At 39.1% G+C, this 134564-nt stretch overlaps 7 protein-coding genes, 4 non-coding genes and 5 pseudogenes across 15 annotated transcripts; 9 read left to right on the forward strand and 7 right to left on the reverse strand.

The window, feature by feature from the left end:
* Window positions 1–10661: 10661 nt before the first annotated feature.
* LOC147934243 (small nucleolar RNA R71) lies at window positions 10662–10768 on the reverse strand. Its single transcript, XR_015573327.1, has one exon. It is a non-coding gene; the product is annotated as a small nucleolar RNA R71 (small nucleolar RNA).
* Window positions 10769–24455: 13687 nt separating this feature from the next.
* On the forward strand, window positions 24456–25202 carry LOC147934244 (uncharacterized). Its single transcript, XM_087472556.1, has 3 exons — window positions 24456–24526; window positions 24647–24911; window positions 25023–25202. Exons 1-3 carry the CDS (start codon window positions 24456–24458, stop codon window positions 25200–25202), a joined length of 516 nt encoding a protein of 171 aa, XP_087328682.1.
* A 7274-nt stretch (window positions 25203–32476) lies between these two features.
* On the forward strand, window positions 32477–32583 carry LOC147934245 (small nucleolar RNA R71). The gene has a single exon (XR_015573420.1). It is a non-coding gene; the product is annotated as a small nucleolar RNA R71 (small nucleolar RNA).
* A 7846-nt stretch (window positions 32584–40429) lies between these two features.
* LOC104723911 (putative transposase-like protein At4g04430) lies at window positions 40430–42269 on the reverse strand. The gene is made up of 6 exons (XM_087471333.1): window positions 42135–42269; window positions 41751–41953; window positions 41541–41667; window positions 41155–41442; window positions 40854–41066; window positions 40430–40568 (listed from the first exon to the last, which is right to left on the reverse strand). The coding sequence occupies exons 2-5, from the start codon at window positions 41951–41953 to the stop codon at window positions 40983–40985; spliced, it is 702 nt and encodes a 233-aa protein (XP_087327459.1). The 5' UTR covers window positions 42135–42269; the 3' UTR covers window positions 40430–40568; window positions 40854–40982.
* A 1772-nt stretch (window positions 42270–44041) lies between these two features.
* Window positions 44042–47140, reverse strand: LOC104723909 (uncharacterized; annotated as a pseudogene).
* A 10473-nt stretch (window positions 47141–57613) lies between these two features.
* LOC104723908 (putative xyloglucan endotransglucosylase/hydrolase protein 1) lies at window positions 57614–59176 on the forward strand. The gene is made up of 4 exons (XM_010442345.3): window positions 57614–57803; window positions 57888–57988; window positions 58078–58271; window positions 58798–59176. The coding sequence occupies exons 1-4, from the start codon at window positions 57617–57619 to the stop codon at window positions 59174–59176; spliced, it is 861 nt and encodes a 286-aa protein (XP_010440647.3). The 5' UTR covers window positions 57614–57616.
* Window positions 59177–59834: 658 nt separating this feature from the next.
* Window positions 59835–65520, forward strand: LOC109132910 (uncharacterized; annotated as a pseudogene).
* A 704-nt stretch (window positions 65521–66224) lies between these two features.
* Window positions 66225–66985, forward strand: LOC104728158 (putative E3 ubiquitin-protein ligase ARI13). Its single transcript, XM_087471616.1, has one exon. It carries the CDS (start codon window positions 66272–66274, stop codon window positions 66794–66796), a length of 525 nt encoding a protein of 174 aa, XP_087327742.1. The 5' UTR covers window positions 66225–66271; the 3' UTR covers window positions 66797–66985.
* Window positions 66986–68523: 1538 nt separating this feature from the next.
* Window positions 68524–70535, forward strand: LOC104723905 (putative CRM domain-containing protein At3g25440, chloroplastic). The gene is made up of 4 exons (XM_010442343.3): window positions 68524–68816; window positions 68946–69336; window positions 69556–69960; window positions 70034–70535. The coding sequence occupies exons 1-4, from the start codon at window positions 68758–68760 to the stop codon at window positions 70178–70180; spliced, it is 1002 nt and encodes a 333-aa protein (XP_010440645.1). The 5' UTR covers window positions 68524–68757; the 3' UTR covers window positions 70181–70535.
* Window positions 70489–72787, reverse strand: LOC104723906 (oleoyl-acyl carrier protein thioesterase 2, chloroplastic). Of its 2 annotated transcripts, none has more exons than XM_010442344.3 (6): window positions 72161–72787; window positions 71862–71995; window positions 71662–71775; window positions 71378–71473; window positions 71122–71278; window positions 70489–71032 (listed from the first exon to the last, which is right to left on the reverse strand). In XM_010442344.3, the coding sequence occupies exons 1-6, from the start codon at window positions 72491–72493 to the stop codon at window positions 70760–70762; spliced, it is 1107 nt and encodes a 368-aa protein (XP_010440646.1). In that variant the 5' UTR covers window positions 72494–72787; the 3' UTR covers window positions 70489–70759. The 2 variants fall into 2 exon arrangements, with proteins under 2 accessions (XP_010440646.1, XP_087331359.1); XM_087475233.1 differs by having other exon boundaries at window positions 72143–72701.
* A 5253-nt stretch (window positions 72788–78040) lies between these two features.
* Window positions 78041–80478, reverse strand: LOC104723904 (ethylene-responsive transcription factor-like protein At4g13040). Of its 4 annotated transcripts, none has more exons than XM_019232599.2 (7): window positions 80205–80478; window positions 79479–79550; window positions 79262–79392; window positions 78963–79071; window positions 78672–78852; window positions 78477–78598; window positions 78041–78401 (listed from the first exon to the last, which is right to left on the reverse strand). In XM_019232599.2, the coding sequence occupies exons 2-7, from the start codon at window positions 79519–79521 to the stop codon at window positions 78307–78309; spliced, it is 681 nt and encodes a 226-aa protein (XP_019088144.1). In that variant the 5' UTR covers window positions 79522–79550; window positions 80205–80478; the 3' UTR covers window positions 78041–78306. The 4 variants fall into 4 exon arrangements, with proteins under 4 accessions (XP_019088144.1, XP_019088143.1, XP_087332519.1 ...); XM_019232598.2 differs by having other exon boundaries at window positions 78939–79071; window positions 80205–80445; XM_087476393.1 differs by having other exon boundaries at window positions 80054–80209.
* A 2731-nt stretch (window positions 80479–83209) lies between these two features.
* Window positions 83210–83719, forward strand: LOC147934246 (S-protein homolog 17 pseudogene; annotated as a pseudogene).
* Window positions 83720–95526: 11807 nt separating this feature from the next.
* On the reverse strand, window positions 95527–100331 carry LOC147934247 (uncharacterized; annotated as a pseudogene).
* A 9324-nt stretch (window positions 100332–109655) lies between these two features.
* LOC147934248 (uncharacterized) lies at window positions 109656–121556 on the reverse strand (annotated as a pseudogene).
* LOC147934249 (small nucleolar RNA R71) lies at window positions 117273–117379 on the forward strand. The gene has a single exon (XR_015573294.1). It is a non-coding gene; the product is annotated as a small nucleolar RNA R71 (small nucleolar RNA).
* A 655-nt stretch (window positions 121557–122211) lies between the features above and the next one.
* LOC147934250 (small nucleolar RNA R71) lies at window positions 122212–122318 on the forward strand. Its single transcript, XR_015573432.1, has one exon. It is a non-coding gene; the product is annotated as a small nucleolar RNA R71 (small nucleolar RNA).
* Window positions 122319–134564: the final 12246 nt, after the last annotated feature.

Here is a 134564-nt window from a genome sequence, read left to right on the forward strand (position 1 = left end):
TGATTCCACAGACGTGATCTGCTAGAAGCCAAGAGTTAAATCTCACTTCTCATTACCTCCAATCTTTCCAAAAATCGACCAAAAACCATATGAAACCATATGAACCCTATAACAACCATAAAAAGCAAGAAAAACACCACAACAACACAAAATAGGCAAGACTAAAGGAAATCTCAGGCTTAGATCAGCCATGGTCATGCACTCACCTCTTTTGCAGGAAGTTTCTGACCCGATCTGACGAACGAACACCTTAGAAGGCTCCTCCTTCGTTCCTAGCACAAGATCTCGACTACACAGGAACAAATCTCTCAAACAAACCAAGACTCACCACAATCTTTCAAGAACACTCTCTGTTCTCTCTTTTCTCTCTAGAACGACACAAATTCACTTTCCTGAAACCCTCAGGTCGACTTCTCACACATATACCTCGGTTTGGATCCCACTTAAACCAAACCGTTCCAAATCGACGATTTAAAACAATATGGTCGAACCAAAAATTGCTGGTGTCGACCGACACTACCCATGGTGTCGATCGACACATATCCTCAGAACCAACACTTTTGTTCGCGGATGTTACAATTCTCTCCCACCAACATAGATTCATCCTCGAATATCGAACAACCATCAACCAAGCACTACTGTGCAACCGTCTCCACGGCCCGCACTTCCTTCGATCGATCTATGAAGGTCACCTCTAGACGATATACTCACGTTCCAGATACTATTTTCTCCCGACTTTTGGACTTTTCTTTACTCATAGGTCTCAACCTTGAGGTATTATTGGCTCCTCATCAGGCCTAAGCCCGCATGCCATAATATAAGGAAGTCTAATATTCGTCTCACGAATTGCCACCCTATAGAGCGGCCCCAGATCATCATCCAAAATCGATATACCAACCATACTCTCAAGCCACAAAGTCTCATAATATGGCAGTACTAGGATAACTAAAGTTCCCCAAGAGTCGTTCAAGACTAACTGTCCCTAGAGAAAATAATTCTGAACACATCTGCGCCTTATCCCTAACCATGTATCCTTCCCGTGGCTCTCGTAAAACGACACAATGTCCTACCAACCACATATCTCTTCACTGGAATACCTCATGACCGCACAATCATCAAAATGCCACAACGGCCGCCACAAAGGCCAACAAATTATCCTAAACAGGACCGCCACAAAGCCCAAATATATCTAAACAGACAGCCACCAAAGCAAAACAAATGTTCTACACAGGACCGCCACCTAGGCCAAACAAACGTCCTAAACAGGACAGTCACAAATACCATTTATCCTGAAGGACCGTCAAGATGACCACTTGTCCCGAATGACCGTCACGAAGACCACTCGTCCCGCTTCTGGCTACCAAGTCAGCTCCTCAACACTATCATAGTCCCAAAAGACTCTCATCAAAGGAATCTTTTTCTTCCAAAGTTCCTTGATCCTCCTCTCGAGAACCCTCACTGGTCTTGCTTCCAAGGTCATGTTAGGCGGAAGATCCTCAGGAATCTTAACCAACAATTGATCATTCTCGTGGAGACACTTCCGCAACATAGACACATGGACAACCTTGTGGAACGCCACATAACATCAGGAAACTCCAGCCTATATGCCACCGGTCCCACCCGCTCAATCACCCTGAACAGACCCACATATCTCGAACTAAACTTAGTCTCTGTCATTGACCTGTTCAAACCCTCCAACATGGCCATATTGAGGTACTCTCTGTCTCCCACCTGAAACTCAAGATCTCTCCTCCTTCGGTATAACTCCTCTGCTGATCCTGAGCTTCCTTCATGTTCAGCTTTAGAACCTAGATTTTCTCCTGAACAAAACTCGCCCCGTACATGCTCCTCTCCCCCACCTGAGTCCAGCATAATGGTATACGACATGACCTCCCATACAATGCCTCATAAGGAGCCATCCCAATACTCGCCTGGTAGTTGTTGTTGTAAGCAAACTCTACAAAGCTCAAGTGATATGACCAATGGCCACCCCAATCCAACACACACATCCTCAGCAAATCCTCCAGCGTCTGGATTGTACTCTTTGACTGCCCATTTGTCTGGGGATGATAAGCTGTACTTATATGCACGTTAGTGCCTATCTCTGCCTGAAATGCCCTCTAGAACACCGAAGTGAACTTGGAATCCCTATCAGACACAATACTCGCCGGCACCCTATGCAATCCGACTATCTCCTTCATATACTTCTTAGCCAAGACCGCAGCACCATCAGTCTTCTTAATGGCTAGAAAATGTGCCGACTTAGTCAACCGGTCCGAAATGACCCAAATCGCATCAAAGGTCCAATACACTGGCAAATCTACCATGAAATCCATCGTGATCATGTCCCACTTCCACTCTGGAATGGCCAAACTCTTCAGTAAGCCGCCCGGAACCTGATGCTCAGCCTTCACTAGCTGGCAGACATCGCACCTCGCAATCCAACTAGCTACATCCTTCTTCATTCTGACCCAGTGATAATACCGCGTTAGGTCATGGTACATCTTGGTTGCTCCTACATGAATAGAAAACATGCTCGCATTAGCCTCCCTCAGGATCTCCGTCCTCAACTCCTCATCCTTGGACACACAGATCCGACCGTGCACAAGTATAATACCATTGGCAGAGACCTGATACTTTGAATCAGCAACTCTAGAGGCATTCACCAGCCCCACATCCTTTTCTTGAGCCAATCGCACTCTGCTTAGAATATCTGCTCTAACAGCCGTCGCCAAACCCAACGACTCCTGAGAGATAGCACACAACCTCAATGCACTAATCTCTCCTATTAGAACCTCTATGTCCTGCTCCTGAGCTGAAGCTGCCTGCTTCCTACTCAGAGCATCTACAACCAAGTTAGCCTTACCAGGGTGGTAGGCTATCTCTAGAGCATAATCCTCCACAGCCCAATCCACTGCCTCTGCCTCAAATTCAGCTCGGGCTGAGTGAATATATACTTTAGGCTCTTATGCACCATAAAGATAAGATCTCTACATCTTCAGGGCAAAAACTACAGTAGCCATCTCCAAATCATGAGTAGGATAATTGTTCTCATGCTTCCGCAACTGCTGCGAAGCGTAGGCAATCACCTTCCCATGCTGCATCAAAACACACCCCAAACCAACTCTGGATGCATCTGTATAAATCACATAGGGCTCTCCCTGCTATGGCAATGCCAACACTGGTGTAGTAGGTAACATCTCTTTCAGGCTTGTGAAACCCTCCTCGCACTCCTGTGACCAAACAAAAGGAACATCCTTCCCTGTTAACTTAGTCATCGAGCATGCTCTGCTTGCAAACCCCTACACAAACTTCCTGTAATAACCTGCCACGCCAAGAAAACTCCTGATCTCTGTGGCATTCTGCGGTCTAGGCCAATCTCTGATAGCCTGAATCTTCTCCGGATCTACAGAAACCCCTTCTGCAGACACAATGTGACCTAAAAATCTCATCTCTCGCTGCCGGAAACTACACTTGCTCAACTTAGCAAACAACCTCTGCTCCCGCAGCTTCTCCAGAACTGCTCTTAAATGCATTGCATGCTACTCAAGACTCTTGGAATAAACCAGGATATCGTCGATGAAACTAATGACAGACACATCCAGAAACTCCTGAAACACGCTGTTCATCAATCTCATAAACGATGCTGGCGCGTTAGTAACCCCAAACGACATCACCACAAAATCATAATGCCCATACATGGTCCTGAATGCAGCCTTCCTCACATCCGCCTCATCTATCGGGATCTGATGGTAGCCCGACGCCAGATCTATCTTGGAGAACCAAGTAGCCCCTATCAGCTGATCAAACAACTCATTGATCCTGGGAAAAGGGTACTTGTTCTTCATAGTGACCCAGTTTATACCCCGAGACTCAATACACAAGCTGAAACTCCTGTCCTTCTTCTTAACGAATAACACAGACGCTCCCCATGGTGATACACTAGGACGAATGAATCTCTTGTTCAACAGATCCACCAACTGTTTCTTCAGCTCTGCCATCTCTGTTGGAGCCATCCTGTAAGGAGCCTTGTATAACGGCGTCGTCCCTGATCCCAGCTCAATCGTGATAGGATTTGACCGAGATGGTGGTAACCCCTGCAATGACTAGAACACATCCTCAAACTTCTCAGCAACCTGAATACCGCTAACCATAGACTGCCCTACTTACTCCAGCATCGATATAGTAACCAGATAAGCATTTCGTCCCTTCTCGATCATCATCCCAGCGTGCATGACCGAGATCACGAGACTCCCGGAAGTTGGTCTAACTCCCTTAAAAAAAACTTTCCTTATGGACGCTCAAACTCCACTCTACCTCGATGACAATCCAGATAAACCATATGATAATGCAAAAAATCCATCCTTAGGATAACATCATACAACTCAACCGGGCTGATAAGCAAACCCGCTGGCCACGAATCCCATGCGATCTGAATATCAACTCCCCTCGCCTGTCCAACGACTCTCAGAAACTTGCCTCCCACAACTTTGACAACTTCCGCTCACTCTCTGGGATCTCTTTTGATATTAGCACTCTCTGACACTCCAGGGTAATGAAGCTATGAGTTGCTCCAGAACCAAACATGCCGTGGGACCTAAACCTGCCCACCAACAAGGTCCCTACACAAATCTTATGCGCTAAGAACCCTAACACTTTATCATAGGCAATTTATAAAATGTGAAACTACTAAAGCGTGTTTGTGGAACCAGTGCCGGGTACCAGAAATTATACTTGTGATCGCCCCAGCACTAGTTCCACAAGTCTCCACACTCACAGTCGTGTACACCTCTGGCACCTGCTCTATCCATGCCACCTACTTCACTCCCGACTGCATTACCTGCTGCACTCCTGCAATGATAGCATACAAGAACCGCTGTGTGACACTCCTCTGAGTACAGCTAGCTACCATGTTCTCCATGCTCCCACACCCATAGCACCCTGCACCACTCAGCCTCTGCATAGCCTCCCTCTTCCTCTTGGTTCCCTGCACAGGCTTGCCGCCCTTGCCGCAACCTCCATGATGTTGAGACTTCCTAGGCTAAACTGCTGGACTAACCGTCACTGACTTTGTTCAGATATCCTCCTCAATCTCTACCGTAGTCTCGACCATCTTTGCACACGTAACATAACTCCGCGCTCTACAGTGGACCCTCAAATCCTCACGAAGGGCCCTCATAAACCTTCTGATTTGAGCCTCCTCTGATTCCATTGCCTGATCGACTGAGTCCCCTGAGATAAATTTAGGAACTTCACTTCCAACCGGTGTAGTGCCTCACGGGGAAAGTACTTGCAGTTGAACTCCTACACGAAGTCAATCCAAGTCATCTCCCTCTGCATCCTCTTGGCAGTCACTGATCTCTACCACAAGCAAGCATCACCAATCAGGTTGTGGACCTTTAATGCGATTTGGGTCATTTCGGACCGGTTGACTAAGTCGGCACATTTTCTGGCCATTAAGAAGACTGATGGAGCAGCAGTCTTGGCTAAGAAGTATATGAAGGAGATAGTCAGATTGCATAAGGTGCCAATGAGTATTGTGTCTGATAGGGATTCTAAATTCACTTCAGTGTTCTAGAGGGAATTTCAGGCAGAGATAGGCACTAAGGTGCATATGAGTACAGTTTATCATCCCCAGACAGATGAGCATTCAAACAGGACAATCAAGACGCTGGAGGATTTACTGAGGATGTGTGTGTTGGATTGGGGTGGCCATTGGTCAGATCACTTGAGCTTTGTAGAGTTTGCTTACAACAACAACTACCAGGCGAGTATTGGGATGGCTCCTTATGAGGCCATGTCGTATACAGTTATGTTGGACTCAGGTGGGGGAGAGGAGAATGTATGGGGCAAGTTTTGTTCAGGAGACCTCAGAAAAAATCTAGGTTATGAAGCTGAACATGAAGGAAGCTCAGGATCAGCATATGAGTTATACCGAAGGAGGAGGAGCTCTTGAGTTTCAGGTGGGAGACAGAGTGTACCTCAAGATGGCCATGTTGGAGGGTTTGAACAGGTCAATGACAGAGACTAAGTTTAGTTCGAGGTATATAGGTCTGTTCAGGGTGATTAAGCGGGTGGGACCGGTGGCATATAGGCTGGAGTTGCCTGATGTTATGTGGCGTTCCACAAGCTTTTCCATGTGTCTATGTTGCGGAAGTGTCTCTGCGAGAATGATCAATTGTTGGCTAAGATTCCTGAGGATCATCATCCTAACATGACCTTGGAAGCAAGACCAGTGAGGGTTCTCGAGAAGAGGATCAAGGAACTTCACAAAAAGTAGTTTTATTTGATGAGAGTACTTTGGTACTATGATGGTGTAGAGGACCAGACTTGGGAGCCAGAGGTGAGGTTGAAGGCAAGGTTCAAGATGTGGTTCGAGAAGCATGCTACGACTTGAGCTTATCTAGCCCGGTCCCGACTGTAGTCCGTGGCTGGAGCGGGAATGGAGTATTCAAGTCCATCTCTCTTGTTACTTGGTCGCTTAGGGTATTTAGCCAATGTTGCTTGTTTAGGCGATCCTTCGGGATGTGTGGTTTTCATGGCGGTCCTTCGGGATGAGTGGTCTTTGTGATGGTCCTTCGGGACGAGTGGTCTTCGTGACTGTCCTTCGGTACAAGTGGTCTTCAAGACGGTCCTTCGGGATTGGTGGTCTATGTGATGGTCCTGTTTAGGATATTTGTTTGGCCTTTATGGCGGTTCTGTTTAGGACATTTGTTTGGCCTTGGTGGCGGTCTGTTTAGACATTTTGGTCTTTGTGGTAGTCCTGTTTAGGACATTAGTTGGCCTTAGTGGCGGCCCTTGTTGCATTTTTATTATCCTTGTGTGGTCATGAGGTATTCTAGTGAGGGGATATGTGGTTGGTAGGACATTTTCTTGTTTTACGCGAGCCACAAGAAGGAAAACTGGTGAGGGATACGACTCAAACGTGTTTAGAATTGTGTTCTGTAACGACAGTTGGTCCTGAACGACTCTTAGGGAACTTTAGTTCTCCTAGTACCGTCATATTATGAGACTTTGTGGCTTGTGGGTATGACCGGTATTTCAACTTCGGATGACAATCTGGGGGCGCGCGGTAGGGTGGCAACCCGAGACACGAATATTGGACTTCCTTATATATTATGGCATGCGGGGTTAGACCCGATGAGGAGCCAATATTATGGCATGCAGGTTTCAGTCTGATGAGGAGCGAATAGAAACTCAAGGTTGAGGCCTATGAGTAAAAGAAAGTCCAAAAGTCAAGAGCAAATAATGCCTAGAACGTGAGTTTATCGCCTAGAGGTAACCTTCGTAGATAGGTCGGAGGAGTGCGGGCCGTGGGGACGGTTTCACGAGAGACCTTGGCCGATGGTTGTTCGAGATTCAAGGACGAATCTATGTTGGTGTGGGAGAATTGTAACAATCGCGAGCCGGAATCCCGGTTTGGGAGGTGCATCAGTCGATTCAAAGTTGGTTTTTGCAGACGAGTTTAAGTTAAACGTTGCATTTTTGGTTAGTAAGGAAAACCCTTGAATCGTCTATAAAAGTGAAAACTCGAGGGTTTGGCCGAGTTTGACCGTTTTTTGGAGAAAAAGAAAGAGAGAAAGAATTTATTAAGCGTTTCTGAGAGTTTTTAGAGATTTGTGGCTGTTCATGGAAAGATCTGTAGCTAGGATCGTTGTAGGAGCTTGCTAGGAGGGTAGATCCGCTTGTTTGAGGGTTAGAATCTTCTTGACAAAGGTGTGTGCATGAACATGGCTTATCTAAGCTTGAGATTCTCTGATTTTTCTTGTTTATGTGTTATGTGGTTGATTCCTTGGCTTGTAGAGAGTTTATGTGTCACTTGCGGCTTTGGGAAGATTCTTTGTGGCTTTGGATCGTGTTTTGGTGGTGTAGGAATGGAAATCCGGCGAGAAGCTTCGGGGAGGAAGATTCTCGGCATGTGTGTTGAGAGATGCACTTTGTGTGTCGATTGATGCAATGCGAGGACGACGCGATTTGATCTAGGAGATATGGTTGATGCCATGTGAGGCGTCGATCGATGCAATTAGGGATTTCATGCAATGTCGAGCATGCATCGATCGATGCAGTATTGGTGTCGATCGATGCAGGTGAACCTTGTGATGTTCATATATTTTACCCTGTATTCCCTTAATATATTCACATCTTTTGCATCTTTTGCTATCCATTTTGACCATTATTGCATAGCTTTAGGACTGTTCTTGCATTAGAGTTTAGTTACATTGCATTTGCATCTTTTCATGCATAAACAGGTGATTTTGGAGCTTAAGGAGCATGGAAGCAATGCTGAGGAGAAGTGAAGCAATCATGAGGAGAAAGCAAGAGAGCTAAGGCTGAAGAACCAAGGTCCGGAGTCCAACTCGACTGCCCACTCGACCAGACACTCGACCGTGTGCTGAGAGGGACTCGACCGAGTGGGAGGAGCACAAGAGGAGCCAACTCGACCGGTCACTCGACCGAGCACCAGGTCGAGTTGGTCGAGCCGCCTGGCTATTTTGTCTTCTAGCGTTTTTAGGGCTTCCACTACATTATCTATATAAAGGCTTGTACCTGCAGCCACCAAAAGAGTCCAGCTTTTTAGAGAGTCTAAAACCTAGTTTTTACCTTTTTTAGAATTATTCCTTTTGCACTTTTATTTTGATAGATCTTGTACTTCTTTTAAAAGGAGAAAACAAAGAATTCTTGGATTTTGTTGGTTCCATAACTTTCAAGATATTAAGAATTCGTGTTTGATTCCTTCTTCAATATTGTAGATCTTTGCTTTATCTATCTAATCATGCAAGTTTCATCATTTTCTGGGTTTATGAATTTGGTGTTCATCATGTGTTCTTGTGAGTAGTTGCTTAGGATCTTGAGGATGGGTTAGGCTGGGCTGTGTTTGTGGCTTGTTTGATTTGGTCAAGATTGATTGTTGTAGATCTCTTCTAGGCTAGATGTTCTTAATGCTGATCCTATATCTGAGAGGGTAGGATCTGATTTCAAGCCTCTTAGCATCATACCAATGTCTAAGGAGCATAGATAAGGCTAGATCTAGAGACTATCATTAGGCTTGCTAAGAGATTAGAAGTCTTGTTTGATTTTTGACATATTGCTTAATGCCTGCTTGTGTAGATTCTTTACTTTGTGAGAACAAGTCTAGAGATGCATGAGTTTGATTGTTTCTTGCCCTGAGAGTGGATTAAACATGTCTTAGAAATATATGTCTAGAGATTAGCTCAAGTTGTTTGAGATTTGTTGACCAAGTTAGATGACCTCAATTATTAGTCCAGCCCATGAATCCCTCCTCAAGACCTTCCTTGTTTATTGATTTCTTAGCTTAAATCCTGTTATTTGATTCGTTTTGGTATTGCTCTGTTTTTCTTGTGTTGCTCTGTTTTGCGTATTTGTCCAGCTCGACCCTGCACTCGATCACCACTCGATCGAGTGCTTGCTCGAGTTCCAACCCAGAACTTGTGTTTATGATTTATGCTTGTCCTGTTTCATCCTAGTTGCATTTCTGTTGCATTCATTTAGTATCATGTTCATTACTTACCGTGCATTAGTTCAATATTTGCATTTCTATAGTTTATATTTCTGTTTGTCATAATCACTCTGTTCCATTTGCATTTAGCTCCTAGTTCTTGTAGTTTTACTTTCTGCACTTTCCATTTCATCATAGGATTGTTAGTGACAAACAACCTTTACATCTGGCTTGACTTAGACTCATATGCACATCTTGATTGTTCACAAACACTTAGATTGGATTGACACCTCTTATACTACAATTGCATAAGGGGAATTGAAACACCCTGACATCCATTCATTCATAAGTCATCATTCCATACATCATTCATCACCACAAAAATAACCAGTTTCAATTTGGCGCCATTGCCCATTTGAGTTTGTTTTGTGACATTTAGGATCATTATTGGTCTAAGATTAAGTTCGTTTAAACACTTGTGAAGTTACTGAACTCGAATCTTCCTTTGCTTGGCTGTCTTGAGTTTCAGGTACCCACTCGACCACCCACTCGACCGAGCCGTGATCGAGCTTCTGATCGAGTCAGAAGCCGGATCCAAATAGCCATTACTTCCCAGTTGACTCGACCACCCACTCGAGCCTGCGCTCGACCGTGTACCTGTTCGAGTCTGTAGTCGAGTTTGTTGATGCACACAAGGTCAAAAGGCAAAGACAGTCTTCAAAGGCCTATTGACAACATCCACAGGCTACAAAAGGGTTTGAGACATAAGCAAAGAAGAGTAGTTCAACAACAAGAAGAACAAGTAGTCATGGAGCAGCAAGATCACCATGATCATAGACCTAGACACATTGGTGTTGGGGATGCACCTAACACACACAACCAAAGAGCTGTTATTGTGCCTCCTGCTGTGGCCAATAATAATTATGAAATAAAGAGTGGATTAATCTCCATGATACAAGCCAACAAATTTCATGGGTTGCCAATGGAGGATCCTCTAGATCACCTTGATGAGTTTGACAGAATATGTGGCCTCACAAAAATCAATGGAGTAAGTGAAGATGGCTTCAAGTTAAGGCTATTCCCATTTTCCCTTGGAGACAAAGCTCATCTATGGGAGAAGACTCTTCCTACTGGAGCTATAACCACATGGGATGCATGCAAGAAAACTTTTCTGGCCAAGTTCTTCTCCAATGCAAGGACTGCTAGATTGAGGAATGAAATTTCTGGGTTTGCTCAAAGGAATAATGAGAGCTTTTGTGAAGCTTGGGAGAGGTTTAAAGGATTCCAAACTCAGTGTCCTCACCATGGCTTCAGCAATGAGTCCCTTCTAAGCACTTTGTATAGAGGAGTGCTTCCCAAGATAAGAATGCTTCTTGACACAGCATCAAATGGCAACTTCCTCAACAAGAATGTGGAAGAAGGATGGGAATTGGTTGAGAACCTTGCTCAGTCAGATGGTAATTATAATGAAGATTATGATAGAACCATGAGGATCCCCTCCACTGATCAGGAGGACAAATACAAGCAGGATTTAAAGATGGTCAATGAGAAGCTTGACAAGATTCTCCTAAGCCAGTCAAAAACAATGCACTTCATTGGTGACGAAGAAGCTCCAGTCCAGGAAGGAGATAGGGAGTTTGCTGAGTTGTGTTTTGTGCAGAACCATGGAGGAGGATACAAAGGCTACAACCAAGGTGGAGGTTTCAAGCAGAACAACCTCTCTTATAGGAGCACCAATGTAGCCAACCCTCAAGACCAAGTCTATCCACCTCATCAGCCTCAACAACAGCACAACTATGCACCAAAGCAGCAACAACAAGTGTTCCAGCCCCAATTGTGTCCCCCACCAGGGTTTCAGACTAACCAAGGCCAGGAACAAGACCTAAGAGCAATGATACAACAGCTGTTGATTGGGCAAACCAATGGGAAGATTGAGGCAGCAAACAGAATTGCTGAGCTGAACAAGAGGATAGATGATATTTAAAGTGAACTTCACGCCAAGTTTGACACACTGACATCCAGGATTGTGACTATGGAGAATCACAAAGCTTCTGCCTCAAAGCATGACCATCACAAGGGCACAACTATTGTGCAAACTACTGAATTTGCCAATTTTATCAATCTTCGCAGTGGAAGAGTCTTACCAACGAGGCTAGGAGCACATCCCAACACTGAGGGCAGTGGAATTCAGGAAGGGGAGGGTTTCCAACAAGAAGAAACTCAGGATGAAAACACCATTGAATTCGATGTACCACTCGACCACTCACTCGACCGAGTAGGTGGTCGAGTACCCGATCGAGCTACTTCTCAGGAGAAAATCAATCCAGTTACCTCCAAAGAAAAAGAAGTCTGGTTCATTCCTCCTCCTTACAAGCCTCCACTACCTTTTCCAGGAAGATTTAAGAAACAGATGGTTGAAAAATACAAGGCATTGTTTGACAAACAAGTTAGAGAGATTGAGCTTAGGATGCCTCTAATAGATGCCTTTGTGATGATCCCTCCTTACCAAAAATTCTTGAAAGATGCTGTGATGGAATGGATCAAAGAAGTTCAAGGGATGGTGATTCTCAGCCATGAGTGTAGTGCCATAATCCAAAAGCAAGTGAACCCTCAAAAGCTAAGAGATCCTGGTTCCTTTACTCTACCTTGCTCTATAGGGCCCTTAACCTTCAATAGATGCCTTTATGATTTGGGAGCCTCAGTAAGCCTAATGCCTCTATCAGTTGCTAAGCGCCTAGGGTTTACAAGGTATAAGCCATGCAACATCTCCCTAATCTTAGCTGATAGATCAATAACATTACCACATGGTGTTTTCGAAGATCTACCAGTTAGAGTTGGAGCAGTGGAAGTCCCAACAGACTTTGTAGTCTTGGAAATGGATGAAGAACCAAAAGATCCTTTGATCTTGGGGAGACCTTTCCTGGCTACAGCAGGAGCAATAATTGATGTGAGACAAGGGAAGATTGATCTCAACTTGGGAGAAGACCTCAAAATGACATTTGACATTGTAGAGGCTATGAAGAAACCAACAATTGGAGGACAAGTCTTTTGGGTTGAAGAGTTGGACAAATTATCAGGAGAATTGATGGAAGAGCTAGCAGAACAAGATCACCTTAGAACTGTTTTAACCAAAAGTGGAGAGGAAGGGTTCATCCATGAAGAGACCAAGGCCTATGAAGATATATTGGACTCCTGTGAAGAATCACACCATCCAGAGGTTTTTGAGGGGTTACCAGCATTAAGAGAGGAAGTCTGGTCAGTTCAAACAGCAAATACGGATAGCTCGACCATCCACTCGAGCATACACTCGACCGAGCACCAACACCACTCGACCGAGTGCACAGCCGAGTCCTCCACAGACGACTGCTCTGAACTGAATGCACCAAAAGTAGAGCTAAAACCTCTCCCTTCTGGGCTAAGGTACGTCTTTTTAGGTGAGAACTCTACTTACCCTGTGATAGTAAATGCTAACTTGGGTAGGGAGAGCTTGATTTGCTAGTTGTTGAGCTAAGGAAGTTTAGAAAAGCTATTGGTTATACTTTGGATGACATTAAAGGAATTTCACCTAGTCTCTGCATGCATAGAATCCACCTTGAAAATGAATCCTACTCTAGTATTGAACCTCAAAGAAGGCTTAATCCCAACCTAAAGGAAGTAGTCAAAAAGAAATTCTAAAATTGCTTGGAGCTGGTGTGATCTATCCTATTTCTGATAGTACTTGGGTCTCACCAGTCCACTGTGTCCCTAAAAAGGGAGGAATCACTGTAGTAAAGAATGATCGTGATGAGTTAATTCCCACTAGAACCATAACAGGACATAGAATGTGCATTGACTATAGGAAGCTTAATTCTGCTACTAGGAAGGATCATTTTCCTCTTCCATTTATTGATCAAATGTTGGAAAGATTAGCCAATCATACCCATTACTGTTTCTTGGATGGATATTCTGGATTTTTCCAAATTCCTATTCATCCCAATGATCAAGAGAAGACAACATTCACATGTCCATATGGTACCTTTGCATATAGGAGGATGCCATTTGGATTATGTAATGCTCCAGCTACATTTCAAAGGTGCATGATGTCAATCTTCTCTGATCTTATTGAGGATGTGGTTGAAGTTTTTATGGATGACTTCTCTGTCTATGGAGATTCCTTTTCTTCTTGTCTTACTAATCTATGCAGAGTTTTAAAGAGATGTGAGGAGACAAATCTAGTCTTGAATTGGGAAAAGTGTCACTTCATGGTTGAAGAAGGGATAGTTCTTGGTCATAAGATTTCAGAGAAGGGTATTGAGGTTGACAAAGCAAAAATTGAAGTCATGGTTCAACTTCAACCACCAAAAACAGTCAAGGACATAAGAAGCTTTCTTGGTCATGCTGGATTTTATAGAAGGTTCATCAAGGATTTCTCAAAGATAGCTAGGCCATTGACAAGGCTGCTTTGCAAGGAGACTGAGTTCAACTTTGATGAAGATTGCTTGAAGACTTTCAAGGAGATCAAGGCTGCTTTGATATCAGCCCCAATAGTCCAAGCTCCAAACTGGGATCTTCCAATTGAGATTATGTGTGATGCTTCAGATTTTGCAGTAGGAGCAGTTGTGGGACAGAAGAAAGATAAGAAGCTGCATGTTATTCACTATGCAAGCAGGACCTTGGATGATACTCAAGGAAGATATTCAACAACAGAGAAAGAGCTTCTAGCAGTGGTCTTTGCCTTTGAAAAATTCAGAAGTTACTTAGTAGGGTCCAAAGTAATTGTGTACACCGATCATGCTGCTTTGAGGCACATCTACTCAAAGAAGGACACAAAACCAAGGTTGTTAAGATGGATTCTGCTTCTCCAAGAATTTGACATGGAAATAGTTGATAAGAAAGGGATAGAGAATGGAGTAGCTGATCATTTGTCCAGAATGAGGATAGAGGAGGAGATTCCAATCGATGATTCAATGCCTGAGGAGAAGCTGATGCAAATAGGGACAACTCAGCCTCCAAATCGACCGCCTACTCGAGCATGCACTCGGCCGAGTATGTTTGGGCACACGATCGAGCAGGATGAGATGGAGGAGTGGATGGCACTTGAAAGCGAAGATCTACCTTGGTATGCTGACATAGTCAATTACAAGGTGTGTGAAGAAGTCCCGGCAGATATGGACCCTTATAAGAAGAAAAAGCTCCTCAAAGACATCAATGGGTACTATTGGGATGAACCTTACTTATACAAAAAGGGATCAGATGGGTTGTTTAGAAAGTGCATAGCAGAAAATGAAGTTGAAGGAGTGCTAGGGCATTGTCATGGTTCTACGTATGGAGGCCATTTTGCAACTTTCAAGACAGCCCAGAAAGTCTTGCAAGCTGGTCTATGGTGGCCTACACTATTCAAGGACACTCACAAGTTCATCACAAAGTGTGATGCTTGCCAAAGAATGGGAAATATCACAAGAAGGAATGAGATGCCCCAAAACCCAATTCTTGAAGTTGAGATATTTGATGTGTGGGGAATTGATTTCATGGGACCTTTTAATCTTCCTTCAAATAGGAATGTCTACATATTAGTGGCAGTGGACTATGTCTCCAAGTGGGTAGAGGCTATTGCCAGCCCTACTAATGATCACAAAGTGGTACTTAAACTTTTTAAGACCATAATCTTCCCAAGGTATGGAATTCCAAGAGCTGTGATTAGTGATGGAGGAACACATTTCATCAACAAGATCTTTGAAGGAATGCTAAGGAAGTATGGAGTTAAACACAAGGTGTCTACAGCCTACCACCCCCAAACAAGTGGACAAGTTGAAGTGTCAAACAAACAAATCAAGGCCATTCTATCAAGAATAGTAGGAGCAACAAGAAAGGATTGGTCTAGTAAACTTGATGAAACACTTTGGGCCTATAGAACAGCTTTCAAGACACCTATAGGAAGAACCCCATTCCAACTGGTCTATGGCAAGTCTTGCCATCTCCCAGTTGAAGTTGAGTACAAAGCCCTATGGGCAATCAAACTTTTGAACTTGGATCTAGGGACAGCACAAGCTAAGAGAAGCCTTGAATTGCATGAGCTTGAGGAAATCAGATTGGAAGCTTATGAAAACTCCAAAATCTACAAGGAAAGAACTAAAGCCTTCCATGATAAGAAGATTCTCATTAAAGACTTACAGGCTGGAGACCAAGCTTTGCTTTACAATTCAAGACTCAAGTTATTCCCTGGGAAGTTGAAAAGTAGATGGGGAGGCCCTTTTGAGATAAAGGAGATCCTACCATTTGGGGCTGTCACACTTCTCAACAAGGATGGTAGTGAGTTCACAGTCAATGGTCAGAGAGTTAAGAAGTATTTGGGAGAAAAGGAAACACCTGAGAAGTGCACAATGCTTCTCCAGGATGCTCCTCAAGCCTAAAAAGGCATCAAGGGTCAAGCTTAGTGAATTTAAACAAGCTCACTAGGGAGGAAATCCCTAAGCTATCCATGTACATATTGTTTAGGGTTTTTGGTATTTTGATTTTTGTTTTGGTATTTTCATGATCAGGGAAGCAAGAGAGACCAGATAGAAGAGGAAAAGAAGACTCGCGGTCCAGCTCGACCCCCCCACTCGAGCACGTACTCGACCGAGTCCCGGTCGATTCCCATCGTCGAGCTGCCCCAATCTCCACCTCCAAGTCGTCAACAAGACCCCAACTAAACTTTTGACAGCATGCAAGACGATGTGGACAGTTTCTTCTCCAATCCTTGAGGTACCACTATCACCTTCCCTTGTAAATACCATAGCATTTGATGTTGTGTTTTGTTTTTGATCTTCAATCCTCTTACAAATTTCTTTCACACAGAGGACTGTGTGATTTAAGTTTGGGGGAGGGTTTGAGATAGCATTTGATGTTGTGTTTTGTTTTCTTATTTCAAATTTTTAGCATCATCATGTTAATACTTGCATAGCATCTAAGGCATAGAAAAACCCTAAAAATTTGAAATTTTTTGCAAAATTCTTTATAAAAAAAAGAGTGTTCATGTAGTTTGCATTGCATAGTAGCATCTTGTTTAGCATGTTTCATGTAGGATTGTATAATATTTGCATTAGGGATCTATGATGAGTTTTGCCTTGTTAGCTTGTTTAATTCACTAGACTAGGATCAATGCCCAAGTTAATAGTACTTTGATGCTAGTTGAGTGGTTAGAAGCATAAGATTGAACCAAGCCTTGAATTCCTGCATTGCATTTCGTCTAAATTGAAGCATGTTGTGATTTGATGCCATTTCCTACTTATAAGAACTTAATATTGACTGTTAAATATCAATGTGTGCATTGCTTTAAACTCATGGATACCATATACATATTTGGATCATCTTTCTCCTTTTTACCACTCTTGTTGATCCAAGTAGCTGATTGAATCATTAAAATCAGTTTCCAATACCCTTAACCAACCCTTCTTTCAAGCCATGCTTATTCTTGAGTGTGTGAGGCCTTTTTGGGATTGAGCTTGGTAGAAAGTGTTAGGTTTGAACTGACAAGAATAATGCCTTGTGTAGTTCTAGTTTGCAATTTCCAAACTAGATAGGACTAGGTGATTTCATTGTTGGGTTTGGGATTTGCTTGTTTGAAAAAGAAAGAAAAGAAAAGAGGAGAAGAGAAATAAAGGGTTAAAGTCTTTAGGTGGGGAATGTTTTTAAGTAAATTTAAAGTCTAGTGAAAGAATGGGAAGTATAAGGTTGTTTAAAGATGGTTCTAGTTAAAGTAAAGAAAGAAAGAAAAGAAAAGTCTAGCAAAATGCTTATATGTCTTAAGAATAAGAAGAAAAGAGAACCATAGCAAATAAGTAAGAATCCCCCATTGAAACCTCTCCTAAGACTTTAAAATCAAAAGAGAAAAGGGTGAAAGAGAAGAGAAGAAGTTAAAGGGTAGCACTAGGATCAATTGGGTTTAGATTGATAGGATAAACACTTTGGGTGCCTTTGGGTAGACAAGGTTTTGTTCTTGTATGTGTCTAAGTGTTCTTACCTTTAGCATTCTTCTAAAGCTCAATCCATTTTTTATGAGAGAACCTTGATATTGACAAACCCCACTCTAAAGAGAGACCATCATTGTCTCTAAACCTTTTACTGCCAAGCCAAATGAGTTTAAGCATTGCATATAATTGATTCATGTTCATTATTAATGAATGTTAAAGGAAATGGTTGATTTGAATGCATGTGGACATCTAAAGGTTGTGATATGCTTGTCTAAAATCTTTAAGTACAGCTCATTCAACTTGCATCATAGTACTAGTAACTTGGACATTGATTCTAGATGGTCTATTTGCAATCTTTAGGAGCTGAGATCCCACTTTCAAACCTCACCTACCTTCTTATGTCTTGTTCATTTGCGTGAGGGCAAGCAAAGACTAAGTTTGGGGGTGTTGATGTTCATATATTTTACCCTGTTTTCCCTTAATATATTCACATCTTTTGCATCTTTTGCTATCCATTTTGACCATTATTGCATAGCTTTAAGACTGTTCTTGCATTAGAGTTTAGTTGCATTGCATTTGCATCTTTTCATGCATAAACAGGTGATTTTGGAGCTTAAGGAGCATGGAAGCAATGCTGAGGAGAAGTGAAGCAATCATGAGGAGAAAGCAAGAGAGCTAAGGCTGAAGAACCAAGGTCCGGAGTCCAACTCGACTGCCCACTCGACCAGACACTCGACCGTGTGCTGAGAGGGACTCGACCGAGTGGGAGGAGCACAAGAGGAGCCAACTCGACCGGTCACTCGACCGAGCACCAGGTCGAGTTGGTCGAGCCGCCTGGCTATTTTGTCTTCTAGCGTTTTTAGGGCTTCCACTACATTTTCTATATAAAGGCTTGTACCTGCAGCCACCAAAAGAGTCCAGCTTTTTAGAGAGTCTAAAACCTAGTTTTTACCTTTTTTAGAATTATTTCTTTTGCACTTTTATTTTGATAGATCTTGTACTTCTTTTAAAAGGAGAAAACAAAGAATTCTTGGATTTTGTTGGTTCCATAACTTTCAAGATATTAAGAATTCGTGTTTGATTCCTTCTTCAATATTGTAGATCTTTGCTTTATCTATCTAATCATGCAAGTTTCATCATTTTCTGGGTTTATGACTTTGGTGTTCATCATGTGTTCTTGTGAGTAGTTGCTTAGGATCTTGAGGATGGGTTAGGCTGGGCTGTGTTTGTGGCTTGTTTGATTTGGTCAAGATTGATTGTTGTAGATCTCTTCTAGGCTAGATGTTCTTAATGCTGATCATATATCTGAGAGGGTAGGATCTGATTTCAAGCCTCTTAGCATCATAACAATGTCTAAGGAGCATAGATAAGGCTAGATCTAGAGACTATCATTAGGCTTGCTAAGAGATTAGAAGTGTTGTTTGATTTTTGACATATTGCTTAATGCCTGCTTGTGTAGATTCTTTACTTTGTGAGAACAAGTCTAGAGATGCATGAGTTTGATTGTTTCTTGCCATGAGAGTGGATTAAACATGTCTTAGAAATATATGTCTAGAGATTAGCTCAAGTTGTTTGAGATTTGTTGACCAAGTTAGATGACCTCAATTATTAGTCCAGCCCATGAATCCCTCCTCAAGACCTTCCTTGTTTATTGATTTCTTAGCTTAAATCCTGTTGTTTGATTCGTTTTGGTATTGCTCTGTTTTTCTTGTGTTGCTCTGTTTTGCGTATTTGTCCAACTCGACCCTGCACTCGATCACCACTCGATCGAGTGCTTGCTCGAGTTCCAACCCAGAACTTGTGTTTATGATTTATGCTTGTCCTGTTTCATCCTAGTTGCATTTCTGTTGCATTCATTTAGTATCATGTTCATTACTTACCGTGCATTAGTTCAATATTTGCATTTCTATAGTTTCTATTTCTGTTTGTCATAATCACTCTGTTCCATTTGCATTTAGCTCCTAGTTCTTGTAGTTTTACTTTCTGCACTTTCCATTTCATCATAGGATTGTTAGTGACAAACAACCTTTACATCTGGCTTGACTTAGACTCATATGCACATCTTGATTGTTCACAAACACTCAGATTGGATTGACACCTCTTATACTACAATTGCATAAGGGGAATTGAAACACCCTGACATCCATTCATTCATAAGTCATCATTCCATACATCATTCATCACCACAAAAATAACCAGTTTCACCTTGCATCGGTTGATGCAAGCTTGTGTCGGTCGATGCAACCACAGTTGGTGTCGGTCGATGCATTGGTTGGTGTCGGTCGATGCACTTTTTTGGGCTTGTTGTTTGGTTATTGATTGTTGTTTGATGGTTATAGATATCTCAATTGCTTGTGTGAATAGCCTAGTAGATGGGAGGATTGCCTCACTGAGTGTTTATAAAATACTCACGCATCTCATATGTGTTGTGGTGTTGGTAAAGGCCAAGTGTGATCGTGGAATCAAGGCGATAAAGAGAAGGATGTTTAGTGGATCATTGTTTGTCGTCTGGCTTCGATTATGCTGCTAGAGTTGAGTCATAACATGTTGCTAGGATGTTGATGGTTGGTTTATCATTCTGCTGGATTGAGTTATTCAATTATTATTTTATAATTTATTCGTTATTGGATATTGGTATCTGTTTATTTTAATCCTGTTAATTATAATTACTAAAAAAAACAGGTCGGGTCATTTCAAGTTCAAATCTGGAACCTTCCCATAAATTATTTCACTATTCTGGAAATTACTTCTCTGGGAGAGTTAATTGGACAAGTCCTTTGATAGCAGGATTTTCACCCAGTGTATCAATTCCCTATGCAGTTGTAATACAAATGGTTGTGATGTTAGCAGATAAGATATGATCAGAACAATGCAAGTCAAGTCAGGCAATAATATGGGTTTTGAATATCAACCTAAGGTAAATAAAAAGGAAATAAAAACAAGAACTACACGCCCTAAGTACACGATGCAAGCAATCGAGTACCAGATCGAGTGGGTGGTCGGATAACAGAGAAATCAAGAACATAAGGATGAACAACTCGATGGTGTACATGATATATGGTGTTTTTATCGGTTTTAAGTCTTTGTTTTCTCTCTTATCTTATACTTTTTATTGAGTCAAAGTGTGTTTTTGGAGTCTTTTGGTTCTTTATCGAGTCTTTATAGGTTTTAGAACACTTTGGATGAAAATAGAAGAAACATGAGCAATTTTGGATGCAAACAAGCATATGAGATGGATGTTGGTTCACGTTAAAACCCGCCTACCAGAGGAATCCGCCTGGCTGAGAAGCGAAGTCTAACCCGACAACTTTCACGTCAAAACCCGCCTACCAGAAAAACCCGCGTTGTGGAGAAATGTTTTGACTAGGCCGTTACCTTTTTTACCTTATTCGCAGAACTCTATAAATACCTTTTATGGCTGAAAAATGGTTTGACTAGGCCGTTACCTTTTTTTACCTTATTTGGAGAACTCTATAAATACCTTTTATCTGTTGGGAGAAAAACCCTAAGTTTTATTTCACGCTTTCTCTTCTGCAACCTGAGACTTTTTGTAAGCCGTTCTTTTGGATTCTAGAGATTCATCCTCATTGACAATTTGGAGAAGATTTCTAAACCCTTTCTTATTATTTCTGCAATTTAATTATGTTTTCTTCATCTATGATTTCTGTTAATTTTGCTATAAGTGAGTAGTTCTTCAATTGGGTTTTAGGGTTCCAATTAGGAGATTCAATGAATTGATGTTTTAATTGTTGTTTGGAGTTCTTAATCCTCAAGTTCTTTGATTCACATGATCTTAATGCTAAAATAGGAATGAGCACCTTGTTTTAGACTCTAGTTCTTTCTATGCATCAAAAGTATTCGATAGAATATCTGAATGAGTGTGAATTGAGCAATGTGTTTCTAGCCTGCGAAAGTTGATGTTAGGACGCAATGTGAACTTAATGAACTTGATTGTAATGCGAATTTAGCTAGGAGGTTGCAAATAAAAGTTTAGCAAACTAATAGTCAAGTTTAGTTTCTAATGCCTGGAAAGAGGGTTAGTCTATTCTTATGTTCATGTTCTAGAACGGTTCTTAATTATTGAATTCCATATTTCATTTTCTCATTAGTCATTGATCTCTGAAATACCCTATGACCCAATGTTTTAAATCTTATAAGTTAATCAGTTTTATTTCTTTGCATTTTTGTTTACAAACTTGAAAACCAAACAAACAAACATTTGTCCGCTTTAGCTATTTACGACTCTTGCAAATCTTTAATGTACCATTGGTCCTTGTGGATTCGACCCCGTATGTAACATCCGGGAACAAAATGTGCATTTTTGGGTTGGGTGTCGACCGACACCAGGGGTGTGTCTATCGACACCAATAATTCCGGATTTGACCGGTTTTTTTTAATTGCTGCTTGGTTCGGTTTGGTTTGATGTAGAGTCCCTAAAACCAACATTTATAAGGAAAAAGTCGACCTAATTGTTGAAAAAAGAGTTTGGTCGCCATTCAAAGAGAGGAAAAGAGAAAAGAAGCTTGGTTGAGTGTTCTTGAGCTTTGGGGAGATTATTGGTGGTTTTTGGAGAGATCTGTTGTTGGGATTGCATTAGAAGCTTGCGAGGAGTGTGTGGGCGTCAGTTTTGGGTCAGAATCTCCTGCAAAAGAGGTGAGTGCATGACCATGGCTTATCTAAGCTTGAGAATTCTATGTTTTTGTGTTCTTTGAGTTGTTTGATTGATTCCTTTCTTGCTTGTGGTCTATTTGGGGTTTCTATGGCCTTATGTGGCATGTGGAAGAGTTTGGGACGCTTGGGAATCGTTTGGAGGCGGAGATTTGCAATGGAGCTTCGCGGAAGACGATGTTCGACATCAATGTCGATCGACACCTTTGGTGTGTCGGTCGACACTAGTGCGAGGACGGCTCGAGAATCTGTGGAGTGTCGATCGACACCACGTGGAGGGGTCGGTCGATACAACTAGGGTTTTCGGGAGGTGTCGAGCAGGTGTTGGGTCGACACCAGGAAGGTGTCGGTCGACACCAGCCCTTGTCGGTTGATGATTGCTTGCTTCCTGGTTTGATTGCGGATTTGATTGTATTTGTTTGATGATTATTTGACATTGGATTCTCAATTGCTTGTGTGTATAGCCCAGTAGATGGGAGGATTGCCTCACTGAGTGTTTATGACAATACTCATGCATCTCAATATGTGTTTGTGGTGCAGGTAAAGGCAAAGTGTGATCGTGGAATCAAGGTGATGAGGAGTAGGATGTTCTAGAGGCTTGATTTTTTATGGTCTAGCTATTGTTAGGTTGCTAGCATTGAGTTGATGGAAAATTGTAGGATGTTGAAAACTGGTTATTGACTTGTTGGTTCATTTGATTATTATTGTTGGATCTTTATTGCTATATTGGAATTATTTGGTTATCCGCTGTTGTTGGTTGTTGCTAGGTTGTTAGTTGGTATGAACCACTAGAGAATTATTATTATTATTATAAAAAAAACAAGGAAAAAAACGGGAAGGGTTGTTTCATTTTGGTATCAGAGCCCTTGAGGTTCTAGGTCTAGGGTTCACTGTAGTTTTTGCTGTTGATGTTTAGGATTTCATGCTTGAGTTGATTATGTGAGTTAGTCAATTGTGTGTGGTATGGAGTCCTAGAACATCCTCTTCGAGCCTGCTGTGTGATTCCACGGTGAGTTGTTTTCTTTGTAGATAGAGAATTTTGATTTGCTTAGCCTTCTGCTTATGGTGGTCCAAATGTCTAGAGTTGTGGGAACTGCTTGTCGCGGGTGGGGTCGAGGTCGTGGACGTGGCCGGGGACAGGTTCTCGAGGACAGCGTGAGTGTGACCCAGAGCATGGCCAGTGAGGAGGTGGCAGAGTCACTGGTTCATTCGAGTGTGTCTAGAGACCAAGCTGGTTTGGGTGACGGCAGGACTGATGGGTTTGGTGTCGGTCACGGTGTTACCCCGGGAGTGGGGGTTGCAGTGGAGGGTGCTCCAGGTCCGGAGGATGTTCTGATGGGCTTGCTAGCTTAGGTTTTAGCGCAGCTTCCAGCAGCAGTGCCGCCAGTGGTTGGTGGGCAGGTTCCAGCAGTGCTGCCAGTGGTTGGTGGACAGGTTCCAGAAGTGCCGCCAGTTGTTGGTGGGCAGGTTCCAACGGTGCAGCCTGTGGTTAAAGTTTGGGCAGGTGTGCAACCGGGGGCCGGGATAGTGGATGCACAGTATGTGCAGATGATGGTGCAGCTGCGGCAGGTGGGTGCAGGATCCTTCGCAGGAGGTACGGATCTGAATGCAGTGGATGAGTGGGGAGAGCGGATGGAGGATATTTTCTAATCGCTTCGGTGTCCCGACCAGTATAGAGTGGATTTGGCAGTGCATTACTTGTCAGGAGATGCACGTGTGTGGTGGAGGTTGGTGACAACACGGATGGTGCAGCGGGAGATGACTTGGATGGATTTTGTGGGGGAGTTTAACTCCAAGTATTTTCCACATGAGGTACTGGATCGCATGGAGGCGAGGTTCTTAGGGTTGAACCAGGGGAACCGTACAGTGCGGGAGCTGGATGCGGAGTTCAGTCAGCTTGTGGCGTATGCAGGTCGGGCTTTGGAGCCAAAGTCGGCTCAGGTGCGGAGGTTCTTGTTGGCTCTGCGTGATGATCTGAGGACTCGGTGTAGGGTGAGGATTTACACTACTAGAGCAGAGCTCGTAGAGGTTGCAGCTAGGGTAGAGGATGGCCTGAGGTCACAGGTAGTGGTGGTCAGTCCTCCGGTGCAACCAAAGCGGACCCAACCGCATTTTGTTCCTAGCAAGAGCAGGAACCCAGCGTAGGGGCAGAAGCGGAAGTTTGATGCTATGCATACAGCGGGGTCCGGTGGTGCTGGATGTTTTGGGTGTGGTAGCATGGACCACAAGGTGGCCAATTTTCCACAGAGGGGTGAGCAGCGGCCCGATACCCGAGTCTGTTACCACTGTAGGGAGACAGGGCATATCAAGCCTCGTTGTCCCAAGTTGTAGCATATGGCAGTAACAACGGTACATGCTAGAGGGCAGCTAGGAGTGCAGCTGGGTGTGCAGCCGGTGGGATGGATCGAGCCGACGTCGCGGATGTACTCGACTGTGGAGACCGGTGGCAGCAGTGCATGAACGATCACAGGTATAACTTCTAAGACTCGAACTTGGTCAATTCAATAGTTCAGATTATGCTTGTTTGTTTGTGATATAATGTTAGGTTCTGAACAAATGAGGTTTGTGTAGGGACCTTGTTGGTGGGCAGGTTTACGTCCCACGTTTTGTTTGATTCTGGAGCTACCCATAGCTTCATTACTCTGGAATGCGCAGAGGGTGTAAAGATCAGAGGAGATCCCGAAGAGCGAACATGGGTTGTCAGAGTTGCAGGTGGAGAGTTCCTGAGAGTCCTTTGCCGCGTGAGGGATGTGGATATTGAGATTGCAGGGGAGTCCAAACCTGCGGATTTGATTATCATTTCGGTGGAGTTGTATGATGTCATCTTGGGGATGGATTGGTTCCATTGTCACAGGGTACATCTGGATTTTTAGAAGGGTAGAGTGGTCTTTGAGCGTGCAGAAGGGAAGTTGGTTTTCGAAGGGGTGAGGCTGACTTTGGGGAGTTTCGTGATCTCGGCCGTACAGGCTGGGAAGGTGATCGAGAAGGGGCGTGAGGCCTACTTGATTACAATTTTGATGCTGGAGTCAGTAGGACAGTCTTCTGTTAGGGGTATTTGGGTAGTGGAGGAGTTTGAAGAGGTGTTTCAGTCGTTGCAGGGGTTACCACCATCTCGGTCTGATCCCTTCACGATTGAGTTGAAATGAAGCACATGACGCAACAACTTCTTCAAGGTCAAGCTAGTGGTTCTCTGGATACTGTTAAGAAGTTTGCTGAACTCAGTCAGTGGATGGAATGTTCTTACAATGATCTGAATGTCAAGTTTGAAGCTCTTAACTCCAAGATGAAGTATATGGAAGGCAAGACTGTTTCTACTTCTATCCCAAGGACTATGCTACTTTCCATGCCATCACCACCCAAGCTATAGATGTACGGCTCACTGAGGACAATGAGAGTTTAGATGGGGAGAATTTTCTTCAAGATGAAGTTCAAATAAAGGATCATGTCGAGGTGCTCAAGGATCCAATTAAGTTAGCCAAGCAATCTGATCCTGAAGCTACTAAAGAACCCGCTGCTCCCAAGGATAAACCTGTGAGATTCATTCCTCCACCATACAAGCCACCTCTTCCATTTCCAGTGAGGTTTAAGAAGCAGCTTACTGAGAAGTATAACGCTCTGTTTGAAAAACAAGTCAATGAGATTGAACTTAGGATGCCTTTGCTTGATGCATTTGCACTTGTGCCTCAGTATCAAAAGTTATTAACTGATTTGGTAACAGAAAGGTCCAAAGAGAAGGAGGAGATATTATATTTACGATTCATTATAATTGTAGATCTTCATCATAGGTTGTTCTTCATATTAATCCTTGATTGGCCATCTAGAAATAATAACCTAGGAAAATAAATTGGTATGAGAATATAATTGATTTTCCTGATAAAATCTTTTGATGAGCAAAAGTACTTCTTGCAAAGAAATTTGATTTAGTAATTTTGTGAACAATCTAAACCTGTTTTCAAAGCTGTTTTTTAACCTAGAATTTTACAAAGAGATTTGGATTTTCTGGTTTTAAATTTAGATAATATTTGCAGTGAGAATTGATTTATTTTACAAAAGAGTTTAGAGTTCTAGATCTGATTTTAATTGCTTGAATCCTATTTAATTATTGATTTAATATTTTGTAATTTCCTGAGAAATTCTCTAAACCTAGCTTTTTGTTTCTTTGAATTTACAACAGTTTTATTTATTATTTTGCATTGTTATTTCAATTTAAATTAATTTGTTTAGCTTAATTATAAAACTCTATAATTGATTGTGTAGTTTTGAGTCCTTGAGGAATTCGACCCCTAAGTACTACAGTGATCTCTTGTTTGAGAGAGTAGCTCCAGGGATTAATTTGAGCTTATCACTATAGTCCTTAAAGATAATTTAAAGGTGCTAAGATCAATCAACATACTTACAAATATTTTTCTATGCTTATCACCATGCATCGATCTAGTTCGTCCTCCAACTAACAGTAAAGACTTGGCGAATTTTTGCAAATGGAAAGTGAATCAAACTCAATCGGTTTCAAGGGTAGTAGGTTGGTTCCAAACAATATCTTTAGGTGGCTTACTCTCAAAAGGACTGCTAGACAGTTGTGAAAACTATCTAAGATTGAGAACAATTGAGGCATACAAAGCTTAACTCTTGATGATCTACCATTTTTTCATTCACTTTCTTTTTATCCAACACCCTAGAATAAAACCGCCTAAAACCTTGATTTTAACTCCTTTTTCTTTTACAATCCCTAAGGTTTTAACTTTTAACAGCTAGCTCTCTTTTACAACTTTTTTCTTTCTTTGCTATACACCTATTTTTTTTTCTCTTCTTTTTTTCAGGAGACTATAGCAAGACTTTTCTCTCTCTTTATACTTGGAACCTGAAATACTCTCTTCTTTTTATTTCTCTTTTGATCCTCAACCCAACCCCAAATAAATATGTTAACCACAGTTCTTTAAAAACTGATTCTATTAGCTAGTTCAAATTGTTCTAAACTTAGCTAAAACAAGAGCAAGTTCTTTCACAACCTATAGCACCATCAAAACATGAAAAGGTCTCACTCAACAAATCACAACAAGGCATGAAAGAAAAGGTTAGGGTTCAAGGGTAGGGGAAAAACAATTTCGGGTTAGGCGAAAAGATTGGCAAAAATGGAGTGCTAACCCGAGATTTAGAGTTACCATGAGCAGGCATTCAAGTTCCATAAGCAATATAATTTTAAGTTCAGGTTAAGTCCAATAATATAGAGATGCTACAAAGTTCAAGCAAGTTTCACACAAGTGGAAGAAGCTTTCACAAGACAGAAGGTTTTAAACAAAGAATCTTTATTTTTTATTTTTTCAGAGATGATCAAGCAACAATTAACTCTGATTAATGGCTATAACTTCAATCCTAATGTCGGACTTTAAACAAGGTTTTTTTAATCATTGTCCCATAAAATGCATATGCAACAATCCTATATGAAGCAATCTAGACTCAATCCTAATATGTAAATGCAACTACATGAAAACTTTATTTTTTATATTTTTAAGATTTATCGAAAAACATTTTTTTTTTTGTTATTGCAAATAGATGCAGACTCAAATGAATAAAAGAAGTATGCAAAAATTTGAAACAAGAAAATAAGAAAATAAGAAAATGAAACAATGTTAAATACATTCTCAGACCCTCCCCCAAACTTAAATTACACAGTTCCTTGTGTAAATAAAATTCTGAAAAAGAAATCTGAGAGTCATACAAAGAAAATAAAACATAATGCAATGGTATAAACAATGGTGCGGATGAAGGTGATACCTCATGGGTTGGTCAAGAAGGAGGTCGTAGCAACCTCCATGCTTGCCAAAGTGTACCCAGGGTCGTTGCCGGCTTCAGCAGGTGTCGGGGTTAGCTTATCAAAGAGCTCGGTAATGTGCACGGACGACCTGCTCGGACCAGCGTCCGAGGGGTTGATCGGATATGACATTGCGTAGCTTAACGAGTAGGGCATCGGGTAGTACAATGGATACGGTGGGAAAGACCCAGAACGGTCACCCGTGTAGCTGCTTCCAGGATGCATCAGATAAGGCATTGGGTACGGCATCTACTAAGGCTAAGGGAAGGGACCCGACTGGTTACCTGATATGGTGCTCGAAGGTGGCATCAGATAGGGCATCGTGTATCCCGTTGGGTGAGGTGTCGGATAGGCATCTGAGTGGCTTCTCTGTGATCTATCAGGTCTTGTTCCATCCTCCTCTACACGTTGCTCGTACGATGAAGCCCTATGAGGTTCTATAGGTGTCAAACCTCAGATTCCTTCTAGTGATCCACTCCTCCCCGTCCAGGTGGGCGCGTAGGCTAGAGTTTGAGCTGAGGCATAGCTTGCCTTGTCTTGTAGCTCTCTGATCTGACCTCCCATTACCTTGACCGTGCCGGTAAGATCCGTCACTTTCCTTGCCAGGAACTTGTTCATCCTCTTCAACCAACTGATCCTCCTATGTGCCTCTCTAACCCCTACTGGCTGCTTCTGGGAGGAAACATACTCCTCAAAATCATAGTCTTCTGAGTCCTCTCCCTGCCCTTGCCTTCTTGGCTCACTCTCTTCAGCTTCATATCCTCCCTCAAGGTTGTACAGTGCCTCTAATGGAGGTATGAAGTCCATGTTCGCGCCTAGCCGAATTTTCATGGTTACGATGCTAGGCACGATCATTTGAGTAGCTCCGATTGCGGGGTATACGAACTTAAAAAGCAACCTCTCGTTTGGCTTCTCATAAGCCAGGAAACTCGTCAGTGTGAGGTACTCGACATCTAACAATCTTGGTTCGTGTATAACCCCCTTGAGAGGCATGTCGCAAGCCACTAAGATTGGCGTAACTAGCCCTCCTATGGAGACCTCCAGATCCTTCTTACCTCTCGGTTTTCATGGCCCAAGCCTTCAAATACAGGAACTGGTCGAGTAATACAAAGACCATGCTAGTGTTCGCTACATCTCCTACTAAATGTCTACCATACCTAGCACTATCCAGAATTCCACACAAAGCTATGTCTAACAGCTAAAGCTCATGATCACTCACATTCCTGGTTTCCTTCCTAGCGAATAGAGTGCAGGCTAAGGATTTGTGTAAATACCTTAGGACATGGCTCCTATTTTGAGCAGATTTGGAGCTTGTGGACTTGTAAGGGAGCTTATCTACTATTTTCAGCCATAGGGATTTCATCTCTTTCTTGTCTACCTCCATATCCTCCCCATGACCAGCCTTGAAACCGTACAGATCCTCCATCACCTTAAATTTAAGCCGACATTCCTTGTTGCGCACAGAGAAGGTGATGAACCTGATCCCTCCATCGGGTAGTAGCTTCGGGTGGTCTTCGAAGTAGTGTAATCGTAGTGTAGCGAGGAAGTGACACTCGATATCTCTTGCGATCTCTAGCTTTTTCATCGTCTCGCGGTGGGGGTTGCGGGTTCCAACGAAGCTAATCTTCCGCAAAACCTTGTACAGAATCGCTGGTGTTTCTATCTCTTTCTGCTTCAGCCTCCTCGACGCCATTCGGGTGTGTTCTCTCTGCTCCTCCTCTTGGTCAGGTCTCTCACCATCCGTGTGCTCCTCTTCTTCTTCTGCCGCTCTCTCAGCCACTTTCTCGGCCTTTTTAGAAGCTGGTCTCTTTCCCTTCACGTCTGCAGCCTTGCATCTTGAATGGACGGTTCGGCTTTCCTCCCATCTTTCTCCTTCGGAGTCTGAGTCGACTTCAATCGGGTCTGTTACCGTTCTCTCCGATGTAGACAGGTCCCTACGTCGTGGAGATCTACTGACGGCACTTGCCACCATGCTTGGTGAGTGGACACGGTGTCCACACGATCGGGTACTCGAGTATCTCCTCAAGTGGCGGATCGGGTTGAGCATCGGGTTGGGGATTGGAAATGTCTGCTCATAGGTAGGGCATGTGGAACGTCTCCTCATCCGTAAGGATCACGAGTAGGGTCGCCTCCTCCTCCGGTTCTAGCAGCAGCGGAGGTGGAAGTAGTTCCCTTCTTCTGATAGGTTTTGGTCTTTGGAGCCATAGATGAATCCTTGAAAAGAAGAAGAGAAACTAAACTCGAGGTCAATAGGGTTAGTTCCCAAAAAATTTAAGGATACTTGACTTTTGGAGAGAAAATAGAAAGTTGGGAGCTAAAGAGTTTTTAGGGTTGAGAGGACATATTGATTTTGTGATGCTGGAGGGGAGAGCTCTAAGTCCCTTTAAATAAAAGAGGCAGCTGCTAGGGTTTCACCGAGAGTGGGATAAGAGGTTGAAGAAATTCGGACTTCACTCGCCACCCGAGTAGGAACATGATCAGACACATCGGGTACGTATTCGGGTTGTGCCTTGGGTTCCCCAATATATATATATATATATATATATATATATATTAATTTTTTTAAAAAAAATTTAGAAAACTTGAGGAACTATAAAACTATAAATAAAACCAAAAATAAATTGGTAAAAGTGTCTTAAATTTAAATGAGAAGAAATAAAAAGATACCTTTGGGACTTCCTCCCAAGTGAGCTTGTTTTAAGTCACTAAGCTTGACTTTTCATGCTTTTCATGCATTGAATTTGGGATAGAGAGGTTTGAAGATCCTCTCTAGTGCAACAGACTTAGTCAAAGGACTCTCTGATTCTTGTCCTGGTTCTACAGCAAAGGCAGCGTGAACTTCTTGGCAATGCTTGATTATCCTTGGCATCTCTTGAATGGAGAAAACTTGACCATTGATGGTTGGCCTTTTTATTGCACTCTTGATGTCAAATTTCATTTTGATGTACTCTCCATGCTCAATGCTGATTTGGCCCTTCTTCACGTCGATCACCGCACTTACTGTTGCCAAGAATGGTCTCCCTAGGATTAGTGGATCTTCTGGTTCCTTATCCATGTCAAGGATCATGAAATCGGTGGGAATCTCCACTCTTCCGATCTTGAGGGGCAGATTTTCCAGGACTCCATGTGGGTGCCTAATAGTCCTATCAGCTAGGACCAAATATAGACTACTTGGTTTAAAATTGCTAAAACCAATCTTAATGGCAACTGAAAGCGGCATTACACTAACTGAGGCTCCTAAATCACACAAGCAATTGGCGATAATCCGAAGGCCTGTTGAGCATGGAAGCATGAAAGAGCTGGGTTGCTCCAGCTTCTCTTGGATCTTCATTTCTGGATCTAAACATACTCCACTCATTAGGATTGCATTCCCAATTTCTTTAACAGCTTCCTTTACTGCTATCTCCCACTGAGCTGTCTCTTTGATAATTTCCTTTTTAAGAGCGTACGGTGGCAAGAGCTTAGGTGGGAAGGCTTTTCGGTTAGATCTACGCTTTGCAAGTGATTCTAGTTGAATGTCTAAAGCTGCTTTGTCATCTGGACGTCTGCCCGATGGTTAATCCAATCATCATCATCGGTTAGTGCATCGGGTTCAGTCCCGGGTGATACGTTAGTCAGTGATTCCTGAGCTGGTGCTCGATCGTCAACTTGATCGGTCTGTTCGTGTGCCGGATCGGGTTGGTACTCGGATAGGTAGTATTGGTGCTCATAGATCCCACTGTGATCTGTATCCTCGTTGAGGTAATCATCGACATCATGAACAAAAATTGCTTGTGCAGTAGTATAATCCTTCGGGTTCTGAACATATTTACCGGGTAGCTGGCCTGATTTCGATGTCAGTTGCGTTATGGGCTGGCCTTCCAGGTACCTCAACTTGGTATTGAGAGAATCATACTTGGCATTGAGGTCGTTGTACCCAACATATATTTTGTTGCTCATTTCGGCAAAGCGTTTGGCGTTTTCCATTGCTGTTGATGCCTGGCTCTGAATCATCTGTTGAAGCAAGCCTCGTTATTCAGCCTCTTGAGGTGGGTTTAGAAGTCCCTGCTGTGGTGGGAATCCAGGTGGTTTCATTTGTTGTTGGTATCCGCCTGAGTATTGCTGCTTAGGAGCATATCCTTGATAGTATTGGACAAAAGGCTTTGGCAGTGCCTGGTTTCCTTGGACTATGGATGGATAGAGTTGATCCTGAGGGTTGGCAACATTCAGGTTAAGGTAGGAGAGATTTGGGTTTGGTTTGTAGTTGTTGTATCTGCCTTGATTTTGGATGTAATTGACATCCTCAAGCTGTGCAATGCCCCATCATGTTGCAAAAACTGGTCCTCCTCGGAAATGGAGTTGACATGCTGTTACTGGCTTAGGAGTTTGTCCAGTTTATCATTGAGTGCCTTCATATCGCGCTTGTACTTCGAATCATCCTCTCCAAAAGAGCGGATTTACCGATCATACTCCTCATTGTAGTGCCCATCAGATTGGGCCAAGTTTTCCACCAAGTCCCAACCTTCATCAACATCCTTATTGAGAAAGTTTCCATTGCTGGCAATGTCCAACAACATTCGTATATTTGGTACTACGTCGGGGTAGAGTGTGCTGAGCAATGAAGCATTGCTGAATCCGTGATGCGGGCATCTGCTAGTATATCCCTTGAAACGTTCCCAGGCTTCGCTGAACGTTTTGTTGCTTTTCTGAACAAAGCTGGAGATTTCATTATGCAGCCTTGCAGTTCTGGAGTTGGAAAAGAATTTGGCGAGGAACACCTTCTTGCATGCTTCCCACGTGGTGATAGACTCCTTAGGTAGGGATTTCTCCGAAACGAGTGCTTTATCACCCAAAGAAAATGGGAAAAGTCGGAGCTTGAATCCATCTTCGCTAACTCGATTGATTTTTGTGAGGCTACAGAGCCTATCAAACTCATCCAAATGATCCAATGGGTCCTCCATTGGCAGTCCATGAAACTTGTTGCTCTGAATCATCTAGATGAGACTACTCTTGATCTCAAAATTGTTATTTTGAACAGCAAGGGGCACAATACCATACCTTTGAGTATAAGTAGATGGAGCATCTCCAACTACAATGTTGGTCCTCTCTTGAGGGGCTTGTGGACCATTCTGATTATTCATGGCCTCCTCAATTGGTGTCGGTTGCGGTTGTTGTACTTGTTGCTGACGGAGTAACCTTGGTCTGTCGATGTTGTCAATGAAAAGACTCATGTGTTGGCTACCCTTGGATTCTGTTTGCATGCACAATCAGTTATCCAAGTGAGTACACGAAGGTCGATCTGATCGAGGTGATCGGGTGACATATCGAGTGGGGTCTCGGGTTGTACCAGAAATGCAAAACAACCAAACACGAAAGTAAACAAGTCAGTACCGAATGTTATGAGATAAAAAGAACTTGATCTAGCAAGTGCCGAAATCCTAAATGTAACAAACAATTTCAACCAAATGGCAACGACGCCAAATTGATAACAGGATTTTACCTATGCAGTTGTAGTACAAATGGTTATCGATCCAAACTGTTGTGATGTTAGCAGATAAGATATGATCAGAACAATGCAAGTCAAGCAAGGAAATAATATGGGTTTTGAATATCAACCTAAGGTAAACAAAAAGGAAATAAAAACAAGAACCACACGCCCTAAATACACGATGCAAGCAATCGAGTACCGGATAGAGTGGGTGGTCGGATAAAAGAGAAATCAAGAACACAAGGATGAATAACTCGAGGGTGTACACAAGGCTGGTGATCGAGTACCAGTTCGGGTAAGGGGTTGAGTTATAGATAAAAAGTTTAAACAATCAAATACGAAAGCTCCTAAGGATAGGGTAATCGACTCGCAAGTGCTCTAGATCAATATGGGATGTATCACATGCCTCAAGTAAAATATTCTCCCTAGACAATGAATCTCTAAACTTTGTAAATCCACTCTCGTGATAGAAACAATCAACCTTAATCACTTTCTTACCCAACTCTCGTCGGAGAAACATGACTTAGCAGGCATTAAAATCCGATTCATTATTGTCAATAAACTCCTTACACATCTAATGTCTTAGGCTAAGTGAGTAAATCTCTAGCATTAGTTGGTTCAAGCATTTTAACAAACATTTCTCGATGGCAAAACACCCTAGATCTAATCTCAACCTCTCGTTATGAAACTAGCATTAAGCATACTAATCTAGAAAGGAATCTTCATAAAAATAATCAAGCTAAGATATCCTAATCGATCAAGCACACATACTCGCCTATCCCATCCCTAGAAATTTTGATTCACTACTCAGATCTCATAGTAAACAATTTAAAAACACATATGAATGAGAATTGCATTGAGTTAAAAGGGAGACTCAAGTGATAAAAATACAGAATCGCAAGTGAAAGAGTAGTTAAAAGAAGTAAAAATCAAATCCTAACAAAGCTTGAAAAGTGTAAATCTCTCTCTCTCTCTCTCTCTCTCTCTCTCTCTCTCTCTCTCTGGGGTCGTGAATGTCTGCGGCTTGCTAGGCGAGAAAATAAGGAGGGGATTTATATATGTAAAACCCTTTGACCTAGCTGCCCAGCTCTGCCCGAAGGTCTGCACGAGGTTTGGCACGAGGTTCGGGTCGAGTATATCCTCGGGTATGGCTTCGGGTTGTTCTTCCTGCGCTCAGATCCTCTTTGATTGGGTTACAATACGGACTGTCCATCTCGCACGATCACTTTGTCGGGTACATGCTCGAGTTTTACCTCATTCTTGCTCTTTTTAGGCTCCAAAGCACCTGTTTTCATCCAAAATGCACAAATGCAACAATGCAGCACCCTAAATAACCTAAATGCAAATTTCTAAGGTTAAGGACCTAAAAATGCAAAGGTTAGGCTATTTACAATACAAAACATGGATAAAAAGATGCCTAAGAAAGTGTAAATTATAGAGTTATCATCCTTGAGGTGGTCTTTGACCCTGAAAGGCCACAACTGCAGGAATTTGTCAAAGTCAAAGTTCTTTTTGATGTCTCAAGACCCCTAAGAAGATCTAAGGTGATAAATATTAAGGGAGGTTCGACTGTTGTAAGGTTCCAAAAGGAAAGGGTTCAAAAGTGGCGTTACGAGTGTCATAGCTTAACACACGAGAAAGAGGTTTGTCCAATCATTGTTAAACGAGCTCAAAATGACGCTACATCAAGGAGGTTGGGGAAACCAGTGGAGAAATAGGATAAACCAAGGAACTTGAATAAAAATGATCCTCTCTATGGAGTACTGAGAGGAGATTAGGTGGGATTCGACTCACTCACTGGACGACCAAGAATATCCCCTGAAGTCTTAGAAGGAATACGACAATATCTTCTAACTGCTAATGGGGAGGATCAATCCATCAAGATTGATAAAGTGAAGAAAACGGTTGGGGAGGTGGAGAAGGACCCTTTGGCAAAAAAGTCTATTTTAAGATTAGAACCTTCTCCTATAGTTCACCATGATCTAAACAGAGAGACAAGCTTCGTCTTCAACTATGAAACTGAATCCAATCCTTCGCAAGAGGGGCCTTCTACTGGTCTATTGTCTAAATTTCATGCCTACAGAGTCTCTGATGCTTGAGGACCGTTCTTGGCTAGTGGATTTCACCTCACAACAGCCCTTGGAAGAAGGAAGAGATTTTATTGGGCTTCACAAATCCTTTCAGAGTAAACCTACGGTTTTTAGGACGGTTTCTCTAAAGCTGGTTCATCTAGGTTTAGCTCTAAAAAGGGAAGCCACGAAAAAGACCCAAGAAAAATAATAGAAAGCCGAGACCATTCATACCTCCTACAGATGGGACAATTTAAGTGTTAAATTCTAGCTTAGTGGTAGGGAGGAAGGATAAGAGGAAAGCAGTTGAAGAGGGAACAAGCGCTGCAAAGATAACAAAGCTTAATCCTAGAGAAGGTGATCCCAAAGGGGGATTACCTAATGCACAATGAGCATATTGAGCTGGAATTGTCAAGGATTGGGACGGTCTCAAGACTTAACAATTCCATGTCTTAGGGATTTGCTTAAAAAACACTTTCTTGAGATTTTGTTCTTGATGGAAACCATGCACGATAGAGATACTTTGGTCGATTTACAAGAATGGTTGGAGTACAGTATGTTGAATACAGTTCATCCAGTGGGGAAGTGTGGTGGTTTAGCGGTCTTTTGGAAGAGTAGTGTACAGATAAATGCTAAATATGCGGATAGGAATCTTTTATATCTACAAGTTCAGTTTGGAGCAGCTTCTTTTTTTCTTTAATGTGTATATGGTGATCCGTATTTAAAAAAAAAAAAGGCTATGTGGGAAAGAATCAGTAGAATTGGAGTTAGTAGAAGAGAAAGCTGCTACATGTTGGGAGACTTCAACGACATTCTAAACAATTCAGAAAAAATTGGAGGTTCTAGGAGAAGTGATTATTGTTTCAAGGCGTTCTCTGATATGTTAAATGTATGCGATATGGAGGAACTCTCTGGTTAAGGTAATCGATTCACTTGACGAGAAGAAGGTATGATTTGTGGATTCGAAGTCGATTAGACAGAGTTTTTGGAAACAAAGACTGGTTCAGGCAGTTTTTAGCTTCTAATCAAGCTTTCCTGGATTTTAGAGGCTCAGATCACAGACTAGTTTTAATGAAACTCTTGTCATCCCAAGAAGTATATAGAGGACAGTTACAGTTTGATAAGAACTTTATATTTAAGCTAGAGGTAAAAGAGGCTGTTTCTCAAGCATGGAATCTTAAAAACAAACCATGAGATTGCCATCAGTGGATAGGTTAAGACTCTGCAGGAAAGCTCTTAGCTCTTTGAAGAAAAGAAACAGTGCAAATGCTAAGGGAAGGATACAACAGCTCGAAGAAGCTTTGGAGAAGGACCAATCAAACTTATCCCCTATTTGGGGTCAGGTTCTTTTCCTCAAAAAAGAATACAGAGATGAAGAAAAGTATTGTAATCAAAGAAGTCTAGAAAAATAGATGACATGTGGGACATAAATTCAAAATTCTTCCATGCTTCTGTGAAAGGAAATATATCAAAGAAGATGATAGAAAAATTGATCGATATAAATGGAAGTGCTCATAAATCAGAGGCCGTAAAAGGAGAGGTAGCATTTGCATATTTCCAGTCTCTCTTGACTTCGTCTAACCCCTCATGCTTTTATAATTGGTTCACTAGTTTCCAGCCAAAATTTACTCAAGCAATGAACAAGGCTTTGTTGGATCCAGTAACTGATGAGCAGATAAAGAATGCAGTCTTCGCGATAAATCCATCAAAAGCTCTTGGTTCTGACGGTATGTCAAGCCTCTTCTTTCAGCACTACTGAAAAATAGTTGGTCCTCAGGTGACTTAAGAGGTAATAAAGTTTTTTGAAGTAGGTAATTTTCCCACAGAGTGAAACTACACACATCTTTGTCTGATTCCAAAAACACCACATCTAACAGAAATGGCTAATCTCATACCTATAAGCTTGTGCTCGATCTTGTACAAGATAATATCGCAGGTTATGGTGAGACGAGTCCAGCCCATTCTTCCTCAGTCGGTGTCCGTTTCTCAATCGGCCTTTGTTTTTGAGAGACTTATATCAGATAATATCTTGGTAGAACATGAATTGTTGCATAGTCTGAATGTTAGTCCAGGGAGATTTTGTGTTTGATATGTCCAAAGCATTTGATAGAGTCAAGTGGAGCTATTTGAGATCACTTCTGGGTGGTTTGGGGTTCCATGAAAGATGGATTAATTGGGTTATGTTCTGTGTGTCTTCACTAACTTACTCTGTTCTAATTACTGATCAGCCATATGGTATGGTAATTCCCCAAAGAGGTCTCAGGTAGGGAGATCCCATTTCTCCCTTCCTATATGTTTTATGCACTGAAGGTTTATCACATCTTTTTAACTCAGCTCAAGCAAGGAGCCTTATCAATGGTATCCAGTCCAAAGAGGAAGGTCCCATTCTTAATCATCTATTATTTACGGACGATAACCTGTTCGTTTGCAAGGAAAATAAAGATCAAAATATGGTGTTGCAGGACATTCTAAAGGTTTATGGATATGCAACGAGACAAAGGATAAATTTCAACAAATCTTCTCTTACTTATAGAGCAAAAGTTCCAGATATTCAGAAATGAGATATAAAAGCCATTCTTGGGATTCAAAATGAAGGGGGAGCAGGTTCTTATTTGGGACTTCCGGATCAGTCGCTCAAAGGTTGAAATTTTAAGGTATATCAAGAATATTTTAAAATCAAAACTCTCGGGCTGGTATACTCGCTCTTTGTCCAAAAGAGGTAAACAAATTATGTTGAAATCGGTAGCAACGGCTATGCCCGTCTTTGCCTTCTCCTGTTTCAGGCTTCTGAAGGCCACTTGCTCTAATATCTCAAGCGCAATGGCAAATTACTGGTGGAGCTCCTTTGAACATAATAGGAAGATAGATTGGCAAATGTGGGAAAAAAATGCGTTTGCCAAAATCACTTGGTGGTCTAGGGTTCAGGGACATTCAATTGTTCAATCAAGAGCTCTTAGCTAAAAAGGGATGGCGGCTTCTGCAATTTTCGGTGCTTTTTCTCTCAGGTGATGAAGAACATATGTTATCCTAACTGCCATTTCTTGGATGCTTGTTTGGGACAGAGGCCATCTTTTGGCTGGAGAAGTATACTACATGGCAGAGATCTCTTAACAAAATGGTTAAAGAAAAGAGTAGGTAATGGAGCCTCTATCAGAGTTTAGATCGATAGTTGGGTGGAAGATGAGGTTGAAGGGTTTAGAGCTCCCTGGATAAAAAAATGACATTATTGATCCAGAGTTAAGAGTTCAAGATTTGATTGATTATCCACACCGTGATTGAGATATTGACAAGCTTAGGGTTCTTTTCTTTCTGAAGGATGTGACAAAATCAGAGCAGTGAGGCCAGTGGTTTCTCTCGAGGATTTCAGGGTTTGGAAATTCAATAAAAGTAGAGACTTCTTAGTAAAATCCGCTTATTGGCTGGCATTAGAAACAAATAACAGATCCCTAATCCTTGAAGCTTCGATTAAGCCCTCCACAAATCCCCTTAAGGAGCAGGTCTGGAAACTTATGACAGTTCCAAAGATCAAAGATTTTTCTCTGGAAAATGCTGAGTGGTGCTCTATCAGTAGCAGATCTATTATCTCATAGAGGGATGAATGTGAATAGTAGATGTCAATCATGCAGAATTGGAAGGCAAATCCATAGATCATGCTTTATTTAATTGCACTTTTTCAAGACAAATTTGGGCTTTAACGGATTATCCTATGTTAGAAGAAGGGTTTGAAGAGGGATCCATCATTATCCATCATTTTCTCATTAACAAGGATAATCTCAGATGGCTTAGGGAGTTGAGGAAAAGTTTTCCTTGGATTATTTGGAGGCTCTGGAAAAACAGAAACATGTCATTCTTTGAATGAAAGAGCTTTTCCCCTTTAGAATCAGTCGAAACAATAAGACAGGATGTTGAGGATTGGTTTCTTGCTCAAACCAACCAGGAGGAGGGGACTGCAGTTACTCTTAATAGTGAGGTTACCTCTCATACAAATACAAATGTATCTGAGCGTAACTGAACACTACAAAAAAATGGTCTTATTGATACCAAATATTTCGTCTCAATAATTACAAATTCGCAACAATAAAAAATTTGTGACGAATTTGTGACAAATTTTAAACGGTTGCAATAAAGTCGTCACAAAATTTTTTTTGTAACAGATGCGTCACAATATTGTGACAAATATATCTAGTAACTATATTGTAACAATAAGTGATAAAAAATAAGAGTAACAAAAACGTTATAATTACCGACTAAAAAAATTATCTCAAAATCGTCATATTTATTGACTATCATAACGTCTCAGTTATATCACACATTACAACTGTTGTCACTCAATAGTCACAAGTGATGACTACAAAATCGTTGGTTAAACGTCACACTTACCGACTAAAAATATAGTCTCAACACTGTCATATTTTGTAACTATCATAACGTCTCAAATATTTCACTTTTTACAACGTAACTATAGTCATTAAAACGCCATAAACAATGACTAAAAAACTGTTACTTAATAGTCACAATTATTGACTGTAAACATCCTCTCCAAAACCAAATATTGAGTGACTATTATATTGCTCGAAGTTTGTAAGCTATAAGATCATATTTTGTGTCTAAAATTTGTCTCTATTCTTATTATATTTTCATCATATATTTATCCACTCAAATTGGCATAAATATTTAATATATATAATAGCCACTGAAGTAATTTGATAAATAATAGAAATGATTAAATTACCAAATCAACATCCAAACATACAACGGAAGCAAATAAACTTAACAACATAAACGGAAGCAAATAAGCAAATAAACTTAACAACATAAACGGAAGCAAATAAGGAAAGTAGCATTAGCAAACATAAGTAAAACCAAACTACGTAGCATGAGCAAACGAACCAACACCCATGGAAGTTTGTGGAGCTGCTGCATTTGATCCACTGGGACCTGCAAATGATTGAATCAGTTTCTCCATAGAATCAAGTCGTTTCTGAATAACCACATTATCTTCACGACTCTTTTGCAATTCCATTTCCAGCTCTTGATCTCTTAGCATTAATGTTCCTACTTCTTCAGTAGCTTGAGGGGGCACAGCCGAACCATCCAAAGACATAGAAATCCCACTTTGGAGTGATCCACGTCCAAATACACGACCTAGTTTCGATATACCAGCAATCTACAAAAGAAAACACAAAGTATGCTAATAAGAAATCATTCACACGCAAAACTTTCTCAAAGCTCCAAGAAAACAAAAAAAGATTCAAGTGAAAGAAAAAAATACATTCTGTAAATAAGATACTAGATTGTGATAATAGTAGGTTTTTATAAACACACGCATCATCATATGCCAACAATCAAAAGTCATACAAGCATATCAAATAAAACATAATAGAAGTTATAAAAAACAGTAACTATATATATTAGCTAGCTACCAAAAGATATATATTATGTAGAAAGCTACCTTAACATAGATGTCATTTTTCTCCTCGATGGTCAGAGAATCCATTGTCAAAACCTCTCCATTAGAGGACTCCATTTGTGCCAAGCGTTCTAGAAGATGTTCATCATATGCTTCAGCAATTAGTCGTGCTCACTCATCAACATAGGACCCATCGGATTTTTGGTGCGTCTTTCTCATCACAGCAATAAAGGAAGAGTCTTCATTATTTGCTTCCTGTGAACAAAACACAAAAGAAAGTTAAAAAATTATCAACATTTTAAACAAAAGAAAACATATTCATTACCAAAAATATAAACATTACCAAAACATCTTTCACTTTTGCATAAGAACGTGATCCCGCTCTGTGACAATGTGGGCCTAAACCATCACGACTAAATAATCGTGAAGTACGAGCTTTCTCGCTTTTTTCTTTGGCTTTTGGAGTCTTCCAGTAATCTACCATTTTTTCCCAATGGTCAGACAGAATCCACTCAGGTTGTTTTCCCTTGGACTTTGCAAGACTAACCATTCCTTTGAGACGAGTAGCAGCAAGTGCATCAAAGTTGGCTTTAACTAGATGCTCAATCGTGGGATCCCACTGAAACCTTGTCTATGTATATATGTATATATATATATATATATATTATTAGACATGTATTGAATATAAACTTATTTCTGAAAAATAGTTTATACATAACTAAATCAAACCTTAAATGTTGAAAACCAAGCATCTCTATAGTATTGCGGCACTTTTCTCCAGCTATACCACGCTCCTTTGAAATTCCCTTCAATGATTTTCCTAACACGAGTTGATATTTCGGTGTTGTTTTTGAACCTGTTGCATGTGTATTAATTAATTCACACTTTACTTTGTTACATTAAACGGTGTCTGAAACAAAAAAAAAGGAAGAACAATACCATTTAGCTCCATTTCTTCGAGTCGGATCAAGCACTCGAACATCACGTTGCACAGGTAAATTTTCTTCCATCTGCTCAACTGGTTCAACGATTGGAGCTGGGGGATTCAAAATTCTAGGAGGCAAAGTTCTTTGAAAACCAGCGGCTTGAGAACTCGATGATTGTCCATACGAACGACCACCAATGTTGATTGGTGGGCGCATCTGTAATTAGCAAAGAGAAATAAGATATGAAAATTAATCTAGAGGATCAATATCTATACAATTCAAACCTTGAAATCGAACAATATATAATAAATCCAATCAATTTTGAAGAAATCAAACACTTTATAACAAAACCAAAAGATCTAGAGGATCGGGAAGAGAGTATCTACAAAATTCAAACCTTGAAATCGAAGGTAGTGGAAGAGCTAACTACAGCGGGATCAGGAAGAGAGAACTGACAGGAGAGGAGGTTAAAATCGAAGGACCCAAGGAGAGAGGGCTTTGATCTCAGCTTTATATTGAGAGACTAGTCAGTTTCCTAGGTAGAGAACGTGGAGAAAGATTATATTTTATTTTTGTTTTCGTGAGTGGGAGATAGGTGTAAAAACAATGTTTTTACCGGGTGTTTTTGCCGCTACTACTTTTTATCTTTCTTTCTATCAAAAAGAAAAAAAGAAAAAAACCAACAATTTTTGCCGCTTCTATTAAATCTAACTTTCCCAGCAAAAATAGTTATATTCCACCTCCTAAAACTATTTTATAATTATTTGACTTTCGTAATAAATCTTTGCTCACACATGCATGTTCTGTGTTTCATATATAATCTCTTCTGGCTAGTGTTAGTCAACTTTCTTTTGTAACAATAAAACTCGTCGCTCTCTCATATAAATAGAGCTAGTAAATTTTTTAACATAATTTAAGAACAGACAAACAACTTAATTCAGTTCGCAAGTAGACTTCTTTCGTTTTTTCAGTTGCAGCAAAGATTGATTTAGCTCATCCATACTTGCGACGAATCTGACCATACAAATAAGAATTTAGTCGGAGGTGACTTGATCGAATGATGAAAAAAATAACAGTTTCTTATAGATTGAATTATATTAGGTGAAATTTAAAAGATGATCCAAACCGTAAAATATGAAGGCGCCCAAATCTTCAGCATCTGTAATCTAACTTCGTCTGTTGCATTCTTGGGATGAATTTCTCTTTCTTCGTAATCTTCTTGGTTCAAATCAAAAGTACGAGTGGTGCTAGAAATTGTCTTGTTGATCGATTGGACATGTTCAGATTTGCTTTCTTTCTGTTCTAGTACTGCTTTGGGATAAAACTCTTCTTCTTCATAATACGGCTTGTTTGGATCAAATATGTGAGGATTGGTCTTGCTGATGGGTTGAACATCTTGAGATTTTTTTCCTCCTTGTTCCATTTTTTAGTTTTAGATTTTGGATTTTGTTTATACATGCATGAAAGAATTTGATTGTAGCAATATAAAGAGTTTGGATGATACAATACAAGAAACAAACTAACGATGGAGTAGCATTAGCCTTTTAGACTATTTTGACCAAATTTTATTTATTTATTGTTAGATTACAATAAATTGAAAATTAGAATACATGTTAGAGAAAAACAATTAAAAAAAATACCTAAAACATCTAATGATTTGGGATAGAGGGGTATTGTACCATTTAAAAGGAAATTTTGCTAATTGAAAAGTAATACTATTATTTTAGTTAATACTAAATAAAATAAAGTGAAATTATTCATGATGACAAATTCAAAGTGGGTTCTAGATTTGCAAATATCACGGACTATGACTAACTAAGTAGTAAAGTCGATTGTGTTTGAGTGTTTGACTGGTTAAGAGTGAAGACACAGTTTAACTAGACTCATATTTTTTTTCTTTTACTATAACGAAAATGCTAAATAGATGGAAGTTTGGAAGATAGACTCAAAGTTAATGGTTTAGGAAGATAGACTAAATCTCAAATAAATCTTTTACTACTTTAAATAACCTTGCATGGTCTTGTACGTTGTCAGGATCTTTTATACCATAGTTGTGCCGTCCCAGAGATGGCTCTTAGGCTCTATAATGCCGGTGTGATAAGGGGCGGAAGTAGAACAAAGAATTGATGCTCTGTTTTGGGGTAGTAAAACAGAGCAAGAAAAAAAAAAAAATAAATAAATAACTTGTATTAATGAGAGCAAACCTCAATTCGCCACAAAAACCAGGTCCAAGAAACACCAAAAAAAACATGTAAACTCAAATTTTTCCTGACAGAAATGATAAATCCAAATTAGGAAAAAAAATTATTCATCTTTTGAATCAGTAAGTTCAATATCAGGGTTTCCATCTTCATCATATGATCCAAATTCCTCTTCTTCTTCTATATCATCAAGATTTTCTGCTTGACCATGTGGATATGTGAGAGTCTCGACTTCCAACGGATCAACAGAAACAATCGGATCATCATTTTCATGTTGCATTGCAGTGAAATCCAAATCAGAGCTGAGTAATGCTTTTCCTCTTGGTTGTATCACGATTGCTGCATTCCATTGTTGATCTTTCTTCTGAGTCATCCGTGGATACGGCACATAACATACTTGGTATGCTTGCGAAGCTAAAATGAAAGGATCATATTTACCATAACGCTTTGCGACATTAACATCGACAACTCCAGACTTGTTTATTCGCACACCTTCTCCAATGGTTGAATCATACCAGTCACATTTGAACACCACAAGTTTAAGATGAACAGGTCCAGGATAATCGAGTTCTAAAATCTCTCTCAAGACTCCATAGAAATCATGTTCTTCACTTGAACTAGAAGATGATGTGCCTTTCACACGGACTCCATAATTGGCATTTCTTTTATCTTTCCCATGATCGTAGGTGTGAAATATGAATCCACGACAAAAGTACATTGGCCAAGAAGTAACTTTTGTCATTGGACCATGGACGAGCGTCTGTAGCCATTCTGGATATGAATTATCACTCATAGTGTTTTCCACCTTAAGTTTATTAACACATATGAAAACATCTATTAATAAAAAAAAAATCAGGAATCCAAATACGGTTAACTTTTCTTACATATTCTCTTAACCAGTCTGCAAATTTTTTTTCTTTTAGGACGTTTTGATTCTCTGCAGTTATCTCATGATGAGTAGCAGCCATATTCTCTTCAAACAACCTACTTGAAATTGTAATATAATGAGAATCATAACAATGTCTTATTTATAATATATATGAAAACTGTGCAAGTGTAAAGTTATTTTCACGTACCTTTCATATGGGCTTACTTCTTCACAGTTCAAAAGAATATATGTATGTGCAACATGATAGTCTTCATTTTGAAACCATTTCTCGTTTGCTTTACCACTGCACCTCCCTTGTTGAGAAAAAATATATGGGACTTCATCAGGTTGTTGTGTACAGTGATCATATCCATCATAGTGTCGATCTCCTATTCGACTTTTTGTCTTGATGTGGGGTTCAAAATAATAACTACAAAAAGTAGAAATTTCTTCATTGACGTATTGTTCAACAATCGAGCCTTCTACTTTTGCTTTATTTTTCACTTTTTTCTTTAAATGACCCATGTATCGTTCGAAAGAATACATCCATCTAAATTGTACAGGTCCTTCAAATCGAGTTTCATGTGGTAAATGAATAGGCAAATGTTCCATAACATCAAAAAAAGATGGTGGAAATATTTTCTCCAAGTTGCAGAGAACAATACAAATGTTTTGTTGCAATGTTGCAACACCGTCTTCGGATAATGTTCTTGCACAAATATCCCGGAAAAATAAGCCAATACCTACATAAAAGAAAATATAGATTTAGTTAAACATTAAATTATATTCTTATAATATATAGACTAAGCAAAACACTAAGCAAAAGACCTTATACCAATAGATAAACAGAAAGGTCGTGAAATAAATTAACTTAGGAATTATAATAACATTAGACTAGACATCATAATTCATAAGTTGTAATGTTACTCCATATACACCGTCAAAATAAAATACTATAACTGCATAATAGTATATAACAAACTCTATACACAATCAGCATTGATAAACTCTTTCCGTTTATTAGATTTCTGGCTTTACAATTTATATAGCCAAACATTAATATTATATGAACCCATTGAAATTTTCACGTCAATAACTAAAAAATCAAAACAAAAGAAAACTCATAACTGGCGATCTCAATCTAAGACTAATCCAATCGACGAACCATAATTGCATTTAATCCAACAGTTCTTAAGAATTCTATTAATAAAAAAATCAACTTAAATATAACAGCAAGACTCAAAGACAATAATATAATTAATTCATTAAATTAAGAATATATATATATATATAGATATACCAACCTGAAAGTGCTTCGTGTATAGATTTATCCATAAGCTCAGCAAAAGCAATTGGCAATAACCGTTGCATTAAAACATGACAGTCATGGCTTTTCATTCCTCGTAATTTTCCTCCAGTTTGATCAACACATTTTGACAGATTTCATGAATACCCATCAGAAAATTTAACATCTTTTCTGAGCCACTCAAAAAAGGTTGCTTTTTCATCAGCTTGAAGTCTGAAAATCGGAATTGGTGCCTTTCCATCAGCTGTTAAATCCAGTTGTTTCCGATTACAATACTCTTTCAAATCGAGTCGTGATCTGATGTTATCTTTGGTCTTCCTCTGCACATTAAGTAGTGTATGGATGATATTATCATGATCATTTTTTTCGATTTGCATCACATCAAGATAATGTCAGAGTTTAAGATCCTTCCAATATGGTAGCTCCCAAAAGATGTTCTGTTTATGCCAGTTGTGAGTTTCACCGTATCCTTGTAATCGCCCATGATTTCCACCACAATCAACTGTTTTAGGCAAAACATTGACTTAATTCCACAGTTCTTCACCTATTAGCAATTGCGGTGGAATATCATTCACAACCCGCCCTTTCCGAAAGTTTTTCTTGTTCCGCCTGTAGCTATGGTCATTCAACAAAAATGAACGATGAAAATCAAACCAACTCGTTTTTCTACCATTCTTCAGTTGAAATGCATTTGTCTGATCCAAACAATAAGAACAAGCCAACCAGCCATGATTTGTCCAACCCGAAAGCATAGCATAAGCTGGAAAGTCATTTATTGTCCACATAAGTACAGCTCGTAAAAGAAAGTTCTGCTTTGTATAACCGTCATATGCCTGAATGTCGTTATACCACAAATCTTTCAATTCTTCTATCAAAGGTTGAAGAAAGATATCAAGACTTCTCTTAGGATGATTTGGACCAGGAACTAGAACTGATAAAAACATAAATTCTTGTTTCATGCACATTTCAGGTGGCATATTATACGGAGTTAAAATTACCGGCCATAGTGAATAATTATGTCCTGACATACCAAATGGATTGAAACCATCTGTACATAACCCAAGGTATATATTTCTTGGTTCAGATGCAAAATCAGGATATACCTTGTTAAAATGTTTCCATGCTTCTCCATCCGATGGATGAGACATTTCTCCGGTCTTCACAAAGTGTTCTGTGTGCCATCTCATATCTTTTGATGTATTATCAGATTGATACACTCTCTTTAATCTATCGCCTACTGGCAAATAAAACATCTGGCTATATGCAACTTTTTTCTGCTCAGGCTTTTGAGTAGGATGAAATCTGTCTTTGCCACAGAACTGACAGTTCTCTTTCGACGCAGCATCTTTCCAACAAATCATGCAATTATCTCGACAAACGTCAATTTTCTGATAAGGTAAACCCAAAGATCGCATAAGCTTCTTTATATCATAGTAGGAATTCATTGAGTTGTTACCTTCCGGCAAATATTCTTTCACCATTTCAAAAATTGCGTCCATACAGTTTTGAGGCAAATTATAATCTGTCTTCAAACTCATGAGTCGGGCTGCTAAAGATAGTTGCGAAAGATCTTCTTTACAACCATCATAAATTGGATTTTTTGCAGCGTTCAAAATATCATAAAACTTTTTTGCTTCAGCATTAGGCTCTTCTTCCATGTTTTGATCAAATCTTGACTCTGAATTATCAAATGCATCTGAAACCATTGTCACATAAGGATCCACTGGTTCTGTGTGAGACTCAGACCCAAAAGCATCTTCGGTAGAAGAATGAATATCAGCAATATTGTAATTTTCTCCATAAGAAATCCAAACCCAATAGTTAAGCATAAATCCTCTGATATATAAATGATTTGTCACGGTCTGCTCATCCCACATTTTTCCGTTCTCACACTTGAAGCAAGGACAATGGAGTATGCCTTTTTCGAGAAATAAAGGTTGACTCTTAACAAATCTTATAAAGTTTTCTAATCCTTGGCAATATTCTCTTCAAACATCATTAATTGTGTGATCAATTCTTTCGTACATCTAACGTCTTGTTACTGGAATGTCGTTGTTTGACGACATTAAATAGACCTAAAATATTAAAAATCAATTTCAAAAACTTAATAACTTAAAAACAACTAAATAGAATTATTAGTAGTATAAACCCAAGAGAACTAGAAAATCATTCACGAAATATTACACACAAATACGTAACCTTTGTACTCTTTTGGACTTATTGTTTTCGCCGAATAGAATTGTCCAATAGACAGTTGTAATACTGCTCGATCGATTGTTGTTGTAACTAAACAAAAAAAAAATATAGTATCTACGTATGATGTATGCACTTAATTGTTGTATCAGACCTTTATTATATATATGACCGTATGATCTTAAACACATGTCTAGAAGAAAACTAAGTTAATTAAAATAAAGATACAGTATATGGCTATCAAATTAAACGTGCAGAGGCCAGGTTAATTATATTACTCAACTTTTCACAGATAATGGAAACACAAACACATAAACGATGATGGACACTAGTTTAATTTCAATATAACACAAAAGTTTCAAGGATACCACATAAAAAAAAAAAAAGTTGAATTAGACTTGTACCTATGAGAAGAAAAATCTTATAACTGCTAGACAAAAACTTCAAGATCTCGTCTATTTTTTTTTGTAGAGAAAAATTTCAAAATCTCGTCTATTGTTCTGATTGTGATATCTTCCACCAAAGCAATTATATATATATATATATATCGATGACGAGATTTCTATTCTCATTAGTAATAGAGAAAAAAACTAGTTAAGTATTTTTGTTAACTTTATCTCATAAGAAAAAAAAATTAAGTATCTTTTAAGTTTATCTAAAAACAATAATAATAAAGATAAACTAAAAAACTATTACAAAATCTTTTGCCATGTAAATTAGATGATTATCCTAGTTTAACATATTAATATTATTGCAACTATTTCATTACAAGTTAAGTCAAAATAAATGATTGTTAAAATCAATCACTATTATGACAAAAGTGTTACGAAATTATGTAACTATTTAATACAAAATGCTAGTCATTCGTACCAATTTGTGACTACAGTTTCGTCACTCTAATGACACAAATTGTGACTCATATATCTGTTATAAAATTGTAACTAATTTACGACTATATATTAGTCACCAAATCATCATATTTGTTACAATCAATAATATCGTCACATTTTCGATATTAATTGTGACATAATTTGGTACTAACGTTAAACGTCACAAATTTGTGACAAAATAACTACGAATTAATGACAAAAATAGTTAGTCGCAATAACGTATCTAAAATGTCACAAATTTGTGACATAAAATTTTTGTCACAAACGTTCGTCTCAATATGACCATTTTTTTGTAGTGGAAACAACCCGACCCATCTTTTTTAACCTAATATCTAGTGATCCCATACTTACTAGCAACATATCCCCAATCAACAATAACATCGGATAACAAACAATTCAACTCCAATAAATCAATAACCATTAAAGAAATAACATGTTATCAATTCCAACAACAACCCAGAACATAACAAGTAATGAAACCAACATTCCTAACATCCATTCTAGACCACTAAGTTTCACTCTAGGATCCTAACAAAGACATAGAGCAAACAACTGAGCCTCTAGAACATCCTCCTCTTCATCGCCTTGATCCCACGATCACACTTTGCCTCTATCTGCACCACAACACAAAAGAGAGGTGTAAGTATTACCAGAATACTTAGTGAGGCAATCCTTCCATCTATTGGGCTATACACACAAGCAATAAGATCTCTCATGCCACAAACAACAACAATAAAACAAACCAGGAACATGCACAAAGTCACACGACATAAACCTCACTGCAGAAGGATGTCGACCGACACTGGTCATCTGGTGTCGACCGACACTGGTCATTTGGTGTCGACCGACACCTGCTCGACACTCCCGAAACCCACATGGTGTTGATCGACACCTCCAATTTGCTACGTTTGGGAGGTTTTTAAGACTTGTTTATCGTCCATACAAATCAGCACACGATCTTTTCCTTTTTCTTGTCTTCACTCGCACAGTTCCGACAATCACTTCCCGGAAGGTCACTCATTCTGAAACTACTCCAGCTCAAGCACCATTAACTCTGTATTTCTCATAAGAACTTTGACCAAAAAGATAAGTGCACTTTGGTGACATAGGTGGTCAAATCAACTATTTTTAAACCTCTCTGCAAATAGGGTGTCACAATTGCTTGTAAAGCCCCGACCACCATCTCTCAGCGGGTCCCATGTCCCCTCACAGTCCATGGGCCCACCTTCCTTAATGGCTCTCACGTACTCTCACTAGGCCCGAGACCCCTTCCATATCTGACGACCGGTTTGCTACGCCCTCGAGGGTTAAAGACTTATTTATCGTCCCTACAAATCACCACACGATCTTTCTCTGTGTTTTGTCCTCAACCGCATAGTTCCGACAATCACTTCCCGGAAGGTCACCCATCCTGAAACTACTTTAGCTCAAGTCCCCTTAACTCTAGAGTTTTCTCAGGACCTTTGACCAAAATGATAATTGCACTTTAGTGATACAGGTGGCCAAATCAATTCTTTTTAAACCTCTCCGCAAAAAGAAGTGACACAATTCATCCCCACTAACAGATCGCAATGTCCTCGTTGCGCACCAAGGTCGTCACCCCTGACTGTATGAGCCCACTCAACTCCACATCGTCTAGGTTCGGCTCTAATACCACTTGTAACTCTCCGACCGCCACTTCTTAGTAGGCCCTATGTCAAATCTTAGTCTATAGACCCACTGTCCATAATGGGCCTCACATCCTCTTACTAGGCCTGTGAGCCCATCCATATCTGACGGCCGGTTTGCTACATCTGAGAGATTTTAAAGTCTTCTTTATTGTCTCCACAAATCACCACATGATCGTTCCCTGTGTTTTCTCCTCACTCGCACAGTTCCGATAATCACTTTCCAGAAGGTCACCTATCCTGAGACTACTCAAACATAAGCACGCTTAGCTCTTGAGTTCTCTCAGGACCCTTGACCAAAAAGATAAGTGCATTTTTGTGACATAGATGGTCAAATAATTCTTTTAAACCTCTCTACAACTCCCTAAAACCAGGGTTTCACATAGAGGGGGGGGGGAGAAAATGGTCATCTCTGGTTCACGGTTGGTTGAAATGCAATGTGGGAGTCTCTTAGTCAAAAAGGAATTCACTTGTGGGAGGAGCTTGGGTCCTAATAGATGATAATAGTAAGGTTGTGTTTCATAGCAGAAAGTCTTTTCGGCAATAACATCAAAGGAGTAGGCAAATCTCACTTGTGTACGATGGGCGATCGAAAGCATAAATAGTCATCATCTAAACCAGATTATTTTTGCTTTTGAAGACGCTGAGATTGTTGGGGCAGTTCTCAGACCAAATGCTTGTCCTTCTTTTCATTATCAAGCAGAAGAACTGTGGAGAGTTTTAGGGTTGTTTCAGGATAGGAGATTGCTTTTAGAAGGATCATTAGCAAACAGAGAAGCTAGTCTCATAGCGAATAGTGTAATGTCGGAATGTTGTTTGTAGTCTTATGTTCCAGATGGACATCCCACCTGGTTAAACGCTTTATTCGAGGATGAGAGTGTGTAGTCCTCTGCTATATGCTTTTGAAGTTTATCTTCTTTTGGAGATTTTTTGGTATAGGCCTAATTTCACATAGGCACTAACGATAAGATGTAAGTTGGTAGGTAAGAGAACTATTTTTTCATAACCTTGTAATGTTTGTCTTTAGAGTTTAATATATATCAACAGATGACCAAAAAGAAAACAAAAAAAGTGAGTAACCATCACACTATGTAAAAAGACCAAATTAGATAAGCGTTAATGAGACGCAGCCACAATTAGGCCTGTAAGCGAAGCGGGTTTTTTGGACTCTCTGGATCCGGATTCGTATTCGACGGATATATGAAAGTACTATTTGGATTCGGATCTGTAGCTACCGGATATCCGGGTACAAATATCCGTGCAACAAAACCGGATATCCGTGGATATACGGATACAAACCTTTTTCTCTCTCTTGATGCGCTCACCACCAGATAAAACCCTATCACACCAACAACAAACTCAAATCTCTTCCCCAGCTCTGTTTTGTTCTATTTTCTCTCGATTTCTCTTGATTTCGTTAACCACCATAGCTAAACCATGGATCTTGCATGGATCCGACCAAATCTCATCATAAGATTCAAATCCTCTTCTATAATCACCCCATGTGCAAAGCTTGAAAAAACCATGAAGGCATATATACACTTCTTTTGCTAAGATCACAAAATTAGAGGAGGAAAGCAGTCTGAAAAATTGGAAGGGATGGAAGTTAGAAGAACAGAAAAAGAGAGAAACGAGAGGAAAGGGGAGGGAGATCGTGTGGGCAAAAAAACATTAGCTAGGTTATTTTGTTTTGCATCATTTGTTAGTTAGGCCCAATAGTTTAGTTTGGTCCATTAGTATTTTTAAACTCATTAGACAAATAAATCGGATTTGGATATCCGGTCCAAAAATTATTCACTATCCGAATCTGAATCTGTATCTGAATCCGAATCTGAATCCAAATCTGAATCCGAATCTGAATCCGAATCTGAATCCGAATCTGACGGATACAATAATTCACTATCCGCATTCGGATCTGTTCTTGCCGGATATCCAGTTTTTCAGGGCTAGCCAAAATAGAGAGTGTTATCAATTTTTTCTTTGTTATAATTTTCCTTTTAATAAATAACTCTTACCCCTTTATATTTTATTGTGGTATATCTTTTCAATAAAACTAATTGAAAATTTGAAATTTATCTTAAAAAGGTTAGAATTTTTTTTGTGCATTCAACACAACTTAAATTTCTAAAATCGGATGTTGAAAAAATTAAATCATGAATATTGTTTATAATTGTAAGATATGCGAACCAACTAATTGGTTTTGGGGGTGGGTGTCGTCGGCCGGTTTGATTTAAATTATTGTTTTGATTCGGTTTGGTTCAATTGGAAATCCCTAACCGATATATTTAAGTGGAATCAACGTGAGGGTTTGGGGAGAAGCCGCTTATTATCGTTTTCAGAGAGAAACAGAGGGAGAAAAGAAAACGCTTGAGAATTTAGAGTTTTTGTGAGTTTCTTGGATAATGTGGTGAGATCAGTTGCTGTGGAGTGAAGATCTTGTGCTTCGAACGAAGGAGAAGCCTTCCAAGGTGTTGAATTTGTTGATGTGGGTCGGAAACTTACTGCAAAAGAGGTGAGTGCATGAGAATGGCTGATCTAAGCCTGAGAATCATTTGTTTTGCTTGTTTTGTGGCTTTTTGTGTTGTTTTCTTGTATGTTTGTGGTTGTTTGTTGGTTCCCATGAGTTTCCACGACTTTTGGGTGAGTTTCGGACGATTTGGAGGATTTGGGAAGTGGATCTATGACGACTTTCGGCTTTGAGCAGAATATGTCTATGGAGTCGGTGTCGATAGACACCAGGTGGGTGTTGGTCGTGTTGACCGACGCGGAGACTTTGCTAGTGTCGGATCAAGGGTTTCCGGGTCGAGGAGGGGTGTCGGTCGACACCGAGAGGTGGTGTTGGTCGACACCAAGGAGGAGTGTCGATCGACACTGAGAGCCAGTGTCGGTCGACACCAATCCATTTCAACAGCGGCTGATACTGTTTCCTTGGTTTGTTTGTGTTTGTGTGTTATTTGTTTAACATTGGAAGCTCAGTTGCTTGTGTGTATAGCACAGTAAATGGGAGGATTGCTTCACTGAATGTTTATAAAATACTCACGCATCTCATATGTGTTGTGGTGCAGGTAAAGACAAAGTGTGATCGTGGAATCAAAGCTATAAAGAGGAGGATGTTCTAGAGGCTCAGTTGTTTGCTTTGTGTCTGTGATAGGATGTTAGAGTGGAACTTAGTGGTCTAGAACGGTTGTTAAGATTGATGGTTCTATGACTTGTTATGTTTTGGATTGTTGTTGGAATTGGTTTAAGTTATTCAGTATCCATTATTAGTTTATTAGATTGGTTATGTGTTATTCGTTGTTTGTTATTGATTGGGATAGGTTGCTAGTGAATATTGAATCACTAAATATTAGAACATATAAAAATATATGGGTCAGATTGTTTCAATAATAAGAAGACAATTTAGCAAAACTAACCTAAAAATATATATAAATTAAACAAGTAACAACTCTAGCCATCTAATCCTTATATACTTTATATTAACTATAATATTGATATATTTGCCCCTATTGCATGATTAACAGTTACACAACTTTTTTTTACCTCTTCACTCTCCTCTCTAATATGAGGTCATTTTTAGTTAATAAATCAATGATTTATGTTTAAATATATATATATATATATATCAATTAAACATATATATATACATATATACTTTATGTTATAACGAAATACAAACATATATATGCATATAATATGTATAAGTATATGTATATATACCATCACTATAACCATCATTTATACATACCATTATGACGTTATTGCTCCTACTACCATGCCATCATCACCACCATCACAACTATTATTGTTATCGCCATCATCACCATTATCAACCACCACCGACCACCCCCATTGTCACCGCAACCGCTACTATTATAGTCATTTCTATCGTTTTTGCCATCACCTTCGCTATTATCGCTACCACTTTAGCCATAACCACCACCACCATACCTCATTCTATACTATTTCATATAATCATATTATATTTTATTTAATTATAATGTAATTTAATTTTAGCATACGTTTAATTTGATAGTTAGAATTTTTTATGTTATATCCCTTAGGGTGTAGTATCTTTTATTCAACACATATTTAATTAAATATCTTTGTTTCGTATGTTACCAACTTTTAATTTAGTTTTTTGGATTGTCTATGTTGTATCCTTAGAGTATACAATATAGTGTGATGGTTACTCACTTTATTTTTGTTATTATTGTGCTATTTTCTTTATTATTTTTTCCAAATTGGTTAGTAGGCAAAATCGCCCAAGTTTAAATATAAATTTTTTTGTTCAATTTTTTATTTTTTTTTTGTCAAGAAAAAATGTTCCTTTTATTTGGTTGAATTTGGTATTCTCTTAACTTCTTCAAACAAAATTAGGACTTAATTAGATACTCTCCTATTCGTGAAAGAACTCCTATTCGTTACATCGTGCATACAATTGTAAAGAGTTTTGTAGTGGATTGCAAAGTAAATGAACTTGCATGTTTTAATCAACAATAAGGTATTAATTTGCAAACACACCCATGCATTAACTGATTAAAGAATCAACTACTGTTATTCTGTTTCGCTGTTCCCATTTTTTCTTATAATAATAGTGGTCCTAGAGTACAAGTCTCCCATCTAGAAGACTACATGCACACTAGCTTATTTTATACTATAAACAAATGCATGAGAGGTAATGTTTTGCTGGTATACTTAACCATAACAATGTTGACTTTATGGTTGAACATAAGGGTGTCAATCGGGCTAATTCGATCCGGCCTAAAACCTGTAAAGTCCGCATATGTTAGAACCCAACCAGGTCCAGTCCAAAATATTTACGAGCTTCTATTTCAAAACCCGGTTCTGTCCTAACAGGACTACATGATTTTTTAGGCATTTCTGGACCTATCTTGCGGATCAAAAATTCAAACGTATAAGTTTATAACATGTGTTAACAACAATTTTTAAGGAGAGACAATAAAACAAATCAATCTAAATTTGAATAACTCATCTATATTCACTAAATTCAACTTAATTTAAAAGAACAAGTTTAAAAACCAAATATTTTTTTTATACTTTAACCAAATAAAACAATATATATATATATATATATCCTATAAAATATTACAGATAAAAATTTGAAAAGTATTAAGTAAGGTTATTACGTGAAAATGAAAACTAGGATTAGAGTTTAAAACTTTATTTACAATAAATCATTAATCAAAAATTGCAAGCAAACAAAAATTATGACAAAAAAAAGTATTTAAAGGTTTTTTGGGTCGGTCAGAGCCTGATTGGGCTAAACCCAAAAAACTCTATAGTAAGAACGAGCTGAGCCCGAAAGGTCCGATAATTTTGGACATATATGTTGAAGCCTAAATCCGATATTTTTCAGAATCGGGCCGAGCCAACTTGCGGGTTTTAACCCTAATTGACATGCCTAGTTGAAAGGTAAATCTAACAAGTTGAAAGATGCAACCATTTGCAGCCATTGTTTGAATGTGGTACAAGTTATATAAACCATCTTTCTTGACCACCATTATCGATTTAGTAGAGGTTTTCTTATATAATAATTTTAATTTTCTTGGATGAGTTATATATATATATATATATATATATATATATATATATATCCAACTAGTCCATTTAAATTATTTAATTGACTGCACTAAAACAAACATCATTTCATAGTTACGTACGTTTAGATGTACTAAAACAGAAAAAGAGCTGGTACTTGTTTTTTTTTTTTTTGTTATGAAAAACGATCTTTAAGTTTCATAGTCATGAAATCTCTTTATAAAGTGATTCGCTTGTCACTAATATGCATTTTTAGGTAGAAAATGAGAGAAAAACCTCTAATCAGAAAACATTTCATTCTCCACTTTTAAGTTGCTGGTATATTCAGAACCGTGCCATAATGAGAGAAAAAGAAGTATTCACTTGTGGCATCCAATTTTAAAAATTATTTAAGGGCATATATTTATTAGTTGGATTATAGTCTACTGCTAATAAAAATATTTTAATATCAAATATAGGTTTACAATTTATAATGATACAACTTTATGCTATTCGAAGAAGCAAAATTTGGGCTTGTATAATCCAAACATAGACTTCTAATACGTTAATTAATTAAGAAAAAGATAAAAACAAATATTAGTTATTTAATAATTAGGGTAAAATTAAGAGATTTGCTTTGTTGCCCCTACTAGTCTCGTTACATCTTTAATATTTTTGTGATTATTATAGTTTAGAGGGATATTTTTGAAAGTTGTTTTTTTCCAAATTGTTTTACAGTTTCCGTAAAATAGTTCATGTTTTTAAATTCTTTTCTTATTTACTTTGTTTTCTGTTTTTTTTACCCAATTCATTTTCAATTTCCAAATAGTAAATATAAATTGTAACTTTGTTTTTAAAACTTGGTTAACTATTTTGTGGATAAAATGGAAAAAAATGTTTTAGAATTATTATATCATTTGTTAATTTGTTTTCGTAAGTGATACATTTTTTATTAACATTTTTTTAATTTAATTGGGGTATTTTTCTTTTAACCGCTTATGATACTAATCAATATTGGCACGGCTCTGTATATATTGTATATACGTATATTGTGAATAATTATAATTCATACTCTATATATATATTTATAAAGATAGCACTTCATCTACGCAAAACCTATTAGATTACAAAATCAGCCCATCACTATACATGAATATAAATAGGAAAGATCATTGCTCCATTAAAAAAGCTCAACTAATAAATTTAACTGAATAATATGGAATATATGTCGATATTTGGTTTTCTTATACTGATGCCCTTGGTCATTAGGGTTCGAGGTATTAACATTGACGTAAACCAAGAAGCAAGTTTTGATGAGAACTATGTCGTTACATGGGGACAAGATCATGTCTCGAAACTCAACCAAAACAAAGAAGTTCAGCTCTCCATGGATCACAATTCAGGTCTATTCTATATATATATATAACAAAATAGTGTCATTCTTAAGACTAAAATGTGAATTGGTTTTGTGTTTCTGACACCTAAAGGTTCTGGTTTTGAATCCAAAAACCACTACGGGTCAGGATTCTTTCAAATGAGAATCAAATTGCCGCAAAAAGATTCTGCCGGCATCGTAACCGCTTTCTATGTTCGTGTTTTTTTTATATATATTCTTTTTGATTTACATTGACTTTTAGCTTTATAAAGAATAACTCAACTTTCCATATTGGTATATAGCTTACTTCAAAGGGAAACATCCAAGATGAAGTTGACTTTGAGTTCTTGGGGAACAGAGAAGGGAAACCAATAATAGTACAGACCAATGTGTTCACCAAAGGTCAAGGAAATAGAGAACAAAGATTTGTTCTTTGGTTTGATCCCACTGAAGATTTTCATGCCTATGGAATTCTTTGGAACCCATACCATATTGTGTATGTTCCCTTTCTTCATGTTCTCCTCATGCATTTTTACAGAAACAATTAATTGAAATTGGTATATAAATAGATTGGATACAAATTATTTAGATTAATGGGTTATCAATCAAATATATGTTGATATAATTTATAGGGTAACCAAAAAAAAAATGATATAACAAAAAGATGAAAAATGATAATGAATATTATATGTTGTGAAAATGGCACATTCATAATATTTGAAAATGGCACATTCATAATATTTGAAAATGGCACATTCATAATATTTGAGTTAGAAAATGGCAAAATCTATAAGAATCCCTTTGATAAATGAATATTTACAAAGTTTGGATCACTTAATTGGGTCTATGCTAATTATCCATTTTTAAGATCACTTATTAAGACATAATTAATGATGACTTTGTGAATATAACACATGTAATATCTAATAGTTATATATTGCATATTATGGAAAATGCTCATATATAAATATATTGATACTTATAACTCTCTTTTTTTTTTGTAAACGATGAATTGGTTATAGGTTTTTCATAGACAACATTCCAATAAGAGTGTTCAAAAACAACCCGAAAGGCATAAGTTACCCATCAAAACCCATGCAAGTGGTGAGCAGCTTATGGAACGGCGAGGCATGGGCAACCGATGGTGGTAAGGCCATGATTAATTGGTCTTATGCTCCTTTTAAGGCCCATTTTCAAGGCTTTTCTGAGTCTGGTTGTCACGTGGATGGTCTCAATGTTTGTGGATCATCAACATATTGGTGGAACACCGGAAAATATGTTGGACTAAGCGTTTCCGAGCAGAAGGATTACGAAAATGCAAAAACCAAGTATAGGAATTATGACTATTGTTCGGATCATACTAGATTTTCTGTACTTCCTAATGAATGTCAATGGAATTAGTGACAATGTGACATTTTATTCAATATCTTGTTCATGGTAATGACCGGTGATGTCAAAATCTAATTGACAAACACATATAAATTTAGCATATATAACTATTTGTTGGTTTTGTTTCCCTCTTGGTTATGACTTAAGAAAAAAATAGTTAACATTTTTAGATATAAACATGGAAATTAGTTTATGTATTTTTAAGTTTATTTTATTTTATAACATGTATCAACATCTGATTAAAACTTGACACATGTCGCAATCATGTTAGTATTATCATCGAAATCAACCTTGATATAATAAAATTAGATTAAATATATAAATATCTATAATATTCTTATTTCAAGATATATTCATTTACTTAATTTACACATGACTCTATTTAGCGCGCAATCATAAATGATTATCATCTAACTGATTTATTAAATTTTTGATTCAATAACTGTTAGATAGATATCATAAAATCTAGAAATATAGAATATTTCTTTATACTCATAATGTCGAATATGTATAGAACTTGGGGAGCACTCCTATTGTAACATGCATATATAAGGTTTGTCTCGTGAATAAAATTAACCTAGCCACCAAGCTAAGCGATCAATCCAATCTCCACTCTCTTTCTTCTTCCTCACATCTCTTCTTCCTTCTTTTCCTTTTTGTTCTCCTCGTCATGGCTCCCCATATCTCTTCTTCCTCCACTAATGAAAAACCTTTTAGCATCTCCCAGATCAAGGCTTATATCCCTATAACCCTTGATATGACCAAACTTAGCTATCAAGTTTGGCGAGAGTTGTTCGAATCTCACTGTATCTGTTTTGGAGTTCTCAGTCATCTTGACGTTGCCTTCGTTCCTACCCCTGAAACCGAAAAAGAATGGAAGGAACATGATGATTTGCTTAAGATGTGGATCTATGGAACCATATCGGAATCAATCCTCGACACCGTACTCAAAACCAAGTGCTCTGCTCGTGATCTGTGGCTCACAATCAAAAATCTCTTCCAAGATAACAAGGAGGCTCAAGTTTTCGAACTTGAGAATGAACTTCTCACTACCGTCATCGGGGATCTTACTGTTCACACCTACTGCCAGATAAAGACTCTCTCCGATCAGCTTGCCAATCTTGAATCACCCGTCTCAGACCGCACACTTTTTATGCATCTTCTCAACGGCCTATCCAACAAATTTGATAACATTATCAATGTTATTAAACACAAATCCCCTTTCCCACAGTTCATTGAAGCTCGCTCGATCCTCACCATGGAAGATAAATGCCTTACAAAACCAACACCACCAACACTCGTCAACCACAACACGGCTTATGCTCATGCCCTTCTCTAACCACAACACGGCTTATGCTCAAAACCAACACCACCACCAACGTCAGTCCAATGATGCAGGTTACTCGAACAACAACAACAACAACTACTCACACCACAACGGCGGTGGTAGAGGTAATCGGGGCCGTGGTCGCGGTGGCTGTTATGGTGGTGGTCGTGGACGCTACAACGGTCAATGGCCCCAGCTTTACACACCTGCCTGGCCACAAAGAGCTCAATCATGGCCAGCGACATATCCTCCGCTGATGTCTTCATACCCTAGCCATCCATTCTCTCTGTTGGCCTCACTACCAAACTACTCGGCCCACAACACTAGTATGCAGCTTGGGCTTCTTGGACCCTCTCCTAGGCCCAACCATGAAGCCCATCTCACCCATGCGGCGACTAAACAACAACTAGCCACTTTGTACTTACCTGTGCAAATCACTCAGGCATTTAATACGATGGCACTGCAGGATCCATACAATCCATGGTACATGGATTCCGGTGCAACAAACCACATTACCACGCATCCAGGTATTCTTCGTTCTACTTTTAATTCGAGCAATCTACCTTCTAATACTGTTGGCAATGGGTCTTGCGCTCCTGTTACGACAACCAGTGAGGGGATTCTACACTCTCTTTCTCGTCCCTTTTTTCTATGCAATGTTCTCGTTTGTCCTACAATTATTAAAAATTTGATATCCATTCGTAAATTTGTCACGGATAACTTTTGTTCTCTTGAATTTGATCGTTTCGGTTTCACTGTTAAGGACCTTCCAACTCGGACCAACCTTCTCCGATGTAACAGCTTTGGGCCCCTATACTTGTTCACTCTATCACTCTTAGGACTCCTCCTCTTGCTCTCGCTGCTTCTACTTCCAATACTTCTCTGTAGCATCGAAGGCTCGCCCACCCTAATGAACAAGTTCTTCACTGTCTTCTCTCATCTCTCTTTATTTCTTGCAACAAGACTGACTTGACAACATTGTGTCAAGCATGTCAATTGGGTAAACACATTAGGCACCCATTTGTTTCTTCTACTACCTCTGTCTCTCGTCCTTTCGAAATAATACATTCTGATATTTGGACATCTCCGGTATCAACTCTTAGTGCGTTTAAATATTACCTAATCTTTCTTGATCATTTTTCTCATTTTGTGTGGGTTTACCCGCTTCATCAAAAAAGTGTTACGTTCTCAAAGTATCTTCATTTTTCTCACTATGTGCGGATACAGTTTCATTGTAAAATACAGGCACTACAATGCAATAATGGTGGAGAGTATGATAATCTTGCGTTTAAGGAACAATTGACGACCGATGGCACCATCTTCCGGTTCTCATGCCCCTACACGTCTCAACAAAATGGTCGTGCAGAACGAATGCGTCTCACCATTAACAACGTTGTTCGTACGCTCCTCATCCAAGCCTCCATGCCTCTCACGTATTGGGTGGAAGCTCTCAATGCTGCTGTCCACACTCTCAATCTCTTACCATCGTCATCCATTAATAATGACTTACCGTACACCAAGTTGTTTAAGATGCCACCCAACTACCATCAGCTTAAGACATTCGGGTGCTTGTGTTATCCCAAACTTCTACCGTCAACACCATACAAGCTTGCTCTGCGGTCTGTACCGTGTGAATTTCTTGGCTACCCAACAGATCATCTTGGTTTTTGCTGCCTCGACATGAAAACCAAGATAATCATACTCTCCCGCCATGTCACTTTCGATGAGGCTATCTTTCCTTTCTCTATGACCCTGACTCCGTCTGTAGGTCCTTCTTCTCCTTCTCTTATACTTCCTCCATCACCAATTGCTCACACTTCGTTGCTTCCACCAGTCCTTGATCCCCAAGCTTTACAAAATCCAACTCCTCTTTCTCCTCCTCCTCTTCCTACTCATCCTATGATAACTCATAGTAAAAGTGGTATCGTTAAACCACGCGTTCGATTGTGTCTTCATTCTGATGCCACAATTTCTCCCTTACCTTTGTCTCATGTTCAGGCTGCCAAAGATCGCAATTGGAAGCCAGCAATGACTGATGAATATGATGCTCTTATTAAACATAGAACGTGTAAACTTGTTCCGCGACCTGTTGCTACTAATATTATTTGTTCTATGTGCTTGTTCAGGTACAAGTTTAATGATGACGGCAGTTTATCTCGCTATAAAGCCCGTCTTGTGGCAAACGGTAAATCTCAACAGCCTGGAATTGATTGTGATGACACTTTCAGCCTCATCGTGAAACCAGCCACTATACACACTGTTCTTGGCAATGCAGCTTCCCGCGATTGGCTTTTACATCAGCTCGATGTCAAGAACGCTTTCCTACATGGCGATCTTGAAGAAACAGTTTACATGCATCAACCACCGGGATTTGTTGACCCCTCCAAACCTGATCATGTTTGTCTCCTCCAACGCTCTCTAAAACTCTTGGTTTAAAACAAAGCTCCTCTGACGCATCCTTGTTCATTTTATGTCACGGTCTAACATTGTTTATCTCCTCCTCTACGCTGATGATATTGTCCTCACAGCCTCAACTACAGCTCTCCTTCAACGCATCATCACTCATCTTAACTCTGTGTTTGAAATGATTGACCTTGGCCAACTTCATCATTTTTTGGGGATCTCTGTTCAACGCGATGCTCATGGTTTGTTTCTTCACCAACAAAATTATGTGGCTGATATTCTTCATCGTGCTGGTATGACTGCTTGTGACCCTTGTCTCACACCGGTCGACACAAAAACAAAGCTTAAAGCTGATGACAGTCCACCAGTCTCGGATCCTACTCTTTACCGCAGTTGGCATGTGCTCTTCAATACCTCACGTTCATACGGCCTGACTTTCTTTCTCGGTTCAACAAATATGTTTGTTCATGCATGATCCTCGTGAAAATCATCTTCTGGCCCTCAAGGGCATACTACGTTATCTTAAAGGCACAATCCGACACGGTCTTCATCTTTACCGCTCCCTGACTACTGCGTACTCCGATGCTGATTGGACTGGCTGCCCCTTGATAACATCATTATTTTACCCATTTTAGCTATAGTTTTAGTATGCATTTAGGAAGAGTTTGACATGATTTCAAGGCTTTAATGTCTATTATCAAGTATTTTATGTTTCAAGAAGGTTTTACAGGTTTTATAGCAAAAAGGACCAAAAGACAAGGAAAATACGTTTCATGAAAGATTCAGAGCTTTACAGTACATGCAACTTTTGAAGAACTTCTACAACTCATATTTCTACGTACTTGGTGTCTATGGAAAGCTGGAAGAGTCATCTTTCTCCTCGAAGTAGAATCAAGTCAATCCATTCGTTCATACAGACGTTATGCCCCATTTACCGAGACGTGCTACAAACCAACATAAGGAGAACCATTCAGCCAATGGGCTTTTTATTGAAGGCCTGACAAGCGACCACCACGGCGTCCCAGTCCAAGTCTTCACCTCATTCTAGAACCTTCCTACGCCGCCCTTTTCCATGCACTTAACAAGAAAAGACGTTTTTACCTTTATAAAACCCTAAACCTAGAAAAAATCTTATAAATACTCTTCTAAGCCCAAGGGTTTAGAGTGTGCCTTCAAAGTGCCTTCACCGAGCAGCCAAGAGATCACGACCAGAGGAGTAACCAACGACCTGAAGCCCTCTCTCGTTCCTCTCTTTGAAGCTTTGAAGATCCACTAAACTCTTTCTATTCTATTTGTTTTGTTCTTTGTTTCGAAAGGAAGAAGATCTTTACAACTTTGTTTGACAATCATTGAAGTAATATCTAAATCCCTTTTCTCTATATATTCTTTTATGTTTATGAATTGTTTAAATCTTGCTTTGATGATTCCCTTAAACATGCTAGAATAGTTTTCTAGTTGGGTTTAAAGGGATAATCAAAGGGGGGAGATGATCTTAGTTTAGGTGGCAATTTTAAGGGTTTGTTAGATTTATACTCTTGTTTACTCTATACTTTAATTCTAAGTCTTTTCTTAATGCTTTAAGTTAGCCTCATGAACTAACTATGTTCTAAAGTGTGTGTGCTTTGCCAAAAGCTTGCATGTGTGCTTGACCTAACTTAGATGTGCGAGGAGTCATAGGAAGCACATACCCCTCACCTATGGAATCTCATGGATTAGAATCGAATTTGTTTAAAATGTTTTGATCTACGCGTCGTTGCCTGCGACAGTTGAATCTCGGAGTATAGAGATCTTAGACGGTTAGCTTGTGAACTATAAGTTAACGGTTCATTCGTGTTTCGTACTTCGATTTTTAGATAAACAAACCAATCCTAAACTTTCCTAGATAGATAGATCATTGATCCCCTACGATTTCCCTTGATGCCCAACGCTTGTTTTATTTATTTTACTTGCTTTTTATTTACGTTTATTGCTTACTTACGATCGTGACAACCAAAACCCATTTTTATTGAGTCATAGCCTTACATCTCTTCTGACGGATTCTCTAAACAACAACTCTCTCCCTTTGGGATCGATCCTTAAATACTACTACCGATTAGCTGTGCACTTGCAGCAGTTGTGTGGTTTTTTAAGGTAAAAGATTTGAAGTGATAAAAACCACACACATCACCCCTCTACACGGCGTTCAACTTCAGGTTATTGTGTTTTTCTGGGAGACAACCTTGTCTCGTGGTCTTCTAAACGCCAGACTACTATCTCTCGCTCTAGTGCTGAAGCGGAGTATCCCGGTGTTGCCAATGCTCTCTCTGAAACTACTTGGCTACGCACACTCTTATTAGAAATGAAGCTTCCTTTACCTCGTGCCAATATTTTTTACTATGATAATATCTCTGCCATCTACTTATCCTCCAATCTAGTCCAACATCAACGCACTAAACATGTTGAAATCGATAATCATTTTGTTCGAGAAAATGTGGCACTTGGTCAAGTTCGTGTTCTTCATGTCCCTTCCGCATATCAACTTGCCGATATCTTCACCAAAGGTCCTTCGACATTGTTCTTTGATTTCCGAACCAGTCTACGCGTCCGAGAATCACTACCGCTTCGACTGAGGGAGAGTGTTAGATAGATATCATAGAATCTAAAAATATAAAAAATTTCCTTATACTCATAATGTCGAATATGTATAGAACTTAGGGAGCACTCCTGTTGTAACATATATAAGGTTTGTCTCGTGAATAGAATTCTCCAAGGAGTTTACCTTTCTACAATAACAACAAAAATCAAATTAGTTTAAAGTATTTAAACAAAAATATTAGATTTTAGATTACTAAACCAAAAATTAAATAAGTAGGGGATTTGTATATAATAAAAAAAAAACTATTTCGAAAAAATCAAGTGAAAAAAATGTAGGTAACAGGAAACTTGTAAGTTGTAACATAAGATTTACAACTCTTTTCTTCAAAGATTTTAGAATTTATTACAAATACTTTTATCAATTAATTATTTTAGATTTTTCTAATATCTAATTTTGAGACTAATTTTTTCATATTATTGAATCTTTTTGAAAAAATGTTGTCTTTTATCTAACTTCATTCACACCATTTACAGATTGTCCCTAAAGAGAAAAAAATCAACATAGACCTTAAATTTATTGGATATTGTAATTAATATAAATCACAATTTTGTAGGAAGATTAAGGTTCAATGAGACATTAATCTTAACAAAAAAGTGGATTATAAAACTATTAATAATAGCCCAACATTTATAAATCTCTCTTCACTTTTAATTCAATTTTGTTGTTTGAGGCTAAAGCTTCTAGTAAGCCTTCACCCGATTATTTACAAGTTTATCTTTCTTTTTTCCATTTATAAGCAACAATGGAGCACGATAAACAAATACCCTACTCGAGAAATGAAATTAAGGAAGATATGGAAGAACAAATCTATAAGATCTCCAGAACCTTTGACTTACAAAAATCTGTTGCCACCATACTTCTCATGCATCTCAGATGGGACTGGCTTCTTGTTGCTAAGCACTTTGGTGGAAAAAGGGAAGAGTTATTGGCAGAATTAGGTCTAGAATCAATTAATGTAATTGATTCAAATCTAGATCTATCTAACTCATCCTGCGGTATTTGCTCTAGGATTGAAGAAGAATTTATTGAGTTTGATCATGATAATGATGATGATGATGATGGTGATGACCATGGTGATGGTGATGGTGATGGTGATGATGATTGTGATAGTAATAGTGATAGTGATGAGGTTGAGGATGAGGAAGATGAGGATGAATATGATGAGGAAGATGAAGATGATGATGCTAATGATGATGAAGAAGATGATTGTCTGATCTCCACGCCCTTTTGTTCCCACAAGTTTTGCAAAACTTGTTGGAAAGAGTAACTTAAAAAGCATTTCTACTCTTTGAAAAGAAACCTAACTCTAATCTCATGTCCTGATCAATATTGTGGAGCTGCGGTTGGACACAAGACAATTGAGGAACTAGGAGTACATGATGAAGAAATGTACGAGACTTATCTTCTGAGATCTTACCTTGAGATAAAACATCTTTCTGCACCGGATTGCAATTAGGCTATCGACCATATTTGAATTTATTCAAAAATAAAAGTTTTTTTTTAAGAAATGTATTTTTTCGTTTTTTAATATTCAAGGATTTCGAGTCGAAGTGTAAGCTAATCTTCAAAACTTATGAAAAATTATGTTCTTGCCGTTATATAAATGAGAACTGGTTATAAATATCTTTTTTGAGATACTCCTTTTCAAAAATACCCCTTTTTGAACATTTTTATTTTTATCCCTTGTACACAATTACAATATGTTAAATTAATTTTTAGAATTTTTTTTTAGGTGTTGGTTCTCTATTTTATATTTAGGGTATAGTTTTTAGAAGGTAGATTTAGTATTTAGGGTTTAGAGTTTAGAATTTAATCATTTTATATATTAAAAAGTAGTATTTTTGAAAATAGACACTATGAAAAGGTATTTTTGAAAAGTGACATTAAAAAAAAGGGTATTTTTGAAAATCCCTAGATATCATGATTTAAATCGTATAACAAGATTCTTAATATTTTCTCTTAATACCTTTATAAATTATTTACCATAATTTGTCTCTTTTTACCATAGATTAAATATTACAAAATAATTTTCAAGTATACAAAAACTAAATTTGTGCCAAATACTTAAATCGTACTAAAATTTGTATCATGATTGGAATTGTTAAAAAAAACACTATAAATTTGGTCCTTTAGTACTTTGATAAGTTTCTAACCATAAAAAACCATAATTTACTCAAAATAAATAATATGGTATAATTAGATATCTAATATTATCTTTTAGTTTTGATGGTTAAACAATTAAAAATAATAATTTTAATATTTTCTCCATAAAACATGAGAGATAGAAAGTGAGTTTATTTTTTGGAAACTAATAATTATTTTAAGAGTTTTTCAAGAATTCTTAATGATTTTTTAAAATTTAAATATAGTGATTTTGTGTTTACTACTGTACATTTGTACCCTTAATGATTTTTGTTTTAAAACACTAATAAGTAATACCAATAATGTAAAAACTTTGTAAAACCCTACCTACTGATGATTTTTTTTTAAAAAACACGATATTCTAATAATCTAAAAATATCTTTAATTTTTTGTGGTACTTTCGGAATAATAGCTTTACATAATGTCTAGATCAGAATATGTCAATAGTTTCAAAAAATTCTTAAGTTTTTGCAAAAAAACAAAGTCGCAACTAGAACAAAAAAAAATATAATGAAAATATCTTAAACTATCTTACAGTATGTTTTATAAAGATCTGGATAAAATTTTATAAACATGTATTTGAAGTAATTTTGAAAATTGACAAAAAAATAATAAAGTACAATAAAATTTGTTATTTGTTTTTAAATTCTCTCATTCGTATAAGATATTAGTGAAAAGATATAAATTAGCCGATAAAAAAAAATATAGAGTTTGAATGGTGACCAAATGTCTGTTTGTTTGCCCCGACCTTGTCACTATTTAAACCGTAAACTAAAACTAAACGAAATAATAAAACTTCGGTACTATATTAGAGAGAGATCAATAAGAGAGAGAGGAAAAAAAAAAAAAAAAGAAAAAGAAAAAGAAATAGATCAACAATCTGGTTTGAAAATTGTAATGCAGCAAAATAAACCAAACAAAATAATTGAACCAACCGGTTGTACCAAATTGTTTCTTTGCCATAATCCTGAAAGGCTTAAAACCCTGAACAAACAAGTCACCTTCTCTTCGTCACCGTGCGTGAGTTCTCCGACGCCGTGAATTCTTGGCTTTCCGACCAATAGTTTATCTCCGGCAAAGGATGTTATGTTAGTTTTAGGCTATGCCAAAGGAATCGCTCATCGATTTCTCAGAAATCCCAAATGGTATTCACCCTTTTTCCTAATCAATTTGTCTGCAATTTTGTGCCTTTTTGATGTAGAAACCATAAAGTGTTAAGCTTTCCTTGTGTGTCTTCTTATTGACTTCTAGGTTTCTTTTTGTTTGTTTGGCAGGAACTGTGGACTCGTCTTGCTTCACAATCAGTTCTCTAATTACTCCATTTATGTAAAGTCAAGACCTTTTCTACAAGTTCCATATGAATCAGCTTCTTTTGACCTTTTACGATCTCAGAAGCAGACTCTGCTTGCGTATGATGCTTTGTTTAACAGACGTTGCATAAGTAATTCAACTATAGAGCTAAGAACAGATGATAATGTTGTGAGGTTTGCTTTCAACAATGCCACTGGTAACAATGTTGTGCCTACAAGGAAAGAAAAGAAATGGAAAAGGGCTAAACTGTCAAGAAAGGCTAAAGTGAATGAGTTGAGGTTTTATCGTCTTAAGGCGAAAAAGAAGATGAATTCTCCAAACCCTGAAGTTAGGATTCGTTACAAGCTTGAAAAGGTTTTAATCAGTATTGATGCAGTTTCATATTATTCTACCTATACTAGTTTTGCACAACTGCATTATAATTGGGTTTTCTTGCCAACTTGGAAAGGGTAGACCTTTATATGCATATAAACTGTTACTCTTATAATGATGTGTTCATCTGTATAAGTTAATGTAACATGTTAGTAGCTCTGAAGTTTATTCAAAATTTGTTGGTATGGTTTGATTGTACAGGCCAAGAGGAAAGAAGAATGGTTGATTGAGAAACTGAGGAAATACGATGTCCCGAAATCACCAGCGGACCCCTATGATCCAGAAATTTTGACAGAGGAAGAGCAGCATTACCTAAAACGTACAGGTGAGAAGAGAAAGAACTTTGTACTTGTCGGGAGACGAGGAGTGTTTGGAGGTGTGGTTCTGAATCTGCACCTCCACTGGAAAAAGCATGAGACTGTTAAAGTTATTTGCAAGCCCTGCAACAAACCCGGGCAGGTTCATGAGTATGCAGCAGAGCTTGCTCGGTTGAGCAAGGGCATTGTGATTGATGTCAAACCTAACAACTCCATAGTATTGTACCGTGGCAAAAACTATGTGAGGCCAGAGGTTATGTCTCCCATTGATACCCTCTCGAAAGATAAGGTATTGATAAATCCAGATACGTTATGTTGGCTGCGTGTTTCTTGTTCTGACAAAAAGTAAATGAAAATGGCAGGCTTTGGAGAAATATCGGTATGAGCAATCGCTTGAACATACGAGTGAGTTCATAGAGAAGCTGGAGAAAGAGCTTGAGGAGTACCAGAAGTATGTTACTCGGCACAAGAAGAAGAATGAAGAAACAGAAAAGAACAAAGCAGAATAGAGAAGTCGATTGAAGACCTAAGCAACGTTGGATAATCGTAAACGCTAAAGTTGAAACCGATGCTCTGTGCTTGCGTACCTCAACAACCCGTGAGTATAATTCTTGTTGGTGTGTTTGGGAAACTGAGGCTTGGGGCAGTTAGAGAGAATGCTTTCAGAAAGTCAGCTGAAGAATGTATTTACGAGCTTTTCAAGTCTTCATGGATCATTAACTGAGAAGCTCTGACACATAACTCAACACTGTATCTATCTCTTTGTCATCACCTGTTCTGTTTATTTCTGTTTTCTCTCTTTTTGTAGCCACTTTAATCGAAGAAACTTCACTTACATATATTATTGGATAACCAAATTGTTTATTTCCACAGCTTACGATAAGATACAAGCAGAGAAAGATTCAGACCTAATAAATGTTTTGGCGTAAAGCTCAAAATTTGGACACAAAACAGACTTGCAAACAATACTTCACTACACCAAATAATCCAATTTCTTCTAACCCCAAAAGAGATCTGATCAGAGGATACAATACAACTACAAACGTGAAGCAAAATAACTTCACTGAGACAAGAGAAGTGAAAAGAACTCATCTTGAAGACTTCTTTCTCCACTGGGTTCTCCCACGATTGATCTCCTGACCATTTTCTGACAACCTCAAGATATGCAAGAACTGGCTCTCATTGTGTTCTTGTTTGCTTGATATGGTAGATCCGTTGGTCCCAGTAAGCTTTGAGACCGCCTCGTTGGGAATTTCAAATGTGGTAAGTGAATCTACAATGTCATCTTGCTGGCATTCTCTTCTGTAATCTAGAGTAATCACTTGAAGCTCGTGCGTGTCTATAATTTCTTGAGGTATGCTCTGCAATTACCAAGGACCAAGGTCAAATTTATGAGTTGGCCCATCAATAGATAACCTGAGGTTTCGTGGCACAAAACTTAGTTACTCACCTCAAGGACCCACCCAATGTAGGTGACATTATTTACATGCTGGTTCATGTCTAGATCAGCTCGTCTAGGTTTAAGCCCAAGCATAGAATACTGAGCTGGATCTTCCAGTTTTGGGATTTTCTTTAAGCTGCTATTGTTCTCCTCTGGAAACGCTAGTCTACATAGATACAGAGACAACCTAGTTCAGAATTTCATGTCGATAATTTTGTACGTGGCCATATGAAAATAAAATATGGTGGAAACCATGATTCTTTACCTGGGTTCTCGAGGACAAAAAACCAAGTACTCGTCCCGGACTTCATCTGTAACTCTTTGAAGCCGCCTTGTGTCTTGGTTCATCATCACCCACTTACTGTAACATTTGTGTAACAACAACATTGAAATAATATATGCATGAAATCCCCATATAACTAAACTAGTTATATGCTACCAATGTCAATGATGTTGCATCAGTATACACACAACCAATTCCTTGGAAAAAAAAAACTATATGCATCCAAAACAAATGATAAGTCTCTGACAAGTTGAAAAAGCAAAAACCTTGTAGCACGTCCAATAACTTCACCGGTAGCACAGTCCTTTAAAATCCAATCACGTCTAGTTCCAATCCTTCCTTCACTCTGACACCAAGTCTCAATCTCAACCACATCACTCCTACAACCAAAACAAGAAAGCTGAAAACTTTCAACTCCAACCACTCAAATCCTAAGAGGCAAAACAAACCAAAAAAAGACCCTTACCAAGCTGGATACTTGTAAATCTCAATATGCATTCTTGCAGTAACCCAAATGAGATGCAATTTCCTCATAGTAAGTGTTGTAGCAAACCCATCAGTCGAAAATCCAACTTTCTGAACATGATTACATGCCACTTCCTACACAAATTCATACTTACGAATCAATCACATGACCACAAAAAAGCAAGAGACCATAACACTAAACAATGATCACATTAGAAAGTTAAAACAAACATTGCAACACACAAGAATCGTGTTTAGTATATGGAGTACACACAAACAAACCCCAAAAAGAACCAAAACCTGCAAGAGGTTAGCAATTGTCTCAACGGTGGCAGTTTTGTTAATCCCAACTTCATAGCTTCTAACAATAAACTTCTCCTTATACGAAAACCCATCTTCCATCAACCGACCAAATCGGAGACGATCCGCCGGATGAGCATCGGGAACAGAATCGGCAACACGGAGGCTGCTGTTTCCTTGATCGGCTGAGAGAATTGCCCGTAAAGGTTCCTTCTTTATCTGAAAACAAGAGACGGGTCCGGTGCGGCGATGCACCGGAACAAAAAGCCGGCGAGAATCGGAGAAAAGAAAGCTGTGTAAGTGGTCAGTTACATTACATGAAAGCTTCAACATTTCTGGGTAAATTGAGAGATGGGTTTTGTTTATTTTAGGGAATATAATTAAAGAGTTTTTGTGTGTGTTTATAGGAGAGAATCAAGGATTTGGTGTTTGTAATTTTGTCGACGACGATGAGACCGAGGAGGAGGACAGTGGAAATTGAAAGATGAGAAATTTACGAGATTGCCATTGATATTTTGATAGTAGTTGTTGGCCAATTGGCAAAAGAGTAAAAAGGAGACATGTGGGGTGAATAAGAAAGCTCTCTGTTTTGGTTTCTCACGTGACCGACCTCTCCCTGCTCACCGCTTCTCTCCATGTATATGTATACATTAACTATATACTTCATACGAAAATTAAACTCTACACGACAAATACGATAAAACGGCCAAAATCGATTCAAACTTCTATCATAATATTTATAAGGGAAGAATTTTGTAAAAAATTACAATTTCAATGGCAGTTTGAATTACTGTAACCAGAAAACTTTTGATTGCTTCTTCAACCATAATTCCAACATCTTTATGATTTAAGATAGCAACCAATGTTTATTAGTAGAATCTGAAGAAACAGTGTCTATAAGATTTACGAGCCGTGTCAGAAGGTGTCTGAAGCGAGAAAATGTCAAGTGGCAACTGCCAGCGCAGCATAATGAAGACAGTACAACACATCAAGTATGGAGATGAGAGTATGGGCGAAAAAAGTATCAGCCTAAAAAGTATTTGTTGAAGACTACAAGTTGGTTGTTAAAGTTAACATGATGATAAAGAACTTCTCAGTATCTACTAGATAAAGAGAGATGATGTGAAGGACATGAAACACTGTAGTACCCGCTGGACAAAAAAGTGTACTATGAAGATTGTTGTAACCTATATAAGTGAAGGAAGTTCATCTTATTAGGGTTAGGAGTTTAAAGGAAGAAAAGGTTGAGTTAAGAGTCAAGCAAAAGAAAAAATTTGTTTGAGTGGGTTCGGTGGTGAGTGAATATACAAGTGTGCATAGTTGTTGTTGTGTAGGTAAGATTGGGTAGATTATGATTAATTTAGTGGCAAATTACATGTTGTGATGTTGCATGAAATTGATCAAACAAGCTTGTAACATATGTAGTTGTTTGAGGAATCTCTAATAAAGTTATCATATTTTTGGTGTTTTTGTAATAGTATTCAAGGTGCTAGTTATTTCAGAATCTTACATATTTTTCATTCCAATGCAGAATGCAATGAACCCCTTCCTACTGAACAATAAACGAAAACGAAAGCTAAAGGCTTTTTAATTATCAAGTGTAGAGAACAATGAGATTTTTGCAGAAAAGGTTTTTAAGTAGCCATTTTTTTTCAACTTTACTTTCCATCTTCAAAAATAAAGATTAATTTTACTAAATAAAAAATAGTAAAAAATATAATACTTATACGTATTTTATAAATTATTTTAAAAATCACATACAATATATTTTAGAATTATAAAAATAGACTAAAAAAATCACATACAATATATTTTAAAATTATAAAAATAGACTAAAACTCTGTTGCGAATAAGTTTGATATATTATTTATTAAAAAAATAAAAATTTCAAAAGTGATAAAAAGGGTTATATTACATATTATTTTTTATTTCGCTGGATTGATAGGCATTTTTTTTTGTCGTCCGGCATTTTTTAGAGATGAAAGGTAAAATTACAAAAAAATTTGATGGTGTGAAGGTTTTTTTTGCAAAGAACCAAAAGAACTATCCTTAGTTTATTGTGGTGGACATCATATTACTGAGCAATATCCAGTAGTAACCCTAGAAAAATATCAAGAATTTCTTGTTCATGTAATATTAAGGTTCTAGAATGTTATTTTTGATATTTTATTTGTGAAATTTTCCCTCAATAGTAGGCTACAAAATCATTGAGAAGTTTTCAAATGTTGTTGCAAAAGTAGAATATAAATAACTAGATAAGGACCCGCCCGACGTGCGGGTTTAAAGTTTTATAAAATTAAATTAAAGTTAATAAAAATATATTAAAAATATATTAAAAATTTGTTGTGCATTACTTATAAGTTTTATTTTTGCTATAATATACTGATTTATATCTATTTACAAATCCTTTATGTATATTACCATTACCATTAAAAACATATATTTTACACATAAATATATTGTATGTTATAAATATATTTTTTTACCACCACTTAGAAAATGTCTATATAAACACATTAAGCCAACTATTATATGTCTTTTTATTTTCACTTTTGCATAGTACTTTTAGTTATTAAAATTATTAGCCAAAAAAAGCATATATTACATAGTATACTAAACAATAATATATTATCACAATAGTGTATGACCAACCATGGAGAGAACCTCGGCTCCGCCCTCGTCCCTTATGCAGAGAATCTTGCGTCAAACCTACCATGGAGAGAACTTTGGCCCCACCTTCCTCCCTTGGGGAATAACCTTGCGTCCAATTTCCTATACCTTCTTTCTTTGGAGAGATAACCTTGCGTCCAACCTCCTATACCTTCTTTCTTTGGAGAGATAACCTTGCGTCCAACCTCCTCCACCATAGAAAGAACCTCGGCCCTGCCTTTCTCATGTGTGGAGACAACATATTCACGTCTTTTAGCTATCTCAAAAAAGATTTTTCTGACAACCAATGAAACTAAAGACCTTTTCTAACGTCACAAAATATTTTGATAGTAACTAATGTTAATTCTTCCATTATATTTGTGCAAATCTTTGATACTCCATGATGTAGCCTTTGTGTCTAGAACGCTCCGACTGCCACCTTTCTTAGTGAGCCCCATGTCCACTCCCAGTTCATGGGCTACCTTCTTTGGTGGGCTCCTCGTCTACTCCTGGCCCACCCATATTCGGCGGTCGGTTTGTTACGTCAGGGAGGCTTTAAATACTTGTTTACCGATCCTACAAATCACCATATCACCGACCCTTCCTCATAATACTTGTTTTGTCCTCACTCGCAAAGTTATGACAATCACTTCCTGAAAGGTCACCCATGCTGAAACTACTCCAGCTCAAGCACACTTAACTCTGGAGTTCTCTCAGAACCCTTGATCGAAAAGATAAGTGCACTTTGGTGACATAGGTTGCCAAATCAATTCTTTTAAACCTATCAGCAATCCATGGTGTCACAGTCTTCGAACTTCTATGGATCTATCAACAACAATTTATGTTTTTCCAATCTATCTATCTATGTTTGTTGTAAGCTTGTTTTTGATTAGCCTATTTTATCTAACTATTAGGTTGATGATCTTCTACTCCTCCCTTTTAGGATTGAATGAATTGTAAAAATTATGTTTGCACAAAAAGAGTCTATGACCACCTAGTCAAGGTTGAAAAATTAGAAGAAAATAAATTTGAGATAAATAAAGAAATAATAAAAAATTCTAAGCACGATAATATATGAATCCCAAATAATTCAAAGTTGAAAATATAAATTAAATAAAACAATCTAAAACTACTACATTAAATTTTAAAATACAGTATTAGAAAAGGAACACGCATATATTTTTGTTAAAAATTTAGCTTTCCATTAAAAATTTTTTACCAATAGAACAAAGTTGAAAACAATATTTTTGAAAAAAATATTTTTTTAGATGAAAAATATGAGACGATCTATGTTATATAGAAGTGACTATTTGCAAAATTTATAATTAATAATTAACAGTATATTTTCTTTAATCCCATTTCTATTTTTTGTAGAATTAATAACTTAAAAACTAAAAATAAGTAAATAATGTTATGATTTCGAATTTATGAAATATATATATATATATAATCTCTTTATAAGTATTTTAGAAAAACTTTTAATTTTTGTAATTTTTTTAATTTTTTGATAATTATATTTTTACATTATTAATATTTTTTAAAACATAATATTTTGTTTTTTGTTGTAATCTCAAAATTTTAGATTGATATAAACTTGACACATGTCAAAATCTTGTTAATGACTAACTTTTAAAACCCAACTTTATATAATAAGATATTATTAGAAAAAATAGATGATTGCATATTTCATATCTTTGTATCCACATTATTATTTTTAGGAACACTGCATGTTTTCATCTGAAACTAAATTGTTCGGGCATCTATATCATCAAACTAATGGCGGATTTAGAAAGTATTATTGTAGGAGGCATAACATTGTCAATTTATATATATACAAAACTATTTTATGTTGTCATTTTTAATGATATATATTAGCTAAATATGTTTTTTACTTTTCAACTTATATGTTTTGTATTTTTATGTTAATTTGTAAATGATATTCTTCCACATTGACTGTTTTAAGCTAATCAATTAAAGTTGTTGACAAAAAAAAACTAATATTCATTGTCTCAATTAAAAAAAAATTTAATGATAGTTCATAATATTTACGAGTAGAAGCCAATCAATAATATTTTCAAATATAACTTGAATCTATATTGAATCTAAAAATGAAACTAAAATAATATAAAAGACATGTAAACATTTTTGGTTTCCATTTAAAGACAATTTCTTACTGTGTGGAAGAATTGGTGAATATGATTATGATTTAATTGGTAAAAAATTCGTCATTAACGGCTTTGGTTTGTAATAATTGCCTCTCATTTTAGTGTTGTTATCTCTGGAAATTTCAACATTATATATGTGTTTACTAGAATATGACCCGTGTTAGATCACAGGTTGAAATTTCTTTTGTTTATTTTGTAATTTTTATTCAAAACATCATATTTGTGATTATTTTATTTATTTTAAAAGTTTTTTTGGATGGAACACTATGTCATAAAATCATATGATGAATATAACTTATGAAAATAACAACTATTTTGTAAGATATTTCTAGTAGATTTAGAATTTTATCCGCGGCATACTACGAGTTAAGTTGTGTGATAAAAAAAATATTTTTTGTTTTTTTTATTTGATTTGTTTAGTGTTTAAAATTATATATTGTATTTTGATTGTTAATTGTACGACTTAATCCAAAGTATACAACATTTTAATTTTAGGACTAAATATGTAACATATGTTTGTCAAAATCATCTTGACCGAGAAAGTCTACCAAACAACATTATTCCAAACTTTAATTTAATCCGAAAAATCATATTTCTTGAAATTTCAACCCGTGATCATATTTCTTGGAATTCTTTCATGTGAATTCTTTCAGTTCTGAATGATTTATATTAAAAGTTTGGAAGGATGTTAGGCAAGATTTTATTTTGAACTGTACTATAAGATTTCGGAAATCACGATTAAGTGTGATTAATTGTCAAGATTTTATTCTTTTTTACGGCTAATAGTATATATGGTATAACAATACATGGAATAATAAAGATTTTAAGATGATTTTTGGGATATTATTAATTGTATTCATATAGCCCACAAAATGACCAATTATTTTTTTTCTTTTTTTTTTGTAACCAACCTATGTTTATTTTAATCTATAACCTATTTTGTAACATATTTTGTAACTAACTTATAAAAATTAAATAGTCTACAAAAAAATATTGTATACTTCCGCTTTATTATATAGGGGATTTATTCATGCCCAAAAATATAACATCCAAGCACATTTAAAAATTATCAAATTCAATTCATTATTTTTAATAAACTTTAAATAACTCTTTGTAACATATCAAGTTGTAATGCCCTTACCATGAGTTTTACTTTTTGTCTTTTCTTTCTATCCATATTATAATGGCTGAATCAATATAACTACAAAAATTTCTATCAACTTTAATATAGCTGTTGAGCTTCTTGTATTTAACATTTTTCTCTGTGTATTTGAGTCTGGTTTGTATCACCTGCAGGGACAGACTCATTTTGTTTACAAATGTTGAATCGTGCTATTCTTGTTCTTCTTCTTCTTCTTCTTCAGGAGGACAACGTAACATGCTTACATTGATCTCCTTATCCTCATGTTCTATCCTTCTCTTTGGTTCTGCAAATACAGAGAGCCAAACAAAAGTTGTTTAGACAAAATACGCAACACTTGGTTGTTAGTATAAAACCTTACTTTTGTTAGTAATTGTTCGGCGTGTGTAAGCCAAGAACTCTTCCCAGCTTTGCTGTTTGAGTTCTCGTTTATCTTCTTCCGATAGCGCAAAGTTTGGTTCCCTTCCACACATGAAAGCAGCCCTAAAAAGGTAATATTGTTAATTGCAATGATTTACCAAAGTACTGAAAGAGCATTCAAGAATCAAGTTTATACCTATCGTATAAACGAGCAGCCTCTTCTTGAGAAGAGAATGTACCCAAGTGGATTTGTCTCTTCTCGACTTTAATGGCGGCTTGCCATTTCATGTTCTTGTAGTAGACTCCTCTCATTAAACATGGTTCTTGGTTATGTACTTGTTTTCTTTTATGCCGCTTTCTTCGTTTCAGCGGCTGGTCTGTAAATTGGAGATGAATAATATTGAAATAATTGGTCAATTCTTTACTCATCTCAATGAATTAGTTAGCGAGTGAGAAATAGGACCTGGAACACATATATACTGCTCACATTTTGGTGAGATGGAATCAGAATCAACCGGAGACATATCTGAGTAATCAAAACTGAAATGCATATGTTTCGACCGAGTTCTTCGACCAGCTTCTTCAATAGGCATTTTCTGCCAAACCAAAAAGAAGCAAGGCTCAACTGTTAGAATAGAATATACAATCTTATGAACTCTAATCTTTGAACCAACTAAGAGCTTTCAGACAGTTATATGTGTAATTTATATAAGTAATGCTCTTAGCCCTTACACATTAGTTAAGAGTAACCTCTGTACAACAATTAGCAAAAAGATATGTCCCTACCTCCTCTTTAGGCTCGCTAACCGTTTCTGCTAGTCCGAGACTATAGGCTGCTTTGGCATTAGGATTTGGAATCCCAGTGATCATCTCCTCGGCAGTTAGAAAAGGAAGCGGTGTCACATAACCATTTGGTCCTAGAGAAACAAAAAACTAGTTGATAACTTTGAATTATGCCTAATGTCTGGACGACAATATAGCTTTTGTCAAAAACATTGTTTACCACAACAGAGACCCAGTAGCCTACGCCTCCGTAAGCTCACCATATTGTACCTTTGAATGTTTTACTTTTCTCCTATAGAGACCATAAAACAAAACACTGATCAGTCAGCTCACAGAAACACTATATGTCTAAATTAAGTAAGATTACACAAAAAAATGCCTCATTAAACATATGTCTGGTGTTTTGAGACCACAAAAGTGGAAAAGTTAACATGAAGATCCGACAAGAAGAGCTACTTTAGTTTCTCAAAAAGTCAATTAACAGCTCATCACAAAACTCATCAAAGTACGTGACGTTATGAATTGAATTGAATCTATGTTCGTATGAAACGGGAAATCTGAACTAATCAATTGAAAAAGGAAGACTTTTTTTATCCAAATCAAGTCAACCCCTCAAATAAGAACCAAACCAAACCTACCACCTTTATGAAAAAAAAACCTAAGCTAAATCTAGAAACCAGAGTCCGACTCTGACCAATCAAGAAGAGAACAACAAACACAAGAAGACAAAACAATCAGGATGAATTAGTCTTCTCCGCAAAAACAAAACCAACCATGACAAAAACTTAAACGCACCCATTGTACATTTAATCATAAGAAACCAACCCATTGCATCAAAATCAAAGCTTTAGGGGACAGAAACAAAAAAGAAAACAAAACAGAGACCGGTTCAAGGGTTAAACCGGAGAGATTTTGTAGAGAGATAAAAAGGGAACAATTGAGATACCTCTTAAGAAGGTGGTGAGTGACACAAAAAGATTTTATATAATTCTGGATTTGGTTGTTTCGTTTGTTGAACAGAAGAGAGAGATAAAGAAGAGTTTTAATTGTGTTTGGAGAGTTGTGGTGGTGTATGAGGCTCATGCATCTACCACCTTCGCCATCTTATTTATTTGGTTGGTAAACGCTGAGAAGACAAGAAGGGAAGAAGATTTAATAATTTGACCAAAAAAAAAAAAAAAAAAAAATTGGAATATTTATTAGGATTCCTATTTATTAATAAGTAAGAATAGATAAAATACTCAGAAATTAATGACCAAAATAATAATTGGAAGATAAATGGTACAATAAAAAGCCCATGAGGTTTTTGATAAAGTTGAATCCACGAAGGGAACGTGTTGATTTTATGCAATCTCGATTCCCACTTTCATGCCTTTTTCCCTTCCATATTGGACTTCACATAACTTATAAAACAAAATATTACAATAAAATTGCCATAAATTAATGACTTCGAAACCTATAATAACTTACAAAATTTCATGGTCACACTTCGGAAATTCCTGCTCGTAGGCTATTGTCCGAGTCACTCCACAATAGACAAAGCTTGTATACTACTATATAAGTATATATATACGTTCACACGCTGCCTACAGTCTTTCGAGTAAAATATATCAAAACTACAAACTATTTTGTTGCACAAAACAGTCCATTCACTTACCCACGTCAAACTATTTATTGCTGAAAGACCTGACCCAACATTACTAACCAGCTATCCAACCCGATTACCCGAATCAAGGAACACTCTATAAACACTCCTCTCACGTAACACGTTAAGAGAAAACTAAGAAGGTTGAAGAGGCAAAGAGGTTAAACAAATGGTAGCCTTCCAAAGAGTGTCATATCGTTTGGCTTGCCTCTCTACTAAATAGCATGCATATTCGGGTGTCATATCGTTTTGACCAAACAACCTCTTTTCCTCAAATTAGTCCTATTGATTTCATTATTTGCGACTTGAAAGTCTGAGAATTTTTGGGAGAACAACCCCATTTGCTTGTGCCTGGAAACCTTCATGACCAGGATCGTACCTTCTTTACTAAAATTAAAATCTAAACATTGGCCTACGGACAATTTCTTTTAAAAGCCTATTTTTGCAAGGTCTTTTGTTATATATATATATATATATAAAGTCTTAAACCATGATTCAAAAGTCGCTCTCAAGTTTCCATAGTCAAGGTACGTTTCTTACTACCTTATAATGGGATCACACTCAAGCTTTCCTTTTTAACTACAGGGTCTTCTTTTCTTAAATTTGGGTTCTTTAATTACTGTTTATATGTATGTATGTTCAATTAATGTTTTTTTGAAACAGAACGTTCACTGTTTTTTGTAGCATCTATTACAGAATGCATGATAATAATCTGCAGTTCTCTATTCATTGCTGAAAGGAGACACTATCTATTGGAGGATTATAAGTAGAGAATGTGTTGTCGAAGAGTTTTGAAATGGCTGAGAGAGGTCAAGATTTGTAGTTCATTATTCTATGGTTTTAGGCAAAAGAAGTTTTGACATGATTTGTTTTTGCAGAAAATACTACGTTACATCATTTTACATGAGTGAAGACTGAAGTTGGTGTAAAATCGTCAATCATCAAGCAATTCCAGTGATCCGGTAAATAATTCCATTAAAATTACATTTTAAAACAAAAATAAAATTCCAGTGTTTCAGTAAACCACTGTTTATGTCATTTTCTTACATAAATATTAAATTTTGTCAATGTTTTCAGGCATGGATTTCAATAGTTCAAAGATTTGAAGATGTCAAAGGTTACGATATTGAGGATTGTCTACCATTGTCTATAAGACAGATATATTTATGAAAAATACTTAGCTCCTCTTCTTTCAGCCAATCAGAATCTTCCATCTAATATTTCATTTAAAAAATAAATCAAAATTAAATTAAAAAGCAATAAAATTAAGGAAACAAATTCTGTATACTTTTAATTAAGGAAAGTTAAATATTGGTTTGGTTTAGATTTTTAAAATTAGAACAAAATTATATGTCGGTTTGGGTTTACAAATGAAATGGTTAGGGTTTAGATTTTACAATTAAAACGAAATTATATGTCGGTTTGGGTTTACAAATGGGGTGGTTAGAGTTTAGATTTTATAATTAGAACGAAATTATATGTCGGTTTGGGTTCAAAAATGAGATGGTTAGAGTTTAGATTTTACAAGTAGAACGAAATTATATGTCGGTTTGGATTCACAAATGAGATGTTAGGGTTTAGATTTTACAGTTAGAACAAAATTATATGTCGGTTTGGATTTACAAATGAGATGGTTAGGGTTTAGATTTTACAAGTAGAACGAAATTATATATTGGTTTGGGTTCACAAATCAGATGGTTAAGGTTTCGATTTTATAAGTAGAACGAAATTATATGTCAGTTTGGGTTTATTGAAGAGCGGTTTAAACTTTTAATTTTATAATAATGTATACAGATTTTATTTCCTTATTTTATAAGGGGGTGAATGAAGAGGTTCACCCCTAGGGTGAATCCAACTATTGTTCATTTATATATATGTTTTGATGTAAACGTATTTATCATTTGATTAATATAATTTTTATGGTCTCATTGTATTACATTAATTTATTTATAATTTGACACATAATTAATCTTAATTATTCCCTTAAACTAATGGCCAGTAAAAATATGGACTTTACCTAGCAAACCGACGTAAACATAAAGTTCAACCTAACGTCACTTTAAAAACAAAAGAAAAAAACCGACGCAAGTTTGTGACGTTAAATTAGCGTCAATTTTAAAACCGAAGTAAAAAATGTTAGCATCGCCCTTTGATACGTCGATTACAAAACTGACGTTATAATATTTAAGTCAGTTTTAAACTGACGTTAAGCTTCATAAAAACCGACGTTAAACCCCTTGTTTTTTGTAGTGACAAAAACCAAGCTAACAAAACAAAAGATCTAAATATTTACTCCAAAAAAAAGTATGAAAAATTTCTCAGTATTTTTATTTGTTTTAAGTCTCTGCGTGTTCAACCATGTATCCGGCGCCGAAATCAGGATCGCGAACGAACTTAAATTCAACAAAATTTTTTGGATGAGATGTTATTCCAAAGATAATGTTATTGGTCCAAAAATAATACCAATGGACAAGATTATTCATTTTATTTTGGCACTAACTTTTTTCGTACAACGCGTTTTATGCGTATTTTAAAACAAGGTTTTAACTACAAACACTATCAGAGTTTTACAGCATTCAAGCTTTTCAGTAATTCAAATACCGGATAATTCAAATACCGGAGGCCTATGGGGTTGGAGAGCTAGAGAAGATGGAATTTATTTAGTGAAAGAACATGAATCTTTTGTTCAGAATCCAGTTAATCTGCATAAAGAGTATGATTAGATAAATTAAAAAAAATTAACAAGATAACTTACAAAAAAAAGTTGTATTACGTTTTTAAACAAATATATATATATATATATAAGTATCTTGATATCGAGAATAGAGTATTCTATCAACTAGTTAAAAATCAAATAAATAAAAAACTGAAATTTACCCCGACTGACTCAAACAAGAATTGAAAAGTCTTGGAATGTATATACTAGATGAAAGGGTGTGAGAGTTTGCTACTTATGAATTAGTGATATAAATAAAGTTTGTTCATCATAGTTTGGTTTAATATCGTAAACCATTTGGTTCATATGAATCAGAATATAGAATTTTATCTTCTTTCGACTTCTGTTAGTGTAGGCACGAATCTGTTCATGACCATGCCAATATAACACAAACCAACAGTTTATGAGATAAGAGAAGAATTTGATCCTAATCTTTTTAAAAATGTCCATCTTAGTTTGGTTTCTAATTTGATTTTTCCCACATCGAACAAATTCACAATAACATCTTCTTTACGTTTTTGTTAAAGTCCAAATAACATCTTATAATATTAAAAGAGTTATCATAGCTAGAATGCATCCGAAACTCTTTTCTAGTACATAGAATGCTATTTTTGAATTTGTTCCGCTGATGATCACAAAACTATAATCCTACAGGCTAGAACAACCATAGATTTTTTTGTGGCCATATGTTTATAAAACATTCTTTCAAATCAATTGTAGATATTGATGCTTAGATGTTCAATACAAAAGCAAAGGTTTAGACTTTAGAGAACCAGAGAAGGGCGGAAAGGGAAATATAGAGACGAGAGAGAGACAAGAAAATTAAATAATGTTGTTGACATCGTGAAATATATTATTTATATAGTCGGGAGAAGAACACAGAGAGGCCACCGACGAACTTTTCCATTTGGATACAGTACATTATTTTTCTTACCTCTTTTCTTTTCTTTCTTGTATAATATAATGTATATCTTTTCTTTCAGTCACGGGTTCAAGTTTACCAACAATTTAAAACGTGAAATCTTTTTAAACAAAAGATATATTTTTATTTTTAAGAAAAATGCTAAAAAAAAACAGATGTTATTTTTATTTGGATATTTGATATCTAATTGTAATTGTTTTCGATTAGAATTAAAATATCTATTATATTAAATCAGGGTCAAATAAAACTTTGTTTTTTAAAATTTGGTTGAATCGAACATACGACTTAACATACTTTAACTTGGGTAACGGAATCGTTAAATCGAGTTAATTTTTAGTCATACATTTCGTAAATAGATATATACGATATGTTTACTTAGCTAAACGATTATGTTAAAGAAGTATAACGGTATAGGGTAAGTTTTACAACATCAGTATGCTGGTTTCGAACCCCACCACCAATATATATATTTTTTTTCAATGCTGATATCGTCGCCTCACCTGCCGGAAACAAGCAAAAAGGCAGCCGCTCCGTTGAATTCACAACCACCGGTTACCGAGTCTGCTGCTCCGTCGAAGTCATAGCCACCAATTAACGATCCCTATCCAGATCTACTGCGAAATTATTTGAATTCACCAAAAAAGCCTCTGTATGAAGCTTCGGACCGTAGTAGCATCCATCGTTATCATCAATCTAAGAAGGATGTTTATGATCCATCGATTTGGCAGCTGTCGTATCAACCTATGAATCTCGTTGCTGTTTCAAGAACAACTCCAAATCCGACATGGGGAAAAAAATCTCGAGTTCCCAAAAAAAAGAAAAAAAAATCAAAAAAGGTTTTGGGATACGGTTTGAACCCACATTCGGTTGTTCATAGTGCAAACCCTTTACCATTAGACTACTTCGATATAAACGTTTAAACATATTGTACATATCTGTTTTAAAATGTGTGATCGAAACTTAATCCAGTTTAGCGATTATGTTACCCAAGTTAACGTCTGTTAAGTTGTATGTTCGATTCAACCAATCTTTAAAAGACAAAGTTTTATTTGACACTAATTTAAAATACCATGTATTTTTATTCCAACCTAAAACAATTGAATATTAAACGTCTAGATAAAAATAACATCAGGTTTTTTCGGCATTTTTATTACAAGGCGTAGAGCCATCTAGTTATTACTACCAAAAAATTAGAAGGATCCATAACAATCATCAGCATATAAGGAGAGCCCAAAAAGCCGTCACCCATCAGTGACGAAACTCTCATGGTTAAACAAATCATGCAGCCATTGTAGATGCCCTACTGCAACATATGATTGTATTCGATCTTCACTAGTAACACTTAGAGCGATCAGAAGTGCTCCTTTGTTTGCACTTCTATCCTCTTTAAAATTTTACAAAAAGGTATATGCTTTAACCCTGCTAACAAAACCTCAGATTGGGATTTATAAGATGGCCAAGCTTCTGGTCTTAGAATAGCTTGTATCAAATCTTTTGCTTATGTTGCGATAATGACTCTTCTAATTTTGAAACTTCTGAGGCTTTCTAATGCCCACAACCAACATTCCAATTCCATTTTCTTTTTTGAGTCCATATCACTGAAAGATCTCCTGTAATGCAGTAATACCTTACCTTCAAAATTTCGGAGAACCCAAGCGGCCCCTCTCGAACACTTCACTTTATCCCAAAAGAAAGCGATATTACATTTTAACCAAGGTCTATCTGGTGGTCTCCAGGAAGATCTTACCGGTCTCTCACGAGGAGCTTTTTTTTTAGCTTTGAAACATGTATTTTTATGTGGATTAACCTATGAATGAATGAATGATGACTTGCAAACAAACAGACTTAGGCTAAGATGATCTGAATGTAATGCAACGTGTTTCAATACCCTTATGATGTTGTAGCATAAAGGATGTCAATCCATGAAGAGTGTGATATGTAAGCAGTCAAGATGTGATCAATGCATTCAAGTTAAGCTAAATATAATTATGATTTGTTTCTAACAACCTAATGAAAATAATGAAATGCAATGAACTAAGGCAACTTAAGACAATACCAATGCTGAATTAAACTGTAGAACAAGTGCAATAAACAAGACTAAGCAGAATTAACTAATAAGCAGAAGAAAACAGGAACAGAACAATGCATAAGCAAGAAAGTAAAATGGAACTCGACCTAGCACTCGGTCGAGTGCATGGTCGAGTGGGAGGTCGAGTTGACAAGCGAATGAACAGAAACAGAGCAAATAATGAAAACAGAGCAAACAACAAGCAATTAACAATACTTAAACAAGGAAATCAATAAACAAAGAAAGGTCCTAAGGATGGATTCATGGGCTGGGCTTAAGCTATGGTTATCTAAATTGATCAACAAACCTCAATCAACAATGAACTATTTCTAGACAATGATCTTCTAATACTTGTTAATCCATTCTCATGACAATAACAATCAAGCTTAGATACTCTTAGACATAGTTCTCACTAGCTATTACATATAAAAGCAGACATTAAACAACCAGATCATCAATGTCAAAAATCACTTTAAACATCTAATCTCTTAGCATGCTTCATGATAATCTCTAGTATTAGCCTTATCTAACAACTTAGACATTGGTGTGATACTAAGAAGCTTAAGATCTATCCTTACCCTCTCAGTATAAGAATAGCATAGAGCATATCTATTCTAGAAGAGATGTATAACAATAAAGCTTGATCAATCTAAACAACCATAACCCTTATCCAGCCTAATCCATCCTCAAGATTCTAAGCCACTAATAAGATCTAAAAATCATCATGAAGAACACAAACCCAGAAAATGATGATATGGACATGGATGGATAGATAATGATGAGATGAACAATTTAATACAAAGAAGTGAAAGCAAATACTCAATAGATTCAAAGTTATGAAGGTAAAAAATCTAAGAAAAATCTAGAGAAAAGATAAGAGATGATGCAAAAAATAATAGAAGCTAAATATGGCAAAAACTAGGTTATTAGGTGTCTATATGGTCTCCAGGGTCTCTCCTTTCGGCCACAAGTGCCAGTACATATATATAGTAAAGAGAGAGAAGCCCTAGTTAGCTAGAGGACAAAACAGAGATTCGGCTTAGTGCTCGACCATGTACTCGGTCGAGTGCATGGTCGAGTGGTTGGTCCGTCACGTGGCTCGAGTCTTCGATCTAGGATAATATCTGTTCAGTAAAATCGGGATAACTCTTACACTACACCTCTGATTTCCTTGAAACCACCGGCATTAGAAAGTTAACTCAATTTCCTACAACTCTCATGAAGGATTGAGAAGCTGAATCGCAACGGAAGATCTTCATTCGGATCGATCTTAGAGGAGCTCGTTATGAATCCGACCGAGTACTCGACTGTGTACCTGCTCGAGTGCTGTGGTCGAGTTGCCTTGCGAATCCACTTCCTGATACTTTCAGTCCTCTTGTTTAGCTCCAGAAATAACACCAAGTCCTTCCTTACCCTTTTAGAGCTCCATAACACCTAATAATACTCCAAATGCACAAATGTATGCAATGCATGCTTCTAAACATCCTAAGTGCATATTTGGACAGAAATGGTGATAAAAGCTAAGGAATCACTTCTATATGATGCAAAACATGAACTAAACAAAGCCTTAAATATGGTAAAATATAGTGACATCAAGCTTCTTCTTCTTCCACTTGTTGTGCTAAAAACCATTGAGTCGTATCCTCTTTAATTTTCACTATCATCTGGGGAACCAAATAGGCCAATCCTTCGAGTACAAGATTGTTGCGGTTTTTCCAAAGGTTCCATAAAGTCCAAGGGATAGTACATCCCACGTTACCTTCTCCTGAGGCTTTAATAGCTAGCTGGAAGATATAATAGAAGTTTTGGTAGAGTGAATTGCCACTGAAACCAGATTCTGGAGATGGGATATCTGAGAGAGCCCACACCTGTCTGGCAATGGGACAAATAAAGAGCAAGTGGTTGATAGATTCACCCTCTATTCCACATATTTGGCATCTCGAATCTAAAATAACCCCCTGGTCAATATTCTTTCGGCTACAGGTAGTGCTCCACTCATTACTTTTCACATGAAGATCTTTAATTTTGTTGGAGCTAGTGAATCCCAAATTAATTATTTTATAGCATTCAGAGATGGTTGCCACGATGCCTCCTGTATGGATTCCGCATTATGATCCTGAGCTGCCAACCAATAGCCTGATCTTACTGAATATTCACCACTCTTATTATGCTGCCAACACATGTAGTCCGGGGAAGAGAAAACCGGTTTCAATTTACGAATTAGACCAATATCTCTTGGGAAAAAATGTTCATGAAGAGCATTAGGATCCCATCCTTTGGTGATCAGATCAATATCTTCCACTTTCAGCTCCAATTCAATCAAAATATTCTCTAAAAGGGAAGCTCGCATTCTCCCATCCAGAAGCCACTGCCCTGTCCAAACTTTAGTAGACGCACCATCTCCAATGCATAGCCTCAAGCCTTTGACTAATAGTTCTCGACCATACAAAATACTCCTCCAAGCATAAGAAGGCATGGATCCTAGAGGTGCATTAAGAAACTGATATTCAGGATAGTATCTACTCTTCATATAAAGAGAGAATAAACTATTTGGATAGTGAAGCAATCTCCAAGCTTGTTTGGCCTGCAGAGCGTGGTTGAAAACTTCTATATTTTTAAACCTGAGACCTCCCTGATCTTTTGTTATACACAGTTTACTCCAAGAAATCCAATGAATTTTCTTATAATTCTCCATATTGATCCACCAGAAATCAGACATTGCACTTGAAAGTGTAGAACAAGTAGTTTTTGGCAATTTAAAACAGGACATTGCGAAGACTGGCATTGCCATTGCAACCGTTTTGATGAGAATTTCCTTTCCTCCTTGCGAAAGCGATCCAGCAAACCATCTTGAGAATCTGTTCTTCATTCTTTCATGGATATAATCCAGCATATCCGCTTTGGAGCCACTAAAGCACTCTGGAACCAAATCTTGGAAAAATTGGTGGTCCTCCTCAGATGGATAAGAAGATGAAAACAATTTCCGGAAATAAGAAGCAGCTACATCTCATTTTGAAGCTTCTGATCTATGAGTCACACCATCTTCATCAATGAGTTTCACCAGGACATTTTTATTCCTGTCCACTTTGACAGAACTGTGGAAATATTTGGTATTCTTATTTCCCGAAATAAGCCATTAATTGCTCGACTTCAGAGTCTAATGACTCTCTTCCTCTCGATGATCCAATACCATATCTCTCTTCAAAATCGCCATTCTTGAAAAAAAAGGATTAATAGAGGCATGTTCAGCTTCAATATCTTCTTGAATCCTGTTTATTTTGACCTGAGAGTTTGTAACGTTCTCTCTTTTCCATTTATTGAGAGCCTTCCGACATCTACGAAGTCTTTCTGTAGCTCTCTAACCAAACAAAGAAGAGGAAGCAAGCCATGCTTTCCCAATAGATTCTTTGACCATCGGCTTATTCAATAATCTCTTATGAAACTGGAAAGATCCTCTGTAGGAGTCTTGAGAGGAAACCAAAATTGGTCTGTGATCATAGCTCTTTTTTTTCTTGGAAAGCTTGATTAGCGGCCGAGAACGACTTAAAACAGTCCTTATTGCCAAAACATCTATCCAATTTGCATTGGAACTAGATATCCCCTCTTCTTCCTCCCCAAGTGAACCCATTACGCGTACTAGTAAGCTCCACCATTCTACAAGATTTTAGCATCTCTGCAAAAACCACAAAGGAAGCCTCACTCCTTCTAGGACCTCCCAGTTTTTCTCCATTATGAAAAATCTCATTAAAGTCTCCTATCATATACCAACCATCTTGCCTTGGAATACCAATCCTAGTAAGTCTTTTCCACACTTCATTTATGAGACTGCTATTTGGATTCCCATACACACAAGATAGAAAAAACTTTGATCCACCCATATTTACCTTCAGATCTATGACATTCTTATCTACAAACAGAAACTCAACTTCAATCCCTTTCTTCCAAAATAAAGCTAGACCTCCACACCTTCCATCTGGATTCACCGTATAAACATGATCATAACCCAACCAAGTTTGAATATATACAATCATATCTCTTATGTTCATTGTGTCCATTAAAAACAGAATCTCAGGAAAATGTTTTTTACGCATTTTCATGAGACGTTGAACTGTCAATTCTTGAGGCTGCCCCAATCCTTGGCAGTTCCAGCTCAGAATGCTCATTAGATATTGGACAGTCCCTCATTTGGGACTACCTCATTTTTTTGCACCTAACGACTTTTTGACCGTCTTTGCTATTAATCACACATTTCCTCTTGTGACAACCCATCCCGCAGACCCCACTAGCCCACCGCTAGCTGCCCAACGGACCCCAAGCTGGCCCTGCAGGGCATCGATCCTAACTCCTCACTGTGGATAGGAACTATTCATCCAAATCCACCAGTAGGTTATTGGTGCGTTAGGCGTTCCTCGAACCCTAGATCAATTGGTGATAGCTTGTCTTGTGGGAAGGTTATTAAAGGGTGGGGACCAGGGTTCGAGGAACGCCTGGCGCACCAATAACCTACTGTTGGATTATGATGAATAGTTCCTATCCACAGTGAGGGGTTAGGATCGATGCCCTGCAAGGCCAGCTTGGGGTCCGTTGGGGCAGCTAGCGGTGGGTTAGTGGGGTCCGCGGGACGGGTTATCAGTCGCTCCTAGATGAATAGAAAGCTTGCTCGCATGAGCCTCTTTCAGGATCTCCTTCCTCAACTCCTCATCCTTGGGCACACAAATCCAGCCGTGAACCAAGATAGTACCATTATTGGAGACCTGATACTCTGAATACACATCCTTTGAGGCATTCACCAGCCCCAAATCCTTCTCCAACGCCAACCGTACTCTGCTCAACAGATCCACTCGATCAACTACCTCCAAACCCAACGGCTCCTGAGACACTGCACACAACCTCAATGCACTGATCTCTCCTATCAGAGACTCTATATCCTGCTCCTGAGCCGAGGCTACCCTCTTCCGACTCATAGCATCTGCAACTGAGTTAGCCTTACCAAGGTGATAAGCTATCTCCAAATCATAATCTACCACAAGCTCCATCCACCGCTTCTGCCTCAAATTCAGCTCGGGCTGAGTGAATATATACTTCAGGCTCTTATGATTTGTAAACACCTGTACCTTTGCACAATAAAGATAAGATCTCTAAATCTTCAGGGAAAAAATTACAGCAGCCATACCAAACTGACACGACCCGACCCGTTTTTTTTTGTAAATAAATAATAAATAATAAATAATAATAATAATTATAATAATAAACTACAACTAGTGGTCCCATACCCACTAGCCACCTAACCATAATCACAACCAACAGCGGAAATAACCAATACCAATAAATATATAATTATAAAACCAATATTATAACATAAACCAGATCCAATACTCAACCAACAGGAAACATAGAACCAGCAACCTAGCAATGTTTCTAATGACTCAACTCTAGCAACCTAGCAAGCCAGACAACATCCAATCGAGTCCCTAGAACATCCTCCTCTTCATTGCCTTGATTCCACGATCACACTTTACATGCACCACAAACACAAATTGCAATGCATGAGTATTTTATAAACACTCAGTAAGGCAATCCTCCCAGCTACTAGCAATAGAGACATCTCTAACCATCAATCAACAATCAACAATCAACAACAACAAACCAGGACTCTGCATCGACCGACACCATGCATGCATCGACCGACACCAGTTGGGGTTGCGTCGACCGACGCATGATATGCATCGACCGATGCAAGGTTCACTTGCATCGACCGATACTCCCATTGCATCGACCGATGCATGCTCGACAAAGCACGAAAACCCTAGTGTTTTACGCGCCGTCCTCGCACTTGCATTGACCGACGCACAAAGTGCATCGACCAATGCACATGCCGAGCATCATTCGTTCCCTCGAAGCTTCTCGCCGGATCTTCATTCCTACAACCACAAAACTCGATCACAAGCCACAAGAAAGCTTCCTAACGTCCCAAATAACAATCTAACAATCCTAACAACACATAACACGCAAATCAGAGAGATCTCCAGGTTTGATAAGCCATGGTCATGCACTTACCTTAGCCAAGTAGAATTTGAACCTTAAACAAGCAAGAACACGCTCCTAGGAAACTCCTACAACGATCTCAGCTACAGATCTCTACAGGAAATGCCTCCAATCACCATAAATCACCAAGAACACTCAAGAACACTTAGGGAACTTTTTCTCTCTTTTCTTTTCTCTCCAAAATGGCTAAACACGACTATGAGACAAAACTCGAGTTAAGGGTTTTCCTAACCTAAAACGCAGCGTTTAACTTAAACTCGTCTGCAGAAAACCAACCTTGCATCGACCGATGCAACCCCTAAACCGGGATTTCGGTTCATGGATGTTACAGTTTTCCAGTGTCCAGGACGTTTGATGCTATTTGGGTCATTGTGGACCGGTTGGCTAAGTCGGCACATTTTCTGGCCATTAAGAAGACTGATGGAGCAGCCGTCTTGGCTAAGAAGTATGTGAAGGAGATAGTCATGTTGCATGGGGTGCCAGCGAGCATTGTGTCTGATAGGGATTATAAGTTCACTTCGGTGTTCTGGAGAGCGTTTCAGGTAGAGATGGGCACTAAGGTGCATATGAGTACAACTTATCATCCCCAGAACGATGGACAGTCGGAGCGGATGATCCAGACGCTGGAGGATTTGCTGAGGATGTGTGTGTTGGATTGGGGAGGCCATTGGGCAGATCACTTGAGCTTGGTAGAGTTTGCTTACAACAACAGTTACCAGGCGAGTATTAGTATGGCTCATTATGAGGCTTTGTATGGGAGGCCGTGTCTTACACCGTTATGTTGGACTCAGGTGGGGGAGAGGAGCATTTACGGGACATATTTTGTTCAGGAGACCTCATAGAAGATTCGGGTTCTCAAGCTGAACATGAAGGAAGCTCAGGATCGACAGAGGAGTTATGCCGATAGGAGGAGGAGAGATCTTGAGTTTCAGGTAGGAGACAGAGTGTAACTCAAGATGGCTATGTTGCGGGGTCCGAACAGGTCATTGTTTGAGACTAAGTTGAGTCTGAGGTATATGGGTCCGTTCAGAGTGATTGAGCGGGTTGGACCAGTGGCATATAGAATGGAGTTACCTGAGGTTATGCGTGCATTCCATAAGGTTTTCAATGTGTGTATGTTGCGGAAGTGTCTCCATGAGGATGATCAGTTGTTGGCAAAGATTCCTGAGGATCTTCAGCCTAACATGACTTTGGAGGCGAGACTAGTGAGGGTGCTCGAGAGGTAGAAGAAGATTCCTTTGATGAGAGTCCTTTGGGACTGTGATGGTGTTGAGGAGCAGACTTGGGAGCCAGAGGCGAGGATGAAGGCAAGGTTCAAGAAGTGGTTCGAGAAGCAGGTCGCGACTTGAACTTGTCTAGCCTGGTCCCAGTTGTAGTCCATGGCTGGAGCGGGAATGGAGTATTCCAGCCCATCTCTCTTGTTTACTTGGTCTCTTAGGGGTGGTTGGTTGTGCGACAAGTAACAAGATGAGGTGGTGTTCGGGGTACAAAATTTTCGTTAGGTGGTGGTTTGAGGGAATGTTTCCTGAAATAGAAGTTTCTAAAAGTGGAAAGTTTCCAGAAGTGGAAAGTCTAAAAATAGAATTTGTCCATTTTTAGTGGTTGTGAGCTTTGGAGAGGCTGGTGTGGCCTTTGTGGTGGGCTGTTTAGCCGTGTGTAGCCTTCGTGGTGGGCTGTTTAGCCATTGTGTGGCCTTTGTGACGGGTTGTTTAGCCATTGTGTGGCCTTTGTGGCAGGCTGTTTAGTCATTTTGTGGCCTTTGTGGTGGGCTATTTAGCCAATTGTGTGGCCTTTGTGGCGGGCTGTTTAGCCTGAGTTGCCTGTTTAGGCGGTCCTTCGGGACAAGTGGTCTTTGTGACGGTCCTTCGGGACGAGTGGCCTTGGTGGCGGTCCTGTTTAGGACATTTGTTTGGCCTTGGTGGCGGTCCTGTTTAGGACATTTGTTTGGCCTTGGTGGCGGTCCTGGTTAGGATATTTGTTTGGCCTTTGTGGTGGTCCTGTTGAGGATATTTGTTTGGCCTTGGTTGCGGTCCTGTTTAGGACATTTGTTTGGCCTTTGTGGCGGTCCTGTTTAGGACATTTGTTTGGCCTTTGTGGCGGCCCTACTGGCAGAGAGATGATCCATGTGTGGTCATGAGGTATTCCAGTGAGGGGATATGTGGTTGGTAGGACATTGTGTTGTTTTACGCCAACCACGGGAAGGAACCCTGGATAGGGATAGGGCTCAGACGTGTTCAGAATTGTTTGCTCGCGACACTTGGGGGACTTTAGTTCTCCTAGTACTACCATATTCGGAGACTTTGTGGCTTGGGAATATGGTTGGTATATCGACTTCGGATGACGATCCGAGGACGCGCTGTAGGGTGGCAACCCGAGAGACGAATATTGGACTTCCTTATTGATAGACTCCTGAATGAGGATCTATGCCCAAGGATACTATTGGCAAGGTATTGAAGAGGGATGAACGAAATGATGAAGATGAATTGGTTGAAGATGCAGCGGAATGGAGAGATGAACTGCAGAGAAGGTGAAGAGATGGAATTGCAGCGGATTGAAGGGGAAAAACGAAGTGTACTTCTAAGATAGATGGAGATCTCTTAGACTACAAGCTTGAATACAACTTAGATATGACACACTAAGAAATAAACAAGTTGAGAAGATATTACACACTCCTCAGATCAAACAAGTAAAAAGAAGATTTTTGATTGAAATGTTTGATGAGAAACAAATGAGAACTATATTGTCTTTATATAGGAGAAAGGGGGACGAAGGAGAGAAGAGAATTAAAAGCCTAGAAAATCATGCAAGGGCTTTCACAAGGTCAAGCTCATGCATAATGTGTAGGAAATTACAAAGCAATAAAGTCTGAATAAGAGAGAAAATATAGAAAATGGACCAAGACAAAGAGATGGGCCTTGGACCACGAATTGGGTTGGCAAAGGGGGCTTTGGAAGTGCTACTTATGTCTCATTAAAAACCTTGTCAAGAAAACCCAATGGGACAAAACTTGACAAGGGAAAAAGAGTGCATAAGCAACACTTAACCCTTTACCGAACACCCTGAGCTGTAAGCAACGTCCAAATGGTTTGAACCACATCTTCCTGCTTCCTGTCCAGCTCCTTGATTAGTCCATTGATAGCTTGGTTGAACCTCCTGGATTTTGATCTGGTAAGAGGACCCGCCGGAACGATCAATGCCTCCTCCAATGCTTCCGCTGGTACAAGCTGCTCCTCCAATGTTTCCTCTGGTTCAAGCTGCTCCTCCATTGCTTCCTCTGGTTCAAGCTGCTCCTCATGTCCATGTTCTTTGGTCGAGCTTTCCATGGTCTCATCATCCTCTCCCACTTGAAAAGGATTTGATCTCAAATCTGAATTATCTGCACAATAAGGAAGAAGATCAAAAACATTGAAACTGCCACTAACTTTGTACTTACCTTGGAGATCGAGTTGGTAGGCATTGTTGTTGATTCTTTTGAGCACTTTGAACGGTCCATCAATCCTCGGCATTAGTTTAGATGCTTGCTCCTCCGGGAAACGATCCCTCCTAAGATGAACCCACACTTGATCACCCTCATTGAAGATGACTTCTTTACGCCCTTTGTTTGCATACTTCTCATAAAGCTTCATCCGGGCCTCAAGATTTTTCTTAGCCTTTTTGTGAACCTGTTTTACTAAATCAGCCTTTTTCTTGCCATCAAGACTTGATCTCTCACTCAAAGGTAAAGGCATTAGATCCAAAGGATATGTGGGGTTGAACCCATAAACAATTTCAAATGGAGAAAACTTAGTCGCAGAATGCATAGAATGATTATAAGCAAATTCAACATGCGGCAAGCAAACTTCCCAAGTCTTAAGGTTCTTTTTAATGAGCACACACAACAATGTAGACAAGGTTCGATTCACAACTTCAGTTTGACCATCAGTTTGCGGATGACATGTAGTAGAGAAAAGCAATCTAGTTCCTAACTTAGACCACAAAGTTTTCCAAAAATAACTAAGGAACTTAGTGTCACGATCAGAAACTATGTTCTTAGGTATGCCATGTAAAAGAACAACTTTCCTAAAGAACAAGCTAGCAACATGAGATGCATCATCAGTTTTATGATATGGAATAAAATACGCCATTTTAGAAAAGCGATCAACCACCACAAAAATAGAATCCTTACCAGCCCTAGTCCTAGGCAATCCAATCACAAAATCCATAGATATATCAGTCCAAGAATACAAAGGAATAGGTAAAGGGGTATACAAACCGTGGGATTGAACCTTAGCCTTAGCTTGCTTACAGGTCGCGCACCATTCACATAGTCGTTCAACATCTCTTTTCATATGCGGCCAATGGAAGTGTTTTTGCATCACCTTATATGTCTTAGCAACTCCAAAGTGTCCCATTAAACCACCACCATGAGCTTCCCTTAGAAACAATTCTCGCAAAGAAGAGTGAGGCACACAAAGTCTATTTTCAAAGAACAAATAACCTTCATGCCGATAATATTTTCCAAAGGCAAACTTCTCACAAGATTGAAATATTTTGCTAAAATCAGAATCATTAGCATACAAGTCTTTTATCTGCTCAAAACCCAACAATCTTGCATCTAAAGAAGTAAGCAAAACATACATGCGAGATAATGCGTCGGCTACAACATTATCTTTACCTTTTTTGTACTTGATCACAGATGGGAAAGTTTCTATGAACTCGACCCACCGCGCATGACGTTTGTTGAGATTTTGTTGACCCTTTAAGTGCTTGAGAGACTCGTGGTCAATATGAATGACGAACTCCTTTAGCCATAGATAGTGCTGCCAAGTTTGTAATGCTCGGACCAATGCGTAAAGCTCCTTGTCGTAGGTCAGATAGTTGAGTGTCGCTCCTCCTAGCTTCTCACTGAAGAAAGCTATGGGCTTATGATCCTGCATCAAAACAGCTCCAATACCTATCCCGGAGGCATCACACTCAATCTCAAAAGTTTTCATAAAGTTTGGAAGAATTAAAATAGGAGAATTAGTAAGCTTCTCTTTCAAGACCATGAAGGCGTTTTCTTGTGCAGCTTCCCATTTGAATCCAACATCCTTTTTAATGACTTCCGTAAGCGGGGCGGCAATGGTGCTGAAATCCTTGACAAACTGTCGGTAGAATCCTGCTAAACCGTGAAAGCTCCTCACCTCGCTCACATTTGTAGCACTTGGCCATTCTTTGATTGCCTTGACTTTCTCCTCATCAACCTTGATTCCATCTGCACTCACAACAAAGCCTAGGAAAACAAGATTATCTGTGCAAAAGGTGGACTTCTTATAGTTCGCATAAAGCTTTTCCTTTCGAAGCAAATCCAAAACGAGTTTAAGATGCATGACATGATCCTCTAAGTTCTTGCCATAAACCAAGATGTCATCAAAATAAACCACAACAAATATTCCAATATGCTTCCTAAGGACATGATTCATCGATCTCATGAAAGTGCTACGCACATTAGTTAACCCAAACGACATGACTAACCATTCATATAACCCTTGTTTAGTTTTAAAAGCCGTTTTCCACTCATCACCTTCTTTCATCCGGATTTGATGATAACCACTTTTAAGATCAATTTTTGAAAAGATGCTAGAACCATGAAATTCATCAAGCATATCATCTAATCTAGGGATAGGGAAGCGATACTTAACCGTAATATTATTGATGGCTCGACAATCCACGCACATTCGCCAACTCCCATCTTTCTTAGGTACTAGCAACACTGGAACGGTACATGGACTCATGCTTTCTCGAATATGTCCATAAGCTCATTTACTTGTCTTTCAAGTTCTTTTGTTTCGGTTGGGTTGGTCTGGTAAGCAGGTCGGTTTGCTAAAGCGGCTCCCGGTACAAAGTCGATTTGGTGCTCGATCCCTCGGATAGGTGGTAAACCAATGGGATTGTCCTCCGGAAACACGTCCTTATATTCTTGCAAAACCAACTCAATCTTACTCGGTAGCACCGGTTCGGGGTTAGTTGAACAAGCAAAAGTTTCTTTGTAAACAAAGAGTAAACTATTATGACTTACCTTGCTCTTACCCTTGGTATCAATAGGTTTGGTTGGTTTGACGGTTCGCTGTTTCATGCTTAGCTGGTCTAGGTAGACTTCATGCGGCGTCATTGGAATGAGAGTTGTTTTTCGGCCATTGTGTTCGAAGGTGTGTCTATTGGTGAAGCCATCGTGGACAACTTGTCGGTCTGATTGCCATGGACGTCCAAGAAGAATGTGGCTAGCGTCCATCAGTAGTATGTCGCACATGACCTCGTCTTGATACTTACCTATTGAAAGAGGCACCTTGACTTGTTCCTTGACGGACATCTCACCTTTTTCGTTAAGCCATTGGAGCGCATATGGTTTTGGATGTTTAAGCACTTCTAGCCCAAACTTCTCCACCATAGTCCTGCTCGCAATATTAGTACAACTACCACCATCAATAATCAAACTACATACCTTATCTTTGACCAAACAGCGCATGTGAAACAAATTTTCTCTTTGTGCTTGCTCCTCAGCCTTAGTTAGAACACTCAAAGATCGTCTAGCAACAAGCAACTCTCCTTTAGCAGGGGCTTCCATACCCTCTTCCAATGAGTCATTTTCCGAACGCTCATCTGCATATTCTACCTCGCCATTGTCTTTAAGGACCATGATTCTTTTGTTGGAACACTCGCTTGCGTAATGCCCAAGTCCTTGACACTTAAAGCATCGAATATCCCTTGTCCTTGTGATCACCTCCTTACCCTTATCTTTTGGGTCTGAATCTAGCGGTTTTGGCTTGATGAATGGCTTGTAGTCCTTTTGGAACCCTGGCTTTTCCTCCTTTTGATAACTTGGTTTTCCCGAACTGTAGTTGGTCTTGGCGGTGCTTTAGTTGGATCGGGAATTCTTCCTTTTGATTTGCTGTTCGAACATGACTGCCTTGTGAAGCATCTCCTCAAGTTCCACATAGTGCTGGGTTTCTAGACGGTCTTTGATTTCTCGATTGAGACCTCCCATGAATCGTGACATCACAGCTTCTCCATCTTCATGAATATCGGCTCTTAGCATAAGGGTTTCCATTTCCTTGAAGTACTCCTCAACTGACTTGCTTCCTTGAACTAAATTCCTCACACACTGATGTAGATCACGGTGATAGTAACTCGGCACAAATCTCCTTCACATGAAGGCTTTCAGCTGGTTCCATGTCTCAATCGGCATATCTCTGGTACGTCTGCAGCTGGTAACAAGTTGATCCCACCAACTTAAGGCATAGTCGTAGAACTCAGTAGCATCAACTTTAACCTTGTTTACCTTAGTGACATCTTGTCAAACAAAGACTAACTCAATTTTCTGCTCCCACTCCAAGTAAGTGTCCGGGTTGCTGGTTCCATGGAAAGCGGGAATCTTGAACTTTAGACCTCCCAAAGGATCTCTAGGTTGGGTTCTGTCTCGTCGACGTCTGCGCTGACTGCTGTGATAAGAGGCGTGACTGTAGTACTCTCTTGTCTCATCATTTGGCCTTGGTTCCTCCTGGTTCTGCCTTTGATGCTGATTTGCTTTCAGGTTGACTTGGTTCAAGTGTAGAGCGCCAAGTCTTGCATCAAGCATTGTTGCCATACTTCTGTGACTGACTTCATGATTCTCCTTTCCAGGCTAGAGGTGGATGACTCTTCCTCTTCAGAAGTCACCATGGTACCTGAAAATAAAATAAAGATCCAACAAGTAAATATTTCTATAAAACACGTAACTAGAAAACAGATCTGGAAAAATATGAAAACGAACCTAAAAATTCCAAAATCAATTTTTAAAAATAATAGACTCAAAGACGATCCAAATGCAATTCATTTCGTAGTTTTCGAACGAGTACAACATTTTACAAAATTCTCGCAAGATGAACGAAAAATCTGAGAAAAACAGAAAGTGACGATTGGAATTTCAAAACCTGGTTGCAAAGTGGCTCTGATACCACATGATAGACTCATGGATGAGAATCTATGCCCAAGGAAATTCTTTGCAAGTTCTTGAAGAGGGATGAACGAAATGATGAAGATGAATGGGTTGAAGATGCAGCAGAATGGACAGATGAACTGAGAGAAGGTGAAGAGGTGAAATTGCAGCGGATTGAAGGGGAAGAACAAAGTGTAATTCTAAGAGAGATGAAGATCTCTTAGACTACAAGCTTGAATACAACTTAGATATGACACACTAAGAAATAAACAAGTTGAGAAGATCTTACACACTCCTCAGATCATACAAGTAAAAAGAAGGTTTTTGATTGAAATGTTTGATGAGAAACAAATGAGAACTACATTGTCTTTATATAGGAGAAGGGGGGAAGAAGGAGAGAAGAGAATTAAAAGCCTAGGAAATCATGCAAGGGTTTTAAAAAGGTCAAGCTCATGCATAATGTGTAGGAAATTACAAAGCAATAAATGCAAGTTTGAATAAGAGAGAAAATATAGAAAATGGACCAAGACAAAGAGATGAGCCTTGGACCACGAATTGGGTTGGCAAAGGGGGCTTTGGAAGTGCTACTTATGTCTCATTAAAAACCTTGTCAAGAAAACCCAATGGGACAAAACTTGACAAGGGAAAAAGAGTGCATAAGCAACACTTAACCCTTTACCGAACACCCTGAGCTGTAAGCAACGTCCAAATGGTTTGAACCACATCTTCCTGCTTCCTGTCCAGCTCCTTGATTAGTCCATTGATAGCTTGGTTGAACCTCCTGGATTTTGATCTGGTAAGAGGACCCGCCGGAACGATCAATGCCTCCTCCAATGCTTCCGCTAGTACAAGCTGCTCCTCCAATGCTTCCTCTGGTTCAAGCTGCTCCTCCATTGCTTCCTCTGGTTCAAGGTGCTCCTCATGTCCATGTTCTTTGGTCGAGCTTTCCATGGTCTCATCAATTATATATATGGCATGCGGGCTTAGGCCCGATGAGGAGCCAACATTATGGCATACAGGTTTAGGCCTGATGAGGAGCCAATAAAAACTCAAGGTTTAGGCCTGTGAGTAAAGGAATGTCCAAAATTCGAGAGCAAATAATGCCTGGAGCGTGAGTCTATCGCCTAGAGGTGACCTTCCGTAGATCGTACGGAGGAGTGCGGGCTGTGGAGACGGTCGCACGGGAGTCCTTGGCTGATGGATGTTCGAGATTTGAGGACGAATCTATGTTGGTGGGGGAGAATTGTAACATTCGCGAACCGAAATCCCGGTTTAGGGGTTGCATCGGTCGATGCAAGGTTGGTTTTCTAAGAACGAATTTAAGTTAAACGCTGCGTTTTGGGTTAGGAAAACCATTAACTCGAGTTTTGTCTCATTAGTCGTGTTTAGCCATTTTGGAGAGAAAAGAAAAGAGAGAAAAAGTTCCCTAAGTGTTCTTGAGTGTTCTTGGTGATTTATGGTGATTGGAGGCATTTCTTGTGGAGATCAGTAGCTGAGCTTGTTGTAGGAGCTTCCTAGGAGCGTGTTCTTGCTTGTTTAAGGTTCAGAAACTTCTTGGCAAAGGTAAGTGCATGACCATGGCTTATCTAAGCTGGAGATCTCTCTGATTTGCCTGTTATGTGTTGTTAGGATTGCTAGATTGTTATTTGGGACGTTAGGAAGCTTTCTTGTGGCTTGAGATCGAGTTTTGTGGTTGTAGGAACGAAGATCCGGCGAGAAGCTTTGGGGGAAAAAACGATGCTCGGCATGTGCATCGGTCGATGCACTTTGTGCGTCGGTCGATGCAAGTGCGAGGACGGCGTGTAAAACCCTAGGGTTTTCGTGCTATGTCGAGCATGCGTCGGTCGATGCAATGGGAGTATCGGTCGATGCAAGTGAACCTTGCATCGGTCGACGCAACCCCAACTGGTGTCGGTCGATGCAGTGTCCTGGTTTGTTGTTGTTGATTGTTGATTGATGGTTAGAGATGTCTCTATTGCTTGTGTGTATAGCCCAGTAGATGGGAGGATTGCCTTACTGAGTGTTTATAAAATACTCATGCATTGCAATTTGTGTTTGTGGTGCAGGTAAGGGCAAATTGTGATCATGGAATCAAGGCAATGAAGAGGAGGATGTTCTAGGGACTCGATTGGTTGTTGTCTGGCATTGCTAGGTTGCTAGAGTTGGGTCATTAGAAACATTGCTAGGTTGCTGGTTCTATGATTATTGTTGTTTGGTTATATGATATAACACGAAAACCCTAAGATTTTACGTGCTCTCCTCGCACTTGCATCGACCGACGCACTTTGCCGAGCATCGTGTTTTCCCCGAAGCTTCTCGACGGATCTTTGTTCCTGCAACCACAAAACTCGATCTCAAGCCACAAGAAAACTTCCTAACGTCCCAAATAACCATCTAACAAGCCTAACAACACATAAACAAGCAGATAATAGAAGCTCTAACTTAGATAAGCCATAGTCCTGCACTTACCTTTGCCACAGAAGAATCTGAACCTCAAACAAGCAATAGAACACTCCTAGCAAGCTCCAACAACATTCTAAGCCTCAGATCTCACCAGGAAACGCCACAAATCCACAGAAATCACCAAGAACACCAAGAACACTCTTTCTCTCCTTTGTTTCTCTCAAAAACGGCCAAAGTCGACTAATGAGACAAAAGAGTCTACTTAAGGGTTTTCCTCTTCCCTTTGCCCAAAACACAACGTTTCACTTACGTTAAAACGCAGAAAACTGAACCTGCATCGACCGATGCAATCCCCAAACCGGGATTTTGGTTCGCGGGTGTTACAATTCTCCCCCACTAAACTAGATTCGTCCTCGAATCTCGAACAACCATCAGCCAAGGACTCCCGTGCAACCGTCTCCACGGCCCGCACTCTTCCGACCGATCTACGAAAGGTCAACTCTAGGCGATAAACTCACGCTCCAGGCATTATTTGCTCTCGATTTTTGGACTTTCCTTTACTCAGAGGCCTAGACCTTGAGTTTTTATTGGCTCCTCATCAGACCTAAGTCTGCATGCCATAATGTTGGCTCCTCATCGGGCCTAAGCCCGCATGCCATAATATATAAGGAAAAATCCAATACTCATCTCTCGGGTTGCCACCCTACAACGCGCCCCCGGATAGTCATACAAAGTCGATATACCAACCATACTCCCAAGCCACAAAGTCTCAGAATATGGCAGTACTAGGAGAACCTAAGTTCCCCAAGAGTCGCGAGCAAACAATTCTGAACACGTCTGGGTCCTATCCCTATCCAGGTTTCCTTCCCGTGGCTCGCGTAAGACATCCCAATGTCCTACCAACCACATATCCCCTCACTGGGATACCTCATGACCACACATGGATCATCTCACTGCCACAAGGGCCGCCACAAAGGCCAAACAAATGTCCTAAAAAGGACCGCCACCAAGGCCAAACAAATGTCCTAAGCAGGACCGCCACCAAGACCAAACAAATGTCCTAAACAGGACTGCCACCAAGGCCAAACAAATGTCCTAAACAGGACCGTCACAAAGACCATCTGTCCCTCGGGACCGTCACAAAGACCATTTGTCCCGAAGGACCGCCTAAACAGGCACTCTGGCTAAACAGCCCGCCACAAAGGCCACACATCTGGCTAAACAACCCGTCACAAAGGCCACACATCTGGCTAAACAGCCCGCCACAAAGGCCACACATCTGGCTAAACAGCCCGCCACAAAGGCCACACAATGTCTCAAAAGACCGCCACTAAGGCCACACAATGACTAAAAAGTCCACCACTAAGGCTTCACAAGCCCCTCCAAGGCTCCCTCCACTAAAATGGACAAATTTTAACTCACATAAAACTTTCCTTGAAAACTCCTAAATCAGGAAACTTTCCTCCAAAACCCCGCCTCACGGAAACTTTGTACCCCGAGCACCACCTCATCTTGTTACTTAGTCGCAAAACCAACCACCCCAAGCGACCAAGTAAACAAGAGAGATGGGCTGGAATACTCCATTCCCGCTCCAACCACGGATTACAGATGGGACCAGGATAGACAAGCTCAAGTCGCGGCTTGCTTCTCATACCACTTCTTTAACCTTGCCTTCATCCTCGCCTCAGGTTCTCAAGTTTGCTCCTCAACACCATCACAGTCCCAAAAGACTCTCATCAAAGGAATCTTCTTCTTCCGAAGTTCCTTGATCCTCCTCTCGAGAACCCTCACTGGTCTCGCCTCCAAAGTCATGTTAAGCTGAAGATCCTCAGGAATCTTAGCTAACAACTGATCATTCTCACGGACACACTTCCGCAACATAGAAACATGGAAAACCTTATGGAATGAACGCATGACCTTAGGTAACTCCAGCTTACGCGAATTCAGACATACGCCCATTCAAAGGAGGATTCTGACCAGACCAGATTGTATTAAGCTACGAACCAAATTGTTCTAGAATCTTTGTCCATCAGAGAAGCCCATAAAGTGGATTCAGCCCAAAATCATGAAGAAAAGAGAGATTTTCGCCCATTCTCAAAACATCATTTATTTATGTGGTTTTCTCTCTCTTACACACACTTTAGAGTTGGAATTTCAATTCCCAAGTTGCTGCATGTTATAGGAAATTGTTGTATCTCCTCTATATAATGAGACTTAATTCATGAATAAAAAATAAGTTTTGTTGTTGAGTAAAAATCATAGAAGTTTCTCTCTTTCAAGATGTGATATCTTGTAATTTTTGGAACTCCATGTTCATGGTGTGTCATATCTATGTTCATGGTTGGTTCAGACTTATCATAGATCCTTTTACAGATCTTTGTGGCGTCTCTTGATCCATCTCTCTATCCATTCCTTGGTGGTGTGTTATATCCAGCAAGTTGTCGATCCCTTTTGGTGTGTAATATCCAAAGAATCGATCCACCGGTATATCAGGAGTCTTCCGCAGCTCTTGTGCGACCATTCGCTCCACATCCTTTGATCCTTTAGACTTCACAGTCTCTTGGATGCAAAGATTATCCCTTTCACCACCTTAGAGTGTCGACTCCTTGGGAGAATCATATCAGCCTCCCATACAAAGCCTCATAAGGAGCCATCTTAATACTTGCCTGATAACTGTTGTTGTAAGTAAACTCTACCAAGCTCAAGTGATCTGCCCAATGGCCTCCCCAATCCAACACACACATTCTCAGCAAATCCTCTAGCGTCTGGATCGTCCTCTCTGACTGTCCATCTGTCTGGGGATGATAAGCTGTACTCATATGCACCTTATTGCCCATCTCTGCCTGAAACACTCTCCAGAACACCAAAGTGAACTTGGAATCCCTATCAGACACAATGCTCGCTGGCAACCCATGCAACCTGACTATCTCCTTCACATACTTCTTAGCCAAGACCGCTGCTCCATCAGTCTTCTTAATGGCCAGAAAATGTGCTGAATTAGTCAACTGGTCCACAATGACCCAAATAGCCTCAACCGTCCCGGACACTGGCAAACCTACCACGAAGTCCATAGTAATCATATCCCACTTCCACTTTGGAACGGGAAGACTCTTCAGTAACCCTCCTGGAACCTAATACTCAGCCTTCACTAGCTGGCACACATCACACCTCGCGACCCAACTAGCTACATCCCTCTTCATCCCGACCCAATGATAATATCTCTTGAGATCACGGTACATCTTAGTCGCTCCTGGATGAATAGAAAACTTACTCCCATGAGCCTCTCTCATGATCTCCTGCCTCAACTCCTCATCTTTGGGCACACATATTCGACCGTGCAGCAAGATAGTACCATTATCTGAGACCTGATACTCTGAATCCACATCCTTTGAGGCATTCACCAGCCCCAAGTCCTTCTCCTGAGCCAACCGCACCCTGCTCAGAAGATCTGCTCTATCAACCGCCTCCAAACCCAACGGTTCCTGAGAAATAGCACACAAACTCAAAGCACCGATCTCTCCTACTAGAGACTCCATCTCCTGATCCTGAGCCGAAGCTACCCTCTTCTGGCTCAGAGCATCTGCAACCTAGTTAGCCTTACCAGGGTGGTAGGTGATACAGAGAGTTTTAAACCCTATTTTCCTACTGCAAGTGCACAGCAAAGAAGTAGTACTTAGGGGTCGAATCCCACGAAGACCAAGTTTTACTCTATGGTTCTATTGGTTCAATTTCAAGCTAAGACAATTCAAAGTTGGGTTCGTTTGGTAACAGTAACGCGATTAAAACGGTATAAAAAGGCAATAAGCAAAACACTAGATCAGGGGTAATTCTCGGGAATTTCAGAGATAGCAACTAAACAACTATTCAAGGCATAGATTAAGTACCAGTCTAGAACTCAAACATAAATATAAACTGATCCACTGTCGTGGTATCAATAACTCTATTGGATCGATTCTGTGCGGAAACGCGGAGCACATGCTCAGACATCCGGAGCACATGCTCGGCGGTCCATAAACCCTAAACTGTCGTTTGAGCCCAGAATCGCAGACAAGCATTAAAGAACAGGAATGATAAGTTCACAAATCACCTACACATCAACTTTCGCAGGTCTAGGATAATTTGCCCACTAATGTCTTTTCTAGCAACCTATTACACTTTTGATGAATAGATAAACCTAGAATCATAGATTGGGTGATCAAATCAACCTAAGCATTAAGTCTAACAATAGTGAAGACAATCGATTATATAAAGCCCTATCTGTGTTCTGTTGCTAACCCATGAAACCCCTTTTGAAACCCCTAATCTAGCAAAGAAAACTACTCAGACATAGAGAAATGAATCATAGCAAAAGATGAGAAATTCAATGACATAAAAATAAAAAGGGTTCAGAGAATGCTTCACAAGGTAGCCGCTCTTCTCCCTCTCACAAAAACATCGCTCAAAAACCAAAAGAAAAAAAGGTATATCCTCTCTCCTAAAAACCCTAGGTTAAATAGCATACAAGTAGAGAAAAATAAGGAAAGAATCCAAACTCAAATCTCCCTATTAAAAATCGATCTCCTCCCTCTTTCTCTCACAAAGGATCGCCTAAAATAAGGGGAATTAGGCAGGGAATCGGCGCCTAGATGCTTGCCACGTGTCGTCATGAAACCGTAGAGTTGGGAGCATGTGCTCGGAAATCGGGAGCATGTGCTCTTGGGTCTAAAATCAGCTTTTCTGCTCCAATTCAACTCCTTTCTGCTCCGATTGCTCCTGCTGTTCCAATCCTTGCTTTTAGCTTCCTAGCCTCTTATTATAACCTGAAAAGGACTCAAACAACTACAAAACTATCAAATAAACGGGATCAAAATGAGTCAAAACCGTAACATATCAACTCCCCCGGACTTAGATCTTTGTTTGTCCTCAAACAAACTCAAACCAAGCGCCAAGAGAGCCAAGGTGGGAACTCGCAAAAATCTCAGAAACCGTGAGTAGACCATGACCTGCAGACCACATGTGTTAGAACAAGCTATACCACAAAATTCTCCAGCAAACATCTCCAAAACCAGAACCATAATAGGCAATCAAACCCAGAAAAAGATCACTTTCCAGAAAAAGACTCTTTACATTCAATTAAAATTGGCGTGAGCTTCTCATTAAGGGCATTAAGCTAGTGAAATCGAGGCTTGGTAGATAAAAGGTTGTTTTAATGGTGGATCTATAGAGTGTTTAGGGGTTACCATTACTTCGAAAGAGATGCAGGATATCGCACAAAATGGTAAGGGAGAGTGGACTCATTGATGTCCACAACCTCTAATCACTCTCCTCTTCTTATCTTCTCAAACTCAGCCTCTCTTTTCTCCTCAGGGTACAACGCATGCTCGGGGGTGTGTAACACTAGCTCTGGTCCCTTTCCATCATCCTTAAACGTTTTTTTTTTTTTTTTTTTTTTTTGATGACATATGAAGGATGATGGGGGATCTTCTTCTGATATTGCCCCTGGAGCATGCGGACCGTATCCTAGGCTCTCTCTCTGCTCAAAACAACTCGCGGACTCGGATGTATATAATTTCGGAGCAGGTGCTCGCTGGGTTGGAGCACGTGCTCTGTCCATCTGGCTCTTTCCTCTTTGGTTATCCAACAAGAGCGAGTTAGAGATTGTGTCAGTCCTGCTCTCCCCGACCGTTTTGCACATAGCTGCACAGAATGAGAAAACAAAAATACAAGTGCAAGTGGTTTGAAAGGAGGTTAGGCTCGGGGTGGGTACTAACTTAAAATGAGCTAGCTATTCAGGATCAGCAAGATTGGCAAAATGAATAAGAAGTCCTGAATATGTGACACGTTCCCTATCCTAATGCCCAAAACGAGAAGAATTTAAATCCGGTTAGGTTCCAATAGAGTAGAGTCTAAGTCTTTCTGGTGAAACCTTAATGGGATAAAGCTTTTCTGGCTAGGAGAAGGGTCCGAATGTGAAGAGGTATTAGCTCGTCTCTGTACTCTTAGTTCTGCAACAATGGTCACTAGGAAAAACGGTCAAACTCACAAATGGTTAAAAACATCACAGATTTCGGTCCTAATTCCCACAAGTTTTGGTGCGACTCACATGACAAACTGACTCAATAAAGAAAACAAATGTCATAGGTGACCCTCCCCCGGACTTACTTCACACCGTCTCCGGTGTGAAAATAAGCCAAAGAGAGACCTAGACAAGAAGAAGAAGGAGAAGAAGAAGAGAGGAGGGTTTTGCGAGTTGGTAGGCTAGTGGGCCTGGTGGGCCTGAGCCAAAGAATTGCATTGAACTTCCCTGGCCCAATCGCTCCTCTCTTTTTTTTCCTTTTGTTCTCAGTTCGCCGAGCATGTGCATCGGGTTGCTCGCGTCCTGCGAGCATGTGCTTCGCATCTTTTTTCTTTTTTTCTCAGTTCACCGAGCATGTGCATCGGGTTGCTCGCGTCCTGGGAGCATGTGCTTCGCATATTTTTTCTTTTTTTCTCAGTTCGCCGAGCATGTGCATCGGGTTGCTCGCGTCCTGCGAGCATGTGCTCCGCATCTTTTTTCCAACATTCCTGAAACCGAAAAGAGAAGAAACAAATCCTAAAAAGAAAAAGAAAAACTCAGCAATATATACCTGGTGGGTTGCCTCCCACCCAGCGCTTGTTTTAAGTCATTAGCTTGACTCGAAAGCTCCTTAGGCAATTGGAGGGTCGCCTAGGGCGAAGGTTTCACCCCTTGCGTGCTCAGAGGCGGCAAGATATGGCTTCAGCCTCTGTCCATTCACCACAAATTCTCCTCCTTTTGTGTCCAGCAACACAACAGCCCCATATGGTTTAATCTCCTTGATGGTGAAGGGTCCGGACCATCGTGATCTTAGTTTTCCGGGAAACAGTTTCAGCCTAGAGTTGAACAACAAGACTTGATCATTAGGAGCAAAGGTCCTAGTGAGGATCCGCTTGTCATGGTAGGCTTTGGTACGCTCCTTGTAGAGTTTTGAGTTTTCATAGGCGAGGTGCCTAATCTCCTCTAGCTCATGCAGTTGCATCTTCCTCCTTTCATGGGCGCTCTTAGTGTCAAAGTTCAGCATTTTCACTGCCCAAGCAGCCTTGTACTCTAGCTCAACAGGAAGGTGACACGCCTTACCATACACCAAGTGAAATGGTGTAGTCCCCAGGGGTGTTTTGTAGGCGGTTCTATAAGCCCATAGAGCCTCATCTAGCTTCAGAGACCAATCCTTCCTTGTTGTGTTCACTGTTTTTTGCAAAATGCTCTTGATCTCCCGGTTAGAGATCTCAACTTGGCCGCTTGTTTGTGGGTGGTAGGGGGTGGCGACCTTGTGCCTCACTCCATTCTTCTTGAGAAGACTCTCAAAGACCTTGTTAATGAAATGCGATCCACCATCGCTAATGACTACCTGTGGGACACCAAACCGTGGGAAAATAACCGACTTGAACATCTTGAGCACGGTCTTTGCATCATTATTGGGGCTGGCCAAAGCTTCTACCCACTTGGACACGTAATCTACAGCCACCAATATGTACTCATTGCCGAATGAGTTCGGGAAAGGTCCCATGAAGTCAATTCCCCAAACATCAAATACCTCAACCTCCAAGATGAAATTCTGAGGCATCTCATTCCTCTTGCTGATGTTCCCTTGTCTCTGACATGTGTCGCAAGTAGACACGAACCGCTGCGCATCTCTGAACATGGTAGGCCACCAATAACCCGCTTGAAGAGCTTTGGACACGGTTTTGAAAGTGGCAAAGTGTCCAGCATAGGGTGAGCTATGGCAATGGAACAAGACTCCAGGAACCTCCTCCTCAGTCACACACCTCTTAAAAACACCATCCGAGCAATGCCTATAGAGGTAAGGCTCATCCCAAAAATACCGCCTTATGTCTTTTAGGAACTTCTTCTTCTTGTTCCCCACAAACTCAGTAGGTTCTTTCTCTGCTGCTAGGTAGTTTGCATACTCTCCAAACCAGGGAAAACTCGGCTGTTTGTTGGTATCGATTGCCTTGCACGGGGTTTTCGGAGTATGTGCTCCCAGGCGGAGCATGTGCTTGGCGGGATCAAAGATGTCAATCGAGTAAACATGTTCTTCAGGAAGGCTATCATCCAAGGGTAGCTCTTCTTCTATCCTCATTCTTGACAAGTGATCTGCAACTCCGTTCTCAATACCCTTCTTGTCTTTAATCTCCAAGTCAAACTCTTGAAGCAACAAAATCCAACGGAGTAGCCTTGGTTTTGCATCCTTCTTGGTCAGTAGATACCTCAACGCTGCATGATCAGTGTGAACAACCACTTTGGAACCAACAAGGTATGATCGGAACTTCTCAAAAGCAAACACAACCGCTAAAAGTTCTTTCTCGGTTGTAGCGTACTTGCACTGAGCCTCGTCCAAGGTGCGACTGGCATAGTATATCACGTGCAGCTTTGAAACTGACTTTCTTTGTGGTGTATGAATGAATGATGTAAGGAATGATGATGTATGGAATGAATAGAAGTCAGGGTGTTTCAATTCCCCTTATGTAGTTGCAGTATAAGAGGTGTCAATCCTATCTGAGTGATTGTGAACAATTAAGATGTGCATATGAGTCTAAGTCAAGCCAATTGTAAAGATTGTTTGTCACTAACAATCCTAAAATGAGATATGAAATGCAGAAAGTAAAAACAACTAGAACAGGATACTAAATGCAAACAGAACAAACAAATTAAAGCTATAATGAAACTAGAACAAAGATAGAAACTATGCTAATGAACTAATGCAAGACAAGTAATGAACAGGAAACTACGTGAATGCAATGGAAATGAAACAGGAATGAAACAAGACAATCACAAATTAAAAACACAAGTTCTGGGGATGAACTCGAGCAGCACTCGACCGAGTGTAGGTCGAGTACGGGGTCGAGCTAGACTTAAACGTGAAAACAGAGCAACACAAGAAAAACAGAGCAATGCTAAAACTAATCAAACAACAAGCAAGCAATGATATTTAGACTAGGATTTCAATAAACAAAGAAGGCCTTGAGGAGGGATTCATGGGCCGAGCTAATCATTGTGGTTATCTAACTTGGTCAACAAATCTCAAGCAAACATTGAGCTGATCTCTAGACATACTATTCTAATACATGTTTAATCCACTCTCATGGCAAGAAACAATCAAACCTATGCAATTCTAGACTTGTTCTCACAAAGAAAAGAATCTACACAAGCAGGCATTAAGCAATACATCTCAAATCAAACAAGACTTCTAATCTCTTAGCAAGCCTAATGGTAAGCTCTAGATCTAGCCTTATCTATGCTCCTTAGACATTGGTGTGATGCTAAGATGCTTGAAGTCAAACCCTACCCTCTCAGATATAGGATAACATTAAGATCATCTAGCCTAGAAGAGATCTACAACAATCAAGTTTGACCAAATCAAACAAACCACAAGATCAACCCAGCCTAACCCATCCTCAAGGTCCTAAACAAACTACTCACAAGAAAACATGGTGAAATATGTCAAAAACCCAGAAAATAATGAAACTTGCATCATTAAAAAGATGAAACAGAGATCTACAATATTGATGAGGAATAAAACTCGAAATCTTAATACTTTGAAAGTTATGAAACAAACAAAATATAAGAATCTAGTCTTTCTCTCTCAAACAAGTACAAAATCTAAAAATAAAAGAAAAGTGCAAAAGGAATAATATCTAAAAAAGGTAAAAACTAGGTTTTAGACTCTCTAAAAAGCTGGGCTCCTTGGTGGCTGCAGGTACAAGGGCTTTTTATAGGAGGTGAGGTGGAAGCCCTAAAAAGTCAAAGTAGTCAACGGCTCGGTCAACTCGACCAGTGCTCGGTCGAGTGGCTGGTCGAGCTGGCTTCTCTCGTGCGTTCTCTACTCGGTCGAGTCCTCCTCAGCACACGGTCGAGTGGTGGTCGAGTGGTGCGGTCGAGTTGGACTCTGGACTTTGATTCTACATCCTTAACTCTCTTGTTTTCTCCTCAGGACAGCTTCACTTCTCCTCAGCATTGCTTCCATGCTCCTTAAGCTCCAAAATCACCTGTTTATGCATGAAAAGATGCAAATGCAATGCAACTATACTCTAATGCATGATTAGTCCTAAAGCTACACAATAATGGCCTAAATGGATAGCAAAAGATGCAAAAGTTGTGAATAAACTAAGGGAAAACAAGGTAAAATATATGAACATCAACACCCCCAAACTTAGTCTTTGCTTGCCCTCAAGCAAATAATCAAGACAAAAGAAGGTAGGTGAGGTTTGAAAGTGGGATCTCAGCTCCTAAAGCTTGCAAATAGACTATCTAGAATCAATGTCCAAGTTACTAGTACTATGATGCAAGTTGAATGAGCTATACTTAAAGACTTTAGACAAGCATATCACAACCTTCACTGATTTGAGCCTTAGACATCCACATGCATTCAAATCAACAATTTCCTTTAACATTCATTAATCAAGAACATGAATCAATTCTATGCAATGCTTAAACTCATTTGGCTTGGCAGTAAAAGGTTTAGAGACAATGATGGTCTCTTTTTAGAGTAGGGCTTATCAATATCAAGGTTCTCTCATAAAAATGAATTGAGCTTTAGAAGAATGCTAAAGGTAAGAACACTTAGACACATACAAGAACAAAACCTTGTCTACCCAAAGGCACCCAAAGTGTTTATCCTATCAATCTAAACCCAATTGGTCCTAGTGCTACCCTTTAACTTCTTTTCTTCTTTTTCACCCTTTTCTCTTTTGGTTTTAAAGTCTTAGGAGAGGTTTCTTATTTGATCTTTCTAGTGGAATGGGGGATTCTTACTTATTTGCTATGGTTCTCTTTTCTTCTTATTCTTAAGACATATAAGCATTTTGCTAGACTTCTCTTTCCTTTCTTTCTTTTCTTTAACTAGAACCATCTTTAAACAACCTTATTCTTCCCATTCTTTCACTAGACTTTAAATTTTCTTAAACACATTCCCCTCCTAAAGACTCTAACCTTTTCTTTCTCTTTTTTCCTCTTTTCTTTTCATAATAGCCAAGTCCCAAACCCAACAGGTGAACCACCTAGTCCTATCTAGTTTGAAAAATGCAAACTAGAACTACACAAGGCTTTACTCTTGTCAGTTCAAACCTAACACTTTCTACCAAGCTCAATCCCAAAAATAGGCCTCACACACACAAGAATAAACATGGCTTGAAAGAAGGTTTGGTTTAGGGGTAGGGGAACTGATTCTTAATGAGGAAATCAGCTACTTGGATCAACAAGAGTGGTAAAAAGGAAGAAGATGATCCAAATATGTATGTGGTATCCATGAGTTTAAATCATTGCACACATTGATAATTGAAAGTCAATATTAGGTTCTTATAAATAGGAAATGGTTTCAAATCTCAACATGCTTCAATTTAGACCAAATGCAATGTAGGAATTCAAGGCCTGGTTCAATCTTATTCTAACCACTCAACTAGCATCAAAGTACTATTAACTTGGGCATTGATCCTAGTCTAGTGAATAAACAAGCTAATAAGGGAATACTCATCATAGATCCCTAATGCAAGTACTATACAATCCTACATGAAACATGCTAAACAAGATCCTAATGTGCAGTGCAAACTACATGAACACTTTTTTTTATAAAGATTTTTGCAAAAATTTTTAAATTTTTAGGGTTTTTCTATGCCTTAGATGCTATGCAAGTATTAACATGATTATGCTAAAAATTTGAAATAAGAATCACAAAACACAATGTCAAATGCTATCTCAAACCCTCCCCCAAACTTAAATCACACAGTCCCTGTGTGAAAGAAATTTGATTGAGGATTCAAGATGAAAAACAAAAAACAAAACACAATGTCAAATGCTATGATATCTACAAGGGAAGGTGATAGTGGTACCTTAGGGATTGTGGAAGTAGTTGTCCACATCCATCTGCATGCTTTCATAGGAGTAGTTGGGGTCTTGTTGGTGACTTGGAGGTGGAGATTGGGGCAGCTCGACGATGGGGATCGACCGGGACTCGTTCGAGTACGTGCTCGAGTGGGGGGGTTGAGCTGGACCACGAGTCTTCTTTTCCTCTTCTATCTGGTCTCCCTTGCTTCCCTGATCATGAAAATACCAAAACAAAAATCAAATTACCAAAAACCTTAAACAATATGTACATGGATACCTTAGGGACTTCCTCCCTAGTGAGCTTGTTTAAAGTCACTAAGCTTGACTTTGGTATCCTTTTTAGACTTGGTTTAGATACCAAGGAGGTGATGAAATCCTCCCTGGAACCTCTTGATCACTGTGAAGTTGATCCTTGATCACCTCACCCTTAACACACAAACCATGTCTCTTCTTGATTTTGAGTCTTGGTCTTGCCTTCCTTAAGGATCTCTTGTTCAGCTTAACTTGAAGATCCTCAACCATACTAGTCAACTCTTGAACTGACCTCTTAAGCTTTTCCACAGAATCATCTTGAAAGGAGAGCTTAGCCTTTGGAGTTGCTTCACCACTTGAACCTTCTTGACCTCCTTTGTCCTTGATAGTAAAAGGTTGATCATCAATGGTAGGAAGGTTGGTTGGGTTATAGATGTTAAACTTCATGGTTATATCTTCAGCAATGTTTAAGGTCACAAGACCCTCTTTGACATCAATAACTGCTCCAACAGTGGCTAGGAATGGCCTTCCAAGAATGATTGGATCTTCAGGTTCCTTGTCCATCTCCAACACCACAAAATCAGTGTGAACCCTTGCCTTCCCTATCTTGACTGGGACATTCTCCAACCTTCCAACTATCTCTTTGTTTGACCCATCAGCTAAACATATATGAAGGTTGGTGGACTTGAAATCAGTTCTCCCAAGCTTTTGTGCTATGGAGTATGGCATCACACTTGTTGAAGCTCCCAAATCACAAAGGCATTGGTTATAGTGAAGATAGCTAAGTGTGCAAGGCAGATAGAATGGACCTGGATCCTTAAGCTTGATTGGAATGATAACTCCTCCAAGGTCCTCAAGATCCTTCTCATCTTGAGCTTCAGCCTTCTTCTTTGACAAATCAAGCAAAAAGTCTTTGTAGAGAGGATATGGATCATACTGTTCCAAGGCAGGTCCTCTCTCTTCTTCTTGGTAAGCAATGGTGATCTCTTGTATGGCCAACACTTCCTCAACCACAGCTTCTTCCTTTAAAACCCTCTCTTCTTCTTGTTGCTTAGCCATCATCTCCTTTCTCTCAATGATTTCCCTAAGCTCCTTAATCTTTTGTGCTTTGAAACGTCCTGGGAATGGAAGAGGTGGCTTGTAAGCAGGAGGAATGTACTTAGCAGGCTTGACAGCTTCTGAGTCTGCAACTCGATCGACCACTCGAGCATGCACTCGATCGAGTGGCTGTTCGAGTACTTGGTCGAGTGCAATAACGGACTCCAGTTGCTTTGCACAAACGTCACTTGGGGCTTCAGTAACTAATGAATTCCCCCAAACTTGGACTTCAATGTCCTCAGTGACTTCCTCATCAGAGATATGAATGGCTTTTGCAGTGAACTCCCTTGGATTTTGAACAGCTTTTCCAGGGAGTTGGTTGGGTTTAGGAGCTGAAGTAGAGGCAATGTTACTCTCCATATACTTCATTCTGGAGTTGAGACATTCAAACTTCATGTTTAGATCATTATACTGTGATGTGAGCCTTTGATTCAACTCAGCAAACTGCTTGGCTTCCTCAATCTTGCCTTGTGTTTGCCCAATCAACAACTGTTGCATCATTGCTCTTATGTCTTGTTCCTTGCCTTGGTTAGTCTGAAACCCTGGTGGGGGACATAATTGGGGCTGGAACACTTGGTGTTGTTGCTTAGGGATGTAGTTTTGTTGCTGTTGAGGTTGAGGAGGTGGATAGACCTGGTCTTGAGGGTTGGCCACATTGGTGCTCCTATAAGAGAGATTGTTGTTCTTGAAACCTCCTTGGTTGTAGCCTTTGAATCCTCCCTGGTTCTGCATGTAGCACAACTCAGCAAACTCAGGCTCCCCCTCTTAAACTGGAGCTTCCTCTTCACCAATGAAGTGAATGGACTTGGATTGGCTGAGGAGGATCTTGTCAAGCTTTTCATTGACCATCTTCAAATCCTTCTTATACTTGTCCTCTTGATCAGTTGAGGAGCTCCTTATGGTCCTATCATAGTCCTCATTATAATTGCCATCAGATTGAGCAAGATTCTCAACCAATTCCCATCCTTCTTCCACATTCTTGTTGAGGAAGTTGCCATTAGAGGCTGTGTCAAGAAGCATTCTTATCTTAGGAAGCACTCCTCTATACAAGGTGCTTAGAAGTGACTCATTGCTGAAGCCATGGTGAAGACACTGAGTTTGGAATCCTTTAAACCTCTCCCAAGCTTCACAAAAGCTCTCATTATTCCTTTGAGCAAACCCAGAAATCTCATTCCTCAGCCTAGCAGTCCTTGCATTGGAGAAGAACTTGGCCAGAAAAGCTTTCTTGCATGCATCCCATGTGGTGATAGCTCCAGTAGGTAGAGTCTTCTCCCAAAGGTGAGCTTTGTCTCCAAGAGAAAATGGGAAGAGCCTTAATTTGAATCCATCTTCACTCACTCCATTGATCTTAGTGAGTCCACATATTCTGTCAAACTCATCAAGGTGATCTAGTGGATCCTCCAATGGCAACCCATGAAACTTGTTGGCTTGTATCATTGAGATCAATCCACTCTTCATCTCAAAGTTATTGTTTGCTACTGAAGGTGGCACAATTCCAGCCCTTTGGTTGTGGGTATTGGGTGCATCTCCTGCACCAATGTGCCTTGGTCTTTGCTCATGGATAGCTTGTTGCTCCATGATGTCTTGACCTTGTTGTTGTTGAACTACTCTTCCTTGCTTATGTCTCAAACCCTTCTGTAGCCTGTGGATGTTGTCAATAGGCTGTTGAAGACTATCTTTGCCTTTTGACCTTGTGTGCATCAACAAACTCTACTACGGACTCGAACAGGTACACGGTCGAGCGCAGGCTCGAGTGGGTGGTCGAGTCGACTGGGAAGTAATGGCTAATTTGATCCGGCTTCTGGCTCGACCAAGTGCTCGATCACAGCTCGGTCGAGTGGTGGTCGAGTAGGTGGTCGAGTGGGTACCTGAAACACAAAACAGCCAAGCAAAGGAAGATTCCAGTTCAGTAACTTCACAAGTGTTGAAAACGAACTTAATCTTAGACTAATAATGATCCTAAATGTCACAAAACACACTCAAATGGGCAACGGCGCCAAATTGAAACTGACTTTCTTTGTGGTGTATGAATGAATGATGTAAGGAATGATGATGTATGGAATGAATAGAAGTCAGGGTGTTTCAATTCCCCTTATGCAGTTGCAGTATAAGAGGTGTCAATCCTATCTAAGTGATTGTGAACAATTAAGATGTGCATATGAGTCTAAGTCAAGCCAATTGTAAAGATTGTTTGTCACTAACAATCCTAAAATGAGATATGAAATGCAGAAAGTAAAAACAACTAGAACAGGATACTAAATGCAAACAGAACAAACAAATTAAAGCTATAATGAAACTAGAACAAAGATAGAAACTATGCTAATGAACTAATGCAAGACAAGTAATGGGCAGGAAACTACGTGAATGCAATGGAAATGAAACAGGAATGAAACAAGACAATCACAAATCAAAAACACAAGTTCTGGGGATGAACTCGAGTGGTGGTCGAGTGGTGCGGTCGAGTTGGACTCCGGACCTTGATTCTACAGCCTTAACTCTCTTGTTTTCTCCTTAGGATTGCTTCACTTCTCCTCAGCATTGCTTCACTTCTCCTCAGCATTGCTTCCATGCTCCTTAAGCTCCAAAATCACCTGTTTATGCATGAAAAGATGCAAATGCAATGCAACTATACTCTAATGCATGATTAGTCCTAAAGCTACACAATAATAGCCTAAATGGATAGCAAAAGATGCAAAAGTTGTGAATAAACTAAGGGAAAACAAGGTAAAATATATGAACATCAAGCTTCTTGTCTTTTCTCTGTCCCAGAACTGCTCCCACGGCATAGTCACTCGCATATGTCATGACCTCAAAGGGAAGGTCCCAATCTGGCGGTTGTACAATCGGAGCGCTTAGCAAAGCTCCTTTGATCGTGTGAAAGGCCTCCAAGCAAGCAGAATCGAAATCAAACTTCACTTCCTTACACAACAGCTGGGTAAGTGGTCTTGCTATCTTGGAGAAATCCTTTTACCGAATTAGGCGGTTGTAAACTCATCATCACCTCAACCTTGGCTTTGTCAACCTCAATCCCCTTTTCAGAAATCTTGTGTCCCAGCACTATCCCATCTCTGACCATGAAGTGGCATTTCTCCCAATTCAGCACCAGATGTTTGTCTTCACACCGCTGCAACACCCTGCACAAATTAGACAAACAAACGGAAAAGGAGCTCCCATAGATGGAGAAATCGTCCATGAAAACTTCCATTATATCCTCAATCAGGTCAGTGAAAATGGACATCATGCATCGTTGGAAGGTCGCTGGTGCATTGCACAAGCCAAACGGCATTCTGCGGTAAGCAAAGGTGCCGTAAGGACATGTGAATGTGGTCTTCTCTTGATCGTCGGGATGGATTGGGATCTGAAAGAAACCTGAATAGCCATCTAAGAAACAATAGTAAGGATGGTTAGCCAATCTCTCAAGCATTTGATCAATAAACGGCAAAGGAAAATGATCCTTACGGGTCGCAGCATTAAGTTTTCTATAGTCTATGCACATACGATGTCCCGTAACTGTCCTAGTAGGAATCAACTCGTCCTTATCACTCTTAACCACTGTAATTCCACCTTTCTTAGGGACTACATGAACTGGACTAATCCACGAACTATCAGAAATAGCATAAATTACACCCGCATCTAGAAGTTTCATTATCTCTTTCTTAACAACATCTTTTAGATTCGGGTTCAACCTCCTCTGATGTTCTACCGAAGTCATTGATTCATCTTCTAGATGTATCCTATGCATGCAAAGATCTGGTGAGATTCCTGGGATGTCATCTAGTGAATACCCTAGAGCATTTCTATACTTCCTAAGTTCACAAAGGAGCAAAGCGGTCTCTACATTGTTTAGTTCAGAGTTCACTATCACGGGGTATGTAGAGTTAGGACCTAGGAACGCGTACCTTAGCCCGGCTGGAAGTGGTTTTAGCTCTACCTTTGGAGCTCTTAACTCGCTCCAAGGACCGTCCGCTGACTTTACCGGAGCATGTGCTCCGGAATCCGGAGCAGGTGCTCCCTCGGCGGATTCCTCCCCTGATTGGTTCTCATCGTCTAGGCTGGTGTAAGCTACCAGTTGCTAGAACCGTGTACCTGCATCCAAAATGTGTGTAAAACCATCAGCTTCCTCATTCAAGAATCCATAATTACCCTCTGCCTTTGTCAAGGCAACCTCCAAAGGGTCGAGAGTGAGAACTTCATCGGTAACCTCATGGGCAAACTCTGAACCATCATCAACCACAAAAGTCTGACCATCTATCATAGGTTTCTTGAGCAGCTTGTTCATCTCAAACCTTGCAATCATATCCCCCAACTGGAGATCGATCGCTCCCCCTTGCACATCTATAATCACACCAGTTGTGCATAAGAATGATCTACCTAAGATCAGGGGGTCACGTGGTTCTTCTTCAAGTTCCAGAACCACAAAGTCTGCTGGTATAAGCGTGTCCCCTATCTGGACATGTAAATCCTCCAACACTCCTATGGGGCGCTTGGTGGATCTATCCGCGAATACTAACGAAATCCGTGTAGACTTGAACTTCGTGTATCCCAGCCTTTTAGCCACTGAATATAGCATAAGGTTCACACTGGAACCTACATCACAGAGGGAGTTTGCAAAAATCGTTTTACCGATTCTCACGGATAAGACAAATCGCCTTGGATCATCTCTCTTCTTTAGCACTTTGTTTTGCAGCACAGCACTGCACTCTCTTGAAACCATCATCACGTTCTCTTCCTCTGACACTCGCCCAGAAACTAACCCTTTCACATATCTCTTCAAAGCAGGTATCATCTGAACAACATCAGCTAGGGGTAGTTTTACCGTCAATTCTCTCAACATCTCCTTGCACTTTGCATCCTCCAAATCCTTGCGAGATTTCTTAGGAGGAACAGGGTAAGGAACCTTAGGGGTGTACACGCGTGCAGGAGGTACCTCAGTGGGAACGGTCTGATCGAGAGTCGGGAGCACGTGCTCGCTGGGTGGGAGCACATGCTCGCCGGATGCTTCGGCTTCTTTTTGACTCAACGGTGGAGTCTCAGCAGCATGTTGAGGAAGGTATTCTTCAGCAATACCCTTGCCCTTGTCAAGCCTAGCGGATGGTGCTTCTCTAGGGGGTAACTTTTTTCCTCCCCTTAGCTCAATCGCATTGACATACTCGTTCCGCGGGTTTGCTTCCCCTTTTCCGGGCAGAGTCCCAGGAGTTCTTTTCACGGATTCAGCAGTTTGTGCAACCTGAACATCAAGCTTCTTCACATGTGACATTACTGCTTCATACTTCCCATTAAGGTCATTGTACATGGTATCGACCTTAGCGTTGATTTCCACTGAAGCTTTTTGTTGATTCACCAAGAGTTGTTGCATCATGTTTTTCAGCTCATCTTGAGAGCTGCTAGCAGGTGAAGATCCCAACTGCTGGTTGGTGAAAGGCGATGCTTGCTGAGCGCTTGTATATGCCTGCTGGTTCCCCCCTTGGAAACGGTTTTGAGTGGGCACAAACTGTTTGCCTTGGAAGTTGTTTGAGAAGGTTTTCTGATAACCCATCTGATTCTGAGCTCCTTGCTACGGATACACCTGGTCCTGAGGATTCTCCACGTTGGAGCTTCTATAGGACAAGTTCGGATGGCTTCTGTAGTGCGGGTTGAAACCCCTGTTCTGCACAAAACCTTGCCCACTCACATAATTAACCTCCATCGTTTCATCCTCTCCATCACAAATCTCCTGAGCTAGCGGCATGTCTCCAGTCTCATCGACAAAATCGACAGTTTTCTGGCTCCCCTTCAGAAGAAGGTTCACCTTGGCTGTCAACTCGTCGATCTTTTGCGTATCGACACTGTTGACCTTCACGGATCTGTCATACTCAGGAGCCTTGTTGCTGGAGCTTGCAGCTAGGTTCTAAATCAACTGATATGCTCCTTCCTTAGACTTTGTCATAAAATCCCCATTGCTGGCCGAGTTGAGAGCGTTTCTATAGTCCCAATTAACTCCATCATAGAAAATGCCCAGAATCTGTTCATCACTGAATCCATGGTGCGGACACTCTCTACGGTACTCTTTGTACCTCTCCCAAGCCTCGCAGAAGGCTTCTCCAGTGTGCTGTTGGAACGATGAAATCTTGTTCCTCAGGGCAGCGGTCTTAGCCTTGGTGTAGAAATGGTCCAGAAACGCAGATCTACACTGTTCCCATGATGTCAGAGACCCAGGTGGCAATGACTTCAGCCAACGTGAAGCTCTATCCGCAAGAGAAGGGAAAGAGCTTGCACTTTAGGAAGTCTGGCGGTGTCCCATTTGAACCAGTGGTGCTACATATCTCCTCAAAATTCTCGATGTGGTCCATCGGAATCTCAGCTGGGAGACCGTGAAATAGGTGCTGCTTCACTAGAGAGATCATCTGTGGCTTGATCTCAAAATCTTGTCTCTGGATGGTGGGAGGAACAATCGCCGCTCGGTTGGTGTAGAACGCATGCGGGTTGTCCTTGTCCCCAATGGACGGTTGTGGCGGCGCGGCTCTTTCGTGTTGAGCACGGAGCAACTGCCCCAACTGTTGTCGAAGTTGCTGCAACTCGGCAGCCATATCCTCATTGTTTCTGTTGTCACCCATGTTGACGGATTGAAACTTTCTGTTCTTGTGGTTTGTTCTTTCTGCCAAAGAGAGCTCTGCGGCTGACAAAGCAACTAGTTCTTCGGTGTTGTTTCTTCTTGTAGATCTTCTTGACATGCACCTGAAACACACGCAAAGAAGAAGCAGAAAGACAAATCAGTAAGGTCTTAGTCTAGTAATTTCGCCGAAAACCAAAGGTAAAACTTTGGTCCCCGGCAACAGCGCCAAAAACTTGATACACAGAGTTTTAAACCCTATTTTCCTACTGCAAGTGCACAGCAAAGAAGTAGTACTTAGGGGTCGAATCCCACGAAGACCAAGTTTTACTCTATGGTTCTATTGGTTCAATTTCAAGCTAAGACAATTCAAAGTTGGGTTCGTTTGGTAACAGTAACGCGATTAAAACGGTATAAAAAGGCAATAAGCAAAACACTAGATCAGGGGTAATTCTCGGGAATTTCAGAGATAGCAACTAAACAACTATTCAGGGCATAGATTAAGTACCAGTCTAGAACTCAAACATAAATATAAACTGATCCACTATCGTGGTATCAATAACTCTATCGGATCGATTCTGTGTGGAAACGCGGAGCACATGCTCAGACATCCGGAGCACATGCTCGGCGGTCCATAAACCCTAAACTGTCGTTTGAGCCCAGAATCGCAGACAAGCATTAAAGAACAGGAATGATAAGTTCACAAATCACCTACACATCAACTTTCGCAGGTCTAGGATAATTTGCCCACTAATGTCTTTTCTAGCAACCTATTACACTTTTGATGAATAGATAAACCTAGAATCATAGATTGGGTGATCAAATCAACCTAAGCATTAAGTCTAACAATAGTGAAGACAATCGATTATATAAAGCCCTATTTGTGTTTTGTTGCTAACCCATGAAACCCCTTTTGAAACCCCTAATCTAGCAAAGAAAACTACTCAGACATAGAGAAATGAATCATAGCAAAAGATGAGAAATTCAATGACATAAAAATAAAAAGGGTTCAGAGAATGCTTCACAAGGTAGCCGCTCTTCTCCCTCTCACAAAAACGTCGCTCAAAAACCAAAAGAAAAAAAGGTATATCCTCTCTCCTAAAAACCCTAGGTTAAATAGCATACAAGTAGAGAAAAATAAGGAAAGAATCCAAACTCAAATCTCCCTATTAAAAATCGATCTCCTCCCTCTTTCTCTCACAAAGGATCGCCTAAAATAAGGGGAATTAGGCAGGGAATCGGCGCCTAGATGCTTGCCACGTGTCGTCATGAAACCGTAGAGTTGGGAGCATGTGCTCGGAAATCGGGAGCATGTGCTCCTGGGTCTAAAATCAGCTTTTCTGCTCCAATTCAACTCCTTTCTGCTCTGATTGCTCCTGCTGTTCCAATCCTTGCTTTTAGCTTCCTAGCCTCTTATTATAATCTGAAAAGGACTCAAACAACTACAAAACTATCAAATAAATGGGGTCAAAATGAGTCAAAACCGTAACATATCAGTAGCCTATGTCCAAATCATAATCCGCCACAAGCTCCATCCACCGTCTCTACCTCAAGTTCAGCTCGGGCTGAGTAAATATATACTTCAGGCTCTTATGATTTGTAAACACCTGCACCTTTGCACCATAAAGATAAGATCTCCAAATCTTCAGGGCAAAAACTACAGCACCCATCTCCAAGTCATGAGTAGGATAGTTTCCCTCATGCTTCCGCAACTGCCGCGAAGCGTAGGCAATCACCTTCCCATGCTGAATCAACACACATCCCAAACCAACTCTGGATGCATCTGTATAAACCACATAGGGTTCTCCGTGCTTAGGCAAAGCCAACACTGGCGTAGTAGTCAACATCTCCTTCAGGCTTGCAAAGCCTTCCTCACACTCCTGTGACCAAACAAAAGGAACATCCTTCCCTGTCAACTTAGTCATAGGACGTGCTCTGCTCGCAAACGCCTGCACAAATCTCCTGTAGTAACGTGCCAATCCCAGAAAACTCCTGATCTCTATGGCATTATGCGGTCTAGGCCAATCTCTGATAGCTGGATCTTCTCCGGATCTAAAGAAACTCCATCTGCAGACACAATATGACCCAGAAAACCCATCTCACGCTGCCAAAAACTGCACTTGCTCAACTTAGCAAACAACTTCTGCTCTCGTAACTTCTCCAGAACTGCCCTCAAATGAACTGCATGCTCCTCAGGACTCTTAGAATAAACCAGGATATCGTCGATGAAAATGATGACAGATACATCCAGGAACTCCTGAAACACACTGTTCATCAATCTCATAAACGCTGCTGGTGCGTTAGTCAACCCGAAAAGCATCACGACAAACTCATAATTCCCATACCTCGTCCTGAATGCAGTCTTCCTCACATCTGCCTCATCTATCTGTATCTGATGATAACTCGACGCCAAATCCACCTTGGAGAACCAAGTAGCACCCCTCAGCTGATCCAACAACCCATCGATCCTCGAAAAGAGGGTACTTGTTCTTCACAGTGACCCGGTTCAAACCCCTGTAATCAATACACAACCGAAAACTCCCATCTTTCTTCTTGACAAACAACACCGGTGCTCCCCACGGTGATACACTAGGACGGATGAATCCCTTACTCAACAAATCCTCTAGCTGCTTCTTCAGCTCTTCCATCTCTGCTGGATCCATTCTGTAAGGAGCCTTAGATAACGGCATCGTCCCTGGTTCCAGTTCAATCGTGAAAGAATCAGACCGAGATGGTGGTAACCCCTGCAACGACTGGAACACATCCTCAAACTGCTCTACAACTGGGATACCGCTAACCGTAGACTTCCCCATTGACTCTGGCATATATATTGTAACCAAATAAGCCTCACGGCCCTTCTCGATCATCTTTCCAGCCTGAATGGCCGAGATCACGAGACTCCCTGAAGTCGGTCTAATACCCTGAAAAACCAACTTCCCTCCTGGACGCTCAAACTCCACTCTACCCAGATAGCAATCCAAATGCACCATGTGCCGATGCAACCAATCCATCCCGAGAATCACATCATACAACTCCACTGGACTGATAAGCAAATCCGCTGGCCATGACTCCCCTGCAATTTGAATATCAATTCCTCTGGCCCGTCCAATAACCCTCAAGAACTTGTCTCCCGCAACTCTGACAACTCCTGTACGCTCCCCGGGATCTCCTCTGATTCCCGCGCTCTCTGCACACTCCAGAGTAATGATGCTATGAGAAGCTCTAGAATCAAACATAACGTGGGACTTCAACCCGCCCACCAACAAGGTCCCTACACAAACATCATGTGTTGAGAACCTAACATTTTATCACAGGAAAACATAAATTCTGAACCTACTGAAATTCACAAAGTTTAAGTACCAGAAATTATACATGTGATCGACCCGGCACTGGGTCCACCAATCTCTGCAGTCGTGTAAGCCCATGGCACCTGCTCAATCCGTGCCACCTGTTACCCTCCAGGCTGCACCTGCTGCAACGCTGCCACTGCCACCGGCTGCAACTTGGAACACAAGGGTCTGATATACCTTGGCTCCCTGCAATGATAGCATACAAGAGCCGCTGTCGTCGGAGCACTCCTGAAGCAATCTTGTGATCCTTTCTTCCACACCTGAAGCAACTCGCACCACTCGATGTCTGTATAGCCTCCCACCTTCTCTTGGTTCCCTGCGCAGGTTTACCGCCCCTGCTAGAACCACCCTGCTGTTGAGCCCTACTAGGCTGAACCAATGAACTAACCGCCACTGACTGTGCCCAGATATCCTCCTAAATCCCTGCTGCAGTCTCAACCAGCTCTGCACGCGTAGCATAACTCTGCCCTCTGCAGTGAACCTTCAAATCATCACGTAGGGCCCTCAAAAACCTCGTGATCTGAGCCTCCTCAGACTCTATTGCCCGACCCCCATAACATAGAAGTCGACTGAACTCCAAGTCCAGCTCCCGCACTGACCGCATCCCCTGAGACAACTGAAGGAACTGCACATCCAACCGGTCCAATGCCTCTCTCAGAAAGTACTTGCGGTTTAACTCCCCCACGAAGTCAACCCAAGTCATCTCCCGCTGCACTCTCCTAGCAACCACTTATCTCCACCACAACTCAGCATAACCAATCAAATGGTGGACCCCTATGTCAACCCAAAACTCCTCAAGACATCTCAGAGTATGGCAGTTACATTCCACACTCGTCCTCCACGCATCTGCAGCAGTAGGATCTGTACCACCCAAAAACTGTGCGGTCACGAGACCCCTCATCTCCTTGAGCATGGACAAATAACGTCCATGTGCTCCTGCATCCGCAGCCACTGGCTGCCACTCCTCCGCCACCACTACTGGCACAATTTGAGCCTGAGCCGGTACCACTGCTGGCAACCGCTCCAACAACTGTGCTAGCAAAGCCGTAAAGTCAGCACCAGGGACTCCACCCGCTGGGACTCCCACACCCGGGACCCTAGCATCACCGACTACTGGAGCATCAACACCGCCCCCTCCGGCCACACTCATGGAATCCTCTTGGACACCCTGCGACTCGCCAACACCCTCAGCTGTCACAATCTGGTCCTCGGTCTCACTAACCACTGGGACTATGCCCCTACAATGACCACGTCAGCGTACACGACCACGTCCGCATACACGAACATGTCCGTGTCCACGACCACGACCACGACCAGCAACAGCATCCTCTCTAACCATCTGCACTACCATGAACAGAAGGCTAAGCACGCAATTATACATAACACAAAAACATATACTCACCGTGGAATCACACTGTAGGCTCGAAGAGGATGTTCTAGGACTCTATGTCACACACAATTGACTAACTCACATAATCAATCAAGACATGCAATCCCAAACATCACAACAGAAACCTAGTGAACCCAAACCTAGAACCTTAAGGGCTATGTTACCAAACTGAAACGATGCGACCCGTTTTTTTTTTTTTTTTAATAAATAATAAATAAACTACAACTAGTGGTCTCATACCCACTAGCCACCTAACCACAATCACAATCAACAGCGGAAATAACCAATACCAATATCCAATAATAAACCAATATTATAACATAAGCAATATCAAATAACCAAACAACAATAATCATAGAACCAGCAACCTAGCAATGTTTCTAATGACCCAACTCTAGCAACCTAGCAATGTCAGACAACAACCAATCGAGTCCCTAGAACATCCTCCTCTTCATTGCCTTGATTCCAAGATAACACTTTGCCCTTACCTGCACCACAAACACAAATTGCAATGCATGAGTATTTAATAAAAACTCAGTAAGGCAATCCTCCCATCTATTGGGCTATACACAGAAGCAATACAGACATCTCTAACCATCAACCAACAATCAACAAACAACAAATAACAAACCAGGACTCTGCATCGACCGACACCAACATGCATCGACCGACACCACATGGGGATGCATCGACCGACACAAGGGATGCATCGACCGATGCAAGTTACACATGCATCGACCGACACTCGCACTGCATCGACCGATGCATGCTCGACATAACACAAAAACCTTAAGGTTTTACGCGTCGTCCTCGCACTTGCATTGACCGACGCACAAAGTGCATCGACCGATGCAACATGCCGGGCATCGTGTTTTCCCCGAAACTTCTCGCCGGATCTTTGTTCCTGCAACCACAAAACTCGATCCCAAGCCACAAGAAAGCTTCCTAACGTCCCAAATAACCATCTAACAAGCCTAACAACACATAAACAAGCAGAGCAGAGAAGCTCTATCTTAGATAAGCCATGGTCCTGCACTTACCTTTGCCACAGAAGAATCTGAACCTCAAACAAGCAATAGAACACTCCTAACAAGTTCCTACAAGGTTCTAGGCCTCATATCTCACCAGGAAACGCCACAAACCCACAGAAATCACCAAGAACACCAAGAACACTCTTTTTCTCCTTTGTTTCTCTCAAAAACTGCCAAAGTGGACTAATGAGACAAAAGAATCGACTTAAGGGTTTTCCTCTTCCCTTTGCCCAAAACGCAGCGTTTCACTTAAGTCAAAACGCAGAAAACTGAATCTGCATCGACCGATGCACCTTCTGCATCGACCGATGCAATCCCCAAACCGGGATTTTGGTTCGCGGGTGTTACACATTTTCAACCTTTCATCCCAACTTCTTGTCAATAAGTTGATCTTGAATTTGTTTGAGTAACAACAGACAATCATCATCCACATGTGTGAGTCTTTGGAAGTTGTAGCATCTCTTCTAAACCCTCTCATAGAAGAAGAAAATAGTAGTAGATAGACATTTCGGCAGATTAATGACTTTTGATTTTCGCAGCGGCTTCGAGACATTAAAACGAACTTTGACACGGATAAAATCTTTATTCTGAGATTGATTAGGATTGAAGACAACTTCAATAACTTGACCTACCAACTCACCGAAAAGAGTAATCACTTCATTCGTATAGTAGTTGATAGGAATTTTCCTTATTTGCCTCCAGAAGGTGACAAATTGAAGAAAATCCGGAGGGGGATTTTTAGACCACCATTCCAAGGCTAAACCCATTCATCATAAGAATGAAAGCCTTTCTCCAAGACTTCTATCAAATCATGCTCATTTCTAAAAATAATCTGGAAAACGTTCCTTTGTCAGGGCTAGTCCATGAACCCTTCCTATCTTCTGCCATTTCCTTGGCATATTGAAGATCAAACTAGACATACTCTGACTCTTAGGATTCAGAAGTCTACCTATTAAGCTCAAAACATTTTGCTCCCCCGAACTGAACTGAGGTAGATTTGGCATGTCCAACGGGACATCTTCTTCCTCCAGGGACATGGCTGTCATAGCCTTATCCATCGCTGCCGACAAACTGACTAAACCTTCCGGGAACTTGACCTATTAACTTCAACTAAAGATTCTTAAGCAAACTGCAGATCCTCAGATCCAAACCCCCCCCCCCCCCCCCACGAGAATGAAGCAGTCTTAGAAAGGAGAAAAAGAGGATGCCTGAGATAAACTCTAGCCGTCAATAGATTTTACCCAAATAGATCGATAACAAGATGAAAACGGTGTGTTTCACACTAAGGGAAAGAGTTTTTCCAAACAATACTCTATTTTATATTGATTGAGATACTCTATCAAAAAAAGAGTGTACTAAGCCTGTTGGATGATTTCAGCTTACTTCGACCATCTTTTCCATCTTTCATGCTTTCGAGGATCCTGCGGACGTCAAATGTACGGGCAGAATGCCTTGCTCGTTCTTCAAGGTCTTTATCTTTTGAAGCTTCCTTTGTAAACTCTTACCCTCCGGTTTGGGCAATCAACCTTGGAGTTATTTTCTAGAATAATGTTTGGTTGAAAAAAAAAAAAAAAAAGAGTGTATTAAGCCCAAAAGAGGGAAACCATTTTTTATTTTTTAATGGATTTTTGCAACTTGATGGGTTTATTATATATTTTTCTTTGTTATTATTCTTCCATGGTTTCTTACAATGTTATTCATTTTTTTTTTCACGGAGAAATAACCAAGAAAGATATCAACGTTAATCTAATTTTCATTCTTTACGGGTGGAAAAGATACTTTCTATATTAAATCATGACTATATGTATATTGAGCATGTTATAGAAATCGCTAGGCGCTAGTTTGGCGTCGGGTGGGCCTAGCGCCTAACAAGAAAATCAGAGATTAAACGGGCATTAATCGGAGACTAGTTTTAGGGTTATTTTATTAAATTAATAATAAAATAAAAATATATATTACTAAATATATGTATAATTATATTTACATTAAAAGAAAAACATCAAATAAAATATGAAACTATAGTCTGTTTTTAATATTACGGTAAATACATAAAAACATAATTTTAAAACAATATTTTATGATTTTCATTATAAGTTTGTACATTAGTTATTGTAAAACATCACAAACTCTTAATTTAAATATCTAAATAACAAAAATAATAATTCATTGGCTCCAAAAATAATCTGCATATAAAAAAATAAGCATAAAAAATCAGATGAGACGGTTATAATTAAAATAGGCGAACAGAATTAGATAATCGATGCTAGGCGGGGATTAGTCATTAAACGAGGCGGTGAAAGTAGACCTAACGACTTTACGGGATGTAATCGGTGGTAGGCGAGGATTTTTAAAACATGGATATTGAGTATGAAAACCCTAAAAAAACCAAGATCATCTAGTAAACAAATAATTTAAAATTTCAATGCATGCAAGGAGAAAGTAAATCAAACTGGGAAGAAAAAGCTAAGGTACAATTTAATATCTTGTCTATCCTTTGTCTATATATTTTAGTATATGCACTAACAATGAAGTATATCATCTTGGGAAGAAGACAAGAAGTGCTTAGAAGAAATATATACATTTGGGTAAAAAAACATAATTTTCAATGCAGTGTATTAGATAACAGCCATGTTTTAAAAATTCTTGCCTGGCACCGATTACGCTCTGTAATCGCTAGGCCCATCCTCTGTGCCTCGATTAATGACTAATCCCCGCCTAGCATCCATTATCTGATTATATCTATCTAACTTGATTATAATTCTTCTAATCCGATTACTTCCCGCTTAATTTTATGTATACCTATTATTTTTGGAGCTAAATATAAATCAAATATTTTTTTTTTGTTATTTAGATTAAATTAAAAGTTTATGATGTTTTACAATAACTAGTGTAAAAACTTTTAATGAAAATCATATAATTTTGTTTTAAAATTACGTTTTATGTGTTTACCATAATTTTAAAGACAGTATTGTTTAACATTTTCTTTACTATTTTTTCTTTTAACATAAACAGAATTATACATATATAGTACTATATATTTTTATTTTATTATTAATTTAATAAAATAACCCTAAAACTAATTCCAGATTAATCCCTGTTTAATCTTCGATTTTCTTGCTAGGCGTTAGTCCCATCTCGATCGTCCGACTAGAGCCTAGAGATTTCTAAAACAATGGATAAAAAGTAAACTTAATTCACAAAAAAGAAAAAGCTAGGGAAAGTTTTTTTTGATAAAGTAAGGGAAAGTTGCAGCCGTAAATCCTCTAATAAATGATTTGTCTAATGATATTTAGATGGTGAGTCTCAAACTAGATCGTAACTTTAATTAACTAGGACTCAGAAGCCCCCGCCCCTCCCTCCAATGTGGCGGGATAAGTATTTTAGAAAAAAGTAAATAAATTTAAAATTTAAAATTATACATTATACAATTATTTAAATGTAATAGAATAGTTTGAATACATAAACATTAAACATAAACTGTTATTAAAAACATAACCATCAAAATGAAAACTTATAAAACAAAAAAATATTATGTAGAATAGACCCAAATTTGCAAAAAACATTGTTTAAAGTATTATAAATATATAAGATATTTTATGAAGAATTATGGTAAAGAGCTACAATTAAAAAAATCATTATAACAAAGTGATCCTAACTGAGAATATTGAACTAATGGTTGTAATGAGTAAACGTAATTTTCTAGTAAATAATTATAATTAAAATATATATTTAATAATGAGTCTGTATCAAAGAAAAATTAAAATTATAACACACAAATTTAAAAAACCAAATAAAATAAATTTTAAATATTAAAATCATTTTTAACGAAAAGTTATGATAAATAGACGCAACTGTTAATTCTATAGTAAATTTTATTAAATTTCTATATTAATATAATCATTTCTAAAAATTTAGTCAAATTATAGAATGACGTTGAATATTAGATATTAATATTCAAATTATTTAGGTTGAACATAAAACAAAAAAATTGTTTCAACGAACAATGATTTGTTATTTATTGATGAAGAGACAAATATATAGAAAGTTCAAAAGACATGACTATATAAATAGACACACCTGTTAGAACGAAAAGTTGTGATGAAAAAATATGAATAAAATATAGTGAAAATACACAACTCTACAATGAACAGATACAACTGTTTGATTTAAAAAACAAATGAAAACAATTTTTCACAAAAAAATACTACAAAAATTCGCAACTGTTGTTCGCGTTTATTCAGACTATTATTATTATTTTAAATATTAAACTATATTTTTTAACGAAAAGTTACGATAAATAGACGCAATTGTATATTCTTTATTAAGTTGTATTAAATTTCTCTATTGATATCATGATTTCTAAAATTTTAGTTAGATTATAGAATAACGTTAAATATTAGATATTAATATTCAATTATTTAGATTCAACATAAAATAAAAAATTTGTTTCAATGAACTTGTTAGTTAATGATGAAGAGACAAATATAAAGAGAGTTCAAAAGACATGACTATTTAAAAAGACACACGTGAGTGATGTCACACACTTATTAGAACAAAAAGTTGTGATAAAAAAATATAAATAAAATATAGTTAAAAGACACAACTCTACAATGAACAGATACAACCGTTTGAATTTTTTTTAAAACAAATAAAAAAAATACGAAAAAGTACTATGAAAAATCGCAACTGTCTGCACTTGATTATACCTAATAACCTTTATATACTGCTTTTAAATAAAATGCATATTTATTACCATAATGAAAAGTCAAATTCAAAAACTCACTATATAATCTAACTGTTGGAAAAAAAAACTCTAGGTATTTTCATTATATTTTTATATTTAAAATTAACTAAAAGTTGTAAATTAGATTCATCATTCCAAATATATTTTGTTGAATCAAGAATTGGAGAAATTTCTTTGTTTGTAAAAAAATGAATGCTAGAGAATAATTTAGAAAAATGTAAAAACCATTGAAATTGAAAATTTATACTCCCTCCGTTTCAAAATATAAGATGTTTTAGCTAAAAACATGTATAATAAAAAATATCTACTTTAAAAAAGTTTACCCAATCATAAACAAGACTGCATAAAATAAATAATAAAAAAATATGAAATTAATCTAAAAGTTTCATACCATGCCCTAGGAGATTGTTTCAGACCATATAGGGACTTGTGAAGAAGACACACATGATTAGGCTTATCTTTGTCAACAAATCCTGCTGGCTGCTTCATGTAGATTGTTTCTCCAAGGTCTCCATGAAAAAATGCATTTTTTACATCCATTTGCTTCAATTCTCAGTTGTTACTAACTGCAACATGAAAAACCATTCTCATTGTAGGAGATCGAACCACATGACTATAGATCTCCAATTAGTGTATCCCCTCTTCTTGATCAAAGCCCTTAGCTACCCACTTGCTTCATAGAACATTTATTTCAGGTTCTGGAGGAACTAGAGACCAAGTGTTTACCTCTTTGCAAGTGTGCGTTTCTTCTCCCATTGCGCCTGTCCAGCCGACATCCTCCAAAGCTGTTGAGCCAGTTTTCGGTTATTGATATGAAACTTTATGAGCCATAAGAGCATATCTTGGATTAGGCTTTCGAATGCCATCTTTCCCTCTAGTGATCACTGGATGTTCATTATTAATAGGAGATGTTTGTTCTTCATTGTCACTCTTAGTATATTCAGCTGTTGACACCGTTGGAGTATTTTCCTGGGACTGAGGAATGTTGTCGCCAATAGAATCAGGATCAAAGCCTGTCGTACGCTCAGGAAACTCCTCAGTCACAGGTGTACTAGGGACATCACAAGCTTGTGAGGTGGTTTGCAATAGTGAGACATCTAGAACCGGTGAATTAGTTGGATGTGCAGTGATATATCATGGTTTTTAGATGTTTTTAGCCATGATATAAGTCTTATTCATAGAGTCTTTTTGGTATTTTTAGATCTGCTTGTTAGGTTTAGGGTTTCTCATTTGGGATTTCATGGATTGTTAGATTGATTAATT

Source organism: Camelina sativa, chromosome 11, assembly GCF_030686135.1.
Source record: "Camelina sativa cultivar CO46 ecotype springtype chromosome 11, ASM3068613v1".
Taxonomy (NCBI): Eukaryota; Viridiplantae; Streptophyta; class Magnoliopsida; order Brassicales; family Brassicaceae; genus Camelina; species Camelina sativa.

What these genes read in the sequence shown, in the direction of transcription:
- LOC147934244 (XM_087472556.1), top strand. Translation starts at nt 24,456, where the DNA reads ATGGATCGAGCCGACGTCGCGGATGTACTCGACTGTGGAGACCGGTGG. An exon ending in CAGTGCATGAACGATCACAG is followed by an intron (nt 24,527 to 24,646) that starts GTATAACTTCTA and finishes GTTGGTGGGCAG; the next exon opens with GTTTACGTCCCACGTTTTGT. An exon ending in ATTGGTTCCATTGTCACAGG is followed by an intron (nt 24,912 to 25,022) that starts GTACATCTGGAT and finishes TCGGCCGTACAG; the next exon opens with GCTGGGAAGGTGATCGAGAA.
- LOC104723911 (XM_087471333.1), bottom strand. Translation starts at nt 41,953, where the DNA reads ATGCGCCCACCAATCAACATTGGTGGTCGTTCGTATGGACAATCATCG. An exon ending in CGAAGAAATGGAGCTAAATG is followed by an intron (nt 41,668 to 41,750) that starts GTATTGTTCTTC and finishes CACATGCAACAG; the next exon opens with GTTCAAAAACAACACCGAAA. An exon ending in CAAAAGTGAAAGATGTTTTG is followed by an intron (nt 41,067 to 41,154) that starts GTAATGTTTATA and finishes TTTTGTTCACAG; the next exon opens with GAAGCAAATAATGAAGACTC.
- LOC104723908 (XM_010442345.3), top strand. Translation starts at nt 57,617, where the DNA reads ATGGAATATATGTCGATATTTGGTTTTCTTATACTGATGCCCTTGGTC. An exon ending in GCATCGTAACCGCTTTCTAT is followed by an intron (nt 57,989 to 58,077) that starts GTTCGTGTTTTT and finishes ATTGGTATATAG; the next exon opens with CTTACTTCAAAGGGAAACAT. An exon ending in TGGAACCCATACCATATTGT is followed by an intron (nt 58,272 to 58,797) that starts GTATGTTCCCTT and finishes AATTGGTTATAG; the next exon opens with GTTTTTCATAGACAACATTC.
- LOC104728158 (XM_087471616.1), top strand. Translation starts at nt 66,272, where the DNA reads ATGGAGCACGATAAACAAATACCCTACTCGAGAAATGAAATTAAGGAA.
- LOC104723905 (XM_010442343.3), top strand. Translation starts at nt 68,758, where the DNA reads ATGTTAGTTTTAGGCTATGCCAAAGGAATCGCTCATCGATTTCTCAGA. An exon ending in TTCGTTACAAGCTTGAAAAG is followed by an intron (nt 69,337 to 69,555) that starts GTTTTAATCAGT and finishes TTGATTGTACAG; the next exon opens with GCCAAGAGGAAAGAAGAATG. An exon ending in ATACCCTCTCGAAAGATAAG is followed by an intron (nt 69,961 to 70,033) that starts GTATTGATAAAT and finishes TGAAAATGGCAG; the next exon opens with GCTTTGGAGAAATATCGGTA.
- LOC104723906 (XM_087475233.1), bottom strand. Translation starts at nt 72,493, where the DNA reads ATGTTGAAGCTTTCATGTAATGTAACTGACCACTTACACAGCTTTCTT. An exon ending in GTTATTGGACGTGCTACAAG is followed by an intron (nt 71,474 to 71,661) that starts GTTTTTGCTTTT and finishes CAAATGTTACAG; the next exon opens with TAAGTGGGTGATGATGAACC. An exon ending in TTTTGTCCTCGAGAACCCAG is followed by an intron (nt 71,279 to 71,377) that starts GTAAAGAATCAT and finishes GTATCTATGTAG; the next exon opens with ACTAGCGTTTCCAGAGGAGA.
- LOC104723904 (XM_019232598.2), bottom strand. Translation starts at nt 79,521, where the DNA reads ATGGTGAGCTTACGGAGGCGTAGGCTACTGGGTCTCTGTTGTG. An exon ending in GCTACTGGGTCTCTGTTGTG is followed by an intron (nt 79,393 to 79,478) that starts GTAAACAATGTT and finishes TTGTTTCTCTAG; the next exon opens with GACCAAATGGTTATGTGACA. An exon ending in GCTGCTCGTTTATACGATAG is followed by an intron (nt 78,599 to 78,671) that starts GTATAAACTTGA and finishes TTACCTTTTTAG; the next exon opens with GGCTGCTTTCATGTGTGGAA.